This window comes from Hippoglossus stenolepis, chromosome 11 (assembly GCF_022539355.2).
Source record: "Hippoglossus stenolepis isolate QCI-W04-F060 chromosome 11, HSTE1.2, whole genome shotgun sequence".
Taxonomy (NCBI): domain Eukaryota; kingdom Metazoa; phylum Chordata; class Actinopteri; order Pleuronectiformes; family Pleuronectidae; genus Hippoglossus; species Hippoglossus stenolepis.
Window position 1 is genome coordinate 9138692 of NC_061493.1, and position 140602 is coordinate 9279293.

General features: G+C 41.6%; 12 protein-coding genes across 18 annotated transcripts in view; 4 read left to right on the top strand and 8 right to left on the bottom strand.

Annotated features, from left to right (window-relative positions):
• The first annotated feature begins 1008 nt into the window (after nucleotides 1–1008).
• LOC118117944 (transcription initiation factor IIB) lies at nucleotides 1009–5507 on the top strand. The gene is made up of 6 exons (XM_035170636.2): nucleotides 1009–1320; nucleotides 2422–2555; nucleotides 2971–3120; nucleotides 4107–4236; nucleotides 4720–5001; nucleotides 5347–5507. The coding sequence occupies exons 1-6, from the start codon at nucleotides 1068–1070 to the stop codon at nucleotides 5478–5480; spliced, it is 1083 nt and encodes a 360-aa protein (XP_035026527.2). The 5' UTR covers nucleotides 1009–1067; the 3' UTR covers nucleotides 5481–5507.
• A 4182-nt stretch (nucleotides 5508–9689) lies between these two features.
• bcl6ab (BCL6A transcription repressor b) lies at nucleotides 9690–15761 on the bottom strand. 2 transcript variants are annotated; one of them, XM_035170572.2, is made up of 9 exons: nucleotides 15609–15761; nucleotides 13693–13864; nucleotides 13254–13475; nucleotides 12284–13162; nucleotides 12049–12176; nucleotides 11751–11918; nucleotides 11495–11625; nucleotides 11270–11407; nucleotides 9690–11092 (listed from the first exon to the last, which is right to left on the bottom strand). In XM_035170572.2, exons 1-9 carry the CDS (start codon nucleotides 15637–15639, stop codon nucleotides 10949–10951), a joined length of 2013 nt encoding a protein of 670 aa, XP_035026463.2. In that variant the 5' UTR covers nucleotides 15640–15761; the 3' UTR covers nucleotides 9690–10948. The 2 variants fall into 2 exon arrangements, with proteins under 2 accessions (XP_035026463.2, XP_035026462.2); XM_035170571.2 differs by lacking the exon at nucleotides 15609–15761 and having other exon boundaries at nucleotides 13693–15580.
• A 31212-nt stretch (nucleotides 15762–46973) lies between these two features.
• cldn1 (claudin 1) lies at nucleotides 46974–50125 on the bottom strand. Its single transcript, XM_035169373.1, has 4 exons — nucleotides 49711–50125; nucleotides 48729–48893; nucleotides 48445–48529; nucleotides 46974–47624 (listed from the first exon to the last, which is right to left on the bottom strand). Exons 1-4 carry the CDS (start codon nucleotides 49931–49933, stop codon nucleotides 47462–47464), a joined length of 636 nt encoding a protein of 211 aa, XP_035025264.1. The 5' UTR covers nucleotides 49934–50125; the 3' UTR covers nucleotides 46974–47461.
• A 1023-nt stretch (nucleotides 50126–51148) lies between these two features.
• Nucleotides 51149–53164, top strand: zgc:153913 (carboxypeptidase N subunit 2). The gene is made up of 2 exons (XM_035170750.2): nucleotides 51149–51457; nucleotides 51554–53164. The coding sequence occupies exon 2, from the start codon at nucleotides 51560–51562 to the stop codon at nucleotides 53126–53128; it is 1569 nt and encodes a 522-aa protein (XP_035026641.2). The 5' UTR covers nucleotides 51149–51457; nucleotides 51554–51559; the 3' UTR covers nucleotides 53129–53164.
• A 7892-nt stretch (nucleotides 53165–61056) lies between these two features.
• Nucleotides 61057–62950, bottom strand: LOC118118415 (transcription factor HES-1-B). Its single transcript, XM_035171623.2, has 4 exons — nucleotides 62680–62950; nucleotides 62477–62572; nucleotides 62098–62185; nucleotides 61057–61814 (listed from the first exon to the last, which is right to left on the bottom strand). Exons 1-4 carry the CDS (start codon nucleotides 62785–62787, stop codon nucleotides 61369–61371), a joined length of 738 nt encoding a protein of 245 aa, XP_035027514.1. The 5' UTR covers nucleotides 62788–62950; the 3' UTR covers nucleotides 61057–61368.
• A 7661-nt stretch (nucleotides 62951–70611) lies between these two features.
• LOC118118327 (polyamine-transporting ATPase 13A3) lies at nucleotides 70612–90264 on the bottom strand. Of its 2 annotated transcripts, XM_035171453.2 has the most exons (33): nucleotides 89976–90264; nucleotides 87413–87482; nucleotides 86170–86343; nucleotides 85785–85943; nucleotides 85570–85640; nucleotides 85343–85426; nucleotides 85128–85197; nucleotides 84647–84781; nucleotides 84387–84459; nucleotides 84013–84144; nucleotides 83430–83597; nucleotides 82750–82907; nucleotides 82481–82669; nucleotides 81710–81771; nucleotides 80931–81081; nucleotides 80532–80654; nucleotides 80373–80390; nucleotides 79694–79844; nucleotides 79426–79546; nucleotides 78655–78779; nucleotides 78402–78562; nucleotides 77470–77601; nucleotides 77254–77333; nucleotides 77083–77125; nucleotides 76266–76375; nucleotides 75856–75952; nucleotides 75369–75441; nucleotides 75077–75254; nucleotides 74417–74598; nucleotides 73480–73568; nucleotides 73310–73390; nucleotides 72953–73048; nucleotides 70612–72254 (listed from the first exon to the last, which is right to left on the bottom strand). In XM_035171453.2, the coding sequence occupies exons 2-33, from the start codon at nucleotides 87461–87463 to the stop codon at nucleotides 72072–72074; spliced, it is 3720 nt and encodes a 1239-aa protein (XP_035027344.2). In that variant the 5' UTR covers nucleotides 87464–87482; nucleotides 89976–90264; the 3' UTR covers nucleotides 70612–72071. The 2 variants fall into 2 exon arrangements, with proteins under 2 accessions (XP_035027344.2, XP_035027345.2); XM_035171454.2 differs by lacking the exon at nucleotides 80373–80390 and having other exon boundaries at nucleotides 89976–90263.
• Nucleotides 90265–90475: 211 nt separating this feature from the next.
• Nucleotides 90476–99716, bottom strand: LOC118117715 (nucleolin). Of its 2 annotated transcripts, XM_035170205.1 has the most exons (19): nucleotides 99575–99716; nucleotides 98902–98968; nucleotides 98676–98786; nucleotides 98443–98592; nucleotides 97792–97935; nucleotides 97466–97546; nucleotides 97247–97370; nucleotides 97005–97153; nucleotides 96694–96823; nucleotides 95856–96016; nucleotides 95582–95711; nucleotides 95362–95495; nucleotides 94760–94886; nucleotides 94475–94662; nucleotides 92981–93107; nucleotides 92685–92884; nucleotides 91836–91962; nucleotides 91569–91738; nucleotides 90476–90791 (listed from the first exon to the last, which is right to left on the bottom strand). In XM_035170205.1, exons 1-19 carry the CDS (start codon nucleotides 99587–99589, stop codon nucleotides 90730–90732), a joined length of 2397 nt encoding a protein of 798 aa, XP_035026096.1. In that variant the 5' UTR covers nucleotides 99590–99716; the 3' UTR covers nucleotides 90476–90729. The 2 variants fall into 2 exon arrangements, with proteins under 2 accessions (XP_035026096.1, XP_035026097.1); XM_035170206.1 differs by lacking the exons at nucleotides 91836–91962; nucleotides 92685–92884.
• On the top strand, nucleotides 99703–109399 carry gk5 (glycerol kinase 5). 3 transcript variants are annotated; one of them, XM_035170208.2, is made up of 17 exons: nucleotides 99703–99834; nucleotides 100092–100448; nucleotides 100539–100632; nucleotides 100968–101043; nucleotides 101211–101304; nucleotides 101452–101583; nucleotides 102303–102378; nucleotides 102672–102733; nucleotides 102823–102896; nucleotides 103109–103169; nucleotides 103650–103776; nucleotides 103865–103969; nucleotides 105277–105371; nucleotides 106392–106495; nucleotides 106580–106639; nucleotides 106934–107067; nucleotides 107993–109399. In XM_035170208.2, the coding sequence occupies exons 2-17, from the start codon at nucleotides 100323–100325 to the stop codon at nucleotides 108163–108165; spliced, it is 1593 nt and encodes a 530-aa protein (XP_035026099.1). In that variant the 5' UTR covers nucleotides 99703–99834; nucleotides 100092–100322; the 3' UTR covers nucleotides 108166–109399. The 3 variants fall into 3 exon arrangements, with proteins under 3 accessions (XP_035026099.1, XP_035026100.1, XP_035026098.1); XM_035170209.2 differs by lacking the exon at nucleotides 99703–99834 and adding an exon at nucleotides 99845–100008; XM_035170207.2 differs by lacking the exon at nucleotides 99703–99834 and having other exon boundaries at nucleotides 99845–100448.
• Nucleotides 109400–111385: 1986 nt separating this feature from the next.
• Nucleotides 111386–116474, top strand: atp1b3a (ATPase Na+/K+ transporting subunit beta 3a). The gene is made up of 7 exons (XM_035171602.2): nucleotides 111386–111769; nucleotides 113089–113217; nucleotides 113491–113589; nucleotides 113684–113877; nucleotides 114084–114134; nucleotides 114677–114763; nucleotides 114855–116474. Exons 1-7 carry the CDS (start codon nucleotides 111658–111660, stop codon nucleotides 115020–115022), a joined length of 840 nt encoding a protein of 279 aa, XP_035027493.1. The 5' UTR covers nucleotides 111386–111657; the 3' UTR covers nucleotides 115023–116474.
• Nucleotides 116475–117964: 1490 nt separating this feature from the next.
• grk7a (G protein-coupled receptor kinase 7a) lies at nucleotides 117965–125259 on the bottom strand. The gene is made up of 4 exons (XM_035169320.2): nucleotides 124471–125259; nucleotides 122820–123275; nucleotides 120074–120354; nucleotides 117965–119785 (listed from the first exon to the last, which is right to left on the bottom strand). Exons 1-4 carry the CDS (start codon nucleotides 125065–125067, stop codon nucleotides 119446–119448), a joined length of 1674 nt encoding a protein of 557 aa, XP_035025211.1. The 5' UTR covers nucleotides 125068–125259; the 3' UTR covers nucleotides 117965–119445.
• Nucleotides 125260–130676: 5417 nt separating this feature from the next.
• fbxo36b (F-box protein 36b) lies at nucleotides 130677–132948 on the bottom strand. The gene is made up of 4 exons (XM_035170659.2): nucleotides 132795–132948; nucleotides 131942–132050; nucleotides 131210–131382; nucleotides 130677–130999 (listed from the first exon to the last, which is right to left on the bottom strand). Exons 1-4 carry the CDS (start codon nucleotides 132888–132890, stop codon nucleotides 130817–130819), a joined length of 561 nt encoding a protein of 186 aa, XP_035026550.2. The 5' UTR covers nucleotides 132891–132948; the 3' UTR covers nucleotides 130677–130816.
• A 447-nt stretch (nucleotides 132949–133395) lies between these two features.
• Nucleotides 133396–140602, bottom strand: part of agfg1b (ArfGAP with FG repeats 1b) — a 9236-nt gene continuing 2029 nt past the window's right edge. Inside the window, exons 2-12 of one of the 2 annotated variants that reach the window (XM_035170310.1) lie at nucleotides 139245–139338; nucleotides 138864–138979; nucleotides 137769–137907; nucleotides 137490–137646; nucleotides 137220–137327; nucleotides 136587–136722; nucleotides 136220–136299; nucleotides 136020–136112; nucleotides 135634–135792; nucleotides 134968–135062; nucleotides 133396–134761 (exon numbers count right to left, since the gene is read on the bottom strand). In XM_035170310.1, coding sequence (XP_035026201.1) covers nucleotides 134705–134761; nucleotides 134968–135062; nucleotides 135634–135792; nucleotides 136020–136112; nucleotides 136220–136299; nucleotides 136587–136722; nucleotides 137220–137327; nucleotides 137490–137646; nucleotides 137769–137907; nucleotides 138864–138979; nucleotides 139245–139338 — 1234 coding nt within the window. In that variant the 3' untranslated portion in view covers nucleotides 133396–134704. The remainder of the gene's footprint in view (nucleotides 134762–134967; nucleotides 135063–135633; nucleotides 135793–136019; nucleotides 136113–136219; nucleotides 136300–136586; nucleotides 136723–137219; nucleotides 137328–137489; nucleotides 137647–137768; nucleotides 137908–138863; nucleotides 138980–139244; nucleotides 139339–140602) is intronic. The other variant, XM_035170311.2, reaches the window with a different exon arrangement.

Below are 140602 nucleotides of genomic sequence, written 5' to 3' on the forward strand. Positions count from 1 at the left end.
GACATTTTCTACAAATTTTGCAGATAAATGGAAACTAACAATACATTCAAACAACTATCTGATTTGCATATCTGCAGAAAAAGACCAGATATTGAATCAGATAAAGATATGCACAATAGGCTACATCAATATACATAGGGAAATACCGGAATCTACAGATGGTAATGCAGTGAAGTGTCCACTTGTCACTTGTTGCACATTGTTACAGTACAAAGTAATAATGATGTCCTCAAAAGTTTTTTGACAGCAGAACCTGTAATATAACGTAATATAGCCTACATGTATCCAACAGTAATATCACGTTATATTTAAATGCAGTTCAAAAAACACAATAACTAAGCAATATGAGGACACAATACTTAAGAGAAAAAAAGTACATCTTTACCTTGTTCTCCTTGATCTTTCGGGAAACCTAGTGTGGGTAGCCCAAGTGCGCATCTACATTATGTGCTGACTAGTTTAACTAAACCCCTAAAAACTTATTTTCAGATGAAAACCAATACATCGTAAGAAATCAGCCATAGAAACGAGCATGTTTCAGAATACAAGTGGAGAAATACAGATCAATTATTCTTGGTGCTCACAACAGTAAAACGCTGATAAACATTCATAAACTACATATATATCTCAGGGAATAAGTCACAAACAGCGGTTCTTGCCCTCAGACAGGGTGGTAGATCTGGATTCTCATTCCAGCTTCAGACCATGAGCTGTTCCAATAGACTCATTATTCAAGATATCTTTCTTGTCACTGTACAGGAACAATGAAATTGGGTGTGGATCAAGCCTATAAATGCTTAATTAGGTAACACACAAAAATGTTGACAATAAAGTGAAGGATAAAGCATGAAAAAGAAGCTATTGAAATATATGTAAAAAGCTGTATGTCCAAGGAGTCGAATTAGACAGTTGTAAATATATGTTTATATGTTTGATTATGTTATAAAGCAGTGGTTTTATTAAAGGGTGGTTGGTGACGTATATTCACACATTTGTCATCAGTAAGAAAAAGGGGAAAGGAAAGTGAAACACATCTGGACATTTCAACACTTTGAATTTACCCCCTTATGGTAAATCAAAACTACCATGGTGGTTTTACTTTAGTTTTTCTCTTATCAGTAATCTTTCTCTACCACATCCTTTCATTTTCCACCATTTCTTGTATTTTTCTGACATTGAGAGATTTTTGTTTGTGTTCCTCCTCCAGCGGAGACGCTCTGGCCCTTCTCAGAGTTCAGTGTCCTAACCACCCTGATGCCATCCTGGTGGAGGACTACAGAGCAGGGGACATGATATGCCCCGAATGCGGCCTTGTAGTAGGTCAGTGTTGACCTCATGCACGTTTGTATATGAATCAGAGAGCGCTCAGCGTAACACCTCCTTCCTTTCCGTTTTGATTTCCTGTACTCAACTACTTCCTGTCTGTCATAGACAAATCAAGACAAGTCCGTCTTCCTCTACATATTTGTTTAATTTCAAAGCAGAGAAAACTCAACAGTAGTGTCTTCTCTAAGAGAGAACGTTAACATTACTTTGGATAATCAACACACATCATTATTGACATTTTGTCTAATCTTCTGTCACATGTAGAGTAAAAGGTGATTTGCAATATAAGTGATCTGACGATGTAATGTGTCACTTAAACCAGAGGCGAGAATATTTTAAAACATAATATGAAGAAACACTTTTCTACATTTAAGACCAGAAAAACACTGAGATCCAACAAAAGTTATGAATGTGAATCAATAAATATACCATTTACCATCAAGGCATGTACTTGAGACCTCGGACCACTGCTCACGTATTCACAGAAGGGAATTGTGCTGAGTATTGCACAATCTTCTGCTTTATTATTCCACAGGGATATAATTGAGCCAAACTAAAGAACAGAGTGAATGTGGTTTTTATGTGCACAGACTGTCTGTGCCGGTGTTTTGTGGAACTTGAACACAATCTGTTCTTTTCATCAGTTACCTTGTTCCATCTGTGAAGTTGAAACCTCATCCCTTGTTTTTATCAAGGAAAAAAAAGTTATCAGTTTCTGATCAACAACGTAGCCATCGATACAAAAGACTGAAAGGAGACAAACAAGACTGACGTTTTGTGTTTAACCCAAAGTCAAGTACTGATGTATTAAAGACTCAGGATAGTGTTTGCAAACGGAAAACGTGTTAATCCAGAGTGAAGATGTTTCTGGATATTATTACAGAATAAGAATGGCACACATAATCTACATTGAAATAAACTTGTAAATACACTTTCATTATAATCATCCAGCAAATCAAAGCTGCTTAGAATTGACATGTAAAACATTTTACTTGGGCCTCCTTAAAGTTCAGAATTCTATACTCTTATGATCTTATGATCTTATGATCTTATTCTTGTTCTTTTATTTCATCTGACCAAGTTGTTCCTCCTCAGGGGACCGTGTAATTGATGTGGGCTCAGAGTGGCGAATGTTTTCTAATGACAAAGCCCTTAAAGACCCTTCCAGAGTGGGAGATGCCCAGAACCCACTGCTCAATGGAGAAGACCTAACCACCAAGATCAGCAAGGTGAGAGTTACAGTTACAGTTGCTCCATTGTCTTTGTGTTTGCAAGTTTAATCATTGGAAGGATGTGAGAAAACTTCCAGTGATTTTAATTACAGGGCTCCAGTCTCCTTGCTGTGAATATTTTTGTTAAGATTAGAGGTTGTGGCGGAGTTTTCTTGACTGACTGAAATTCCAAAGCCATGTATAGAAATATAAAAGAAAAGGTAAAAATTAAAGGTATTTTTCCATTTTCCTTCAGAATTCTGGATTATATGCATGTAATAACTTTTCTATACACAGCGTGTTTATGCAGGTAAACCCAGTAAAAGGCGATTATTGAACGACCAGTAAAACACAACTTCAGAGTTATGATGGCTTCTCTTGAAATACAGTTGCAATAATTTGAAAGAATAAACTTTCTTTGTTTCCACCACAGGGAACTGGTGCAGCTAGTTTTGGTGAGTTTGGAAAGTCAGTAACGTACCAGAACCGGCGAACCACGAGCAGCTCCGACCGGGCCATGCTCAACGCCTTTAAAGAGATCAGCACCATGGCAGATCGCATCAACCTTCCAAGAAACATCATAGTAAGTTCATGTCACTGTTCTCTCTACCTGGTTTGGTTCAGACGATACCACAACACACGTCTCTGTTAGCGACAGGCATGTTCAAGGTCAGCTGAATCATAGAGAAGCTGTTTTATGACCTGCGGGTAAAATCAGGAGAATTGGCTATGGAGTTTACACGTGCACAACACAGTGGGGGGTTCTCTGCATAGACGCGTTCACAACAGCAACAAATCCTCGGCCTTATTCAGGTGAGAGGTGGAGAATCCGGGTGCAGGAATAAGTTCTACTGCAGAGATCACGTGATTTTCTATACAGCACACACACACACACACACACACACACACACACACACACACACACACACTAACCTCAAACTCTCTTGACATTTAAGTCTGTGTCTTCTACGTGTATGACACTGATGTTTTACCGGGATCTATTGGTTTTCATTTTCCATCGGGGTATCCCCTGGGGAATCCCCCAACTTAATTGTATGTCTTAGAAAGCAGCTAGAGAGAGAAACGAAAGCCACATGGAAAAAACATGGCGAAAAAGAGAAACGAAACACAAACTCGTGGTTATTATGTAATTCTGTGTATGAATGTATAAGTGTATAGACACGCACTGCAGACTGGAGTCTCGGCTGGAAGCGACAAAAACAGTGTAATCTGGGGTTCGTGTCTCATGAAGGGTTCATTCTGATAATATGTGTGTGTTCTGGGGTGTAAGTCTCCGGGTTTACATATATATATTGTTTTAAATATATATAATGTAAAAAAATATACATTAATGATGTGAAGGATATTTTGATTTTAAATTGAAATAAAAAAGACAAGTGGATATGTGTAGAGACGCATGTTGTGATATCGTGACTGTTTTTGCTCGATTGAAATTCTTATTTTGGGTTTCATAAGAAAACACAATTGAATACAAGAAGATTGTCGTTACGGCTTTTGCCAATAATTGCTAGTAATGAGTTTGCTGTTAATAATCTTCTTGCTCTGCAGGACAGAACCAACAACTTATTCAAGCAAGTGTATGAACAGAAGAGTCTGAAGGGACGAGCCAACGATACCATTGCTTCGGCCTGTCTCTACATCGCCTGCAGACAAGATGGCGTAGCGAGAACTTTTAAAGGTCAGAATCATCGTTTTGATTTCTTGTAACATCGGTTAGATTGTTAAAGTCCCAGCTGCTCTTGAAGAATGACATTTCTCAACACTAGAAGAAATTCTGCTTCTTCTTCATGTATGCAAACAGGTCTCCACAATTCTAAAAGATGCTTGAGAATTAGCATCTGACTTTAAATTCATATTTAGTGGCGGGAAACCATCATCTTGATTTTGCATTTACTTATGTTAATTTAAAATTCTAAATACGTATTTCTCCTTAGTTAAGAGAAAATGTTGTTAATAAAGAAATAAGGAAGGAATTTACTCCTATGACTAAATATGACTATGACTGTACGGTTTGAAAAAAGAAATTAAATAAAAGTAAAGGATGTATGATATGATCTTCTCTTCTCTCATCTTGCCGTGGAAGTAACAGGAGGACAAAGCCACACTTTTCTTTCTCAGTCCAAATGAATGTCTTCCCCCGATCTCCTCGTTTCCTCTACAGAGATCTGCGCCGTCTCTAGAATCTCCAAGAAGGAGATCGGTAGATGCTTCAAGCTGATCCTGAAGGCGCTGGAGACCAGCGTGGACCTAATCACCGCGGGAGACTTCATGTCCCGCTTCTGCTCAAACCTCGGGCTGCCCAAGCATGTGCAGATGGCGGCCACCCAGATCGCCAGGGAGGCCGTGGAGCTGGACCTGGTGCCCGGCAGGAGCCCGATCTCTGTGGCTGCGGCAGCTATTTACATGGCCTCCCAGGCCTCCGCAGAGAAGAAGACCCAGAAAGGTGATTGATGATCTGAGTTTAGACTAGAGGTGGAACAGACATATCTGTACAATTCATAAATAAAAAAAAACAGGTTGGTCCCAGCCTGAAAGTGGGAATGGTCCAAATAAAGGGTGAACAGGTTCAGGAAACACTGTAAAGTATATGTAAGTACATGTTATTGTTAATCAATTTGTAAACAGGAAAGAACAGTTGTGTGCATTGGTAACTGTGTGAGGTTATAAGAAGATCCAGACCCTAGCTCTAAATGATGCTTCTCCACTTATTTATCATTGGAAATGCATTAGATGTCAGTAGATTTCCTGCTGTTCAAACATTTCCGCTTTGTATCTGAACCTTCCACAGAAATCAGAGATATCGCCGGGGTCGCACACGCCACAATCAGACAGTCGTACCGACTCATCTACCCGCGAGCTGCCGAACTTTTCCCTGCAGACTTCAAATTCGACACGCCCGTGGACAAGCTGCCCCAGCTGTGAAGACTCTGCCCCAGCTGTGAAGACGCTGCCTACACTGTTTTTTTTCCATGCTTTTAAAAAAATAAATCCTATTTGTGTTAAATTTGGGCGATTTCTCTTTGTCTCTTCTAAAGACTTCAGGCCCTTTATCGAGGCGCTCTCACAGGAATAAAACGGACACATTACAGTGCTGAAAGAAACTAGCTTGCAGACTGCACTTACAGTATTTCATTTGTGTGTATATACTTTACTATGTATATATGTCCAAGTGGGAATGTGTAACTTGATGCGTGCAAATTTTAGGCTGGTTTCATACTGTATACATAAAAAATGTTAATTAGTAAAAAAGTTAGTTTGTTAGTTTGAATTGTTCTAAGTAATAAAAAAAATTATTAAAAAAATATTTTCAGTAAAGCATGGTAATCCGCTCATGGTTTAAATAACATTTAAAATAATGTGTTTAGATAAAATCTTTCACTTAACCCTTGTGTTGTCCCTGCTTCCCCCGGCTGTTGGCCCCCTCTCATAGCCCACCCCATATTAGGACGCACACGTAGGGCAATAGACAAGTGAGCAGCCCTTGCAGATGTATTTGTTACACCCGCGGCACACGGTGTGAGTTTTACAGTCCTTTTTCCTGGGGCATATCTGACACCTCTTCCTCTTACTCGCCCTGAGCGGGGCTGCTGCTAGGACTATGGAGGACACTCGGGTCGGCGTCGGTCAACAGCTCTCTGGGCGGCTTTACAGCCTTCACAACCGCGGCGGACGCGTCTGTGCGGGGGATGCGCTCCCTTTGTGCGATGAACGGAGTCACGAGAGCCTTTCCCAGCTGCTCTAGGAACACCCTCCGCTTGTCCCGCTTGCCCGGCATCCAGTCTGGGTTGATCTCTCTCCATATCACGCAGGCGTTGTAGGAAGAGACGTCGAGAATGTTGTGAAAGACGACCAGGGCCAGCGCGCGTCATCCTCCTGCAGCTGTACGTTCCGATCACCTTGTCTAGGTTGTCCACGCCACCTTTGTTGCGGTTGTAGTCCAGGACGATGACCGGTTTCCCGTCCTCGCGGTCGCTGATGTCGGCCTCGGGGTGCCGTGTGCTCAGGAGCACCACATTCCTGTTTTTCTTTGGGATGTAGGACACAAGAGTGGCAGTGGGCGTGAATGCGAACTTGGATGAGAACACCTCTCTTCCCTTGACCGCGAGCAGCCCGAACCGTGCCGACCACGGTGAGCTTCCTCTCCAGGAGCTGCCGCGCGAGTTCGTAGGAGGTGAAGTAATTGTCACATGTGACGTTACGACCGTGCAGTCCCTCCGTTACATCGAGCACTACCCACAACCCCTGGTTCCGTTCTGGGCGTCCGCCGCTCGGCTTTCCGGTGTACACTTCCATCTTCCAAGCGTAGCTTGATTTCGCATCGCAGGCCACCCACGACTTGATCCCGTATTTCGCCGGCTTGCTGGGCATGTACTGACGGAACGGACACCGGCCTAGGGAGAAAAACAGGAGGAGAGGAGATGAGATGAGGACGAGGACGAGGACTAGCAGCCGCTGTCTACATAACATAACATAACATAACATAACATAACATAACATAACATAACATGACTAACATAACATAACATAACTAACCCTACGTAGGCGCGCAGGTCGGTCTCGTCCATCCCTTTCCATTCGTCACCGTATTTTCGACGACCCTCCCAATTCGTCATCTTCAGGATGATGTTCTCTACCGTCGGTGTGATGAACAGGCGGAACGTCGAGGCTAGGTCACCGGTGCGGGACGTCGCGTGGATCGTGGGGCCCCAGGGGACCCAGCTTTGAGCAGGAGGAGCAGTGGCCCTCCTCTCGGCCGTACGCCCTCGAGGACCATGTTATTTCCCTGTTTCTTGACGGGAAGGTCTCTCTTTCCACGAGTCCGGTGGTGGTGGTGGTGGTGTCGCCGTGGTCTTGTCCTCCTTCTTCTTCTTCTTCCAAGGATGAAGAATCTGCAGAAGCATCACCCACTGGGTCGCCGTCTTCGTCGCCGTCTTCGTCGTCTTCGTCGTCGTCTTCGTCGTCGTCTCGCCATCGCCATCGCCATCGCCGTCGTCTCCGTCTCCGTCCCTCGCTTCTCGGTCTGGGTCTTTCGCATCCTCAGAGGATCAGAGGATGGTTGCTGGGAGAATAGCTGTTCGAGAACCTGTTCTCTGGTGAAACGCTCCTGACGCGACATCGTGCCATGGTCCGTGAGAGAGTGGCACACTGAGACTTATATGTGGGTCTAAAGGGGACATAGCATGCCCATTTTACCACAAGTTGATATGGTTCCTTGGGGTCTTAATGAAATGTCTGTAACATACTTTGGTCAAAATACCACAAGGATCATTTAAAACAGCACCCTTTTTACCCTGTCTAAAACAGCCCTCCACAGAGTGACCTGTTTTGAGTGCCTGTTCCTTTAAATGCTAATGAGCCAGCTCCCCCCTCTCCCCCCATGATTTTAAACGAAATAAATTACATATTTTATATGATATAACATATAAAATATGCATCCCATACTTTGTATTCCCCTTCTGTTGTCCTGGAGTTTTAATTTTCCCAATCACATAATTAAATGTCCCCCTCTGCCCATCCACTACAAGCACACAAGCAGACAGACAGAGAGAGAAAGAGAGGTGGGGGGCCATGAAGACCATCATTTACCCCCGAACCCAGACATTCAACGGGTACAACAACAAGCGGAGAAAGCAGAATCACGGGCTGACCTTATATATACAGTCTATGGGGCTGACCAGCGGAGAAATGCTCATCCCGTGTGAACAGCCAGGCGGCTGCGTGCTTGAGTCCGGTGTAACCCGGCGTAACGAGTGGGGGGGCTCTGTGTGTTTGTGCCAGTGTTACAGTAGTACTGAACACTGCGGAAGTCTTCCACACTGCTGGCTGTGTGGCGTTGACACAAATTCCAGCTCACGCACGGGAGAGCGAGCGGTCGCGCCCGAGCAACTGCTGCAGCCTCCCAGTCCCAACGATCCAGACAAATGCCACATGTGAGTGAATCGCGGGCTGACCAGCGGAGAAATGCTCGTCCCGTGTGAACAGCCCGGCTGCGTGCTTGGGAACGGCGCTGCGCTGCCTCGCAGCCTCGCTGAGTCGGTGTAAACCCGGCGTAGCGAGTATGGGGGACGGGGGGGGTGGGCCAAGACCATGTAGGGAGACTTCCAGTGCCTTGTTACGACACAAAACCCAGGAAGCTCAATCGAGTCACTCAAGCATGACGTTTCTGACTTAGAGGAACCATAACAAAACGCGCGAGTGTTTTTTCCCCAGAGTTTTTGGGTTGGTAGACATGCCAGATACCCACATTAACGTGTAGAAGCACTAACAAAGTGGAATTTGCATGCTATGTCCCCTTGGGTCTAATGTACCCCCCTTGATTTCAATTGGAATCAGGTGTGGGTCTAAATGACCCCACAGAGCACCACAGCGCCCTCTCTGGGGGTCTAAATGACCCCTCCCATGACAATCGAGAATGACAATCCATTGGTCTCAATTACCCCAGGAGAATTGGATAATGACAATCCTTGTCTCCGCAGGAAGGAAAACTCATCTGAGAGACTATCAGATCTGCACGTGCATGCTCTCCTTGTCATCGCTAAGAAAGCTATCCTGATGAACTGGAAATCAGGGAAGGCCATCAATACCACACTCATCTATTCAAATCTACTAATTAATTACATATCAATGGAAATATGATCTGCCTCCATTAAAATACAGACGGATGACTTCAATGTAATCTGGGATCCATTCACTTTATCAACCAACTTCACTCATCCCCTCCTTTTGTCTGTCAGACTGTCGCACACTTTTCTGCCATCACACACGAACTCTTACATTTCATTAATTTATTCATTTTTTGACATACTCATGCATTTCACACATACACCCAATAAACACACACACACACACACACTAACTCTCTTCGCCCTCTTCACTGCCCTTATGGACCATGATGATGGAGACATGGTAACATGGTAATAATGGTTATTGTTTAATAAGAATGAATAGTAGTCTATGGGAGTAATCATGTAATGGTTATTACTATTTTGGTTTAGTGTGTGTGTTAGACCAGAAATGATTTTCCATAAGAATGAACAGCAGGGGGAGTCAGAGAGAGGGTTCAGCCTGTGAATATATACAAATACTTAAAGGTTCTGTTATAAACAATGAACAATGCTGTTGAAAACAGTGCAACATAATAAACATTTTATTTTCATTTTTTTAATATGTATATATATATATATATATATACACACATATATATATATACACACACACACACACACACGTATGTAAATTGCAGTTGCAAAGACATTTGCTTACATATTACTAATATTCCTGAGCGTTTTAGCTTGAGTGTATCTGCACCTTATGAACGATACACAACAGATTGTCAGATTTCATAACATTAGTACCTGACATGCATACAAACAATGACAGGGCAAAGTACCAAATGCAACATCACAAAAGCAGCTTATATCTTTCGTATTACCAAACTGAAAATGCTTGAATAGCTAGTCTGACAATAGAAAAGTGTGAATGTAAGGCACTATGAATACACTGATACGTATAGGTGCACTATAATACATAGGGTTAGATGAAATACAACCAAACTTTAATGATCCTGTGGCAACGTTGGATCATTGCAGCACCAAAATGTAATTAAGTACAGAAAAGAGAAAAATAGACTATAAATAAGAATTTAGCAGGTGCTGGACATTGGGGTTTGAACAAACAATTTCAACAGGTCAACATTTAAAGTAGAAATATTTGAAAAGTATGAAAATATATGAATCACAGCATTATGAGTATGTGCAAAATATGAACAAAAGCCTACAAATAATTAGAAAAAAATATGTACAAAGCAATTTTTCAAATGAACGTCAATCTGTGCATGAACAACATGTAGCGCAAACTGGGAAATGGCAAAATAACAAGCCCTTGTGTTATCAACAGTCAGCGAAGCTCACTGCGCGTGACACAAACAAACTTTAACGTCAATATATTCGTACTCTGCCGGCAGATGGCAATGTGGAAATATATATTATCTTATTTACAAAAATAGACTGAGTAACGGCATGAACTTTGACCACATTATTTGGGGAAATTCATACCATAATCGAAAGCAGAACTGTAACAGTGATTCTCAATCCGAATGACAAAGAGGACTGTCCTTTTTACGTAATTTGTAAAATAGAGAAATACCTGCTCAGAATCACATTCAAAAATGTACACTCTGCTTTTACACATTCACAACGGAAGCATGGACTTCTACAATCTGAAACTAAGAGCTACCAAATACTGAAGAGCTTACACAAAGTAATATGCATCATCTACAAATGCATACGTGTTTCTGTTTCTGTTTCGAAAAAATAGAATCTCTTTTGACAACATGGTGGCCTATGTAAAACGGGGGGAAAGAAATGACACACAGGAGGACTGGAGCCAACTCAGCAGGAGGTCACCAGGCCTGTGGCGATGTTGCTGGGAGTCCTGCGATACTGAGCCTTGGTGTTGGTGACTGCGCCGTGCTTCTGTCGGAGATGAAGCCTCAGCTGACTCTTGTGTCTGAAGTGGAGGTCACATTTTTCACACTAAAAAGGAAAACGAAAAGAATTAGTTTCAACCACTTTGCACGTGGACATTTTAATCCCCCCCTACACACACAGCACAGAACACACACACACACACACACACACACACACACACACACAGTTTTAGTTAATCGCTGACACAGTGGCTTAGGAGACGAAACTGACAAAGCAGCTTACATGATAAGGCTTCTCTCCGGTGTGAATGCGCATGTGGCTCTTAAGTGTCTGAAGGTGGCGGAAGTGTGTTCCACAGATCTCGCAAGGGTACGGCTTCTCTCCGGTGTGAATTAACACATGAGCGCGAAGATGGGCCACCTGGAGGAAAATGGAAAACACATTAAATATATACAGACTGGAGGTTGACATTGTGCAAAGCTTTATTATAGATGTGGCTGTTCTCACTTGAACAAATCGAGAGCCACACGTCTCACACTTGTATGGCTTTTCTCCAGAGTGGATGCGGGTGTGAGTTTTGAGGTTGGCTGGTCGGTTGAACTGAGCACCACAGATGTTGCAATGGTACGGCTTCGAACCTGGAAGATGAGATCAGAGGGTTGTGCTATTAATAACACAGTCACATCCCTAAAGTCCACTTGATTGTACCTTTAAAAAGCCAACAGTTACTTCTTCATTTTATTATTAACCGTAAATTACTTACCAGTATGAACCGTCTTGTGGCTGGCCAGGTTGCCCTTGTAACGGAAGGCGGCCTGGCAGCAGTCACACTTGTATGGCTTGTCACTGTGGACCTGGACCATGTGCTCTTTGAGGGAATCTTCATCTGTGAACTTGAAGTCGCAGCCATTGCAGAAGTAGGTGTTGTTTTCTGTGGAAAGAAAGAGTCACCTGAGTAATCCTGCGCAAAGTCTTTCTAATTGAGAAAAGTGGTCTCAGCCATTTTGACCCCACATATTCTGTATTGACACAATAGTATGGCACTTTGTGTCTGCACGTACCACAGCTGGAGGAGGAATACTCTGAGTGTAGTTTGGTAGTTTCGTCTCTGCTGTATGAGTCTGGAGACAGGTGACCCATCTCCATGCGCGGAGGGCTGTCACAGCCACAGGAGGAGCATCTGCGGTGGCTGCACACAGAAGGAAGACCATTAAGTTCATATGAAGTTAACGTATTATATTAACCAAAGGTATAGTATGTTTAATTTATTGTTTTGACAGTGACATGTAGTTTTACCTAATGCTGCTGCACGTGCTGCTGCCGCAGCTGTCAACACTCTGAGACTTGGGGATGTCTTCTCTGTGCTCGCTGGCTCCCTCGTCTGAATGGACCTCACTTTCTCCACCTGTTCCAATACTCCTGCAGGGGCTCAGCATTGGGGACAGGGATATAGCTTCAGCGTTGCCTCCCTGAGACTCTTTTTCATTCTCATCAGGAGTTTGGTTCATGATGATGAACTTGTACTTCTTCCAGTTGCGGGCCTTGGTGTCTGATGGGTAGTCCGAGGGCTGTTTGAGGCTCATGGTTGCATTTCTGCTGCTGCTGGACTCGGTAGGTGAGTTTGGCTGACAGTCAGATCTGAGTGGGCTCTGAGGGCTACAAATCACACCTTTGCTAAAGCCCGGACACAACCTCAGGCAACTGGTTTGCGGGTGCTGAATGTTTTCTTCCTCCATTGGAGCAGCAGGCCCGTGATTGCTCACGTGGTCTCCTGCTGGTTGGATGATATTGGTGGGGCAACTGGGGTGTGATGGCACCGGGTGAGAGAGCATGGTGGTGGATTCACTGTGAGCCATGCTGGTGTTGGGTACCTGCGAGCATTGTGTTACGGACAAAGAGCCACCTCTGGGAAGGGTAGTAATCTTATGGGGGTCTTCAAACTTCCCATCATGGCCTTGGATGTCACCATAGACATGATAGGAGCCAGACGTGTTGATGCCCCTGAAAACATTGGGAACGGTGCCCCGGCACTCCTGGAAAGGGGAGATGGTTGATGTGTGGTTGTTTCTAAAGTCTGGCTCTTTCTCATCGACAGGCCTCGATCCAGGGATCTCCTCAGCCAGATGTAATGAGCTGGTCTGTACCACTCCAGGCTGCATATTCAGAGAGTGATGCCTGCAGAAACACATTCAACTGCAAGTCAGGTTCCTTCAATTTTTAGCAAGTCAAGAGAATGTGTCTAATTACATAATCTGCTGTCTTTTACCTGGAGTTGATGAACCTGTGGCAGGTGTCAACCACGTGTTCCATCTGGAGATAGATGGCTGTGTTCATGGTGGCCAGGACCAGACTGTCTTTGAGGTTCAGACAGGATGAGTACATGAAATCCAGCAGAATGGAGAAACCCTTGGGGTCCACTTTGGGGTCTAAGCTGATGGCACTAAGGTCGGCATTCGCTGGGTTCATGAAAACGGAATAAAAGAAGCCACTGTAAGAGAGAAAGAGACAACATGTTTAATCATCTGTAAAGTTTAGATTGCACAACTCGGGATCAGTTTTTAGGAAGGTGTGATTGTGACAAGGGCGTTCATTCAGTGAGCTCAAGCTTAAGAAAACTTACCACAATTCTAGTTCTTTGACAGGTTCAAAATAAGCACGCGTATTCATATTGCTGATCATGTGTCAGATTTCATGATGGTGCGTACCTGCAGGCCACCAAGATGGCCTTGTGAGCATGAAAGGGCTGCCCGTCCACCTGTATGGTGACATCGGTCAGAAGGTTCCTGCTGCGGAGACGGTTGAAGTTGAGCAGCACGTCTCCTGCGTGGCGTGTGAATTGGATACAGCCATCTGCAGTTGTGGCCATGCTGTCACAATCTGAACCAGGGGGAAAAGTAAATAATAAAGTGTGAATCATATGTGACTTTAAATGTGATCCACTGCTAAATAATATCACAACTGAGACACTGTAATATGCAGACAAAAATGAGAGTATATTGGAGCCAATACAAACAAAACCCTGTGTTTTGTGTGACATAACTTTAATAATAAATAATACTATATACACAATAAAACAAACTAAGGCTTTCTAACATCTTTGGGGATAAAGTTTATGATACACTGAGGCAATCGCCTTAAAGCCCCAAAGACAAATAAAAGAATCGATAAATCACAATTTGTTCATTATATAAGATCATATATAGTCTTAGAACTTCCGGCTCCTGTACATCTCTAACACAAGCCACGTGCCCTCAGGATTTAAAATCACAACAAGCTTTGGAGCCAACGTGTCTTGACTCCTGTTTATCCGAAGGTGGCGCCATCGCACAGAGAAGTAAAGGGAGGTGTACTGAATCCTGGAGCGACGCCTTGCTTCTTGTTATTGGGCGTTAATGTCTGTGTTATTACATATGATCAATGTTTTTCACACAAAATGATTACCCCCCTCCAAAAACTGTAATTTCGTTGCAAGGCCTGTTCTTTTAAAGTTAGAAGAAAGTTAATTATAATTCTAGAGGCAACAACAAAAAGACGGAACTACAGATACAAAAAAACGCATTTAAAACTGCTTCAGATGCAAAGACAGCCTCGTGCTGATGGAGTGTTTGTTCTAAAGATGAGTTCCGTGTGTGTTCTGTGTGAGTCTGCAGCAGCAGCAGCAGCAGCAGCAGCAGCCTGAGTGGGAGCAGACAGGGAGCTGCAGTTGTAAACGTGTTTGACGTTGAGCACATTCCGTCCTGGCCGCTCAGATTAGGTTGCCAGTGCACAGCGAGGTTTCCTGTTCCCCTCATCCCCGTTTAACCCATTCACATTCACTCCCCGCTGCAGATCAACTCGCCCCGCAGAGTTATTTCCAAACCCCTCCAAAACGCAGAGACCACGGCGGTGGTTCAAACGGGACGTGGTTTAGCGGAGCGATTAGTTGTTTGCTGCGTAACTTCGGCCGAGAGCCAGCGCGCGGGCCAGCACAAGTCCGCTACAACTTTCCGAGAATGCGGCGAAAGTGCGCACAACTCTCCGCGCTGCTGCTGAAAGTGTTATCAAAACGTGTCCGCGCTCGGGTTCACGTGAATGCGCCACACAGTCGTCGGCTTTGCTCTGCGATGGGAGACTTTCAGTGAAGTGTAAAGATTGTTTGACGACGGGAGAAGAAGATCGGCAGTGACTGTGAACCAGACCGACTCGGTCCTGTTGCGCCACTTTCGCTCGATATCTCCCCCACCCCCCCACTTTCCAAAACACACGTCAGATAAAACCACAACATTCATACATGAAGTCGAAGTGACTCCAGCTGAAGCTAAACAAAGCTGCGTTAGCTAATGTCTCCCTCTCACTGCTCTTTTACAACTACGTGCGGATAAAGTTCAGCCGAATCCAGAAGCGCACAGCCTGAGCCGCACTTTCGTCTCAAACACGAGCACAGACGCACGGCTGTCAAAAAAATAAGCAAACAAAGTCACACTTTCAAATCTGCTATTTCACTTCTAAGTCAAACACATTATTCAGAGCACTGAGGTAAAAGCTGAGTCTCCGGAGCAGCCGGAGCGGCCACATGAGCCTGCGTGCTACTTCACTACACTTCTGACCTAATGCTGAGAAAATGGGAAGGAAAAAATGTCACCTTGTAAAAGTTTCCTCGAAACTCTGTGCATATCCAGTTCTGAGAATCCAGTTCTAAGAAACACAGCAGCTCAATTCTCGGAAATTTAACAGAGGACCGTACCATCCTGCCGAGCGCGGGGGAGCCGCTCCCAGCCGCCTGCCTCTGTTCACCGCCTCACCGTGTGTACCATTAAGCACAACTCACTGCTGCGCAACAGACACCACTGCTAAGACATGTTTGAATGTTTGTTGTGGTGTGTATTCGCTATTTTAGCGGTTGTTGAGTTTTGTATTCGACGTGTGCTCATGTCCCCGCGTAGTGGATCGCTCCAAATGCAAGGTCAGCTGACCGAGTTATAAATACTGAGGGGAACATGAGAACATGTTGTCTCTGTAAACCTGCCCGAGATCCCGAGAACATTTGAGAAAAGTCAGTCATCTTCAAATAATCCAACATATTAGTTTGTTAGTTCTGACGCATGTGTCCGATCTGTTTTATATTTCCTTGCCCTGAAAAACTGCTTCAGGAGCCATGTTTCACCCAGTTCAAATGGTGAAGAAAACTATTGGGAGTGACACATTTCATGTATGTTTAATGTAATTTCATATTTGATACGCTATAGTTGTGCAAATTCTTTATTTCTGTCAGTGCTTTAATTACGTGTCAGATATGTTTGCACTGAACACTTGACTGGGCTTCTGGGAACAACCTGCGACACTGGTTACTGTAAATGATCTCACATCCTCGTGTGTGTGTTCCTGTCCTTATACCTTAGTGAGGGTCATTTTGAGCATAGACCCTCCAGAGTGAGGACATTTTCAGAAAGTGAGGACATTTTGACCGGTCACCACTATTTCAATGTGCTGTTTTAGGGTTAAGACTAAGTTAAGGTTTAGGCTTTCAATTTGGATGGTGAAGGTTAGGGTAAGGGGCTAGGGAATGTATTATGTCAATGAGTGTCCTCACTAAGATAGAAGTACAAACATGGGTGTGCGTGTACTTGTACAGATACCATTTTTGACCAGTTTGAGAGGGGACATTTTGGGAGAGTGATGACTGGCCACTTTCAATGGGCTGTTTGAGGGTTGAGTCTTGTTTTTAGTGATAGGGTTAGGGTTAGGCATTTAGTTGTGATGGTTAGGGTAAGGGGCTCAGGAAGGCATTATGCCAATGAATGTCCTCAGGAGTGCAATGTTGTGTGTCTGTGTGCATGTGTGTGTGTGTGTGTGTTTGTGTGCTCGTGTGTGCGTGTGTGTCCTCAACCCCCATAAAGGCTTACTTGCACTCATATATGTTCCCACCACTTCCTGTCTCACCGTCCCAGCTGTGCATGAATCTTGTTAAAAACTCTGAGTAACAACCCTGTGTTTGAGTCAACAAATCACAAAACAAACTTCCCTTCCACCAACAACCAACAAGATCTTTTTGGACAACCCCCTATTCAAAAGCGTCTGGATATGCAATGAATGGCATGAAAACAATAATTGAATGATAAGTTCATTAAGATCAGACAGTGTGTAATGACATGGTCCTGATCACTCTCTTTATGACTTGCTCGTGATTAACAGTGAGTCATCTGCTAAATGCCTCAATGCAGGACCGAATTATTACCTCCTGTATCTGTGACTATTTCTGTCCTTCTTCATGTAAAGTGGTTTGTTCCTCACCAGCTCCTTGGCAACTGCTCAGGAATTTGTACCTTATGCAACATGCTACCTTAGTCTATTCTGTACCGTGTTCATATGCAGGCTGTATGTTAAACATTATCTGGGAATATGGTGAAAAGAGTTTTCCTTCAGCTTTGTGCATGTGATCATAGTGTGGCTTACTTATTATGCAGTATTATTATCAATTATTACTTTTTGAATGACTTAATGAAGTTACATAGAACATCATTTTATCCACTTCACCTCCCTGTTCAGTTAAGTGTAATTTAAAAACACTAAGAGAGTTTTAATTTGTTTATAAATGTATAGAATTACTCTGTGCTGGCATCTCCATCACTCTCACTGTAGTGAGCTGCGGCGAGGATTCGTTGTACAAACATACAGGCAAGTTGGTCCCTGGAAGAGATAGAACCGGACTGCAGTAATGGAGAATTAGAGCGAGTGCATTGTGACTCCACTGAGGATTGCGCCTGTCATAGAAATACAAACAATCAGGGCAGAAAGACATTGAGACCCGATCACAGGCTTTGGACTTGATGCGGCATTTTCCTCTACTTTTATGTGTATGACAGTCAGACGGTCAGTGGATTTATATTGTGCATATCAACGTGCTTCAATGAGCACTGCAAACACCTTCGATTTTATCCATTAATAAACCAGTCTCCAAAATATACAATATTGTATATCGCTATATGATTCCAGGGGCTGAAATCTGAATGGCCCCTGAAATGTCCATATCCTGTCGGTGGTCTTTTTTATTTCTTATTTGAATAAAGTAGTCACTTACAAACAATACTACTAATACATTTGACTTTGCTAAGATTGTCTAATCTTTGTGAAGTACACAATGTTCTTCAACAAGAAACAATTTTCAAATTGTATCAAATGATAATTGGCACCGCTGTGTAAATCCTGGCCCCTTTTTATGGCACCTGATTTAGAAAACTCCTCGATGTGCCACTGAATAACAGGTCATACTTAGCAGCATTAAGAGCATTAAGAGTAAAAACAGCTATTGCATTGAGGCTTAATTTATCAGCCTTCCTCCCTCCCACACAAAACAACTACCTGACATATACTTTGCAGAGAAGAAAAAGTCTCACACTGAATCTCTCCTCATACAAAAAAAAGTGCAGTGCAGCTCAACTGGTCTAATTACAGCTGTTCAGGTGGCTATGACAACACATCTATTTCAGCTTTCACCCTCGCTGTTTTTCCCCTGCGGTTATCTTTAGTGGCCCAAGTTTCTGTGGGTTGTTCATCTTCACATCCTTTTGAAAGAAGCAGTGCTGGTCTTGACGAGAAGAGACAACACTTGTTCGGTCGGCGGCAGAAAACAAACATCTGCTCTACTGGCGCAGTCGTTTCTTCACAGGCAAGAGGATGCAGATATTTGATTAGTCAGCCTTTTCCTGTCTTATATCAGTGCAGCATCTCCAACTTCACATCAGGTCTTGCTGCGGCGCAGGAGCAGATAAGCCGGAGCACACGTGAAATGCACAACCTGCTGTGCGTCATAGATACATTCATATAATTTGATTTTTAACATTTATCACAGAAATATTGTGGTTTAGGGTTGTTTTGCAGAATAAATGTCTGTCAGTCTGTGTTTTTTTTCATGGGACACAAAACAATCGAGCTGAAAAATAAGTATTGATGTTGCTCACAAATCAAGGTCGACCCCACTCAAATAAATCGTGACTTTTTTAAAACTTTTAGTCCCTATGTGGTTCGAGTTTGAAAAATAAAGTCCTACATTTCCCATAATGCAGCTTGATGGCGTCCTTCATTAGAGCCTCCCTCACAGGTAAATGTCCACATCCTTCTCATCACCTCCAGTTTGTATTGTAGACTTACGACTGAGCGACAGTTCCTCCAGAGCCACAGAACACATTATACATCCATTCATTATCTATATCCCGCGAAGGCTTTGAGAGTCTCAGGGGGCAGCTGGAGCAAATCCCAGCTGACATTGGGCAAGAGGCGGTGTACACCCCAGACAGGTCGCCAGTCCATCACAGGGCCGACATACAGAAACGAGCAATGGTCTATGGTCAATTTAGAATCGCCAATTAACCGACATCAATCAATCAATCAATCAAATGTTATTTGTATAGCCCATTTTTAAAATCCCAATTTATCACAGAAGGCTTAACAAGGTGCGACATCCTCTGTCCTTAATCCTCAACAAGAGTGAGGGAAAACTACCAAAAAAACATATTAACAGGGGGGGGGGGAGACATAGAAACCTCACAGAGAGCCACGTGGGAGGGATCCCTCTCCCAGGACGGACAGAAGTGCAATAGATCCCATGTGTAATGGAGAATATCAGCAAAATAACCGTATTCACAACATTGACAAGAATAAACAGCTTGTAACATTGAATAGTAAATGAATTGAGGAGATATTGTCAGTAGTGGTATGTGAGTGGACATATTGTATATCAAGCAGTCTTGTTGAAAATAATAATATGTCATTGGATTGTGGGTAGAAGCTGGAGTACCCAGAGAAAACCCACACAGCCACAGGGAGAACATGCAAACTCCTCTCAGAAAGACCCCCCAGTCAGATTTGAACCAGGACCCTTCTTGCTGTAAGGCGACAGTGCTAACCACTGGCACCAGTACTAACGTTGACTGTCGCGATTTAGATAGGGAACTCAGTTGACTGGCCCTGAGCCTTTAAAAAATCCCAAAATATACCCAAACTTTGTTATTTGTCTCTGATTATGTTTCCCGTAGAACAAACAGACGTCCGTTCTCATTTTCTGCAAGGCCCCTCTGAAGAATGCGTGTCATGAAAACAACTCATTATGGAATCTTGCCGACCCTGGAACTTATTTGCTGCCGTTCTTCCTCTCTCCTGCTCAGCCAGCTGAAGAGTCTGGAGCTGTGTGTTAACAAGCGCTCCCCCCACCCCCCTCTCATGAACTCTTCTGACCTGGGGCCTAGACGCAGACGGATATCAACGTGCCTGTCCCAAAACATGACCCAGGCACATGGTTGCCTGACAGGGATCAAAGGTCACATCAGTAAAATAGGACTCTGAAACTAGCCCAGTCTTCACAGACGCACGGCCCGAGGCAGAAAAGAGGGAAGCATTAATTTCCGTTGAACTAGGAGCATGCACTTGAATTTGGAGAGGAGTGTGCACAGGAGAAAAATACTTTTCAAGATCTCTGTGATTGCAACATACTGACACTGCTATTTTTTCCACAAAGCTACCATAGAAAGGAAAAATATGATATAAAGTTTGTTAAAAGTAGAAATGCATAAAAGTAAAACAAAAAACCCTGACTCAGTGTCACTTCTAGCAGATGTTGATAAGTTAACCCACAAACCATGGAAACTATGAATGTGCAAAGTCAATGTGAGCTGAACATAGTGACCTTTCAACTGCTTTGATGAAGCATGCATGGAACTCACTTAGACGCATATATATATTCAAACTGCAGGTGTTATGCATTCTTTGCGTAATAGTCGCTGAACCTCTGGTGACCCCGGTGCATCCAGTACATTGTGGGGCCAAACTGCAAATACTGTGTTGGACTGTGCAGATAAGTGGAGAACGGAAGGTATTTTACTGTGGGTGTGAAAAACCTGACGCAGGTGGTGGTGGTGTGACTCTTCCTCAATGAAAGAAGCAGGTTATATATTTATATCGTCACTAACCTAAAAACAACACCTGTGCAAGAGTATGAATCAATTTATTGATAAGTCGATCAACAAAAGAAAATGTATGTTTTTTTAATAAAAAAATGCTTGAGTCTGTTTTTAAGCAAAAATGAAATCAATCCCATAGTCCATAGTGCGAAAGGTTGAAAGAAAGAGAAAGGCTTCTCTCTCCAGTCAATATATATGTAAAAGTGTAATTGAAATAGAAACAATAATAAAAGCAACAATCAAAGCGGCAAGACATTTTGACATTAAAATGAATTCTATAACATTAACATGAATTACAATATACAGCGAATAGAATAAAACGTAATAATGCTTTCTTAATTTTGAGGATTTGTTTTTCTCTGTCCTATATGTGATATCTTCTTTTTTTTCTTTTAATAAGTTACTTGAACACATTGACTTGGTATTTATAGGAAACTGTACCAGGCATTTCCTGATACACAATGTAAGACAGGGAAGAGCATGAATCCTGCTGACGTTTCGGTAGAAAAAAGGGAACATTTTCAGTTACGTCACCAGTCGGTATGAATTAAGGGCAGTCACATATTTCACCTGAGGCAACACTACAGATTATTGTTTTAAAATGAAAACATTAGGAAACAAACCATAATGTTTGCTGACTATGGTCCTGCTGTTGTGTATTAGGGCTGAAGATTTTATAAAAGTTTCACATTAGAATAAAGGAAAATTACATTTAACTTATTCCTCATCAAACAGGAACCTCAGCTCCTGTTTCCACAACCTGGCGGGAGAACGTTAAGCCCATCGAGTTTCCTCTCAGCGCTTGAGAGGTACATTTTGTATTCCTACTTTGTGTTGCGTTTTTGTAATTGCATAAAGGAACCATCTCATCTTATTTTTTTGTTGAGGTCAGAGCTTTCGTTGTTTTTACAGGTGCACAAAGAATTTGAGCTGGAAGGAATTCAGAGCATTGCTGTTCCATCCTGCTTCAGCTGAGCACAAGATAACAGCAGCCATGCATTTAAAAAAGACTGACAGCTGGAGAGTTATGATTCCTCATTCCTCATTTCACATTCAGTGAAATTAACAACACACCAACATTAAAAACAATCATTTAGATTCAGCATCCCCACTGTGCACTGAGCTCCTGATTGTTTTTCCAAAGTCAAAAACAAGTTTTTATCTCCAACTGAAATATAAATCACAGTGTTTGGATCATCTCGTTAATCTCAGGTCATCTGAGGACAGCCACTGTCATCCTCGTGGACCAACCTTGAATAAAACGCTCAGAGGGGAAACATGAATGGCGGCTTTGTTGTGCTGAACCAAAGAATGCATCCTCAGTTGTAAGTGGCTAAATGGATTGTACATGCAGAGGAAAGGTCAACACTGAGTACTGCACTGTGCAGTAAATCATGTGGAAGGCAATGTGTCACTTTCTGACGGCCGGTCAAGACAACACACACCTCTACGTTGGAATTCATTGAAAATATATTATTACATACAGTTGAAGGTTTGTCACCGGCCTGAAAGGTCATGCTGTTTTTTTTCTTTCCCTGTTTGTTATCATTTATTTATATTTTATTCTATTTATTAGCAACTGTTTATAGTTTGCGCTTTGACAGATGAGATAATGATCATGACGCATGGTTTGATCAGCAGCCAATTCCTCAGGGGAAAAGAACAAAACATTTTCATTGACAGGAAAACTGAGCACGGTGTTCCCTGTCTGTATGGAATGTGAGGCAATAAATGTGCAGAGTCGATGCAAACACATATTGCTACATGTTATCTGTGGAAAAGTACCGGAGTACGTGGTGTCACCATGGCAGATTCCACTGTTGTTTTACAGCAAAGCCTCGGGGAGAAGGATGGGGGCAGGCCGGGCTGCACAGATACAAGAGGTGTGGTGTGTGTGTTTGTGGGTGTGAGTGTGTTTGTATGCGTATGTGTGCGAGAGAGTGGGGGAACATAGATGTGATCCCTCTCCAGTGGGTTTAGCTTTGGAAAATTACCTTTACAATGAAGCCGCTGGGGGAAAAGAGTCAGATTAGGAAATGAATGAGGGAATGGAGGTGAAGAAGACTGTTGTCGCACAAGGCAGCTCCCAGGGGTCAATGAGGAAGTGTATGCAAACAGTGTGTGTGTGTGTGTGTGTGTGTGTGTGTGTGTGTGTGTGTGTGTGTGTGTGTGTGTGTGTGTGTGTGTGTGTGTGTGTGTGTGTGTGTGTGTGTGTGTGTGTGTGTGTGTGTGAGGTTGTCAAATTGAATAATCTGCAGTAGTGAAACAAGGATAGCAAATGCAATATTATACAATAATAGTATTATTAGTATTATTAACACAATGTGATTTACATAACAGATTATGCTCAAATTGGACAGCCATCACATAAAACTTTGAATATTTATCTCAGTATGAGATCAAACAAAACAACCATTAGATTAAAAAAAATGTGTCCACCCTTTGTTTGTTTGTTTGTGAGCAAAAAACTCAACGGATTTCCACAAAACTATATGAAAAGATGTGGTATTGTTTAGGGAAAAACCCACTGAGTTTTGGTGCGGATCCAAATCCCCCTTTCCCGAGAGAATAATGCACGGATCTAGTAAACTTAAATGTGCATGGTTTCATAAGGGGACGGTTTGGCCTTGGCGGAGGTTTGCAATCTACTGAGTGACATTCTAGTTATTTTAAGGTCTTATATTTTGAAATTCTTCAGCTTAGTGTAATAAAGGCTGCACATATCTTTGGAGGAACAACAAAAACATTGCCTGCAGTGTTTGTTTGTATCACCACTATACGCTGTCCTTATCTGCTATCTGTAGCAATAAGGAAATGTCATCATTCAACAAACCACTGAAACATTGGACATATTATCTTTTCTGATTTCAAAAGATATGTTGATGTAAACAGAAAGATGTTTAGAATTAAATGATTTTTATTATTTACATTACATTACAATTGGTTTTGTTTTGTTCTAGTTCCCATTGTTTTGTTTCCTCAACAACTCTGTGTTGTGCCAGTTTGTCAGAAAACCTGTATGTTTTGTCTTCCTCTTCTTTCTTGAGATAACTGTGAACTCACAGCACAAAGCAGCTGTCTGACAGTCACTCAAATACATAAACAGTGGCCCTGGACCATGTTGGACTTCGGCCTGCTGGTTTTTTTGCGCACGGTTGCTCACTATTTTGTAAACGATGCAGGAGAAATGCTAATGTGGGGCTGCAGAAAGTGGTAATACAATATTATATCATGTCATATTGGTTTATTATTACTATTAATAATGTTGATATGGTAAATGGTTTGTATTTATATAGAGCTTTTCTAGTCTTGATGACCACTCAAAGTGCTTTACATTACAGTTTGCCATTCACCCATTCACACACATATTCATACAGTGCATCACTGTATGCAGCACTTTTTTTTCTATGAGGGGTAATTCGGGGGTTCAGCATCTTGCCCGAGGACACTTCGGCATGCAGATGGGGAACACTGGGATCGAACTGCGGACTTTCTGGTTGGAGGACCACCCCTCTACACCCCTCAGCCACAGCCGCCCCAACATGATATTACATCATGTATTCATTATAACTGTTTACACCACATCTTTTCCTCTCTCTCCGCTCCACACGCCCTACAATAACTTGTCCAAGACCACTAAACATGGACATGTACACACAAACACACACACACACACACACACACACACACACACACACACACACACACACACACACACGCTCACACACACACACACACACACACACACACACACACACACACACACACACACACACACACACACACACACACACACACACACACACACACCGACTTCATCTCTAACCCCTCATTACATCATTATCATCTACATCATTCTAACTGCTTTGTTTTTTCTGTATGTAATCTCATTATATATTTATTTCTATATGTCTTATCTATCTTGTATGTCACTCTTTCTGTCACTATTTTGACTAATAAAAAAGAAATGAAATAAAAAAACACACCTTTTGGCTTTATTGAGCACCGAGGGCAGAGGAGCCGTTCGGTTCATCCTGGTGTTATATTTGAATAACATGCCAGTGTCAACATCCAATTTCAAAGTCATTTCACGAGTTATCGCGACTTATCTTTTTGATTTTCACGTGTCATTTCACCCACGTCATTTCTCCACTGACTAACCTCTGACCCTGACTAAAGCGGTGTCATATGACTTGCGGGACTTGACGGCAACAACACGTGAAAAGCTTAAAAGGCGTGGACATGACAAATGGTCTTTCAAGTGGCATGTTGTTCATGACGTCTAAACCACAAATCACGTCACTTAGAGTGAAGTTATTTCTTTCTCTACATATTCGTTCTGTACACGTAGCATATCATTGACTAAGAATATAGCTAAACACTGTAACTAGCATTTTACACAGGTATGAACAGGCTTTGATTAGCTTTGATGATATTCAGAAATGTAGTCATCAATGTTATGTCCAAAGGCAATTATTAATATCATTTCCACAAAGGCCTTCAAAAAGGCCACTAACCACAGATGTGAAGATGTAAACGATGTTTTCAGTGTCACACGTCAAACAGAAGCTTAAACATGATCCAGTGAGGCCACAGTTTGTGAGGTTTTGTAGGACAGTATAATTTGATACATAACAATCAACATTGCAACATCACCTAAACTAAAATCATTTCAGTCAGACGACTCAAGTTCAAACATTTATTGCAGCATTAGAACAGGTTTAGTGTTTGGCGTCTTGGCTCCAACTTAATTACTCCCCCATATGATTACACAGGAATGATGGGAGTGATGAGCAAATACTTGTAACCCCCACGTTGGAGCCTACAGGTGGATGCTGGGGTGGTGGAGGGGCTGAAGCAACTGGTAGCAATACTGCGGCAGCAGTGCGAGCAAAGGGGATGATGGGAAATGTCTCTCTGCTTAAATAGACCACCTGATAAGGTGGGTGTGTATTATAGATGGTTGTGGAGAGTGAGGTATGTCACATGATGTATGTTACATGATTGGTGCAGCGCAGCTCTAGTTGGCTGCCTGAACTAGCTCGCTGGCGACGCTCCATTCACTGACAGAACGGAAAAACGTTTTGAGCATCACAAAGGAACGATTGTACTCCCTGTGCTTGTTGAGATGTTTTTGTTGTGCCGGTGCGCTGCTGAACACACCCTGATCTGTGTGAAGCTGTAGTCAGGTGATTTATTTTGGGACGTAGGGTGAATTAAGGTAATCTGGGACATTGGGTAACGTGGGACACCTAAGCTTCAGTCTGTTTATTTCCCTTTCTAACAATATCTAGTCAACAGGACTTTTACTATAGTTTATCATGGATATCATGTGACTGAAATCACATGACTTCATGGGGGTGATGTCCCAGATAGGGATGGGGCAACTGTCAATCAGAAGACCCCCCTTGGAATTGCATGGCAAGGTCAATGACATAGGATCCTGACAAGTTTAATGTTAAGGATATAAATCATAATTTAGACAATGTTCATAATTGTTATCAAAGTATGTTTGTGATGTGTTCAAGCAACAAAGAGTTTTTGAAATGTGTTTAGTTTTTTTCCCCAAACATTGTTTAATTGTCCCACTTGATCAAATCTGATTGATAATGTCGGACAGTCATATAAGTTCTGTAAATGGGGGAAATGTGCATTTAGAGACGTCATGAAGTTTAAAAAAGATAAAGTAAAGAGATGTAGCATATGGTCTGCATTTTGTCAGACAGCAGTTAATGGTAAATACGGTCTGTCCCTGTCTGTTTAAACTAATTGTCTGGTGACTTAACACGCACATAATCAGTTAGCTCTCTAGGACAGAGATGATCCAAAAAGCACAGAAGAGTGTCTGTCCTGTGGTCTGCAGCCACTGGTTTCACCAAACATGTGGAGAAGACACTGGTGATGATCTCTCACCTCCAAGGACTGTTTGTTCCCTGAGTCGCTCCAATAGACTGTTGAATAACCTAATTAATGATCTGTTATTGTTATTTTGGCTTGCCGTTGATTGAATTTTAATTGCACATTAAAAAAATATGATACGCCTTTAATAGAATGTTCTAAATTAATTTTATAAGTTCTTTATTTAAGATAGACTTCTTTCGCATAATGCTTTTTAAAAATCGGTAATATTGAGGTCGGCAGACATAAAGTAGGTTTTTTTTTTTTTAAGCCTAATAGTTTCCCAGAAAAAAACACAATTTGACCTGTCCCAGATTATCAGATTCAGGCAGAATTTTCTTTTTGGCACAAAGAACACTAAAAGTAGTGTCATGTCTCCTGTGAGTATGATATCTCCATTTGTTCTTCTGGTTCTTAAGGATTACAGAAAGGTATAATATGTTGATCTAATGTGTAAAACAGATATCGGGATAAGTCGCAGATGTCAAAATTGCTGAAAATGTTCACTTTGGGACATATCATATAACCAGCGATGATAAACTTCTAATCCAGATGGGATGTATGAATCGAATAAGACGATGACCTCATTGAGTTGGCCATCTCGTTTCATCTCGTTTCATCTCGTTTCATCTCGTTTCATCTCGTTCCATGTGAGTGCATGAAGAAGAAACTGTCTCTCTGAGAAGACAATCTAAAAGGAGTTGGCAGCAGGAGGATCTGACTGAAGGTGCCAGAAGTCTGCATTCCACAGAGGAGGGAAAGTGGGGTCACAGAGCTCCGAGGATGAGCAGAGGTAGAATTACTTAGAGTTCTGTGTGTGGATCTATATACGTATGTGTGGAGTTTCACATAGCTACATACGAGAAGAGATAGATGAGATAGATAGATAGATAGATAGATAGATAGATAGATAGATAGATAGATAGATAGATAGATAGATAGATAGATAGATAGATAGATAGATAGATAGATAGATAGATAGATAGATAGATTGATGGATTGATTGATTGATTGAGCACACAGTTAGCAGCCTTGAGACAGGCAGACATGGTGCTGTATAAAGACAAAGAATTCTAATATAACATTTTTTAAATACAAGACATGTAGTGTGATGGCCCTACATACATGGGGCTCAGTGCAAAATGTAAGCGTTAATGTGGTGGTGATAGATTTGTTTCAGTTCAAATAACAGCCAAGTTAAAAAGTCAAATGGCAATTTAAAGTTGAAATATGTTATATATATATTTTTTTATAAATATTTGAATTGTTAGTAGTTGTGATACCAAATTGTAGAGCAAAATGAAGGAGGGAACTGTGTTTTCAATCACTGTAACCCTCCCTTCAGCAAAAAGAAAAACACTCCACTGTCCTGAATTCACCCTCCTGGTTTAAAAAAAAAAACTCAGTCTCAGCATTCAAAAAGGTTAAACACAAGATAAAGTGCTGCCTTTAAAAACAACAATATAAAGTATTGCACAAATGATATATGCAAGATCCTTGTGATTGCAGGCCTCGCCAGAGGAAGAGGAAATCACCAAGTAATGATCAGCATTTCTTTTGAAATGCTCACTGACAACATCTTCCCTGCTCTTCTTTTTTTTGGTAGAAATCACAGTCCGGTTCTGCTGCCTGCTGCTTACCAGAAAGAAAGCATTCCGTGCATGTTTGTGCTGCAGATCTATCCTCAACCTTGAGCATCGCAACAGCATCATGATTCCATAATATACAGGCTACCCAGTGACAGCCACTGGATGTTTCCAGTGGGTCAGCCAAGCAACAGTGTGCTAATAGTAGAAAGGTGCTTCATTAGGACTGTCAGTAGTCAGTAGCAGTGTAACCTGAGCGTTAGCTACAGATAGGATTCACTGGTGCCACCTGGTGCAGTGACCCACTGTTATTGTAACATAGTGAAATTAGTTATTTTCTTAAACATTATTCACACTTTCCAAACTTTTTCCAGTGTAAATTCCTAGATTCTTATGTTTTAAGTGTCAGCACCTATGAGAAGAGCAAGGCGCTAACAGATACGATGCAGCATTATCGACTCACCAAAGCATATTTGTGTGTTTTTCAGCCTCTCCAGTGATTTATTATATTTTCTAAAAGGTAAACGTCTGCCCTCAAAAAAACAGCAGAGGGATCAAACAGTCGACTGCTGGCTCTGCAGTAGACACATCCAAAAACTGGGTTAATGTGTAACCTGTGTAAATGTCAGCCACATGGGTGTGTTAAAATGTTAACTGCCGCTCAGAAAATATGATATCCGGCAGAACTGCATGCCTGCCCTTCACTGCAGGGTTTTTCTCTCCAACAGTTAAAGTATATGTGCTCATAGTGTCAAGAATGTTGGTGCAGTGAAACATGGAAAAAAAGGGGGAGTGTCACTCACAGAGCAGATGTTATGAACTTAATCATCCATGTTTCACTGAAGCTTTAGATTTTTTTGCTGCTCAGATTCCTACTTACAATCCACATGCCATTGTGTTTACAGAGCGTAACGTGCTCTGAGGAAACATACAGCAAAAGAAACTGAGTGGAGTTTGCTGATGTGGCCTCTTTGATTTGTCAAAAACAACAACAGGTAACCATGGGTAACCAAGGTAATTCTGCATAGGGACATATATATCTATATATATATAGTTTTAGAGAGGGTCTTGGGATCCTCCAGGAGGAGCTGGAAAGCATTGCTGAAGGGATTTTCTGGAATATCTTGCTGAGGTGGCTCCCTGACATACAACATGTTAAATAGTGATCTTTATAGATGATGGAAGACGGATATTGTACCTTTAGACAGAGCCAGGCTAACTGCTCCTCCCTGTTTCTAGCCTTTATGCTAAGATGAGCTAACCGGCTGATCACAATAGATCCATAATGACTGAAAAGCCATGACAAGGGTTATCGATCTTCGCATCTTACTTTTGGCAAAGACGCAAATAAGTGTATAAGCTGTGCCTTTGCTTATGCTGCTCAAAGTAGTCTTGGCAATATTTAAGTATTTAATTCATTGCCATCAGTAGCAGATTATTTCAGCCAAAGCAACAATCATGTCTGCGAGATCTGGATTCTCAGTGCAAACCTAAATGAGCTTCATAAGCTTCCAGGTAAAACTGCAAAGAGTGAAACCACAGATAACAACACTGCACTAGAAAATGGATCCCAGCCACCGAAAGCCTCAATGGAGCAGAACGCAAACAACAAAATCCTCAGGAAGCATGACCAGTCAATTTATTGTTTAGTTATTGTACGAATGAATTGCACTCTCAGTCAAATCTGTGACAGATTGAATTTGAAATCAATTGCATTGCTGTCAGATTACCAAATATTAAATTTTGCATCAGTGCTGTCTGGCAGTGAGAAGACCATGTGACTTTTTGCTCTGGTCATATTGACACAATGAGTCTGTTTTTATTTCTATCTCTGTGAATTCACTGGAAGGCACCGTTAGTATCACTTTGCTTGTTGTGGTCACAACACATTTAATCTGTCTGTTTTTTACCTGCTGCTCCTGTTCTGCACTCTCAGGTTATTTATGGTGATGGGAACAATCTTTTTCATTTTACCTGGAATAACTCTTTGTTATGTTTGCCTTGTGTCAACCATGGCTCACAACCCCACCATTCAAGGTCGGCTTTTACACTGAGGTGGTAAATCCAGTTAAAGGAGTGTGACCTGTAATGTGATGCCTTGTGTGACTTGCAGCACCGTTTCGCCCTTGAGTGTTAAACGGAGTATGTTGTTATTTATGACAGAGCTATCTACTGAATTGGATGTTATGGATGGTTTTCTATTTTTGGACGGAGCTGATTTTGCATTGTCTCTCTTGCCCTTGAAAAGGTTTCAAAAATACCCCAAAGTCAATTATTTTGATGATAGTTTTGTGGAATTTAAGAAAGAAACAAAGAAACAAAGAAACAAACAAAGAAACAAAGAAAGAAACAAATAGGCCAATCATGTGAGTGTAACCTCGTCACAAGTGTACCTTTCACACAGGGGTCAAAGGATAGAATTCCAGGTCATCTCTTTGGTTTCACAAGACTCGCCATGGCACAACCACAAGTGTAACCTGACCTGGAGGTAAACAACTGCTCCACACAGCAGCGGCTGGGAGGTGTGAAAGGAGGGCAGCACGATGACAAATCACCAGGTTGTTTGGGTCCCAGCCAAATGGGAGGAGGGCCCGCTGTCTCGGCCCCGCATTTGACACCCAAGGGTGACAGATTTGCAGGACTGGCCAAAGTCCGCAGCCTGGATCAGTTTGCTCCGAAGTGCGGTGACATGGACGAGAAACAAGGAGGAAACTTAATAAGATCACACGTCTGCTAGAGACTCTGTCCCCAGGCTGTGAGCCACACACTTCACTGCTACATCCAGTGGTCAAGTGCAAAATGAAAGGTGGCAGCTGGGAAATTGAAAATGTACAGTATTTTTTATACTTTATATCCCAACCGCAAATACTGATTTAAAAAGTAGAATAAGATCCTTATTTTCTTACTGTAATGCTATAGTAAATGCAATGTTGCGAAATCACAAAACTATCCTTTCTTCAGGTGTGAATGCAACCATTTCTTTACATTACTACATGTGCACAACAATCTCATCGTAGCTCAGTGTTTGTGGGAATCGGGGTCTTTATTTCAGGGTCCGGTCTTGATCTGTGTCCTGTGAGAACTGTGAAGGTTGATGATCCTCATCCAGGTCAAACAGTTCACAAACAGTTCACAGTTAGCCACAGGAGATTCGGGTGGATTGAGAGATCACATTCCTGTGTCAGGACACTGCAGAGGATGGACACCACCACGTATAGTTTTTTTTTTCTTTGCCAATGGGATGAAAAATAACTTTAAATATTCTGGCATTTACTCTGGCTGCATCTGGTAATTATCACCGCTGTATATCCAATTAGGGAGTCAGGAAATCTGATCAAATCTACACAATTTAACTGCAGTCAAAATTCACTAAAAATGGAAAAATCTCATTTTTACCTGAGGAAACTAAATAATTTGTCCTTACTACAGGAATAACTTCACGAGAATATTGCGTGAGATCCAGAAGACAGCATCTTTCACTATGTTATGCAGCCCTTTTAATTATATCTATGGATGTATGGTGAACATAAAAAGAGCTTTTCTACTTTTATCGACCACTCAAAGCAATTCACACTACCAGCCACATTCCCCCATTCACATACAGCGTTACTTTACGCAGCACACACAATTCTTTCAATGCTGGCACAGCTGTCAGGGCAAATTTGGGGTTCAATGTCTTGCCCAAGGACACTTGGACATCGGCTGGAGGAGCCGGGGTTCGAACCATCAACCGTCTGCTTAGTGGACAACCCGCTCTACCTCCTGAGAATTCACAGATCAGAATTCAGTGAAAATTAGCATGATTCATTATTATCAGTACGATAGGAACAACGTGCTTTGGGGACATGCAGTGGTTTCTAACCCGAGCAGTCTGTGAGCTGGACACTGTTCATTATATGACACCCTGGAGTCTTTTAATGTATTTCCCTGTTTTCCAAACACCAGTGGAATGATCCTTAAAATAACACTTAACATAAGAGCTGTCAGAGATAATGTAAACAATGTAAGGAGTGGGGGGTCACATTAAAATCATTGCTGCAATACTGGTTAAGTTGATAAATTCCAGTGGTTGATGGTCTCCATTAAGCTGCCATCATATGAACAGAGGAATTGTTATTTCCCTTTTAGATTGACTCCATTACTGAGACAAGCGAGATCGTTATCTCAATTCTGCCCCAAGCTCTTAAAGGGATAAAGCAAGTGAGACAAACACAGCATGAATTGCTGAATTATAATATGAAACTGGATGAACAGTTTCTGTAGGGGAAGACAAATCCATGAATATACAAATTATATCTCGAACGCCTCGGGTTATTTGAGAAACACAGTCTTTTACTGATCCCACTGCATCCAATGTTTTGAATGTGTCGGACTGACAACTTCCCTGAACTTGAATTTCACAGCTGTGCACTAACCACAGTATTTTGCTGTATATGATATACATAGTTACATAACTGGTCTTTTAACAGCTCAGCATAGGTGAAAGAAATGTGTTGTACTAAATGCACAGTATTATGAACAATTATTTTATCCTGTGTCTTCTCACAATCTTTTTACTTTCACTGCTGTAGTTTTTATCATTTCCCCCCCCCCCACTTTTGTCTGTGACTATGTACTCATCTGTTCAGTATCAACATATTAGAGACTTGCTAAATTGTAAATTAACATTCCTTGTTATAGCAGAGATATGTATATATTATTATTATTATTACCCAAGACAGATTTTTAAGATCACAGTGATGTTGCAACAGTGTGTGAATGTGTGTGTGTATGTGTGGAGAGTTGTGTAACTGTATCTCCATCCATGTGTGTGTAATAAGATTTGTAAAAGTGTAAAAGAATCTGCAAATGCAAGCGGAGATTTGCAATAATGTGCAAATGTGTATTGAGATTTGTACATATGTAGACAAATCAGTATATAAGTGTGAGGATTTGTCCGTGTCCACAGTGGCTTTTTTTACCCTGAGCTGAGGCATCGTGTCTTTTCTAATACATTTTGTTTGAGGCCCCCCCCAAAAAAGCTTTTGCTGAAATATCCTAACTAGACCGAGACATGTTGGCTGCTGTCAGGGGGAACAGCTCTTCGAACAATCCAAAACATATGAGAAAAGTGATGAAAACTGGCCACCTTGCTTGCATACTTAAGCTCAGGGTAATAAAAAGGTTGTGATAATGGTGGATATGGACAAATCCCCTCACGCTTGTAGATGTGCCACAGAAAACCACATGTAGACCGATAGCCAAGTAAGAGGCCTGCCTGAGTCGTAACTGTTGACTTCTCTGTATTTCCAGCTCCAGTTAGACTTTTCAGTCATAAATGTAGACTTTAAAAGATGTATCTACACTACCAGATCTATGCATTCATTAGCAGTTACACAACTCTCCTCACAAACACACACACACACAACCTTGCACTTCTTCCTAGTGGGGACACCCATGGACAAAATGCCTTATCTCGCCCCCTACCCATACCTTATCCATCACAATTAAAGGCCTAACCCTGATTCTAACCTGAACACTAACTTACTCTGACACTAAGAGCAAGTCTTAACCCTACAGCAGCCCATTGAAAGTAGGTCAGAAAGTATAGGAAGGAGTGGTCCTCACAAAGATATCTGTACAAGTACACGCATACATAATATGGCCTCATACTTGTTGCTCCAAACACTAGAGTGTGGGAGTGAGCTCTCACTGACACCACCACATCTCAACAGGCTCACAGATTTTCATGAATCACACGTTGTTGACTTTCTGTCCCCAAATTGCTGCGTCTATTGCTTCTTATAAGTTCCATCCCCAAACAGCCCGTGTGTCATGCTGCGCGTGTGTGGGCTCTTAATGTGATATCTCCACTGGCTCTGCAAAACCGGCGTGACAGACTGCCAGCACAGCAGCAACCACTTTGATTTTTCCATAGAAGGATGAATCACCCCTGAATGAACACTTAGTGACCCGTGGCGTAAAGGCCAAGATTTGCTCCAGCAACCGATGCTCTCTGGGGTCCATAATCGATGGTGAGGACTGAACATCCTGCTGTTTACCTGAGCTCTCTGTGCTGGTCGTCCTGTCCGAGTCACAGCAGGATCCCTGCAGACAGACTTAACAAGGTCACGAGCTCTCTAATGCATCCCGATCAAACTAGATTTATCTCAAAGCCACAATTTTCCACTCAATGTTTCACATACTTTGCATCTTTCTCAGGCAGTATTTCAATCGAATGTTTTGTTATTTATTATTTTTGCTTTGTGCCTGCATCTTTTTGATGGAACTATTAGGCCCCCCGGCCACATCAGTAAGGAGCAAAGCAGACTTGAAAGACGTCAGTAGAGGAGACCAAACAAAAACGTGATCTTTGTTTGCAGATGATTTAATTATGTTTGTTTCTTCGTCTTTGATCGCTGACTCTAAACGAGCCCTGTGAGATTTGGAAAAGTGTTGGAATAAATAACAAGTTTTGGAAAAATATACTTTAAAGGGATAGTTCACAGAAAAATGAAAATTCACTCATCTATCTACTCACCACTGTGCCGATGGAGGGGTGGACGAAGTTTCAGGGCTAAACTGGTGACCACTTCTTTAAAGGTAATAAAACAACAGCAAAATGCCTCCACACTGCTCCTGTGGTGTCATCCAAGTGTCCATAAGCACCAACATTCAAATTTGTGTTTTTAAAATTTGGCTTCAAACCATCCCTAAATGTCTTCTGATATCTTCCTCTGGAGCCGCGTTCACGTTCGCACGCACACACCGGAAACACGCACACACTGCACAAAAGATCGCTAGCATCGCCACATCCGGTAGCGAACCTTTAGGCTTAAAACACTGAGTAAATGACATGTTCACCCACTTCACCCACCCCTCCATCAGCATAGTGGTGAGTAGATAATGAGGGAATTTCCATTTTTCAGTGAACTATCCCTTTAACAGTCATAAAGTTTCAGCCTATGTCCCTTACCCATGGTCTGATGTACATGTATATTTAAATACAGTCTAAAGCCAGTATTGTAGAAAGCTAAACAGGATCTGATCTAATGGCCCTGAGTCCCTCTTTCTTTAGCTGTTATTATCCTGCCAAGACGAACATCTTGCCTTGATTTCTGTTTCATTTTCAAACAATATTTATATAATACAAGCTTTTTGTAATGAACTGGATAAAAACAGGAAAGAGCCGATGCAGGATGTGCGTTACTGAATTTCTTGTAGTAGCATTGCTCTTCCAACATTTACAAAATTGTTTATTGTTTATTTTTTTCAAATTGTTTTTTTTCGATTGTTACTGAAGCAGTACCAGATGGAGTAGTCACCCTGTCCAGTTTCTTTAACTTTAGTACTGTGATCAAATATTGTTGTTTGTCGTTTGTGTGTGTGTGTGTGTGTGTGTGTGTGTGTGTGTGTGTGTGTGTGTGTGTGTGTGTGTGTGTGTGTGTGTGTGTGTCCTTTGGTCATGTGATGTGAGTACATTTGCATACTGGGAAAGTTCAATGAATACATTTACAGTTAAGTGAAACTGGCGTTGCTCTTCTCTTCTATGTAACTTCCAGAATTACATGTTTTTCCCCAAATGTAAAAATAAAATAAAATACAATAAAATAGTGTTTGTTCATAGCATGTGCTGTGCAAAACCAAGTCCTTCAATCTCAAACAATCTCTACTGTCATTTAACGTTCTCAGATTATTATTCTATGAAGATTAATGTTTTTCATAATTTTATCTTCATTAATTCTAAACGTGTTAAATTATTCCAATTACAATCAAGTTAAAATGTTTGTTTGACTCAAAACTACACTTAAAAATCTAAATCTACATTTAGAATACCATACCAATATAATGCCACTCTGTTTGCCATTTACAGTCTATCACAGTTACACAGTTGCTCTAAATATTACTGTATGTGTAAAATGAAATACTCTGAATGACAGGTGTATTTTTAACAGAGGAGAGTGTCTTATTTCCATCATTACTGATGCCAGGTAATCAAATTAATTTATGAATGAATTTCACAGAATAAAAACACATATCTGAGTCTAACTGCAGCTCATGTTTATGTTTTTTACCAGTTTCCCATTTGAAATGGTCACTTCCCTGAACTGATGTCCCAGTAACTCCCTCTGTTGGCCGGTGTGGACAGCCATGCTTCCCTGCCAGACAATATTCACCAGAAGTTTTTTATTTACTTAAAGTCTCCCCTGTTTAGTCATCAGTCAGTTTCTTGTGCTCCAATGGGCCTCAGACTCTTCCCACCCCCATCCAAACATCAGTCTGCTGAAAACTGCTGCTGGTTGCTAATGGAAACATGGTTGTCTGAAGCAGCCAGGAGGGAAACCTGAGGCTAAAACAAAACAACGAGCTACAAATGAGAGAGAAAGTGCCACAGAGGGCAGAGTTTGGTGATAGTTACAGTCGTCTCTTTACAGCGATGGACTGTAACAACCTGTATTGAATCAAGCACTGGACAAATTTATATCCTTTTTACTGAGTTATTTCAGTTTGTTTTACTTTATACTGGCCGTCTATGACATTTCAACTGCGAACATTGTAATATTTACTCCACTACATACTGACAACAGTCATTAAGCACTATGATTTTACATACAGCTCATACCGGCCTAATAGTTCCCTTATGAAACCACATTTAAATTCACTAGATGTAGATTCTATTTCGATCTGCACCAAATTGCACACACTCATAATTATCAGTCTCCAAATCCTGCCTGAGTTCTTTTATCAAAATCTGATAAATTATAATGAATTATTCTCTGAGAAATAAAGGAAATGTTAGGGGGAAAAAAGACCAATCTTACAATGTTAAAGAAATTCCTGCATCCGCCCCCTGATCTGAAGCCAAACCACAATTTAATGTGTTCTTCCTCGGGTCAAATCTCCCCCTCCATAAAATTACATGGAATTGGTTGCGCAGTTCTTTTGCATAATCCTTCTAACAAACAAACAAACTAGAATGGCACTCAGGAGAGTGAAGACCACGCCAGACAGTCCACTTAAAATCAAGCTGCACCAAATGACACACACTCATAGATATCAGTTCCTTAAATATGCCAGATTTTTGTCATCAATATCCAGGATTTATTCTCTGAGAAATCAAGGAAAATGTTGGAAAACCAACAAACAAATGAAAAACGGTGAATCTATAACCTTCTTGGTGGAGGTAAATACAGGCTCAGTTTATATAATGTGATGCCCTGATATTTGAGGGATGATTGATAAGTTTGTGCCCAAATGTTGAGGTAGATTAGTTATAAAGTTCTCGGAACATGGACGTGCAACACGAGCAACGTGCAGAGAGGGTTAATAACTTCTGTGGTCCTTCTGATTGGGGTGACTGAAAGTCCCAAGTCAGCGCTGTGTGAGAGAACAGACAACATTGGGCTCAGTCATCCACTTGCTCGGCCTCAAGGGCTGATCATCCACGCTGCACAGGGACATGCCTATACTTACATCACGGTGAAGAAGTGGTCACTGGCAGAGGGAGAGTGGATGACGACCCCAGTCCTGGAGGGCCGCTCACCAGCAGTACACAGGGCACTATCTACAAAGGAGTGATCTGTATTGTCTACATACAACATAGTGTAGCAGGGGATTAGGTTGAGTAATCAATGTGCGAGGTCACTAACCTTAAACCTATCAGTCACCCCTCACAGATTAAAAACCTTGCACAGTTGGAGTTGTGCAACTCTGTGCTGGGATTTGACCTAGATACTTCGATACACTTGACAATGTGTAATTAACAGTTCAGATCATGAGGCCCATTCTGAACACGGAACTGAAATTCAACATATGTGCAAAGAAAACAGTGAATATCAAAAGCACTAAATATTGAGAAGTAGTGTTTTGAATCCATGACCGTGGCCAGCTGTGTCTCCAGGAGAAGACAAAGCCAGCGTGTGTTTGGGACACAGATTTATTTCTGGCGTCTAATGTCTCGTGATCAGAACCATGTGTCCGCCACGTGGAGAGTTTGCTGTATTTGTTTAAGACTCAAAGAGAAATATTTCAGTGGACTTTTGGGGACAACATCAACGTCACACAGATCAAAAGTCTTTGTGACAGTGTTTGAGAAATGTCAGACGCTATGACGCTGCAGAGACGTCTGTGTCTGTGTGGATGGATCCAGATACAGTAGAGGATCCAGACTGTAATTCAACATTGAATCGGATCGGACTGTTTATTTAACATTAGTCACACGTTGAATACTTTTATCCTAGTATATATTTTCCATATGTTTATTGTTTGACATTTTCAAAAGAGCAAAGAAAAAAGTCCCGATGTGCATTTTTATTGCAAACTTTGATGCAGTTTAATGTTTAAAATCTGCGGGAGCAACGTAGGACATTCTACTTCATCCAAACCAAAGTAGTGAAAAGCAAAAGGATCACACTTGAGAACCACAAAATCAAGATTTATTTGTGTCTTTCCATATCACATGATTAGAACCATGTGTTCACCACGTGGAGAGTTCGCTGTGTCTGTTTAAGGCTCCAAGAGAAACATGTCAGTGGTTCTTTGAAGGGAAAAATCCACCTCGTACAGAGCAACTCTCAGTATGTAAGAGTTGGAAAAACAATTACAGTTACAATAAGATACAGATAAATAACAACAACCGTTTTATTCATGCGCACATGACATCGCATACATACAATGTACATCAAAAAACAAAACCCACAAAAAGGTTGTTTTTCAATTCATAAAGGCTCAAGGCCAAAAACTGTCTCAATTACTTTACTGACAATTTATGAAAACCATTTAAAAAGGAGTTCTAAAGAATTTGCAAAAAAAGGTTGTAGTTGCATTAAGAGGCTCTCGAGATTAAGATAACCCAGAAAAACCCTCAACAATTTCCTGTATCAAGTAGTAGAGAAATAATGAGATTGTAAAAAGAAAAAGCGAAAACATTTTAGGACATATTGTTCAGAATACTTTGTGGCTGAAGTCAAATTCTGTTGCTGTCTTTTCTTTCCAGAAGTATAACAGTAAATCTATAGCCAATGAAAGCTCTATATCACCGCAAAAGATTAGTGCAGAGCTCCTCATTGGTGCCGGGTTAGGGTGTGGCGTTACACTGGGAAGCAGAGGTGAGCTGTTTTGAATCCAATTGGCTCCCACTCTCCTGCAGATGGGAGGAGGCAGCGCCGCGACCCCTGGCAGCGTCTCTGTGGGTGGGTTTAGTATCACTCACATCCAACACTTGGCCATGCACGTCGTTCTGGATATTTTGGAGACTTCTGCCTGGGATCCACGATCTGCATCTGCCACAGGGAGAGAGACTTTGGAAATACTCCTCTCGAAGGAAAAAGGAAACGTGCAAAGCTTGTAATTCAGCAATGAAATGTCAAGTGGGGGCTGACTGCTGGTCCGGTTTTTGAAAAGAAAATTATAGAACATGTGTAAATGTTGGACTCTGAGAAAAGGCCTTGGAGCTGAAGGAAGTCTTGTATCATCCTTTCAGCTTAAAAGCAGATGCAGAGAGAAATGCACCGCTGCTTCAACTGGGACATTGTATGTTCTTATATTAGTGTCCAAGCTTTACAACTGCCTGTCGAAGCGAATTAGTCCAAGAAAAGTATTTCCTCTGAGGCTAATCGTGTCTGATGATACTTTACTTCATCATATTGCTTTAACTATATAACTGTTCTATTACTTAAATTATTCACGCTTTACATAACATGGACTTTACATAACATGGTCATGTGTAAGAGACAAATGCAATGTCTCTGGACAGAGTTTATTCACATCACAAACATGCATGACATAAACATGTGTCATCATGTGTTCACAGGGGATGGAAACATTGAAGGTAGTGCTGGTGTTTACTCCTGGCAAATACAGAGGTATAGAGACCCTGGTTTCCATGGAGACACCAATCGCTTTTTGCACAGAGAGCAATCCAGGTGTTGAATGAGGTCAGCAGAGTCTGAGTAAGTGCTTATAAACCATGAGGTGCATCGCTATGAGAGCTGATTAAGTCAATATGACACACACACACACACACACACACACACACACACACACACACACACACACACACACACACACACACACACACACACACACACACACATAAAATATTTATACTTCCTGTCAAGCTGGATGAGAAACCTTAACGTCTCACTGAGTTTCAACGATGATCTGACCTGAAAATGTGTGTGTTTCTGTTTGCATGTGTTTACTACTGCGTCTCTGTATCCAGCCGTGGGACCCGGGGGTGAACGCCCGTGGATTACATCAGAGAGACAAAGTAAAGTATCATCATCATGGCAGAGATAAGCCCAAGGTTCCAAAGCACTGCATGGGCAATGCAGCTAAACCTAATATCACAAACACATAATCGCTGACGGACTAATTACATTGATGGTCAGTGTTATGAACTATATCTCACATTATATCAGATGAAAACATTTGAAACCTAATATTACAATTTTAAAAATCAAAACAAGATGTTTTGATCCCCAGCCTATCACCTGGAGGCTATCTGTCCGAAACAGTCAACACAGACTGGTTTTTAATGTAAGGTGACCTCTGGTGGCCATAGCAACTATGACGGAGGTAAAGGAGGAAGTCATGTGACCTAGTTTAAAGAGTTAGCAGGAGGTTGAGGTGGATCTTATGGTGGATGGATGGTCATTGCAAATTATATTTTTTACTGTTATGATCATTATCATAAGCCTATTATTTCTGTAATCGTGATGACCAGGATCTATGCAACAGCGTATTAGTGTTGGGGGGGACTTTAACGTTGCTACTTTACAAGATTTTTTTTTTTACATATTCTATGAAAATAAATTAGTAGAGATCTTTCGTTTAAAGTCACAAATGAATTGAAATCACAGCTGTTTATCTCCAGGGAGCAGCTACAGCTATAGCCTAGAGTTGGTTGTGTGGGTTTATTTTGGGTGAAACTGAAGCCGAGGGCAAAGGTTTCCAGGTCAGATCCGATGATCACTAGTGAGCTGCTGATGGAGGGCTGGGTGAGGTGGGGAGGGGCAGACAGAGATTGGAGAAAACAAACAAACAAACAAGAGAAACAAAAGGTCACAAAGAGAAAATTACCCAGTCCCATTTTGAATCTACTGTGTTGTGCTCCTCTTGCACAAAATCTCATAAATGTCTGACTGTAATCTCAAATTTTCATGTAGATTTACTTATTCCATTTCACTTTTTATAACTGCCATAATGTCAGAAATTCCGATTTTTCTTTCTCACACAATTTTTTTTAATAATTCTCTTAAAAAGCCCCTAACTCAGTCGTAGCCTTGGAGTGATCTAGGAAACTTGTGAGAGCAACTGAGTGCGAGGAGGAGGAGGAGGAGGAGGAGGAGGAGGAGGAGGACCATAACTCTGATGCATTCTTTTCACAGGTGTTCGGAGCAGATGTGGGAGAATCGTGCAGCAGATCAATGTCTCATTTCTTCTGGTTGAGCTGCGCCAGTGAGGAGTCGTAAAGCAGAGGAACGTGAGCTACACAGAGATTCTAGAACAAAAACAGGATTCTTCGTGCAAAGACGCCCTACCACTCATTTAAAACATCCATAGAAGTTAATCTTAAATAAATTTAATAACCCTAATTTCTCCTTTATTTAAAATTGGGCCTTTTTAGACTCATCCCCCCCTTTTCCTAATGCAATAATTAATTGAGCTTAATGTGAGGAGCTTTGTGAATAACCTTTATCTTTACCAGCATTTAGTTTTACCTGTGAGGGCACATGTTTACAGAAAGCAGGATCTAAGGAGTTTTCTTATTATTTCGTCAATAGGTGCGGCTGAATGTGGCCCCAGGTTGTTTTGATTTGGGAGTGTTCAGGTTCCAGGGGAGGCTCTCTGCTCAGGCTGCTTGTAGCATTACGCTCACACAAGCCTGTGACTTTGAAACCAGGTGAGAGGGCACCTCTGCTTTCAGGCAACAACAAACCGTGGCAGATGTTTTCGTATCTTTACAGCTACTCACTCACCTTGTATTTAAGAGTTGAAAAAATACTCCTACCAAGTCCTGAATTCTAAAAACCCAGATGTAAATCACACAAAAGTTTTCATTTAAATTTGTTTTAATTTAAATACATTACAGTAATATGCTGTTGGTAATGATTTTTCTGTGCCGTGTGGCAGCTGCTGCACTTTGCTGATCACAGCGTCTGGATCCTCTCCAGCTCCAGTACTGGACTGGAGAGTGGAGAAGCCCTCAAGTTAAGTGCTGCTCTGTCGACGCACTTCATCAGTCTAAGCATCCAGACGTTTTTACAAACTCTATAAACAAGTCCTCCGGAATTGAATTTACTGCTGCATATAGCCCCATATTTTATATTTTATGTGTTATGTGACAGCATTTAGATATAATACAGAAAAGTATTGGTGCAGAGGCTTTGCATCGAGCAGTTGTGCGCACGTGGCACCAGGACCTTTGGCAAAATAGGATTATCTTATATTCATGTAAGACTCTTCTTAGGGTTGTGGGACGATAAGCAGGGCCGGAGGTCAAAGGTTAAATCTGTGTATATGTCGCAGGTCACTGGTATTTAAAGTTTGCACACTTTGACCCATTTGTCTATCCTCTAAGAATCCTAAACATTTACACTTAAGATGCTGGGAGTCTGCTCTCAGCACTGATGAGAGTCATGAGCTACCGTCCAGTGTGGGTGGAAAGAATGCAAAATATTCTATTTGTTCCTTTTGGGCGGTTTTAGTGTGGTTTCAGTGGCTCTTTCTTTAATCCAAGATTAAATTTCACATTTAATATACTATCCAGTAAGTGATAACACTCTTTATTATTAATTTTGAATATAGTATTATTGTAATTTAATGATGGTAAGGCTTAGTTATGCCTTCTTATAGTGTTGGTACAGGCAACAAATCCCAGTAAAGCGTGAAACCATCAAGTATATTCTCTCATAACTTCTCTCTGAAACTCTCAGCCCCAACTCCACTGTTTCCTGCTGAAGACGTACGTATTCAAAAATATGTCAAATATTTAGAGTACCTTTCTTTAAAAAGTGTTAAGTATTTTCCTGAAACTGCTGGGCTCTGCAATATCTGGTGAATCAGAGTCACACTAGTCACTATTTTCAGTGGCAAATCAATACACATGTGTATTTGGTCACTCTGACGATTGAGTACACATTTTCATGAAGTCAGCGAACTTACAGGGGAGAAAAGAAATAGAAAACAGGTCAATGTTTTGCAGAGTAACAGACCAAGATGCTTTGACTTTTAGTCGAGCTCTAAAAATACAAGACCCTGCAATTCGATGAGAGATGACATCATCAGGGTTTATATTTCCATACTTGACAAAACTCTTAGATATTAAAGTCAGTGTGGTGTCTCTTTAACAGCAACACAACACTAACTTAAAATCAAAGTAAACACTATATGTCACCTCCTGTGATTAGATTTTAACAGATGTAAATTATGGTTATAATAATAATTCTGATAAAGTTTTTAAAAGTTGTGTCACTCTGTGAAAAGTGATTCAAAACATGGCCTCTGATGCCCCCTAGTGGCAAAGGTGACTTTTGACACTTGCTTGCAGTACAGAATATTTTCCCCATGTGCTTATTGAGGACTTATTTATACAGGATATTTTATTCTCTCATCTTATATATTATATAAATATATGTTGGACAAAACTGAATGAAACAATGAAAGGATTAAGTTTATGAAAGAGCAGGTCACCTTCCTCAATTTCCCTCTCCGATAAGCATTGTTTAACACTCACACCTCCAACTTGTTCCTCTCAGTCAGTGTTTTAAATATTTTTTTAATTCATATTCAAATTTTGCCCTTCATGAATCATTTTAGGGCAAATTCAGGTAATCTGGGACATTTTTTGCGATTTTGACTTCTGCGACTTATTCCAATATCTGTTTTACACATTAGATCAACATAATATACATGCCTGTAATTCTCAAGATGTTTTCTAACCAAATCAGAAGAAAGAATGGAGATGTCATACTCAGAGGAGACATGGCACTGCTTCTAGTGTTCTTTGTGCCAAAAAACAATTAATTTAAACTGGGACAGGTCACTTTGTAATCTGGGACACTTGTATTAGGCTTTTAAAAAAAGCCTAAATCACCTTGCTTCATGTATGTCGAGCTCGGTATTAAACATTTTTAAGCATTATGAAAAAATAAAGAAGAAAATGTATATTATTCGTAGAAATATCATAAATTCATATTGACATAAAAAAGTCAAATTGTTCTCTTAAAGAACCCTATCTTAAATGAAGAAATTATCAAATTCATATAGAACATTCTATTAAAGGTGTATCAAATGTTTAAATATAATTAAAATTCAATCAGCAGCAAACAAAAATAACAATAACAGGTTATATTTTGTTAGAAGAGGAACTAAACCGACTTGATCTTAGGTGTCCCTCATTACCCGTATTCCCCCATCTGTATGCCCTTAACTGTAGTTTGGGTTTACAGCAAATTGACAAAGTAGCATTATTGACAGCTGCATATGAAACCAGATTAGTTCCTGAAAGTTCTTCCCCACACCCCATCGCATCCACCGAACCTGAACGCTCAGTGCTCTTTCTCATTTTGTACTTTTCTCTCTGTTTCAGGAAGACTTCATTCATTCTGAACTTTAGAACTTTTAACTGGAGTCTTTATTCAGGCCCAACACTTCCACACTTCCGGTTTTGCCTTTGAATCATTAACCTGCTCCCTCAGTTTGCTCATAAGCTTGTTTGTTCTAGTCAATGGAGCAGGAACCAAACAGTGAAATGCTGTATTTTGACCAATCGGAAGTTGAACGAATGAGAAGTAACCTATAGAAGTGTACTAATGGAAATTAGTATTTTTGAATCAAATTTACTTGTTGATGCACTTAAACCTGGAAAGGTGGCAAATAAGTCGATTCTCTTTTTTATAGTACACAGTTAGGAATATTATCTTTGTGTGTATTGTGTTTTCCTATTTGTATTTTTTCCCCTTCAACGGATTAAAAAGTTTGATTTAATGATCCAACATTATTCTGAATACAGCAGATTGTCTCTCCAGTTAAATCTTCAGTGTTGGTTGTGCAGCACACTCATGGTTTACCACAGGGTGGAGCTGTCTGCCGGACAACCACTGTACATACAGTGTTAGAGGACAGCTGTGTATGGGTAGTACAGATAGAACTTTAGATAGAATCATATTGTGTGTGTACATGCACTGGTGGGATGGCAGGTTTTAAATGTTCTGTAATTCTTCTGTGTGATGATAACGCACAGGCTGAGAAACGTGTATAAATGCTCTGAGGTGTTTTCATGATGTGGCAGACTTGACTTGTGTGAGCAGACGTGTTGGGACAGGAGCTGGTGTTCTGAGGTATTCCTGTCAGGAGACTATCCCCTGCTTCACATCGCCCTGTTTCTACTTTTTTCTTCCCTGAGGCAACACATTTCTGCAGAAGACGACATGTTGGAAACTAAAGACAAACTTTTCTAATTGCTTTTACAAATCAGGTAACTCTGTAAAGGATTGTTTTCTCTATGTTTCATGTTCTTCCATCATTGGAGCTTTAAACCACATGCTATTTATTTTGGTTATGACTTTTCTACAGTTTGTATTAGTGTAATGATTCTCTGTCACATCAGCGCTAATAAAACAATAATGAAACATTCACAGATCTCCTCCTTCCTCATGATGACGATTACACTGTGGCCTGGCTCTCGCACAAGGGGGAAACATGGTGGAGGTGGGATGGGAGGTGTTTTTCCTCACTCACCCACCCACCCACCCACACACACACACACACACACACAACACCACACACACACACACACACACACACACACACACACACACACACACACACACACACACTTATATGCTTGTCCACACTTGCGTTCACATAGGCTGACCATTAACAGAAGTCAGGTCTCACACTGGCCACCTCCTGCCTTCACTTCCCTGTTTCCAAGCTTCTTGGTCCTGTTTCTCTTCATTGTGTTCATGAACATATAAATGTGTAGACATAGTGAAGTGTAAACAAGGAATCCTGTTGCTCATGGGTATCTGTCAGGTCGGTTGCTGGGTCAGAGTCGTCCAACACATTATGTTGTTGATTGCCAACACTCATGGATACGCTCCTTAATTGAAGTATTGTTCTTGATTGTTGTATTGTTAGGAGCTTGTCTCTATTTTTGTTGCTGTTATTGTTGTTGTGCTGTGTGTGTAAATGGACCTAATGGACTGTATTTATATATTCAATCACACACCATTCACACACTGTCGGCACAGCCTTCAGGGGCAATCTGGGGTTCAGTTTGCTGTTGTGCAGGCTGGAGCAGCCAGGGATCGTACAATCAACCATCTGGTGGACGACCCTCCCTATTTCCTGAGCCACAGCCACCTTGTGTGTGTGTGTGTGTGTGTGTGTGTGTGTGATGTTTATTTTGTAATGTTAATTTGTATCTGAGTCAAATGTAAAGCTGTTGGACCCCATGAAGAATAGAACCTAATGAATTAATGTTTAATACTGTTATTTTAAATGTATGCATATATTTCATCACTATGTACAACTGTGTGTGACACATAAAAAACAACCATTATATATAACAATGACATCATATGAGAGTAACAAAGATTTTATTTTACATGTGATAAAATAATAATGATGCATCCGAACAAAGCAAAGTAACACAAATCTAACTCAAGTGGCTATTAGCTGCAAAGACTGTACAGACCCCTGAGATGTCTATTGTGGGCAAAGTTATACTTTTTTGAATATTTCAATTCAAAAAAATGATTATAATGTAAAATAAATGTCAACAAATGTTGATGTACTTGAGTTCTTAGTTAATGATTAGGGTTTACAATTAAATTTCAAGTTACATAATTTACTGTTGCTGTCATTTCTACTATTGATTCATTGTTCACATGTGAAAGTGTCAGAATATTTCTTGAATGACAATCAGTCTTTACTATGTGTGGATTCTCATGTGGAAGAAACCAAAAACCTTTATTTCCTCAACAACTATGAACAAACACCCCTTACAGCAGCTGCAAACACATATATCACTCCTCCACGAGCGGAGGCTGAAGGGAGGGATGGCCCCTCTACACGTAATCCCTGCCTGCCGGTCCAGAAGAGTTGGATGCTGGGTAGCGTGGAGATTTCCCTGAGGCTTTGGTGGGGCAGCCGCAGCAGAGGAAGGAGCCTCCTATGATGACGAGACTTGCAGCGCCCCATCCCACATACAGAGCACTTCCAAATTCATACCTGTGAATGACGCACACATTATCTTATGTACTTAGGTGAACATGGAAAAGATTTACCATTGTTTATATCATTATTCTAGAATGAACTACATAAACATCCGCATATATCTGTGTACAGAAAAACTATCAATAAACAAAATAACCTTATATGAAATATTCTTATTTGCTTTTTCTACGTCTGTACACTAAATATAAAGCTATATGGCCATTAGGTATTAACTTAGCTTAGCATAAGGACTGAAAAGAGATAGAAATAGCTTACCTGGCTCTGTCCACAACCAAAGTGTACAAATCAAGTCATGACATGTTGTGGTTTTACGTATTATGCTAACAGCCTGCAGGTCACAGTTTCACGGGGGGATGTTTTCAGTCTGTCTGATTTTTGGTTGGTTTGTTGGTTTTTAAGCAGGATTACACAAAAACGTCTGACTAAATTTCCATGAAACTGGGTGGAAGAATGGGGATTGGGTTCAATAAGAATCCATCAAATTTTGGTGCAAATCCAGATCTGGGGGCGGATTCAGGATTCAGTTTTTCTTTCTTTAACATCATAAAGAAAGATTTATACTTTCACTGACTTCCCAGGGAAGAATTCACATTCAGGGAACAATGTGTGAAATGTGATGCAGCTTGATTGAATTCAAGGGGACTGTTGCTGTTCCACTATTTCCCCAAATCTCAAGCAATTGGATGATGAACCAAATGAAAACTTGGCCTGGCAGGAGAACAACAGCAGGACAAAAGATGTGAGTCCATGTCAGTCCCCTGCATCATTCCACAAACCCTCAGTCATACCTGATCTTTTACCCACAGTTGCTCACCTTGAATTAGTGGGAGTAAATGGGTTGTAAAACTCCTGTGCTATTCTGTGGCCATACCAGGATGTTCCAACCAGAGCAAGCAGACCTGGAAAACCAACGAGCAGAGAAACTTCATGTTGTTGCATTTTAAAGGTTAAAACATCTGAAAAAACCACACATATTCATGACAAGTCTAATCCTGTTTGAGATTTGCTGCAAAAGGACAAGGGATAAGCCTACATCCCAGGTATGAGTGTATGTATTTTCCAGTGTGTGTGTGTGTGTGTGTGTGTGTGGATTCTGACCAGCAATGATGAAGACGATCCCGCCAACCAGCGCCACCTTGTCCTTCTGCTCCGGCTGTTCCGCCAAGCAGGTGGTGTACCTCATGCCCACCACCGCCACCATGATTGCAATAAAGCAAAGCAAGACAGCGGACAACATCAGGCCTCGAGCGCCCTGAACAATCCCTGGAGACAAGGACACAACACAGGATCAGGTTTCATGCAGATTCATCCACTTTCTGGAGCTTTTTCTTTCATAGAAATTTGGTGCAGATCCAAATAAAAATCTGGATCTTTGGACTTTAAATGTGGTTGTGGAGTGATATTCTAGTTTTTAAGTCAAACCTATGAAAACCACACTTGTTTTTACGACATCCAATATCATCAGTTAAACATTAATCTCAGTGGACATCCTCTTGTTTTCAGCTGAGACAAAACAGGCGGGAACGCCAACAACATGAGTCTCATCCAGCTGAGGTGTTCTCACTCCTTCAACATCAGTTTCTGCTGATGAAGCTGATATCAGTGGTCTTTTATTGAATAGGACAAAAATAATCTATTTACACAGATATGTTTACATTTGAAATGGAACAGTATCCACAGCTTCTAATTCCTTTTGAATGGATTTCAGTGTGAATAGAATCTTTGGAATCAGGCTGCAGCTGCTGGTATTTGACTGACATGTCTGTGCACGCAACAGGTCTAACATGGGGAGAAAAGGGTATTGTAGGGAGGTTTGAATGACCAGAGAGATTTTGTTTGTTTTACACGTTATACAGGCGATTCCTACACTAGTCAAAACATTTAATACATTTATAATTTGAATTCCATGAAGTTGCCATTAAAAACAAATCCAACATTGTTAGAATAACAGACCATTCGTGGTTCATTATGGCTCATTTCCTTCCCACAACCATTATTTGTCACATATTTGTTCAGTTGTTGATATTCATAATGGAATCTATTAACAGTGTAATGAAGACATGATGTAAAACAATGTTACCTGGTAGCTGCAGAAGAGAGTCATAGACTTTGCACTGAACCTGACCCGTGCTCTGTGAAACACAGGTCTTCCACAGTCCCTCGTACATGGCCTGAGCCGTGATGATGTTGTCTCCTGCATAGGACGAAGCTTTCCACTCCACCATGACTGTGGATGCTATGGAGCCGATGAAGCCCAGGAAGGCCAGTGTGAAGCCGAGGAGCTGTATTCCTGGGTTGGCCATCGCTTCACTTCAGAGATGGTAAAGTATTCAAATCAGAACAAAAAATGAAAAAGTCAAACCTCCTCGGGTTCTGTAAAGACTAAAAAAACTACAAAACTCCCTGCAAGTAGTTCCAGGAGGTTCTGGGTGGTGGATGTGATCCTGGACAATGGAGTCTACCTGTGCATCCTCAGGGAATAAGCTGGAGGTGAGCAAGAATCCAGGAATGCTGGCAACCTCTGATTGAGGTTAGGAGGGGCAGGGCCACACCTAGTGGATGTGATGTTAAAGCGACCCCCACACCTCCTACCAGCTTTAAAAGGCAAGAGGCAAACACTAAGCACAAAGCTGTGTGGTTGTTTCCTTTTGTCCTGCACCTCGAAAGCAAAATACATCCTGTCTTTTACTTTTTTCTATATATGGAACATTACACACACTCTTGGGATAATTTACAACACAAACTTTATCTGGAAACACTGTCCTCGTGAAGAATGTACATCTTTTAAAACTCCAAGCTCCCTTCTTCATGCTTCATTGGTCCAATGTCTTTGTGCTGCACTGTATATGATTGTTTTGAACATTTCAATTATAATGAAAATGAGATGTTTTTGCCTGCATTTCTTTGTTTGTCTGGATTACATAAAAAGTACTGGTTGGATTACCACAAAATTTAGTGGAGGGATGCGGTCAGGGAAGATGGGGTGTTCTTAAACATTCTTATTGATTTCTCAGATAATAATTCATGGATCTCGATGAAAAAAAGGGGGACTGATATTTATGAGTGTGTGAAATTTGGTGCAGATCCAAATAAAAATGTGGATGTAAATGTGGTTTCATAGGATGGCTGTTGGGCCTTGGCGGGCATATCATCTCTACTGATTGCTATACTAGTTTTTTTCAAGATTCAAGATTCAAGAGTTTATTGTCATATGCACAACAATTACATTTAGCAGTCGCTGGCAATGAAATGCTTGGGTCACAGGCTCTCTTCGAGCAATGCTCAGAATATTACAAGCAAATAAAATATAAAATATAAAATATAATATCAAATAGTAATCAACTCAGAGTCACGTGACTCTGAGTTGATTACTCTACACTGCTGTTGTTTGTACCTCAAAAAACATTCAGATTAAATTAAAATTAATAAAATAAATAGAGGTTGAATGAGTAAAATACGTGGAACTAATCACTAGAAAGATTGATCTACTTTTCCCATTTGACTCTTGGATCTATTTGTTTTGTTTTTGGCAAACAGTGACTCAACACTGACGGACTTGATTAAATAGAAAAAAGACAACTTTCTCCCACGTATTTTACAGGAGCCAAAAAAACCTCTGTAATATTCTTCTCTGTGAAAGAGATTTCCTGATTTGCACTTTCGTCTACGTTGTGTTTGCAGATGAGACTGTGGCCGAATCTGGAAACTGACCAAAGGTTTTGTCTTGCCTCACTCTGGCTTGTTGACGTTTGCACTTTGTGTCAGTGCGCCCCCGGGGATCCACGAGGAAATCAGACTCAGGGCTGCAGGATCCTGGTAACACACAGGTATGTTATGGTACTTAATCTATAGAAATGAAGATAGCTCATTAATGTCAGCTTTGGTTCCCTGTAAATTCATACAAGCTGTCTTTGTGTTTCCAGTGGAAAATGGACAAACACTTGTCTCTGACTCTGCTCCTGATGCTGCTTCTCTGTCCCAAAAGCAACACGGAGTCACAAACCTCATGTCCATACAGGTGCCAGTGTTTCACTCCGCTCCAGGTTCTGTGCGCAGAGGAACGGATGACATCTTTGCCCAAGAACATGTGCAGGCAGGTCAAGGAATTGATTGTAATGACATCAGCCGTGGCATACCTGCTCCCTCACACTTTAGAGGAGAGCCCCCAACTCACCGAGCTGGTCTTCTTAAACAACGCACTGCGGAGCATTCACGCTCAGGCTTTCGAGAATCTGACTCAGCTGCAGGAGCTGGAGATCAGTGGAAACCCCTGGCTGGAGAATTTATTTATGGGGACTTTTTCCCAGCAGAGAAACTTGACGAAACTGCTGCTCAACTTCAACAGATTTAAGACGGTGCTCCCCGGCATGTTTGACTCCCTGAAACAGATGGAAACTCTGCAGATGAAGGGAAACATCATATCCCATCTGCCTATGTTTCTTTTCCTGAACCTCCACAACCTCCGCATCCTGGACTTGTCACAGAATAAACTTGAAGAAGTGAAAAGAGAAACATTTTTTGGTCTGACGAGCCTGGAGATCCTGAAAGTTAACAACAACCTAATTAGCAATCTTACGTGTGACACATTCCACACTATTTCCCAGCTGACAGAGCTTCACTTGGAAGGGAATAAGATATCAGAGCTCACTGACGGCATCTTCTCCGTGTTGACCCAGCTAAATGTACTGAACCTCCGTGGAAACCTTCTTACAACCTTCAGTCAAGAGGTGTTTGGATTCAACGTCTCAAATTTGAGGGAGCTGAACCTGAAAGGAAACAGACTGACTGAGCTGTCCTCTCTCAGCCGTCTGACATCTCTCACCAACCTCGTCTTGTCGTCTAACCAGCTCTCCAGCCTTCCTGAGGACATTTTTAGAAATGTCACACTGCTGGAGAATCTGGATCTCTCTGAAAACCAGCTCTCGTTGCTGCCTGAACTAATCTTCTACAATCTCTCCGGTATCATCTCAATCCACCTCCACAAGAACAATCTGAGGAAGTTAGAACCAAAACTGTTCAACGACCAGTGGCTCACTGAGCAAATCTACTTGTCTGACAACCAGCTGGAAACACTCCCGCCCGGCCTCTTCGACCCCTTTATCGTGGACTACACGGTGAGGCTTCACGGAAACCCCTGGAGATGTGACTGCCACATGTGGTACCTGCACGACTGGGTGCTGAGGAACAACGATATCATACAGAGGCAGGACAGCGTGCTCTGCAACAGCCCCGGCTTTTTGAGACAGCGTGTGGTCGCCTCCGTGGACAAAGACCAGCTGGTGTGTCGGGTGTCTGCAGATGAGATGCCTGATATCAGGAGCTGTAGCATCCAAGCATTCGATGACACCATGATCGTCAAATGTAAAGTGGATAAATGTTCTCCCATGACGGTGAAGGTGCAGTTTCAGGAGGACGACGGCAGCATAACGGAGCATGTATTGAAAACTGAACATTCTGAATGCAGCAATGGCACGAGGATCGAAGGCCCTGTTCACTAATGATCCCTGTTTATTAAATTTTCTTTGTGAAAATACTGTCCTCATGCATTTGTTTTTTCTTTATTTAAAGACTCTCATTGTATGATCTGACTGTTAGAGTCATCACTGTAAACAAACCAGCTGATAACCAGTGACATGTATGCTGCTGGGTGATAAGAGAGGTGGATGAACCCTTTTGTGGTAAAGTTCAAAGTTCAACTCACTACTTTTGAACATCCTGTCACTTCTAAAAGAATTAAAAGAAACGTGTCAATCATCTGCCAACGTGGGTTTTGACTGTGGCGTGTGTCTGATCGGCAAACCCGCTCTTTATGTAAAACACTGTCAGCATTCGGGCTTCACCGGTTTTTCTAGAAGAAAACTTAAGAATAAATGTTTTGCAGTTAAAAAGATCGAAACATCTGTTCATGTTACAGGTCAATAAAATATAATACTTTCCTCATGTAGACATTTAATAATACATTTTTTTAAAATCATGATCTGCAAATTGACCTCAGTCTATGATCAAAACACAATAAGCTAGGATTGCTGGTGTGGTGAGTAATGTCCCTATGGTGCTCTTCAGTTTGGGGATTCAAAAGATCTGATGCACTCGAGAAGACAGTCAGTTAAACATGTGTAATATCTCATGAATATTGTATAATATCAACAGGAAAGGTTTAAATGGGAAACTTGATTTTTCATCTGATCTTTTAGAAAATTATTTTCTTCTGCTTTTTATCAATATGCATTAGGTATCTTGATATTCAGATAAGTTTAGTACAATATTTCCCGATACAATATAGTGAAGTAGACGTGTAAAGTAGATTTTGAGTAATTACATTTAGTTGTTATTCAACACTGCCTTGACAAACATATATTCTAGACATAGTTTGTCTAATTGAACCATCCACTCTGTCATCTACCGCTTTAAAAACGGATGGAGACCAACCAGTCGTCCTCGGATCACCACAGGGATGATAAAGAGTGAGGGTGCGGACGGGAGGAGGGAAGCCTCTGTGGGGCCACAACAAGGCACACAGATGGCTACACCTTGAATACAGCACTCTAACCCTGGCTTAATAAGGGTCAAAGGCCAGGGGGTCGATTGGGCCCTCAGTCTGAGTTGAATGACATCACAATTCACACGACAAAAAGTGCTGGCTGTCTTGTTTCCAGCGTTTGGAAGGATGGTCTTTAGGTTCGGGGGGTAATCCTCACTTGACTAAAACTATGGGGTAAAACAGGCATTTAACATTAAGGGTTGTTAGGAAAGGAGCAACAAGACATATGGAAGTCGTTAAGTGTATGTTATTTATTTAGTGGGAAGCTTGGGTTTTTAAATCATCACATAAGTTATTTAGAACAGCAAGAAAAAGGAAGTATATAAGATTTGCCAACTTAAAAAACACATTTTATTGACAAAACATGGATTAAATTAATTAATATATTGTACGGGCTTGGCTGTCTCTGAGGTTGTTTTGATTGCGTTGGGGTAAGCAGTTATAACACTCACTATGTACTCAAAGCTGCTCTGATCAATATTTTATATTAACAGTAGTTATAAGTCTACATATAATGTGAAAGGTGTCGCTCATGGTGATGAACCCACAGAGGATTTTCACCCACACTGCAGTTCCCCTCCACTCTAGTATTTTAGCTTCTTTTAGCAAGTTGTTTTGGTGTATAATGCTGCTATAGTGCAAAAATGATTGTTGTGATTGTCTCTCATAAAATAAAATAGCTGATTTATATAAGCTGCTCAGCCCCGCACAGCTGAAGGACACAGCTAGAAACAAGCATTAGCATCCTGTAAAGAGCAGGATACTGTATTTCTCATGAGTTGGTAGGGACCTAAATAGAGCTAAAGGAACCTGAACACAAATGAAATGCTAATATTGCTCTTTGTGTGATGGATGTGTGATTAAGCAACTACTCACTTGCATGTTAGCCATACCATCGATACACATTTGTGTTAACAGCCTGTTGCACTGACCCCAAGTAGCCAACAATTGGCTTACTCAGGTTTAAACCCTTTAAAAGATCAAATAAAAGAGAAAAGTTTTAAAATCCATACAAATTTTGAACTTAGGATATTTTTTAATTTTGCAATACATAACCTTCATTGTATTTAAACAAATCCCAGGTGCCTTTTTAAATGGCTACCAGTTTAACCAAAGTTTTACGTGACACATTATTTGTCTTTGGAAAATTATACGTTTGAGCAAAACCAGCGCTTGTCCAATTTAGTTTCATAGGTTGAATATAGTAATCTTCAAACCTGTCACCCTCCATCACTGCCAATTACTCTCATGGCCGGGCAATCTTAAGCAGCAGGGTCTGTGTGCCGTCCTGTGGGGCACAGAGAAAAGCAGATCTTACCCCCCACACTAAGATCCCATCTCTGGCCCCTGCATAGCGGGCAGTTAGTGCCGGACACCACGCTCCACACAGCAGCTCCTCAGATGGGAGAGGAGAGAAACAGAGGGGTGGAGACATTATCTGGTGAGACACACAATGTCCAAAACAACACAAAGCACTGGGGGGTTTCCCACAGAGTTTAGACTGGTCAGTGAGGAGGGAGGCGTCGAGGGCAGGGCAGGGTGCTCCGGACAAAGAGTGGAGGTCATCTGAGACACAGTGCCCGGGGCAAGAATTCAAGAGGAGGGTATTTGATCTGAAAATGTAAACTAATTTTACATCAAGTTTCTTTATGTGGGTTTTGTCACCAATATTATCGTTATAATATCTTACTGTATCAATAACTCAGGATAGGTGTGTCAGTCCTGAGAACAAACATCATCAATCTCAGTGGAAAGTTTATTTTTACTCAACTATAATTCTCTTTGTTTTTTTTCCCCCTGCTTCTCTTCAATGAGTTCGGTCAGTCGTGACAAACGACGGCTCTAAAGTGAACAGGTGTCTGTTAGATCCTCTCTGACAGCCTGTGAGAGGGTGACACACATCCTCCATGATACGATGACCTGAACATCTCAGGAACACAAACGGGCCATTTTGCAGACTCTAAACGAGAGGCTTGCTTACAAACAAGGGTCAATATTTACCCCTCGGTGCACCCAGACCCCCGGCTGGAGGCCAAATTGGTGTTGCTGACCAAATTAAGGACAGATGACCTGATCTGGGTGTTAAGTGGACGGGGAGGTGTCACCATAATGGTAATCTTTTTGCATACCGGTATACTGCCCCTTTGTCTTGTCCGTTTCTATTGGAGGATAACAAGAAGCTATAAGCTCCTTATCATCACTTTACAATTATGGAGGATGAATCAGGATCTGTGGCCCCATGGACCTCACTCTTATAGGGCGTTCCACCTTTTTGTTTCCAGCTCCACAGATGGAGAGGTTTTTATTATGCATGCATGCAGCCCCTCATTGTATATTACAATACAGAGAAGAGTCACAGCAAAACGTAGCTGCAAAACAACTGACATATACCTCCCACGCTCCAACTTCTAGAGGCAGAAGTAATTTCTGAAGAGGCTTTTGTTTCACGATGTAGAGACGTGATAAAAGAACGCTTGAGTACTTCAAGGAGAGAGGTGAAACGTCCTTTAAGAAACTCAAGTATGTCCAGTTGCATATGAGCAGCTGAGAACGAGTCCTGGAGATGTTTGAGTATGCTTTAGAAGGCTGGTTTAGAAAGATATTGCAAACCATAATCTTCAATATAACATGAGTCCAGCACTTAGCAAGTCAGTCATAGCTTCCTGTTTTCAGAGGAAAACCTTCACTTGCTTAACTTCTAAACGTAAGCATCAAAATTGAGAGGGCATCGTCTCCCAGCAGCACTGAATAAAACAACTGCCTGTTGTTGTCAGTGGTGGGGGAAGTCCTCAAACCTTTTACTCAAGTGAAAGTACAAACAAATAGACCCAAATGTGCCAAAGCAACAGCAAAATTATCACTTTAACTTTTCTACTTGAGTAAATATAAGTAGCTACTTGCTTTTAAATAAAAATATTCAAAAGTAAAAAAATACATATGAAAAAAAGATGAACATGTAACACAATGCATTGTCAAAAAAGTATAAGTATAGTACAGATACTTGAAAAGTACAGTAACTAGGTAAATGTACACCTCACCTCTGGCTGTTGTAAATGTTAATAAAGTGTTAATGGGTTTTTGGCCACATCCACGGCAGCTCCGAAAAGAAGGATTTTTTGCAACCTGGCAACCCTTAGGGTTAGAATTTAATTTCTGACTAATCATCTATAGGTTACTACTCAGCTATTACTCATCTATATGTTTTGAATTAACCCAATAATAAATGATTTATTAAACATTTATAAAGCATTAGTTACATTTTGAATCCTGTTAAAGCAGTGTTACCAGATATCGTTTTTCTTGAAAGTTAGAGAATCATTTTGGTTCATCATACATTTAGCCAAAAAAACTTGCATTCATTCATTCATGCTTCCCAGTCTTTGGCTTCCTCATCAGCTGCCTAGAAACACAATCATACTGCACATGTGTACAGTGCAGCCATTATAACACTGACTGTTACATATAATCAAGCCAAACCTCCAACACCTAAACCTCCTCCTTATGCGCTACATTGCTTTTGCAGATTGTTTTACCGATGTTTATTAAGGGGGATTATTTCTCTTGCTTCGACACATTGAGTGACCCATCATTAAAAGAGCCTTTTCTACCGAATCTCTATTGTGTTATAATTAAGAAGTCCTTTATTAGTCCCGCAACGGGGAAATTTGCAATGTTACAGAAGCAGAAAGACATCAAATAAGTAGCATGCAGTTAAGGAATATAAAGAAATAGAAATATAGACCAAATATATAGAAAAAAATATAAATGTAATTAAACCGGTATATACAGTGTAAAGAAAAAGATAATGTGTTAGAATATGAACAGTGAATGGATTGCACATAACCGTTTATATTGCACAGACGTTTTTTTTTACAAATGAATATAGTACAGTGAATATTGCACAGTTGATAAGTGACAGTCCATAGTGGTGGTGCATGTAGTTTTACTGGGAGCAGAGCTGGTTGTACAGTCTTACTGCTGCAGGAAGGAACGACCTGCGATACCTCTCCTTCAGACACTCAGGGTTTCAGTACATTTCTTGCAGAACGTGTCTTTGAGCTTTGGTCATACTTCCATTAGTTCTGTGATCTCACCAAAGTAACTGCTGTGCATCATTGCTGCATTAAGTTCAACAGGCCACGATACATGCAGACATTTCTTTCTTCTGGTTTTCCTCCAGCACTTGTGTGTGTTTTGGACTATTTTCAAGTAAAATTGAGCTCACAAAACTATTACAATTACAATACACACAATAAATGCAGGTACAGCAGGTCAAATTTGAAAAGAAAAATGTTATTACCTGTAAGAGAAATGGACAAAACTACAGAAATAACCGTAACACAAATAACGTAATGCCTCGGTGAACCAGATTTATCCTTTCAGCTTCACTTTGACTGTTTCATTCTCTTTCAGTTTAATTCAATCGATCCCTTACACATGTTTTTTCAGTCTTATCAGCTAAGCCAGACCAAACGTTAAGGCTGTAATTGGAGCACGTGTATTATGGGATGTCTCACTTTGAAGGAACACCTGCAGTGTAAGTGCATCTTTATGGTCCTCTTCATAAGCCTTCACGGGCATATGGCCAAGAACTACAGCGTAAACAAGACCCCCACCTCGCACCTCCTCTCCGACACTCAACACATTTCTTTTGAAGATGCACTGACTTGTGATGTACTACCTCAGCTACTCAGTATTAATGGCCACAGCATCATCTCTCTGTGTGGGTCCGAGGTTATAAATTTCCCACTTCAGTGTTACCGAGCCATGGTGATACTAAATCCACCCCCGGATGCTGCACTTCCACCAGTTTATGTGAGTTTTCCAAAAAACAACCTGCTAAATCAAAAAGGGATGAATTGGAGTGAAGGGACAAAGAGTATTGTCCATTCACCATTGATATCCAGTGCATAATCTATTCATTTGCCTTGATGTGAACCACCGCTGACTACTTCCACCCCCATCATGCACCATAACAACCCTATGAACAATACCGCGCCGATTCCCCCTCAGAGGCGGAGGCGGTGGAGGTTTCCGGTGTGTGTCAGAGGGAGACAGTGTCGTTAGGCAGGGAACCTGTCACTCTTTGTCACTGTGTTTGTGAGAAGAGGCCATCGATCACAGACTTCAGGCCCGGCCCAGCTACGTGTTTACTGTTCTCTGCTTTTACTGGTTTTGGGAAAATACTACTTAAAAGTGGGGTGTTGACTGGGGAGGAGCAGGGAGACACAATCAGACAAAACATAGTGGGAGGGGAGCGCTACTGGTAAACAGAGCAAATTTCATCAAGAATGGTCATATTTTACTGAAGCGGCTTCACGCAGAACCACTCCAGCTCCTCCATCACTTAAAGGTGTGGTTGTGGCAGCGACCTGGCACTTCACAGCTCCTCTTATCTGAAGAGTGCAGCCCCGGCCTGAAGAGTTCTCAAACAGCCTTTAGGACCAGGACCTTTGGGAGCAGCCGACAATAAGACCTTCTTTAGCACGGTGAAAGTGACAGCATGGTCCTACCCCCTCCTGGCCATTAAACCTCTGCCTGGATAAACAAGGGGAAGGCCCTTTATAAAGATGGAGAGGGTCACAAAGAGAGGAGCCATTGAGCCACTGAGGGGCCCGTCTTTGTTTTTGTGTTTCGGACGGCTTTCTCAAAGGATGCTCTGATATGAGGGGGAGCTCTATTTTTGTCTTTAAGTCCTCCTTACTGCCACTCTTCTCTCAGCCGGGCCAAAACAGAGATGTGAACATAATTGACTTTTGCACAAATTGGCACATTTTCAATAACTTTTCATTGGCAAACTAAATTCTAATTAAGGATTTTGTTCCAACAACATACAGTATGTGGAAAATATTGTGCACCTGTTCTTCAAAGAAACCGAGGCTACTCAGAGACTAGTGGTTACTTCTGCTTCTGTTGCGACATAATCTCTTAAATTCCATGAATAGTAAATCAGGAACAACCAAATGGCTGTGGATTGTGGGAGAGTTTGCCTCTGGAGGTGCGACTGTTTGATGCCGTCAAAGGGAGGCCTTGTCTTCTGGTGATGGGCTGCCAGGTCGGTTGATGAGTTGCCAGATTTAGGGCAACATGATGTCGGCGCGGCCCTTGTCTCGGCAGCGTGAATGAGGGGCACCTGTGACCTCCGGTCACGCTCTGCTTGTGGCTTGCTGTGTGAGCACCACGCTCAGGACACACGCTGGGACTGTCAGGCCTTCAACTGTCCGCTAAACGGACAAAGATTTGACTGACTCTGCAGGGGCGGCTGCTGCTGTCGCTGATGATGATCATGGGGCTTTGTTCAAACACACATATCAAATCATTTCAGATCACATCGACAGTCTGCGCATTAGATGAATATCAGATATCTTCTGGTAGCAGATAGGTGCAAAGAATAATCCTCAAAAGTAACAACATACACTTAATCCTTAAGTAATGTCAGTATCTTGTTCAGCCCAGTCATCATTTAACCCTAGTAGGTTCGCCACCATGCCCTATCTATTTCACACTTCCCCTTTGGCAGGAGGGCAGACAGGCACGCGCGTGTCATCAGACCCTGTCCCGCCCTCCTAACTGCCTGGCAGCACGCCTTTTGGGCTCAACGCGACATCTCAGGTTCCCAGCCACATTAGGGAGGTATTTATTTCAAGCCAGAAAACAGATTCCCATGTCACTGCAAAGTGGATTATCAGGTGTGGACACGGCACGCAGACGGGGGGCTGTGTTTAAACGGCTGCTGTGCATGTGCAAGGGATGTTAATTTATAAAGACTTTCCACAGGTCTGAGGTGAAGTGTGACCCGAAGGCTGCACAGGCTCATCTGCCTCTGTATGAATGGACATCAGCAACATTACCCGATGGAGGTTTTTTGGAAGAAGAGAAATGACCAGGACACCACTGCAGCAGAAATTGTTGTAAACATCGAAAAAACATTTTATTCATCTTAAAAATACAGTGCTTTTCAAGAGCTTTTCAAGGGTTTCCTTGACCTCCTGAGCCAAATGAATTGTGCCATATCAAAACAGAAATCACAGGCCAAGAAAATAAGGCCAAGAATATCTATTATCCTTATAAAAACACAAATAAGTGTAAACATCCCTCTCGGGTAGGTTTTTAAAAAATCATTTACAAAATGTACAAAAATATGTTTTATTCTGTGATAGTCCTTTTTCTCCCCACAATCTGTTGTGGGCTGATTTTCTACCATGGTCTCCACACAGAGTCTGAGGTGACCGGCGGTGCGACGGGTGACACGGGGTGGCTGTTTTGTACACCCAGAGGTATGAGAGCCGCGCTGGGCACAAGAAAAGTGTACTGTCCATCTGGCGCAGGCACAACCTGGAAGCCACCGTAGAGCTTCATCGCTTCCGGGGAAACATGCATCGTCGAGCCAATTTTGCAAGGCACCTGTGGGGCTGAGGCAGCTGGAATCTGTGTATTGGTTTGTCCGAGCGCGCCCGGGTGAGCTCCATAGAAGTTGACGGCACTGATCTGGGTCACGCAGGCCGCCAGGTGGCTGAGGAGGCGAGTCCTCACCTCTGTGTTCACCCCCTCACACGTGGACAGGAAGCGGGTGACCTCGCCAACACACTCGCTGAACCCGGCTCTGTATTTACCCAGGACAGATGGATCTGTGTTCACAGCAGCTGCCAAAGAAAAGAAAGACTCATAAATATATAAATAAATAGATAAATAGATAGATCGATTTTTTTATATTATATTATATTACTTGACAAATCGTCTAAGTTAAATAATGAAAAGTTTGATTCTATTCATGCAGTTGCAGCCTGAGGGTAAACACATACAGCTGTGCATGCAGGGGCAGTAAATCTTGCAGAGGGAACATGTGTAGCATCTAAAGTTAGACATCCCAGAACGACGACAGGCACATCTACGTGGTCAATCCACAAATGGTTATAGTTACAATACCTGTCATCTGAAGTCGCTGCATGTTCCTGAGGTGCTTCACAGTCATCTCCAGTATGTCGGCCTTCTCCAGTTTGGAGTGTCTGGAACTCTGAACACAAAAGTGACAAGTTAGTTCACAATTTAGGTTAAAAGATCAAAAATGTGTGTATGTAATCTGTGCATGTTAAAATGACTATGTAGTAATCTGAGCATGTGGAAATGAAAATGTAGTAATCTGAGCATGTTAAAATAAGAAACCTGTATGTTAAAATGACAATATATTGATCTGTGCATTTTAAAATTAGTAATCTGTGGATGTTAAAATGAAAATTAGTAATCTGTGCATGTTCAAATTAGAAATTTGTGCAGGTTCAATGTATTGATCTGTGCATGTGCTTACGTCTTTCTTCAGTGCGTCCAGGATGAGGGTCTTCAGCTGCCCCAGACTCTCGTTGATGCGCGCACGTCTTCTCTTTTCCATGATGGGTTTGGAGGACTAGAGACACAAAAGGTTGAAAATGCTTTTATTATGATAGTTTTCATTATAACATTTAATTTAACACATGAATCCAGGTTTCAAATGAAAACGCTGCGAGGACCCACCTTTCTGCTCTCCGTCGGTGCTCGGGGTTTCTCCGGTGTGGAGTGTGCACTTGCCGGAGTTGCAGCCACAGCGGATGGAGACGTTCTCGCCAAAGTTCCTGCAGGCATCTTCCCGTGAGTTGAAACAGTGTGTAACAGTAAAAAAAATGAAATAACTTTATCAGTGTTAGAGACGAGTCCAGTCCCGGTGCGGTCCTCCGTCTCCTGACTGAACCTCAGCGCACTGGTCTGATAGTAAATGTCAGACTGACTCTGTCTCCTGTTTCCGCGCCTCGATGCTTATTTATAGAGCCGCAGTCTGCACGCGAGCGGCTCGTGCGCGGGTTCCCTGCTTCCGTCGGTGCGGCCAATGAGCGCGCAGGGAGGCGGCGGGGCTCGTGCGACCGGGCGCTGCCATTGGTTACCAGCTGTCAGGATGCTGCGGGAGTGAGGTGTGATGGAAAGTGCTGCTGTCAACATGCAAAGCTGCTGCACTGAAGTGTGCAAATGTGGCTATAAGAATTTATCTGAAACTAATACTGTTGTAAAAGTGAAAACAAACAGCTGTTAAACCCAATAAATTCCATTAATCTTAAAGCAATTGGTAGTTTTTGTCATTTAATTGCCACCTGTTGCTGAATCACATTCATTTAAGATCCTGTACTGTGGCATCCTTAAGGACATCTATCATTATTTTATTGAGTTAGTTATTATTTACCTATTCATCCTAACAAAGTTAAAGGATTAAGAATCGTCTATACATCTAAAATGTAAAAAACATAAAAAGGCTACATGGAAATAATGTGTTCTTTAAATGTGTTTTTATGAATCACTACTCATCACATTTGCATAACATTTGCATCACATTTATATCATCTTTTTTTGAATGCCAGTGTTGTGGCTCTGTATCCCATAATAACTCTGATGAAGTGGAGAATAGAAATCACTTTTAACAGCCTCATGGCTCAGTTGGGTTCATCCTCTGCAACAGCATAGCTTGATTCTTTTCTCATTATGTTAAAGTTGAATGTTTAACAAGGTGTCTATAGAGAAACAGAGCAGTTCACCTCTCTCGGGTGCACACACACTCTGGTTTCAGGGGTCAGTGAGTGCTTCAGAGAGGCAGTGAAGGCCTCATCCTCTGACACACTCCAGGCCTGATGTCCAGTGAAGAAGAAAATCTCCTGCACACTCAGTCTGTCCTCTCACTGCCATGAACTCTGACACCTCCGGTCTGTTATCAGTGACTGGGCATGAGGCTGAGGAGTTATTTAAAACCTGTCTGACCAATAATTTCAATTCAGAGGTTTTAGAAAATATATCAAAGGATTCAAGTGTTTATCTCCACAATCTGTGTGGCAGCTTCTTGTTGGTGAGTTGCAGTTGTTTTTACTTTTATCCATCAATGACTAAAGTTATTATTTTATTTTCATTTTCTATTTCTCATCTTTTAGTTTTTCAACTTTAGGCGTCACTTGTTTGACAGAAACTCGTATGTTTTGGGAAACCTATTTGATTATTTCATACATCTAATAAAATACTGCTAATAATTGTTTTAAGGTAACTGGGGTACAAAACTCAAACTTTACACTGTTATTGTTCTTTTCTTTTTATTTATCAAACATTATTTATTTTTTCTCCTCCCACATATTCAAGAAAATATTAAGCACAGTCTGAATCTTGAATAATATTTGTTTTTATTTTTCTCCCTATAAAACATGGTTTTCTGTTATGGAAATTATTGCATTGCTGGATAAATATAAAACAGAAATTGTGATTATTATTATTAATAGTAGTACTGTGACAATTAACACTTTATGTCGTACCTAAATCATTTGGTCTGTACCACTGTTTTTACACAGTATTTATTACAGAGTAGAATTTTCTTAACAACAAGTAAAGAACCACTTTAATCCCACTGTCAGGGCATATGTTACTTGTACCATGTAGTTTCAGTGTTTTATTTATTGACAGACATCTCTGTCTGGTCCATGTTTACTGTGAGACTCCTCTTTCCTCTCTGATGGACTTCAAACACTCTCTGTAAAGCTCCTAAATCCTCAGAGGTGAAATGACCCCAAAAGCAGGTCAGTGTTTGCATCCGCAGCTTCTTGTGTGCACGAGCAGGACGACGACAAGCACCACTGGCTTCCTGACCTGAGTCAATATTAAATTAAATCAAACCTCCAGCCGAATGAGCTCAACCATACATATATAAGTAATTAACACACTAGCCAAAAAAAGAAAAATAACGATTTATTGTTCTTTATTGAAAACAGAGCATTAAAGTCAGTGTTGTACTTGTTGTTATCGAAACAAACACAATTATTTATCACAAGCTAAGTCATATAATACATTTTCATCTTGAATAATTTTTACTTTACATATATATATTAAATTTGGTAGAAAAAACATTTCTGTTTCCCACTTCTGCACCAAACTCACATGCACACTGACCACCTCAGACCCCCACGACCGCTCACACAAAGTGCTCAGTTAATCTTCTCACTGGATATTTTAACATGATGCTGCTTTAAAGGAGGCAGAGCTCCGTCTCCACAGCAGGATGAGAAGGTTTGTGGAGAAGAGGCCACGAAACAATAAATTATGTCCTATCAGTTGTGTTTTCCGTGAGCCTGCTGCTCTGCCACAAACAAGCCTTTATTGTGCAGATGGAGATGAAGACATGAGGTTTATAGCACGCTCCTGATCTGTATCAGTGTGGGAACCCTGCAGCAGGGGGGGTCCAGACGGCGATGGAAGCTATCAAGGTCCAGCTTGTGACTGATAACCACAAGGGGAAGGAAATTGTGGCAGGAAGACGTGCATTGGGCTACTATTGATTTGGGTTTGCTTTTGTTGATATAAAATGACACATCCGACTTATTTCTCTCATTGTCCCGGATGGGTACACAGTCCAATAAGGCTCAAGATCAAGATGAAGAGATTAGAAAGTTAAGTTAGAAAGTTGAAACATATATATTTTGAAATAGGTTTAAGATGCACAAGTTAAATTATTATTAAGAATCTCCACTTATAGGAAGTGGCCAATTGGCAGAAGGATTTGACTTCACCTTGATTTAAGGATGCAAAAAAAAAAAAAAAACTGGTGAAGAAAAATCTATTCCTGATGTACGTGAAACACAATTATAAACTAGTATTTAATTGAAAATGATAAATTATGAAGCTGTAACTTGCCATCACTCACTGACTCCAATCCAAACCTCTGTGCTGTTTCAAGGCCTCTATGAGGGACCAGTACCATGAACTATAGTCAAAAGAACTCTGGATTGAGCAGACAAATAGTTTCAAACCCTCTTTGTCCAATATGTCTGTCTCCCTATACCAGATGTAGTTCAGACATTTGCATCCAGGGCTTCTAAAGCCAGGTCGTATGAATTGTACGAGGAATGCAGCCCAGATGAATATGGGAGGATTTTGAAGCCGATGATGTTCTTCTGATCTTGATGTCTTACCCAAGTGGAAAAGAAGTTAGATAGCAAAATCCTTTCCGATTTAACCCGTCTCCAACTCTTTTATCCTCTTTAATGAGAGCTGACTGATTTTACATATCAGAGCAAAGAACTTGAGAAAGTTGGTTTCATGTCATTCTATAGAATATACAATATTTTTATTATGGATATAATGAACCTTCATCTGTGGAAATTATAAGTCTGAAGGGCCAAAGCGTGTGGCTACCTCTGCTCATGTGGTGGAGGCAGATGTGACACACTGCAAAGTCAAATTGATTCAATATCAAGTGATATTTTAATACATATTTTAGCAATGGACAGTTGCCACACTGCTCTCCATCCCAGTCCCAACACAGTGGTCCTCGGTCTCTCCTCCACCCAGCCACCTCTGCTGTCTGGGCAGTCAAATGACCATCCTCATCATCAAATACCGCAAAGGTTCCCTTTCAACTGCTGGTATGAAAACATCTCAGGCCAGGAGGGGAGGGCACAGACAGAGGGATCACTTAAACATCTCATCCAGCGCTCCGCTCGCTCTGCGTCCCTCCTTCTGCCTTTGAATTCCCCCCTAAAGAGGGAAGGGGGGCCCTTCCATAGCAACTCCCAGCCCCTGGCTCTGCCCGCCTTTTGTCCCCCTCCCCAACAGCAGTTTCTGCTCCAGGAGCCTTAGACAAGGCTTCCATTAATTGCGGGCCTGTGTGGAATACACGTGGGACAATGGAGCCAACAGAGTATCCGGCCCCCAGACAAGGCTGGAAACAAGTGGTACAGGAATCCGGCAGAATAGACTCGTCCTGGCTGATGTCACTGAATACATTTACCTACCTCAGAGCACATTCACTCCGCGCTTTGTTTTATTTGGACAAAAAAAGAAGGGGTAGGGGGAGGTAGCAGTATCAATGGAGAAGAGGAGCTTGAGGGGGTGGGCTCCAGGATGGGAAATAACTGGTCGTCATGGCGATTCGCTGAATCAAAAATATGGTCGAATTTAGCCGAGGCAGAGATGTAAAAAGGGTAGAGGGCATTAGATTAAACCCTGTGTGAGATAAGAGAGGGCTGAAAACAGAGGTTTAGTTTTTTTAGCGTATTCAGGCCTGTTTATACGGCAATAAAGAGCGGATAAAGGAGCGGGAGATTAGGAGACTCATCTAGGCTCATGTTTGTCAACAACAACCTGAGCGGTTTCAAGTCAGCTTATTCCAAGTCAGTACACCGGCCTCGGAGGGGATGCTTAGCTGTGGCAAGTGAAGCTGCGGAGGAAAAAGGGGTACCATAGCAACTGGTATTTCAGCATAACAACCTGCCATCTGTCACCTAACGTGGTGGGTTCTTTCTTAAAAAAAAAATAAAGGAGCCAGCATTTAGATCTTCAACTTGGAGGCAAAGGCAATGAGACTGAAGTCTTATTGAACTCTGGGTCTCCTCCTTTGAAAAGGGAACCCAGTCATCGCCTTATCCCTCATCAAATTGAAAAACGCTTTTAGAGTTTCTGAGAGAGGCCTCACATTTAATTTTTAAAACCCAGACTTGAAAGTGCTCCTGCACCACATTCAGCAGTGGAAACTCTTTAAAGGACTAGTTAGCATGTAGATTATATGCATTTCACTGCATTGTCAAAGTATCTAAGTGTATTTACATGTTAATATGTTCAGGGACACTATCGTCTTGAAAAGGTGTTGGGGGGAGGCTGGTTAACTGTGTTTTTTTCTCTCCGTGCTCCATGAGAATGTGATTTCTTTGTGCCATCAAGGTTCAAACACATTCCTGTAAGGCCATGGATATTATGAGGATTGCTTCCCTGCAGCAAAACAACCTGTGAACCTGTTGATCCTCAGTCGCAAAATAACACTTTTTACAAGTCTAGTAAGTCAGTAAAGATAACCTAGCTGGTGCTTAAATTAGATTTATTTTTCTTTCTGATGGGTAAAGACGGTGAATCTTTTATGCAAACGTCACGCCGAAAAACCCGAGCCCTGCTGATGCCCAGCCGTGTGGTGCTTATCCTCATCCAAGCTTAGTCCATATCCATGAGTGTGTTTGCTCTGGGATTTATGAATGTGAAGATGGCCCATTCTTGCCGCTCAAGATGACTCACAAGACCAGCGTTTTGGCCACTTACGCGGTGAAAGCAGCCTGGGGGATGCCCTTTCAGCACTCGAGGACCTCTGGCTGAGTCTCCTTCACACGGCAGATCAGCCTCACTTGGGGAAAAAAAGTCCCCACTCTTCACAGGGGGAGCTGTCCTGAGGGATGGCGCGCTCCTTGTCCCAGGGCCTCCCTCCTTCACCTGCCGGCTTAGCGCTCATCACTTATGCACATAATCCCTGGTTAGTGCATGTGATCCACTAGCCCAGGCCCAGGCCCCTGGCCCCGGAGCCTCCCCTGCTCGCATGCTTGCTGGGTGGCTCCTGGGTGGCCATGGCAACCCTCATCTTCTCATGACAGTTAGGCTTCAGTCATGGCTCTAAGTCCCTCTTCAGCCTCTGTGCGTCTTTTTCTGCCCGCTGCTCTCTGTCTCCCAAAGCCGTCCTCTGTTTGTGTGTTGCTCTATCTATGGCTCTCTGTCTCCTTTCTCCCAGTTTGGATGTTCCCATGCTTTGGCCCTGCAGAGTCTTCAAAACTCTACAGCGGTGCGGCACCTTCGGGGGCCACAAATGTGTATCTCTTCCATTCTCATCTACGTTTTAAAGTCTGGATTCACCATCATTGCAGATTGTGGCCCAAATGAAGGTCTGACCTCATTTAATTGTAAGTCCGATCGGTAAACTGAGATTGTGAGATACATTTGTGTACTTCGCTTCTTTGTGGTCACCGCAGGCCTCTGAGTGCAGATCGTCTTACCCTGAAGCAACCCCGCAGCCTCAACCATTAGTTTGTTTAAAGGGCTGAATATCGCGCACGGCCCTTGGGGGAGAGGGAGAGAGGCAACCCCAGCGATGTTGTGTGGCCCCACACTAACAAGTGTCACAGTGATCCGAGCCGGTCCTCCCCCTGTGTGAACGCCATGTGAGAGGCGGCTCCATCCATGCCCCTGCCACCTCCGCACAAGGCCCTCCATTGACTTCTAACCTGTTGAGGGACCACGGGAGACAAAGAGCCGCGGGGCGGGGCCCGTCCCTCCGACAAGCCTGTGAACAAACGTTAACACGGCTGCAACTGTCCACCCCCTGAATCACTGAATTTATTGACCAACCACAGAGCCCATTCAGGCCTGCGAGGACTGATAAAGGAAGGGGGACAAGGAACGCCATGAAGGCCCAGGGAAGAAGCCCATACTTAGGGGACAGGAGGGAGGAGAAGGGCTTTGTGTCCGTCTGGTGGGTCACAGACCTTTTACCAGACGTGGGTGCCTTTGTGTCATCTGTAAAATGAGGCCTACCGTAAGTGAGCATCAGGTTGGCCTTGTGTCCTGACTATTAATCACGACCAGGGCCTTATGAGTGTCCGGCCACAATTAGAGAAGACGCAGCCGACTGGTGTCTGCATGTAGACTTTGTAAAGAATAAGTGAACGCATGTGTGGCCACGGTGAGAACAAGCACATCGGGAAAGTGCCTGGATTTTTTACGACAACTTTTAGCGCAGAGAAAACTGTGTTACAGTGGCAGTTACTTTTCAAAATATTCAGAGCGGGTCTGATCGCTCTGTGGGATCCGTTGTAAGCAAAGAAACAGCAGACAAAGACTGTGTGCACAGGCCCAAATCTTGAAAGTACACGACTCAGACAAAGAAACGTATGGGTAAAAGAGAAAGGAGATGAAGTCCAAAATGTTTGAACCAGCACACGTCTGAGTGCAAGCTTGAGAAAATCTTTTCCAGCGAGTATCTAGCTGTGAGGAAGAAAGGCTGTGTGTTTTAGCGTCTTTATGTCTTTCCACCACTCTCCATCTGTTGCTCTACTGATACAAAGAGAATACAGCAGAGAGTACACAAAAACCCATATTGCTTTGTGGAGAGGCAACACTATCCACAGAACTGCACCGCAAACACCGGGCGAAAGCAAGACATCGCGGCTCTGCACACATCGGTGTTGACAGAAAAGATGATCCGTGCAAGTCAGGGAGACACACATGAATTCATGATGCCTCCTCATCCTCATCATGAATATTCCCAAAAAGGCTCTTCCCTGATCTGTGGGACATTCTTTTCTTTTTGGTACAAGTGAGGACCCCCGTCCCTTATTCAGTCCCCCCTAAATCCACCCATTCACTGCCTATAGGCCCTGATCTCCACATGAAATGATACCCCTCTTTCTCCTCCACTCTCGCGCCCTAAAGCGCCCATATGCCAGGCAGCGAGGAGGCTGGGAAAGCCCATAATTGATCAGTAAGTCTTGGCTGAAAAAGTGTGACCAGGGTCAGCCCCCCACGACGCACGCAAGAGAGGCTTCATATACAGATATATTGGGAAAAGTAATGAGAGTTCTGCAGAGCAAACACTCGTGAGATTTGTTGACGGACTGAAATATGTTTGTGACATTGAAACAAATGGGAAAATAAGTTTATTATGATTTTCCAAAACACATAATATATTGCTCTTTATTATAGTAATAATCTTGACATTTTGGTGATTAATATTTAGATTTTCACATTTATTTCATTTTTTTACACTTAAAAACTGTTTGTGTACAACAGCTGTAAACAGTAGAAATATGACATAAAATTCACGTGTTAAAATCAACTGTTATAAAATGATCACAGCAGCAAGTGTCTTGAAGATTAATTTTGATTAATTGGTTTGCATTAATCAATTAAATCATTATCACCTCTGTTCAGTTCCTCAGTCATGTTAAATGTTGTAATTAACTTCATATTCATGTGTTGAGTAAAAGAACATTTCATGATGCATCTGAGGGATACTGAAATGGTTTGTTTTGATTCTAATATTTACTGGCACACTGTTGTCTCACTCACACACACACACACACACACACACACACACACACACACACACACACACACACACACACACACACACACACACACACACACACACACACACACACACACACACACACACAGGCGAAGTATTAAAAAGGGACACAATCATCTGTTTCTCTCTTCCACAGGAAGAATTTCAACTGAAGCGACTCTAAGAAAGAAAACGCAGCAGTAGGATGTTTTCTGTCAGAGAAATACATCACTACGAGTCTTATTCATGAAACTGCAAACAGATATAAGTCCTCGTGTTTCTTTGAATCCATGTGACCTCATATTGCTTCACAGCTTTTATATTTTAGCAGCAGCTGTTAGTGGAAGACGTTTTTTTTTGTATCTCATGATGAATTAATCTGATGTTAAACTAAAAATATCTGATGAAAATGTGCCTTGGTCCACTTGGTTCAGATACAGGATCAGCTAATGAAAACTGTGTAAAACAATGGAAAGGCTCATATGACACTCACTGTCCAGTGTAGTATTTGCATGTTGTATGCCATTGGAAGTAGAGGACAATCAGACATTGACGGAATGGCACATCATTTTGGTGAAATAACTCATGTAAAGTAAAAAGATCAAAAACTGTCATACCTGAACACTAAAAATGCATTCACATAGTGTCAGAAGAATCTGAAAAACACGACCACGTTGTTCCAACCTCGCAGCAAGAAAAGCTGATAAATGCACAGTGTTTCTGAAAACACTGATCTATTCCTTTGACAGGCCTCTGGCTTCCGTTTCAGCAGCGAGACATGACAGTACGGCTAAAATCCTAGTGCAGCGAGTTTGTCCATTTTGATGTTTTTGACGAGGCACAATTGAAGAGAATATTTTGTAAGAGCAGCTCACAGTGTCAGTTAGTTGTTACAGTAGGAGGCCTCTTCTTTATGAAGGCTTCTTTGTTGTCCACATCCAAAATAAAATCATCTGACCATCCGTCGCACCTCTGAGCTCCATCAACTTGTTTGGGACTTGCCGCAGTTTGCCTGTTGGTCACGTTGGCGTCAGAGGGCGGCTGAGATGTGGGACTGAGCATCGCTAGCGTAGGTGACAGTGGAGGGTCCGGGGGGCCAGTCGGGGTCGTCCTGCAGCTCCAGGGCCACGTTCATGTAGCGCACCCTGGGAGGTTTGTTTCTCCGACAGAACAGCCAAGAGAGGAAGGACGAGCCCCAGCGGCTGTTGGCCTCCTGAGAATATGTGCAGTAAGGAAATTAGAAAAAAAAAAAAAGTTTGTGAGCGGATATTTATATGTTGATTCCACTGGATGGATGAGTGAGTCACTTCAGGATTGGATGTTCAGAACATCTAACACTAAACTTGAGATGCCTTCTGTAATTTTAGGTCTTTCTTATAAGTGTTTGGCTCGATTCCCTGATCACTACTGCACAGACTCCAAACGTGCAAGACAGCAGTGCTTGGATAGTGGGGAGAAGTGGACACATCCATCTTTATATACAGTCAATAGTTTGAAGTGAAAGAAGGCCAAGATTAGAATTTTACTGATCTGGTTATGTGAAAGTGTGAGGTCAAAATCCAAGAGACTATTGCATAAATATTAAAAAGACTATTGCTATATTGATTTTTAGTTGTGCATCTCCAAGTCTGTGCAAAAATAGAACAGATCTGTTGCCTTAAAAACAGCAATAATAATGTGCTATGTGGAGTTAAATATGACCTACGGAATAACATACATGCTTATAGATAATCTATAGAGTCACTTTTGTGATGGCATGTATTATTGACAGATTTGGATGTGAAACAGATCACCTACAGAGAATATGCAAGAAAAGCAGCAGGATCAGAGCTATAGAGCAGGGAAATGCATCACCATCCACCCAGTGAAACCAGGCAAAACAGAAGAGCGTGTAGTGAAAAGCTTCCCGACCTGAGGTTTGGCAGTAGCGGGGGACGCTGAGGGGCGATTTCCCCCCTGATTGCCTCTGAAAACTAGCCTCCACAGGATGATGTCAAGGATCAAAATCTATGGGAGATTTCAGGGGGAACTTAAGACTCAGCCCGTCAAACATGAGAGGAAGGATTGAAGATTTTGGTTATAGCCACGGAAATGCACAAAGACAGAAATAACTCCAAAAAGATTCATTGATTTCATTCATAAGGCAGAAATGTACTAATTCACTCAGGGGGAAAAGAAAATCAATGCATGCAAATCACAGTTTTTCTAATTCAAAACAGGAGATCAGTCACAGAGAGCTTGTGGGGTGTGGTGTCTCAGAACGTGTACCTCCAGCATGAAAGACACGGCCGTATTCACTACAACAATAACCACCAGGGTAACGCGCCAGTCGTGGGGAACACACACGATCTGAGGGGAGGCAGAGCAGCACGATGAGAACACAACGTATTCAACTTCATGCAGCACCCAGAAAAAAACCAGAGAAACACAGGTTTTACCTCCAGGAAGCTGTCGATAGCAGGGACAGGATACAGCATGATGAAGAGGAGAAAGGTGTACAGACCAATGCAGGAAAGCATGAACGGCCCTGATGGAATAAACATGAGGAGGTTTAGACAAACCACATTGATGTTTATGGTAATTTCAACTTTCACGACCATCAAACATATGTACGCAAGACTGGACTAGTGCCAGAAATGTGTGTTAGACTCAGATTTAAGTTTTAAAAACTGGATTTAGACAAAGAATTGAGGGATTTAGGAAAGTTAATTGTCAAATTCTACAGGAATCACATTTACTTTTCTATCTTTAAATATGTGTTATAATTACCTCCACCAAAAAAGTTTATGTTTATATTTGTTGCAAAAACTATGGAACTTATTTCACTTGGTGGAAAGAAAACATTCAAGTTTTAAAGCAGATTCAGACAAAAGGGTAGATCCACGAAAAAAAATCATGACACTGCGAGAATCAAGTCGTAAAATTGTGACAATAAAGACGTAATATTAAGAGAAAAAAGTCATAATCTTGTGAAAATATAGAAAAAATAAAACTTTGGGGGGGAAATAAGCAGCAAGAGAACATGTGCTCGCTGGAGTTTGACTCCTTCTGGATCCAAAATCTTGAGCCAATCTCATTGTGAAACTATGAAACCTCTTTGAACATCACGCAGATTACAGTCAACCACAATCAAACATTTCCTCTTTCACAAACTTCCTTAAAGTCCATGTGATTCTTTCCTTGGAATAGTTTCTTACACACTCTTTTCAAAGTTCTGAAATTGATATTAATGTGGTGCTGAAGTGAAAAGATTAACTATCATATAGTATTTTTGAAACTTAAACTAAATTATAACCCAATCAGATTCTCCACATTCCTGATTTTAACACAGACTACAGGCGGATGTTCTCCTCAGCTGAGCTGAATGAGTCTTACAGTTCTTGTAGCTGGGCTGTCTGAATGGTTTTCCCTTGGAGAAGATGATGGCCACAGACAAGTACTGGAAGGAGGAGATGTAGAAGAGGGTGGTGTTCTCGTAGTTCTTGATGTTTTTGTGGTCGTGAGGACTTGATACGTTCGAGCTGTGAGTGAGACTGTAGCTGGAAACATTACAGGCGCTGCAGGATGAGACAGAGGGGAAATGGAATGTACAGTTCAGACAAACCTCGGAGAAGTATTCAAATTCTAAAATGTCAACGTAATCAGTTTTTTTTTAAAAATCTGTCCTGTTGTTTCTGCTGATCAGCTTATATTGTTTAAAAATGTATTATTTAATTAAATTTTGATTCACTGATTCAATTCTATATTAATCTTTATCTAAAATCAGATACTTTAAGAATAAAAACAAGGCAGGGGGAATTTCAGATTTGTAAAAAACTAATTTATACAACTGATTCTGTGTTTTTATCCTGTATTTTGATTGCTTTCACTTCCTGTTCACAATTTGAATTTGTTTAATCTGCAGCTGTGCTCAGCAAACCAAAGGTTAGGGACCAGGATGAAATGTACGGTATACGCTTAGTGTGCAATTTACATCTCTTCAGTGATTGACTGATTTGTCATTGGGCAGTTGTTCATTTCAGACGTGTCACTCACTCTGACTGAGGGGTCCATGTCTCGTACCACCTCTGCTGCCGCACTAAGAGAAATACCAGGACTTGGAAGAACAGGCAGGTGAGGATCTGGGTCAGAACGGAGCAGAGCAGTGGGCCTGATATCAGACTGGACGGAGGGCGACGCCACACCAGCTCCTTCCACGCAGGGTTCAGACTCACTGAAGACAGAAAACCAAAAGTTGATGTATTCATATTTGGAGGCTTTTGTCTGATCCCCAAAGCAAAAACATGGATCAAAAGTGTTTCTCGGTGCTTTTCCTCGTGTTACTCACTCGTAAAGGCGATGATGAGAATGATGGCGATGTCAATGAAGAGGAACTGAAAGTCTCCTAAGTTGCTGAGGATCTATAAAATCAGAAATGTCGAAGAGAAGTTAATAATCACACAGCAACGGATGAATGACAATTTATTTTACTGACACTTTTTCCAGAAACAAAATGACATAAAACTCTGTGGCCTCTGGCTTAGTTTGACTATTGATACAAGACCCTCCCCTCCCCTCCCCTCCCCGCGCCCACACACGCCCACACACACACACACACACACAGACACAGACACACTTTGCAGAACTTGCTTCTACCTGCTCCTCACATCTCATGTGGGAACTATATCAGGGTTTGTAACACAATGGTGCTAACCACAAAGGCCAATAAAACTAGTAGCGTCAATAACATATTTTTGTTTATCTTTACACTGTTTCGTTGAATGGGACTGAAATGTGGAGCAGAGTGTTTATATTACAAAGAGCATGGTATTTACAGAGTAGAGCAGGGTGACACTGAGGTACTGGATGATGCTGTAGAGAGCCATGAACTTGAAAACACAGAATGACGTAATGAGGGCAGCTCGACCCTCCCTGTGGATGGGAAGAATAGAAGAGACATTCAGGATGAGATAAAAATAAATATAACAATATTCCATGTTTTGCTGCTCAGCAAAGTTTTTAAAGGGTCAGTTCACACAGTTGACACCAAAATACACCAGCAAAATACACCGTCGTGAAATTTATTCCACTAGAATAACAGGATTTTTGTCAAACCTGTTAATGAATTGACTGTGCATGAGTGTAGCTGTGAACCCTGGGTTGTATTTGTTTTGTTTGTTAAATTCTTTGAACACTAAACTTAAGTAATAAATGAAATTCAGGAATCTCATCAGTGAGTGAATACCTGATGAGGTTGGGCACACAGGAGATGTTAGAGGTGGTGGAGGTGAACGGTGAAGCCACAGACGCCTCCAGCTCAGACAGAGAAATCCCACTGTGAGCTCTCTTCAGAGCCTGAGAGAGAGAAAGAGAGGGAACATCTACTAGTCCAGGTTCTGTTTTTTTCTACTGTTTTTATTTCCTTTTCACTCCATTACATGGATTTTTTACTGGTTTACACAAAGTGACAAAGATAAACACTTAAGGTCTCGACCTTATCATGTTATGATTTGGCTCTTAAATTAAACTGAACAGAATATATTTTATTACAATCGATTCTTCATTTTGCAAAGTTATTATTAGTGTTATTATTATTATTATTATTAATAATATATATTATTTAAACATATTATATCTATATGTTTATATCTTTGTTAATTTCTTATTGTTTAACTGTTGTCAGGTTTTTGACAATGCACCTACACCACTGCTATTATAATGACGTACTCTGTGCAACGACGATAACAAATTTTTCTATTCTATTTGTGAACGTGTCTTTTATTATACGGCATAAAGAAGAAAAAGCTGCGGTAGATTTAAAACACGTTATTCAGCATTATACTGTTGTATATTGTTGACACTAAAGTACATTTCTACTGATACACTCATACTTCTCTGCTCTCACTAAAGACTGCAACTTTGACCGCTACTTTCACAGGATCCAATCAGATACTGGTTCACAGTTGATGGCACCGAATACACCAATGAAAGCATCACTAAAATACCTCAGACTAAACACATAGAAAGTTTATGCATATTTGGAAAATCTAATCCGTACTTACTCCACAGTCATTAGCACCATCACCACACATCCCAACAGTGTAGCTGGAAGGTAAACAGAGTGGGGGGGTTAACAATTGCCACATATGATGATGATGATGATGCCATAACATCACATGAGGAAGCTCATTAACAGATGAAAATTGAAGCCACAAAATCCATGGAGGACTCACTCGATGCTCTGCAGGATTTCCACCAGCTGCGTCTTCTGGTCTGGAGCCATTCGGGCAAACACTGTGGCTCTTAGCGCGAGCTGCAGCGCCCCCATGTGGGGAGACAAGGAGTTACAGCAATGTCAAAAAGGAAACACCACGTTGCTTTAAAAAGAATGTGCACCTAATACTAATGGGAATGTGCAGATATTTATTTGTCCATCGCCATGCTTGTACCTTTTGGACGAGTTGAGGGAAGTGCTCGGTGACAACAGCGAAGGCTTTGCCGCTCACAGCGAAGTGATAGCTTTGTTCCTGCGGAGGCTGTCGCTTGTCATACGCCCTTTCCTCCAGATTTATCTCCACAGACTAGAGAGGAGAGGGTGAGTCAGGAGACCAGAGCAGAAAACTGCCGAACTGTACTATCTGCATGACAAATAACACTGTAGGGCCTCTGACAAACATCTTCATAGCCCCCCTCTCATAATTGTTTCTGACTCACGCAAACTGGGCTTTTGACTAAAATCCAAGTATATACATGTACCGACAGCGCAAAGAGACGTTCACACCAAGCATTTTTGAGTGGTTTCTTCAAAAGCTGAACTGTGTGTTTCTTTGCTTTAGTTTGTTCAAACATTTGAGCACATTACTGTGACGCAAATTACTGCAAACAGACGACTAAACATGCAGGTCTGACACGTTTTTAAAAAAACGAGAGCAGAAATCGTTATTTTGACCAGACACAGGGACACCAGAGAAGGAGTCAGTGAAGACAATCACACGCAGTTTTTTCAAACTAGTACAACTGTCCCACGCCGACGTCGTCTCACAGATAGATGATGAACAAACTACCTGTGAGACCATGTGGATATTGTTTATATGTTTTTTTATTGAGTGGCTCAAGGACTTTCAAGCCGTTTTCAGACATGACGTCTCATTATCTTTCCAAGTTAACATCTTCATCTGTGTCGTGTACATGTGTACCGGTTTATCATCCTGAGATATTTGTATTCTTCCATTTTCACATCTGTTGAACCTTATAAAAGGCCTCAACGCGCTCGCGGTGAATTCTCACATGGGCTCACTCAGATATTTTACAGGATTGGCAGGAAAAGTTCAGGGAAATTTGCAGTGTTCAGCGCATTTTTGAAAGCCGCTTCAAGTCTTACCTGATTGTCCTTGGTGGTCTGAGGGTTTTCAGTGTAATGCCACATGATAGCGGCAGGATTGAAATCTTTAGGGGGCACAGCATCTGCTATAACGACCTGCTCATGTGCACGGACCATCCCACAGTCTCGAGCCACCGATATGGCTGTCAGCATGTTGTCACCTTACAGGGGATACAGGAGAGAGAAGGGATGTGACATGGATGCTCATGATTTCAGCCCCAGATAAGTCAACACATTCACTGAGCTGGGTTACCTGTGACCATCAAGGTGCGGATGTTGGCTTGTCGTAATTCACGTAAAACCCCGGCGGTCTCCTGCTTTATTTTGTTCTGCATGATGATCAAACCAAGGAACTCCATGTTGGTCTCTATCAGGTCCCTGAAAATAACAGACCATCATATAAACACCATTCATTTATCATCGGCACTGCACAAGTCACTATATTGATCCAGATTTAAGGGAATCAGTGACGGTGACAGAAAATAAAGGATTCAATTTGTTATGGGAGATAATAAATCTGTGTTGCTCACTTCACACCAGCTGAGGAGTTGAAATTATCTGATTTTAACTTGCTGCCTTCCCGCAAACCTTCCTTATCCATGTTAATGATTTTCTATATTTATCAGACGGAAAGCAAACATCCAGGAATGTGCTGCTTTGAAACAAGTCGTCATGTGAGCTTGTAAGTGAGGTAAGGAAACCTTTAAGTCCTGTTGCACCACATATTGTAGCTGCACTGTATTATATGTTTTCTATGGACACATGTTGTTGTGAGCCAGAGATTCCTGACACCAAATTCTGATATGTCCTCATGTTTTAGAAAACTTTATATATATAATATTACGTAATTTCACCTGATGGTTGGTCAGTTATCAGTGGAAATTGATCAAATTATACATCAGGAGGATCTTCAAACAAACAAAGATTTTATTTTAGCAGCGTTTTACGGTGTCATGTTTGAGGAACTTTCCCCGTCAATAGCTGCATGTACTGTGGACGGTGTTATCTGTGAATGGAGACGTACCTGCTCAGGCTCTGGACTTTGTGCCAGGAGAGTTTGGACTCCAGCTGTCGGTGTGCCAGGGCAATAACCCTGAAGCCCTGCCTGGTGTAGCTCTCCAGAGTCTCTGTGAAACTCTGTGGGACTGAGGTGAAAGACAGAGCCATGTCAGTCTGTTTCTCTCTTTTAAAAATGGAGCAGGGAGACTTTAGCTACTGTCAACTGCTTTGTGTATCTTAATCGAGGAGACATATCCACCCCCGAGCTTCAGGGTGCAGGTTAAGTGTCAGACCTGTGTGCTGTTTGCAGAGGCTCGCCACAATCTCCGGCGCTCCTTTCAAGTAGGCATCCATGTGCTTCTCCCCTAACCTCCTGACCACGACGCTCATCCTCTGCAGCGCTGACGAGAAGGGGAACTGACGCACGATACCGATCTCGAAGGACTGAGGAGCAAAAATCCCGATATCAGACTGAAAAATGCTAAATATTCCATTGATGCACCCACAACAACACAAAGAGAGAAATCCATCATGGAAATGACATTTAAAATGTAAGTTTTTCCACCAACAGTAGACTCAACAAATCATAACACAATACAATGACAATATAAGGCACAGCAGCCCCAGAGACTTGGCCTGATATAAATAATTCATCTGGTTTTCCAGCCTCATTTACAGGCTCACACGACGACTTGTTTCTAGGCAGCACATTCCTGGATGTTTGCTGTCATTCTGATAAATATAGAGTAGATGTGGATAATGGAAGGTTCGCAGGAAAACAGCAAGTCAAAGTAAAATGAAATCTTCATACAAATAATTTCTGCAAGAAAAAGTAATTTAATTTAATAGTTTTGAGAAATGTGCTTTCATAACAGCACTCTCACGTCTGTGCACAAATTACGAATGTAAATAAATATATTTTCTACAATATAAAACTCTTTGCTCTAAGAATTTAAAGAAAGAACAACTCACTGATATTTGAGATAGCTCCTGGGAAAAAAAAAAAGTAAATGAAAGAATATTAAAATTAGACAGGAACTTAAATAAACCTAAATATAAATTTAAAGAAGTTCTGTACAACCATAAACAAATACACTGATCACAAGGTAAACACATGGAGAGCCACTGTACCATGTTTTGAGCCAGTGGATTGTTCTGATTGGCTTCAAGGACGACGTGCTTTGGAGGTCGCACCACTGTGGGCATTAGGGGGTTGTGGAGCGCCGTCTCCTCCTCAGTGGGCTCCTCCAGGATCTTAACAAAAATAACATAACACCACCGTAACTTAATGTCTTGAGATTATAACTCTTATTCCCACTTTCCTCTTGAAATGAAAGAGGCATTTCAGAGTATCCATGGTGCCAGACTTTAGTGAATTGGTGCCATGGATGATGGCACCATTTTAGTGAACTAGCTCTGCCAAGGTAGTGAGCGTGGCGCTGCATAATTCATGTACACACTGGTATCCATGCTGGTTGCGGTGCCTGTGACTAAGCATGCTGGGAGTCAGGGCTGATCAATGTTATTTACCCAGCCTGTGGCGCTGAACATCTTGAGGTCCAGAGGGTCTCCGGAGAGCTCGCCCTCTATCTTGGTCAGTGAGTGGCAGGAGGCCATGCCCGCCACGAACGCTGAGCTCACCAGACTCTGTTCAGCTGCTTCGGACTCTGGGGGAGAGAAGCTGCAACAGAGAGGCAGGATCTGACTCAGCAGTTTGACTGTTTGTGACGACGACAGGAGATATAACCCTGTATAACCTTGGTCATGTAATTAACTAATGACGTCTTATGACAACATGAGAAAATATTATTTTCCTGACAGGTGTAGGACAATATCAACACATTGACTGCAATTTGCAGTATTCATATTATTTATCATATTTATATCTATATCAGTCACTTTACTGCTATTGTGTGCTCTTTGCAACTGCTTTTGTTCGACTTGTTATATTTATTAAAGAACTTTATTCTATACTTCTTTGCTTGTATATATCTTTTTTACATTTTACATTACTCTATAAATCTTCTCTCTTCTCTGACATTTGTGAAACATATCTCAAAATAAACATTTTCAGATTACACTCAAGTCAACCTTAGCTTCTGAGGAATGAAAAAGAAAAGGAAAAGCATCTACTTTGGCATTAGCCTGAATACAAAAATACATTTCCACAGTTCTACAACATCTGCTCCAGCTGCTGTAATCATATCTCTCCAGATGTTTGATTCTGCTCAGTTTGACAGTTATTCCGATACAGATGTGTTTGCATAGGACAACAAACACCACAGTGCAAAGGGCAGCTCTTACTGTACCTGCCATTTTCAGCTCTCTGGATACCCCACAGGTCCAAACCATCCTCAGTCAAAGTACCAGTCTGGAGGACAAACACACACAGATCTAAAACAATGCTGGGGAAGCAACGAACCCATGTGTTACAGTAATAACACCTCAGAACATGACAGCTGTCTAAACAGGTCACTTTTCTGAGAGTGACAGGCATTTGGTCTGACTTTAGATTAACGACTAAATGTAGACACACACACACACACACTCATATTTTCGGTGAAATACAGAAATAGAGTTTAAGAATTAAAACAACCATGAGCTACCTCAAAGTTGCTGTTGAGACCGAAATACGTTGCTGCTGATTCAATACAGATGTTCTATACACATAAATACACAATGTCAACTATGCAAAGAAAAAACATTTGTAATATCACAAATCAAAGTTTGATTTAGGGCAAATTATCCAGCTCTAATATCTAATAACATATACTAAATGTAATCAATACTATGGCGTTGACATATTTTAAATGTGTGGTGCTTGACGTTGTGGCCTAATAGAACTGCAGCACAGCCTCCAGACAACATTTCACAGCATGGTTTTAACACAAAACCATTAAGTCATTATCAAACGGGAACTTGTGCTTGAACTGGAAGTGGGTCTGAACGCTTCATAACTCAATTTTCTGCATTCTGAGCCAAGACTCCATTCAGTCCGAGTCAAGTCAAGTTCGCAGACTCCTGGGACACATGACGAGTGCAGGAAACAAAAAAAACAAAAAAAAGACGTCGTAACCTACCTTGTCAAAGCAAACCAGGTTAAGTTGACCGCACATGTTGATCCTCTGGGGGCTGATGCAAAAGATGCCGACGCGTTTCAGACGCCGCTGTGCGTACACGATACCGGCCGTCATCGCTGCTGGCAGGGCCGGGGGCACCGTGATGGTGATGATGTCCAGAGATTCAATGATGATGGTTTTAGCAGGAACCTGGATCCAGAAACAACCGTCATCAACCGACCTGCAGTGACATTTACAGATTCACATGTCGTCTGTAGGAGCAGTTTTACCTGGTTCATTACACTGAGGACGATGGTGTAGATGAAGCCGATCCCTGCCACCCCCACCAGACACAGCAGGAACAGGTAGGCGTCTCGGTACAGCTTGAAGTCCGTGGGTTTAGGGTAGAGGATGGAGCGCACCAGTTGGCCTTTCTCTGTGCTGAAGCCTGCGGGAACACATTGGCTGAATATGTGGATGATCAGTCTGTTAATAACAAATCTATTTTAATCACGAAGGCCACAAGTTGTTGTTACCTCCACCATTTTCATATTTTTTTGTTTGTTATTATGCACAATTATGCAAAAACAGATTTCCATGACAGTTTGTGGAGGGGTGGGAAATGACCCAAGAACATATATAACCCCATTACATTCTGGTGCGGATCTGGATCAGGGGGCGGAGCCAGGAATTTTATCTTTAACATTGAGAGATGGTGCTTTTTCAGTTTCAGTTTCGTTGATTTCTCAGAGAATAATTTGTGGATCTTTATTTTTTTTAATCCGGCATGTTTATGGGACTGATACTTATGAGTGTGGGCAATTTGGTGCAGATTCTAATAACAATCTGGACCTAATGGTGGAGCAGGCATTTTTTTCAGCTGCTGTATTGTAACAAATAGAGTTAGAAACCCTGTAACTCCCGCCACTGGGTGACATTATTGTTCCCGTTGTGTTTCCCACCATCTCACCTGTTCTGACCACAACAGCCTTCACCAGTTCACCAGTGTAGAAGCGGGTCTGGATGACGTGGGTGCCACAGAACAGGGTGTGTCTCTTGTGCTCCTCCATGCTGTAGCTCACGGCTGCGTCCTCGCCTGAACTGGGCAGACTGGTCTTGGTAACTGGGACGCTCTCTCCTACAGACAACACACATCCAAGGAAACCTTCTTCTCAAACAGAAACATTTCTGCAGTGTCCACAAGTGTAAACACAACACAGTGCACAATGAAAGCATGTCATTAAATCAAAAATACATTTGTCTGAATTCTTTTCATGTCAGATTTAAAATGACCCCCAATTAAATCTCTTTTGTTTCAGTTAGTACTGACAATGAAGCCTTTATTACCTCAGCCAAGGAGATTATGTTTTGGCTGCTGTGCTATGGTTTGTTTATTTGCAGGATTGTGCAAAAACTAATAAATAGATCTCCCTGAAACCATACCTGCGGCAGATTGTAGATTTTCCCATTGTGGGACAGATAAATAATTAACTTATCTTATCTTAAGAGCATTTATGAATTATGAGGGCTTGGCAGCCGAATGGAAATACAACCTGTCAGCATGCTCTCATTTACAATACAGGTTCCATGGATGAGCACGGCGTCGCAGGGCATGATCATCCCGTTCGCTGGAATAATGACGACATCACCGGGAACGAGCTCTGTCGACATGGCTTCTGCAATTTCTGGGTAAAACAATAAGAGGGAAAGAGCAGTGGAAATGACGTGATGCACTCTGTACACTGTGTAGGGAATCATGAGGATAATAATTAATGTGATTCATGTATTATTAAAATGTTTTGGGGGACTGCCTAGTGAAATGATTAACACATCATCAGCTTTACACCATCAGCTCAATTTAGAAAGTCAATAATTAACAATGACATTCATATACAGCTCTATGTTACATTCAGTAAGGAGCGTTCACCTTTATTTCCTTTACACACTGAAACACGCACCACACTGTGAGCTGCCACCATGTCATGCAGCATCACATATTGCTGAAATGAGAGACGCACTGATTCAACAAATGAGACACACACAGACACACACACAACTGGTGCAGAATACAGGCCGTCCCTGAAAGGTTATTATGGAATTTGATTCTTAAGAGGATTTGACTGAAACTGCCCTTTCCCTCTGATTGTGAGCTCCCGTCACAGTTTCCTACAATCAGGCACGACTCACCTTTTTAATGGTATACAGCGAGGTAGCTATTGAGATGACGGACATGAAAACGATGGCCGTGGCGTAATAGTAGTAGTCCTCTGCGCTCCACAGAATCACACTGAAGAGCTGGAAGATGTAGAACGGATTCAGGACCTGATGTAGCAAGAGAAACACATATACGTTAAAAAAAAAGAGAACGTATCATATTATTTATTAGACTAATAGAAGAAGTGTTGGACTTGATAAGATCAGAAACAAAATAGACAAATTCAAATTTTTTCCTTGTGTTCTTAAACTCTCTAACTTATTATTAGTTCATTACTTTTGGTACTATGTTCTTGATTCAAAAAGATACTCATTGGAGTTGTTGTTGTTGATAATGAGGAGCTCCGTCAGCTTTGACGCGTTTCAGGATTCACAGATAAAAAACTTTATATGCCGTTGTTTATTTTCCTGGCGTGTAGAAGTTCAATAAATGAAACCTGAAATCAGAACTCACCTCCTTAATGAGGAGCTTGAACAGAGAGGGCACTCTCACCGCGATCTCATTCTCCCCGAAAAACAACCTCCTGTTGCAAAAGAGTCAGGAAACGGTATGGGTTTGATACAAGGTTGTATAACATGACATTTTTAAGGCAATAAGTATATAAACGTACCATAAATAACAAATTAAGGGAAACATGCTGAGTGTGAATGTGTGTGTGTGTGTTGAACCTGAAGTCCTGCAGGGTTTTACAGAGTCCAGAGCTGTGATCAGAGTGGATTCCTGCACAGCTCACATTCACATCTTCCAAGCCTCTAGAAAAGTCACACACACATTCATGTCGACTGCGGTTGTGATTCATTATGGAGATTTGTTTCTGGTCGCATTAAAGGAAATAAAGGTTATAATAAATGATGGTGTCAAGAGCAGTGGAAGCAGAAAACAACGGGACTCTTACTTATAGGTCTCAAAGTTCTGCGTCTCATCATCCCAGTAGTATTTAGTGCTGTGGTGGGTGAAGAAGTGGATCTAAAGAGGAGGAGGAGGTCAGATATCGACTGTGAAACAACTTTACACTTCAAAACAGCCAATCACAGATAAGAACTTAACCTCATCTCTATTGATTAGATGCATGTAACGTGAAGGAGAGGCAAACAGTTTCCACTGAAATACCTGAATAGGCTGCCCTTGAGCCAATTTCCCATAATGCTCCTCGCTGTGGTCTCCGTTCGGCAGCTGAGCCGTCGCGGACAAATCCAAGCTGTCGAAGGGTTTCTTCCACGGAGCGAGCATCACATGCGCTTTGGCTCGAAACCACTGCCTGAACTCATCCTGTGGTAACAATACAAAAGAATGACTCTCTTCCTCGGCTGTGAGGCTGCACACTACTGTTCATCATGGGTGCTGTTTACAGTGTGTGTGTGCCAACCAAGTGTCATTCAATCTGATTCAAATATGTTTCGACAGCAACTGCCTGTGTGTGTCCATGCATGTTGCTGGTGTGGAAACAACGTATAAGAGGTAAGAGTGAGAAAGAAAAAAAAAAGAGAGCAAGTACTGTGGTCCTGAGCAGCAGCGTGTGTGCGTCCCTCAGCGAGGTGTGTGTGCAGGTGCCCTTGACGCCCCACTCAGGCAGCCAATAGAGGAGCAGCAGGAGGAGACCGCCGGAGCAGACAACACCCACACCCACCAGGATGGTCTTCCACAGACAGGGCCGGTAGCCCCACACCTCCTGCACAGGGAAGCACCGATGTAAAGAGACTGAGGGGAGGAGGCCGACACATTTGGTAATACACAGTAAACTGGGTGTGAGATTTGACGCTGACGATGTTTCTGCCTCAGTAGATTTAAGTGAACATGAGTAAATTGGTGCATTTGTTAGTGACTATTTTCCACCCATAAATCCATAAATCCATATCTGTACCGGATCTGAAGCCAATCCCAGCTAACACTGGGCGAGAGGCGGGGTACACTATGGACAGGTCGCCAGCGTATCACAGGGCCGACATACAGACACAAACAAGCATTCACACTCACATTCACACCTACGGTCAATTTAGAGTTTCCAATCTAATCCCAATCTGCACGTCCAGAGAAAATCCACACAGACACAGAGAGAACAAGCACACTCCACACTGAAAGAAGAACCGATCGCTCTATGATGGGTTTTTAATCGTTGGACGACAATGGAGCTCTGTGGTAGATGTGGGTAGACAGACAATAACCGTCTGTTGAATCAACTGGCAGGCGGTTGATTGTGGTGCTGGCAGACCGATTGTATTCCCTTCCAACATAACCAGAATTGCTGGTGTATTTTTTTGGCCTTTCAGTGAAGGAACTGTCTGTAACTTCATTTTCACCAGGCAGATTAAACTCAGCAACATAATAAATATTCATATTTCCTAAAATGTCAAACTATATCCCCCGGGAACATAAAACAATCTGAGGTCAATGTTATCACCCGTGAAATTTCTAAATTCTCCAAATGACTTGTGGGTAGTTTCAGTATGTGTAGTAGAAAGATTTGGAATAAACTTGAATGCTATATTCTTTAGTTCCACACTAACACATGTACACACGACCTAAGTCTTTAAAAAGCAACGCACTCTACGATACATCACCAAACACGTGATCACAAACATAAAAACTAAAACCACACATCACACTGTTACTACACGAGCTACTAATTTGAAGATTATTTTAGGAGAAAAAACAAAACACAGAGAGACGATACATTGCTCAACACAATATATAAATTGGTTTCGTGAAACTACAGCTTTAAGATGGGAAGTGATATTTACCATCTCATCCTCCAGGCCTTTGTTTATAATCTTCACCTCTCCCGTCTTCATTCTGTCACAAGAGCAACAACTGCAAAAGAGAGACAAGGACAAAACCTTTTAGTCACTATGCATTCATATGATGTTTCACTTGCTGAAGATTTCTCATCACAGACGTCTATGACTCTGGTCAGCAAGGACAACACAACTTGCAGTTAAGAAAATATTAAAAGATTCAGTTTTAAAGATTTTAAAGCAAATTAACATCCAGGGAAAGAAAAGAAGTCAATTATTTGTTCACATTCTTATTTATTGAGTTTATTTTCATCGCTGGAGACAAACAGAAGAAGTGGAATGTGTTGGAGTTGAATATGAAACCACAGACATACAACTCTGTGTTTAGCAAAAACCAGTCAAGTCAAAGATTATTTATATAGCACATTTAAAAACAACCACAGTTGACCAAAGTGCTGAACAGGCTTAAAATGCGACAGTACAAAAATATATAAAAACACATGTAATCAAAACTGAGAGTGAACAGAAAATACAAAAAAGCAATAAAATGTTAAACATTGTAAATATTTGAGAATTAAACTGTTGCACAATAGCAGATTAAATCAAGTTGTCAAACTCAACTCGGATGGAAAGCCAGTGAGAGGAAGTGGGTGTTTAGCAATGATTTAAATGTTTCTAGGTTCTGATATGAAAAGGTAAACTGTTCCAGAGATTAGGAGCAGCCACTGCAAAGGCCCGGTCACCTCTACCGATGGAACTATAGATCTTAGGACAGGTTGGTCAACCTCAGTGCACGGGATGGAGTATGAAGGTGCAACAGTTCAGCTGAATGGTGTCACTGCCAGACGGTTTAAAATCTTAAAATCAATCCGGAATTTGACATGAAGCCAAAGAGAGGTCAGTACTGGGTTTTCTTTTTCCAGTGAGAAGACGAGGTGAGGAAACAGTTCTACACCTGCATAACGGGAGCAACAATAATGTAACTGAGAGGTAATAAAAGCATGAATGACTCCCTGCAACAACCTGAACAAACTGCAACACGTTCTTTTTTACAGTCGCCCAATTTCTCCTTCATAGTTCTTGATATTATTCACTCACCATTAGCTGAGAGGAAAATTAAAGCCCTGGTATAATTTCAGTTCTCCAAGTGTTGATCCAGTCGGGCTCAGCTTTACTCAGGACAGTTAAAAACCTCCCAGGTCCAGGGCTGCAGAGTTAAGACTCCTTCTTGAAACAATCACTTGCACTTTCCTGTGGCGTCACCGAATGTATTAATACATGCATCGACACAACCGACCTGCAGGATTTTAACAAGCCGAACCTCACGCCACACTAACCTGTCACTCTGCATGATCCCGATTTGATCGACTAACATTTCTATTGACGTCAAGCCGTGAAACCCTTCATGATAAATGTGTACATCGGTGTGAAACGTTGTTGTGGTGTTAAGCAAAGATACATGGAAACCTTTGCACCATGCACACATTCTCAATAACAGTCACACCTAGAGTAATGTTTGACTAATGGTTTACAGTCTCTCTGAACAGACCTCTAAACACAAAAAACTAATTATGCTCAACTTATGCTGCAGTGCTTGATCACAGTTTGGCACAAACTTATGACAATGACATACAGGATCACATGAGGTCAAATGACATTTATTAAAACTAATTTAAAGGTATAACGAGGCTCTGTGACCCGATTGGAGCATTAAACAACTCATGAAAACCATCTCTAACGTGAACCCTGGTGGTGGCAGCACCAACCTGTGTGAATGCTCCCTCCAGGTCCCTGAGGGCCATGGCAAAATATATAATATATATAATATATTGATATGTTTTATACATCATGCAGCACATAGAGGTATAACACATAACTGATCGACTTTAGATTTGTTTGTCATTCTCTGATCACAAAGAACAGTTTAAAACCACAACCTCCACTAAGGATCAAAATGTAATCAATACATGACTTTTATTGTGAAAATTAACAATATCAACTGATATGAAGATTTGAATTTTGATATTTTTGCCCATATCGTTCAGCCGTGTTATGCATGTATACAACTGGAGTGTCCAGATGTGCAAGGCTGATGCAAACTTGCTCACAGGGATCTAAGGGTGTAACAGCTGCAAAAGGATCCTCCACTGAAAATCCACTCTGAACCAGTGGTTTATGTTTACTGTAATAAATCTACATTAAGATACATAAGATGCATCAACAAGTTCCAGTTATACAAACACAAGTCATTATAACAACGTGTTACACAGTGGATTCTTTCTACGGACCCTGAACAACCCACTGTGCTGTTGATCGAGTTGCAACGTGCTTTAAATGAGAAAACTGAAAAACCCCCGAGATCAGTTTCTAGTGTTTCACCACGAACCCATGTGCAAACACAGTGAAGGTGAACCTTCAGCTCAAGTTTGTCCCTTCCACCCACATGATCGAAACTCGGATCGCAGTTTAACACGTTGCTGTTGCAGAGATGGAGCGCGTCCACTTCACCGCCACACAACCACAAACACCGAGGGAAAGAGCCCAAATCGTCGCTTTTTAATCCACCTACCGACGCTTCTCCTCTTCTCGGTCAGTCAGTGACACGCTGCATTGTCAGCCAGTTGTGTTAAAAGTTTGTTAGGATGTCTTCAGCTGACATGTGTGTGGAGAAACGCGCCTACACTGCACTCAGCGGACCCTCCACGCTGCGCTGCGCTCGGACCGTCCCAAACCGGTCCGCTGTGAAGGAAGTGGGAAAACAGGATGTGAGGTCATTAGAGGACACGCACACACACACCACGTTTGGGCTCAATCCGAGCACTTCGCTACAACGTGGGGACCCTGCAGCGACATGTGCACAGAGCTGCAGGATCCAACTGTGCAATGTGGAGGAATCCCAGTTTTCCTCTTACTTCTGTCCAAATGTTGAGTGTTGGATTATTACCCACTGGTGGGGGTGGGGGGTGCATGTTTTAGCTGTGGGTCTGGTGTTATTCCAGGTGAGTGTCACCAGAGCCCTGCTGTCACCCTCTTTAATCACAATATAGTTTCAATAAAAAACACAACTGATCACATTTTAAAATCTTTATCTTCACATGATTACAAGCAGATTCAATCTTCAACATTTCACATGACAAACCTGCATAAATGGTAAAACAAGTCAGGCTTCTTACTTATGTCTTCATAGTAGCTATGAATTAATAGAAAATAAAAATGACACAATGCCACATGTTCTACAGTCAGGACAAACAATATTGTACACATGTTCACAGCCTCACAAACTTTGTCTGTACATCCACCCAAAGTCAGAGTCTTGTACAAAGTTAGACTTTATTTGTCACTTGTTCCACAGTTCCCTGTGGTGTCCTGGCTCTACGTCTTCTTCCTGCAAAAAAATAAATAGAAAAATGACTTTGGCTCAAAACTCATCTAATTCAAGTCAGTCAGCAGAGACAATCACCATGTTCAGACACCAATGAAAGAAAGCAACAGTCCTGTGCTGGTGCTGGAAATCTACCCAGAATCAGATATGCTCTGAGGTTGTACCTGAAATCACCCACTCATTCACCAACACCTACTTTACTCTATAGTGTCTTCTATGTAGAGGACTACATAGGGAGCTCATTCGCAAAAGAAAAAACATTTTCAGACACCACCCCGTGCATTTTCTGCCCTTAATACTTTAGTCGCAGTCTTACGACTAACATCGGCCGGTGTAAAATGAAAAAATTATTAAAATACATTTTAAATTTGGTAATAAAAACCACACTGAATGACCATATTTAAATGTGGAAATAAACTTGTTTGCTGCAATTGTGATGCTCTGCTCTCATTTACATCTGCACGACAGGTCTGGATGTTCCTGCTGCACTCTCTCCTCTCCACCGCAAGCACAATGCATGATGGTATATATTGCTCTGTTGGGGACCATTGGTTGTACACTACTTTTCACGATGCATTGTGCGAAACAATGAATCCACTGTATAGGGTATTAAAAATTTCCCTGAACATTCGGACAGCTCTGCAAAATGGCGAACCCACCAAATAGTGGACTACATAGTGATTAGTGAGTGATTTCAGACACTCACTAAGTCAAAGAAGATACATAATTTGATCCATCAAACGTGAGGAGCTTTCTCAACTAACTTGATAAACCAGTTACCTCCTCTGTTGCCACTTCCATCTCTGCCAGCCATCCCTCCTTTGGCGTCTTGCTCCACCTTTGGTTTTGCGTAAGCCACAGTCACTTTGCTGCCATCTATCTCACAGTCTTCCATGGCTTCTTTGACAGCTTTGCAATTTTCTTCACTCTCAAACTCCACAAAACCAAACCTGAGAAAAATGAAGCAGACATTGTAAAGGAGACTTGAAGAACAGGCGACATCTTTACACTTTCGCCACAGTAAATGATCAATTTGATGCCACCCACCTCTTTGAAGCTCCGGTCTCTTTATCCAGAATGACTCTTGCAGTGACGGCTTCTTTGACGGCACTTTTCAGAGTCTCTGCAGTCGTCTTCTCAGAAAGGTTCTTTATTACCAGCGTTTTTAAATCCACTAAACAGAGAAAAAAACACAACTGTGCTATCACCAAATTCATAGCTTAGACCTGGTATTAAAATGCATCCTGAGTGATCCAATCACAGGTTCCAGACAGCTGGTCTGGAACACGTGACCAAAACGCCAAAACTTTAGAATCACTTGATTGTTGCAATTATTAATTTGACCTGATCAAGCAGCTTTATCTCCTATATCAGGCACTTTGTCAGTCATGCATCCATTCATAAACTAACAGCACAGCCGTCAGGAAGGAAAATTGTCCAAAGGACTCTTCTGCATGCGGACTGGACGAGCTGGGGATCAAACTACTGACTCTACAATTAATGGTCGACCCCCTCTACCTCCCCAGTCACAGCCATTGAATGTGCTTCATAAATATTGTTTTGCCGGCTCATGGACCAAGAGGAGTCTTTTTGTATAACTCTGGCATGTTTTCAGATATTTTATTAGTACAAACTCCCCTACTGTACTAAAAAGGAAAAATAAAATATAAATTAATTTAAAAAATACCTACAAAGAAAAAATATTTGATCCAGTAAAAGTAACAAGCTTTTTCAACAAAGTCTAGTCTGAAATGACATGGTAGATCTAACAGACTACCTGGCCGGTGAGAGGTTAGCTAAAACTCATTTATTAAAGCTGCATAGATTTGTGCAACTATAAACCTTCACCATAATTTAATTCATCATTTACTGCCATCTCCTTGATAAACCAGTTACCTGCTGTGCTGCTGCTTCGATCTCTGGCCCGACCTGCAGGCTTACCACCGGGAGGTCCAGCCATCCCTCCTTTGACGCTTTGCTCTCCCTTTGGTTTTGCGTAAGCCACAGTCACTTTGCTGCCATCTATCTCACAGCCTGTCATGGCTTCTTTGGCAGCTTTGCAATTTTCTTCACTCTCAAACTCCACAAAACCAAACCTGAGAAAAATGAAGCAGACATTGTAAAGGAGACTTGAAGAACAGGGGCATCTTTTCACTTTTGCCACAGTAAATGATCAACTAGATGCCACCCACCTCTTTGAAGCTCCGGTCTCTTTATTCAAAGTGACTCTTGCAGTGAGGGCTCCTTCGACGGCACTTTTCAGAGTCTCTGCAGTCGTCTTCTCAGAAAGGTTCTTTATTATCAGTGTTTTTAAATCCACTAAACAGAGAAAAACACAACTGAGTTTTTACCATTTTCATAACTCATACAAACTCAACCGCCCTGCTCATACCTTGTATTAACATGCGTCCTGAGCGATCTAATCACAGGTGGTCAGCACTAAGTACAGGACTGATAGCACCCAGAGACCTGATCACTCAGACCACATTGGGAGCTGGTCTGGAACGCATGTGACTACATTGTTTTCACCACCCACCCACCCCCACACAGCTGACTTACTCTGGCCAATTACAGTTTCACAATGAATCAAATATATTTGTACACTTCTCTTTGTCAATCCATTGATTTGTTTGAGGCCACTGTCACAATATCAAAACTGATCACAATGATTGATACTTTTCTTAAATTGCTAAAAATCTTTCTTCCCATCAGCACAAGATTCATTCAATGCCTCCTGACTCCTCTGTCTAGCTAGCTTGCGCGTGCCCCACACCCACACCCACACACTTTGGATAAAAACAACATCATTGGTCTTTGTGAACACAATGATATACATGTTTATTTGTATAGAGTAGGGAACTGAGATCCAATCACAAGGGGTCACAGGAGACACATTCAGGACTCATTGTAATGCCAGGTACGCTGTTCACTTGTGATCAGCTCTCTCAGGACAGAGGTTAATACCAGGTCTGAAGAGAACCAAAACTTTAGAATCACTTGATTGTTGCCATTATTAATTATCAAATTGACCTGATCAAGCAGCTTTATCTCCTATATCAGGCACTTTGTCAGTCATGCATCCATTCATAAACTAACAGCACAGCCGTCAGGGAGGAAAATTGTCCAAAGGACTCTTCTGCATGCGGACTGGACGAGCTGGGGATCAAACTACTGACTCACCAAATAATGGTCGACCCCCTCTACCTCCCCAGTCACAGCCATTGAATGGGCTTCATAAACATTGTTTTGCCTGCTCATGGACCGAGAGGATTCTTTTTGTATAACTCTGGCATGTTTTCTGAAATTGTATTAATATAAACTCCCCTACTTTACTAAAAGGAAAAAACTGTATAAATAAATTTTAAAAATACAGACAAAGAAAAAATATTTGATCCAGTAAAAGTGACGAACTTTCTCAACTAAGTCTTGTCCGACATGACATGGTAGATCCAATAGATTACCTAGTGGTGTGAGGGGTTAGCTAAACTTTATTTATTCAAGCTGCATTCATAGTATTTTTTGTCACGGCAGCACAACAGACTAAGATTACAAAATACACATATCATCACTTAGTTAAATTGAATTTCATGAAAAATGTCAATGTAACAATATAGATTTGTGCAGCTATAAACCTACACTGTAATTAAATTCATCATTTACTGCCATCTCCTTGATAAACCAGTTACCTCCTCTATCTCTGCCCCGACCTGCAGGCTGACCACCGGGATGTCCCGACAACAATCCTTTGGCGTCTTGCTCCACCTTTGGTTTTGTGTAAGCCACAGTCACTTTGCTGCCATCTATCTCACAGTCTTTCATGGCTTCTTTGGCAGCTTTGCAATTTTCTTCACTCTCAAACGCCACAAAACCAAACCTGAGAAAAATGAAGCAGACATTGTAAAGGAGACTTGAAGAACAGGCGACATCTTTACACTTTCGCCACAGTAAATGATCAACTTGATGCCACCCACATCTTTGAAGCTCCGGTCTCTTTATCCACAGCGACTCTTGCAGTGAGGGCTCCTTCGAAGGCACTTTTCAGAGTCTCCGCAGTCGTCTTCTCAGAAAGGTTCTTTATTATCAGTGTTTTTAAATCCGCTAAACAGAGAATAAAACACAACTCTGGTTTCAAGATTTTCATAACTTATACAAACTCAACGGCCCTGCTCAGACCTGGTATTAACATGCGTCCTGAGTGATCCAATCACAAGTGGTCAGCACTAAGTACAGGACTGATCACACCCAAATGTGTCCCGAGACCTGATCACATTGTTTTCACAGTGTGTGAAAAAACAAACAGTGTGAACACAAATGATAAACAAATAAACTTGTATATAGAGTAGGGAAGTGAGATCCAATCTCAAAGGGTCACAGGAGACACACTCAGGACTCATTTTAATGCCAGGTACGCTGTTCACTTGTGATCAGCTCTCTCAGGACAGATGTTCATACCAGGTCTGAAGAGAACCAAAATGACTGCAGAAACACTTGATTGTTGCCATTATTAAGGATCAAATTGACCTGATCAAGCAGCTTATGAGACGATTAACATACATGGATTTATCACGCATACCTTTTGTCTTATCTGAGTCCGCTCTCATTTCAAAGAATTGCACTCTGATTGTCCTCTTGAAGATGTTGACCTTTTGGGTGGATTTTAAGGCCTTTTCAGCTTCTGCCACGGTTGCGAACTCAACAAACGCATATCTGCAGAGAATTACAGATGTTTCTTGAGAATATTCAAACACTTTCTTCTTTGAAAAACAAAGGACAACGTGGGCCGGTGTACTTACCCCTTTGATTTGCCTTGGCTTTGAGGCATTTTGATGTCAATAGCTTTCTGGAATAATTTCTTGAGGGTTTTTTCTTTCAAGTCGTATGACATGTTGCTCACAAATAACGTGTTGTTTGGAGAAGCAACAGCTGCGAGAAATGAGAGATAACCTTTTTGTGAAAACTGAGTCCATATTTAATTAACTGATGTTCAGAACAAATCTAAATGAATTTAATTAGCTTTAGTATTATGTTAACGTTTCACAGTAGATTTGTAAACTGTCTAGAATTTACCTTTTGTGTTGCTTTTGGCGTCAGAAGCTTTGCTGACTTTAGTCACGTTTGTTTCTCCGACAAAGTCCACAATCAAAACTCGATCTTCGATCTTGACTCCTTGCATTTTCTTCTGTACATCCTTGGCAATGGCTGGATTTTTAAACTCCACAAAGGCAATCCTGTTGACAAATAAACAAATTTCATTTAGTAAACATTACCACAAAAGAGTATTAGAGCCATATTGAAGATTTTTTCCCCCCGAGAATGTCGTAATATTACGACATTTTAGGAATAAGCAGCAGGGGAACCTGTGCTCCCTGGAGTTTCACTCATTCTGGTTCCAAAATCCTGAATACCAATCTCAGTTTCTGGAGAAACTACAAAAACCTCTATGAATAACACACAGATACAACCAATAACCTCACAATAAACCAAACTTCTTCCAAATCTGTGCGATTCTTTCTTAAGAATACTCTTGTACAATCCTCCTGATACTAATGATACTGTGGTGCTGATGAGCCGAAAGATAATTTTAATATCTGTGAAACTTATTCTTGAGTATAACAATTTAACACTGATGACTGGCTGATCTTCTGATATTTGAACTCTAAAATGACTTGTGGCCTAAAACAATGACCTTATTCTCATGATATTACAACTTTACTCTCGTAAATTTCTGACTTTATTCTCGACATCTCCGATTTTTTTCCCTCAGTGGCCCTAATACTGCAGCATGAATTCTAAATATCAATACACATTTTTCTTGTGTTCTTAGAAACACCATTGTCCTTGCATTCCTGAATAGAAGGTTATTATGCACATTTGACACAATTGTAGAGGTTTTTAAAACTCTCACCCTTTGCTTGGTCCTTGAGCTCGATCAGGAAACCTGACGTTGATGGCGCTTTGGAAGATTTTCTGAATGTCTGCTTTTGTTGCAGTGAATGACAGGTTCTTCACGAACAAACATCGGGTATCTCTGGCAGCTGCAGACAGAGCAGTCCTCTTACATTAAATGTTTATGTTTTGTATTCCTGGATCACATCATAAATCACGATTGTTGCCTGTGGTTTTGGTTTGAACAGAGCCATAACCATTGCATCTTTATCTAGTGACAAGTGAAACATGATTTAAATTAATGTGTAATTGAACAATTCAAGGAGTTACCTTTTTTTTCCTCCGGTGTTGGCACTGTGACAGCACTTTTGACCTTTGCTTTGGCAATCCTCACTGGCTTCTCCAGGATAATCTCTCCGTTCAACGTCAAGGCTTTGGTCAGGTCCATCTCGGAGGCCAAATCTACATGTGCGTGTTTTCTACAGCAGAGGTGAGTTAATTTAGAATCTGTCAAATTCATCTACAATAGGTTTTCTGCTCAAATAACCTGAGAGTAAAAAACAAATACTCACTTGGACCGGTCTAATCTGATGTCTTGAAACAGAAGACTTTGTGTCATGAAGTAGTTTGCTAATGAATCTTTCACCTCTTCAAATGTTTTGGTGTTGTTCAGGTTGCCAACATAAAGACAAAAACCTACAACAACAAAGAGAGTGAAAATGTGATGACAGAACCTAAGAAACGTAGGGACTTGAATGAATTGAACAATTGGTCTCATTTTGAGTTCATACCGTCATTGATGATCTTTGTTTTCTTTGCTGGAGAAGTCTCAACGTTAGCTTGTGCCTTGCTTTTCCGTTTCCTTGTTTTCACTGTAACATATAGACAACAAGTTAGTTATTTGGTTACAAGATTGTTCACTAAAGCCATTTTAGACATGAACTCAAGAAGATGTCTGCAAAATTGCATCTGGACTTTGCCTTTCACAAATGACCAACGCAGCGGGAGATTGTCCGCTACTTAGAGCTTATATCACTCAGGACAGATTTTATTCCCAGGTCTGAACTACTTGAAGCAGAGGTTTTATCACTGACTAAGAAATGTTAACTGTCCTTACCTGTTTTCTCTTCAACAACCATCTGTTCATTTCCATTGGTTTCCTGTTGAATAGAGATGCTCTGTCCTTCAGGCTTCTCTGTCCCAGTTTCAGTTACTGTGGTTGTACTTTCATTCTCTCCAGTGGCAGTGTCCATTTGAGATTCTAAAGGGGAAACTTCATTACTGGTACCGCTCAGACCTGCACTCGGGCACATTGTTTATAGGACAATATAAGAACAATGTAAATACGTTGGAACCTCTAATTGTTGTGAATTCAGCCTGCCTTCTCCAGAAAAAACAGTTAACTATTTCGTAGAACTTGCTCAAGCTTCTAGAGAGTTTCATAATTTGAGGTTACCAGCAACTTGAATCAAAAAACATTTTCACTTGGGAAATAAATGAGTCATTACTTCTCGGTTGTGTAGACATTCAGGCTAAAAGGTTGTGTAGTCATTCAGGCTAAAAGGTTGTGTAGTCATTCAGGCTAAAAGGTTGTGTAATGCGTGGTTACAAATCTTGTGAGGTAATCAGACAATGCCTTGTCCTTTTCGAGTCTAACAAATCACAATGCTGTATTTTTTTCCAAATGAGTTATATTTTTAGTTTCAACATAAAGACCTGTATGCCAAACATTTCAGTGAAAGGTTTCCTAACTTGTAAAAAGCCTTACCACTCCCCTTCATCTCCTGGTCAGTCAGCTGATCACTTGGATTGCTTCTCTTTTCTGAATCATCACCCTCTCCTTCATTCGTCTTCTCCCAGGATACAGCCACAGTGGGTGTGCTTCCCTTTACTTCGATAACGCAGTCCATCTGAGCATCTGAACAGGTACGTACATTCATTCATTACTATCGTTCTTCAGAAATTCAGTCACACACCAAATAAGTGATGTATTTACAGCACCTTGTTCATCTTGGTTCTTCTCCTCCTGTTTCGTCTCTGTGCTCCCTGTGGCAGCACCCTCTTCTGTGACAACAGGTAGTTCACTTGAACAGACAGTCTTAGTCTGTTCTTCTGAAAATTCATACGAATTAAATCATTAATATAATTATTTGCTGACATTTTGAAAGTAAAGTCCAATCAGTCATGGTCACTGTACATTTTCTGTTATTTCAAAGGATTGACTTACCAGTGTTGGGCCCTTCTCCAACTTCATCTGTGACAACTTGACTTTGTCTTGTTTTGCGTCTCGGAGTCTGAAAGACACAAATACATTAATTACATAATGTAGGCGTGACGGTGAGTTCTTAGGAGAAGGGATTCAGCTTAAAATCCATTCCATTAGACAATTACGTTCCTAAATTTTCCATTTACGTTATATAATCACAGAAAGTGGAGATATTCATTGACTTGTCCCAGAAACCAAGGTCATGTCTCCAAAAGACGAGTGTTGTCTCACTAATCCAGAGTGATGTATAACAAAACCCGTAGAAATTCCAGAGGCTAAAACCAACTTTGTCCTAGAGGAATCCCAGAGACTCTTAGTGATCCAGATGTGTCAATTCAACCACGTTAAAAGACTTTAACCAGCCGAATTTCACAGTAAAACCTAATAACATCATTATAAGTTTTTACCCGCTTAAAACAAACTAGTTAACAATGTCGTACAGTTGCAGTTGAACCAGTTTGTGTTTACAGGCCGAAATCTGGTTTCAGCTAAGACTCTCACCAGCTAACTGCTAGCTAGTCAGTCTGCAGCTAATAGCACCAAACAACCGTTAGCTTCGAGCTAGTTACTTAATGCACGGTGACGCCTGGCTAATATGAAAAATAGTACATGTGCTGAAAAAAGCTTTTCTTACGTCTGTCTTCGCCATGATGTGCGTCGCGTTAACAAACAGTTAAAGTGGTAGCCGGTGTTCACACGTGTGTTCAGCTACAAACACCCACATGTGACTGGTTTGAAACGACGCACTGCGCATGAGTGGGATAGTACGGGTGCCGACAAGGACGGAAGTTGTCGTTTGGGCGATTCAACGAAAGGGAAATCCACAATAATAATAACAGAAAATAATGGCGAAAGAACGAACTGATCTTTAATGTATCATCACATACGAGGCAGGTACTGTTGTTATAGTGGAGTTTATTGTTTTAAAAGACGGTTAATTTAGTCCAAGCTACTTTCGCGCTCAGGTTTCACTATTATGCCAGCTAGCCAATGAGCTAGCCTGATGTGAACCGAGCCTCGACTGCAGGTGGCAGACCCCTTGCTTCAGCTCTGCGGCGGCAGTCCCGCGTAATGAGGCTTGTTTTTGAACAGATCTGACTCTCAACAGAACTGAACCTCGCTATGTTGATCACACCGCGTCTGTCCCACAGGAAACTCACTTTAGCGACGCATTGATCCGGACGCTTTGAGGAGGTGGGACTGCTACATGGACTGGGACTGGAGGGGGAAGCCTTGGTCCGAAGGTCAAGTTACAGCCTCAACGCAACATTCCCCCCGATGCAGATAAAGGTTTTTGTCAGGCTGACATGAGTCGCATGAGATGACGATGGACGTGGTGCGGCTGTTTTGAGGACTACTGCCCGGGACAGGATTCTTTCACCATGGGGACTCAGAGGAACGGTTTTAAGAAGGAACAGTTCATTTTGTCAGTGGACATCGGTACAACATCCATCAGGGGTCACGTCTATGACAAGGAGGCAAAGATCCGAGGATCATGCACCACCCAGGTCTTCTTCTTTACATCGCTCTGGCGTCCACACAACCCACTCTGTGTTATTCATTCATTGATTCTTATTCTGCACTAATGCTCTCTCCAGGTTGTTCCCTTGTTTCCAGAGGTTGGACATGTGGAGATGGACCCAGATGCTCTATGGAAAGGGTTCATCACTGTGGTCAAGGGAGCTGTGCAAGGTACAGTTGCATCTATACACAATCATATCAAGGGTTAGATGTGAATCTTGCATTCCTCAAACCTGACCATTCTACTGTTCACCAGACTCGTTTATTCCTCTCAGAAAGGTGTTTTTTTAACTCCATGCTTTTTTTTGGTGTCTGTATTCTGTGCTGTTGTTTTATCGAATTACATTATACCAAACGTGAAAGGTTGTTTTGCCCGGGATACATTAAAACATCCCTGTTATAATGGAAGAAAAGCACACAATAATCACTATGTGCAAGTTCCAGTTTCAAAACTGTTAGTGTGTGTGTGTGCGCGTGTGTGTCCGCGTGTGTGTCCGCTGCTATAGATGCAGGTGTGCAAATGCGCCAGATAGAAGCCCTTGGCATTTCATCTCAACGAAGCACCTTCACAACATGGGACAGGTAAAATGAAAAAAAAGAATCATATCACTAGTTTTAAGTTGTCTATATGTGATTTGTGCACAGACTTGAAAATAATCACTGTTGAACACTTTTGAACCTTCCTCTGTGGAGTTCTTTTCCATCCCGGTTTCATTTCAGCTTCATTTTTACTTCTTTTCATCTGACAGACAAACTGGAGTTCCCTATCATAACTTCATCAGCTGGCAGGACCAGAGGGCAGCGGACCTGGTAAGGTCCTGGAATAGATCCTGCACCATGAATGTGAGTCTTTGACTTTAGTATAGTGAATAAGAAATACAGCTAGAGAGGAGGGATGAAATAGTAGAACTTTAAAATTATTTGAAACCAGTTCCATCACAAAATATTGATTTGTTTTTTTTGTTTTTTTGTTTTCTCAAACAACCTCAGGCAATCCATGGTGTGATGAAGGTGCTGTATTTCCTTAGCAGGCAGAAGCGGTTACTTGCAGCAAGTCTTATTGTCTTCTCCCCTCAACATGTGACCTTTCGTCTAGTCTGGGTCCTGGCACATTACAAGCAGGTGAGTCAGTTCACCCATGAGTGCAGGCACATAAAATGATCCTAGAGCAGTGATAATGCAAACGGCTTGTTTAGTCAGTGCTACGTGTGTGCTGGTCTGATCCACTGTTTTTATTAAGTTTGCACTGTAAACCAAAGTCCCTAATAATGTGTCTCACCTGATACCAGAAGACTTCCATCCAACTAATTATTTTCCTTGTTGATTAACACAGCAATGATTGTTCTGATTAGTGAGACCGTTGTGTGAACTATAATGTATGTCCTATAATACGTTCTGAAGCTCAAGGTGGCAGCTCAAATTCCAAAGATCAATTTATAATGATACAAATCAGAGGACGCGTCAAATCTTCACATCTGAAAAGTTGGAACCAGAGAACATGTCACATTTAGTTTAAAAATGAATGACAGAAATAATTAATTTATCATCAAAATAATGGCAAATAATTTTCGACAAAGAGAACAAGTATAAATTGTTTCAGCTTTCAACTGCACCGCACTGTTGTTGCAAAGTTAGTCAAACAGACTGCTAGCACAATTAAAAGTTAAATGAATACTAATATATAATCGATGTATTGACCAATGCAAAATTCATATTTTCATCTTATTATGGGTGCCTAGTGGTGGCACCACTAGTTATGTTATTATACAGCATAGAACAGTAGAACCAGGCTGTGGGTTCATCTCTCTTCTCGGCCTCATCCTGTTTCCCTCTTCGTCCAGGTTCGTCAAGCGGTAACTGAAGGAAACTGCTGCTTTGGAACAATAGACACTTGGCTACTCTTCAAACTCACTAAAGGTGAGCTTGAGTCCACGTGTAAGCCATCTGTCTATAAGCTTAGTTTCTTTTTAAACACAGCACAGTAATATATATAATTTGTCCGGTGGATTACATTTACTTCAGTGTTAAACAGGATTGTAAGACCCAGGTTGAATGTTCTTTGTGTTTCCAATCCTATTGCGTCAGCGATGAAATTCCTCAGAAATGTTTCAGCCGACTCTCGTGAGAGAGGGTGAGCTGGAAAAATGTCCAAGAGCAGAAACAAATGTTTGTTTTTGATACATTCATTTGTGTCAACTTTTCTGTTTTAGGACATGTTCATGCCACAGATTATTCTAACGCCAGTTCAACAGGCATTTTCGACTCCTATCAGGTCTGGTGTATGTCACATTCTGATTCTCTCTGTGTGTATGGTGTGAGTTACTTTTTTTTCAATTCCCTGCATTGTGACTTTTTCTACAGATGTGTTGGAGTGGTTTTCTGTGCTCTCTTTTATCTCTGCCTCTCTCTATTTTGCCCAAAGTAGAAAACACAGGGTGAGTCAACAATCTCAACTTCCAGCTCACTGTACATTTCAAAGTTATTTAAACATTCAAATCATTTCAGCGTCACAGCAATGTTTGAAACTGTAAAATACTGAATCATAGCATAGAGACGTATAATTATGATTGCAAACCCATGGCCTCCAGTTGGGGGGGTTGACAGAGAGTGATGCTTTGTCTCTGGTCTCTCCTTCATGGTGCACCAGCCACAACTTTGGTTCCACAGACCAATCAATCTTCGGAGTGTCCATTCCAATCATGTCAATGGTGAGTTGTCAAAGTCTTGACATCAAACATGTTATCTGTGTGATTATGATTATAAAACCAATTACGTGCGACCTTCTGCATCTATGCCAGCGTGTCACTACCGTTATGTTGTAAAAAGGATATTAATCCCAGGAACTTAGTTAATCAGCAACTGGGAACATGAGGCTTTTATTCAGGTTCTCATTCAGTTGATGATGATTTAAAAATGTTAATTAGATACAATTAATATAAATATATGTGCTAAACATTACATTATGTTTATAGCTCCTTCATGGTAGAAATTAAAAATATACAAGACAGTGCATATAAAATAAAACAAGGAAGGAATGAATTGATAGAGAAGAGAAGTAAAACCAAGGACATAAGAATTGCACTATCCCATATCATACACCGTGTGAGTAATAAACTCAGTGTTGCTGCATTGAGACTAAACCTGCTTAGGAGTCAGTGTGTTTGCAACAAACTGTCGCTCTGCTGCAGATGGCGGACCAGCAGGCGGCCATGTTCGGAGAATGTTGCTTCGATGTTGGTGATGTGAAGATCACCATGGGAACAGGCACCTTCATGGACATCAACACTGGAAGCAAACCACATACATCTGTAGCAGGTAAATCAAAACACAGTAAGATGAGAGTTTCCATACTTATATATCCACATATGCAGGCACATTACAAACCGGTGTTTGTTCTCTGTAGGTCTGTATCCTCTGGTGGGATGGAAGATCGGCTCAGAGGTGGTTTACCTTGCAGAGGGCAATTCTGCAGACACAGGCACTGCCATCAAATGGGCACAGAATCTTGGTGAGCTGTATACACAATGAGCTGGGGGTGTTGGACAATATGACCTGACTAAGGAGCTCTGAGTACTGTCCTATTCATACTATACATCACCATACATAGTCACAGCAAGGAAAGGGCCATGGCTTCAACTGTTGATTAGACACGTATCTATTGGCCCAGACAAGCAAACCTAGTTTTGATCAGTTTTGCATTGCGTAGCGGAATATGTGTGTGTGGATGAGATAAGCAATCAAAAAGTTTCCTCTACGAAAGATTGGTGTATAACATTCAAGATTCAAGATTCAATATATGTAGTTACATACATTTTTTTAAACTGACCCCAAAAACCATGATTTGAACGTATACAATCTCATTTCGTGATACAGGACAACAGAACAGCGATACCCCAACCAGATGCCCCTGCTGCATGTGACAAAACACATTTTTATATTTCATATATTCTATTTGAAGTGTAGGGCAAGCTGTATGTTTAGGAAAAATTGCACATGACATATATTTTATTGTCTCACATGACTGGTTTGATCCCATCATGACTGAATGATCACGTCTGCAGTAAAAGTTGGTATGATTAGCTCAGGGTGGTTCATAACCATAAACTAAAAAAAATTAAAAGTATGAAGTGAACTGTGACTCAAAAATCCAGATCTAATCCGAACTGTGGATTTAGAGAATCATAACATTCAAATTATTTTTACATTCTTTAGAATGAAACCAAACTGTATTTTATGTAAAAACAAGCAGCATTTCTGACATAATTTATCTTCATCTTTTCATGTGCTCATTCACATGTATTGATGTTGTCTTTTAACAGTGCAAAACACAGGGACGCAACCCAAATATACAGACACTGAGCAGGTCCTCAGGTATTTGTGTGAAGGGTTCAAACCGTCATGGCTGTTTTCAGTTTTCAGGCTGCTCAGCACCAAATGACACACAAATTTAGCAACTAGCTGGAGAACATAGTGAAGAATGTAGCAGCTAAACAGCCGGATATATCCCTCAGGAGTGGGTGGGAACTAAAAACAGAGCAAACAGGGGACGAGATATTTGCCAAGGGGCCTGAAACATGACCCCAAGTGAAGGCTAATATTTCTCTGTGTCTGCAGGATGTTTAAATAAGCAACTGCATTTCCACATGTTGCGCTTAGCCACTTTAAAAGTTTATAATATGCTTGTGTTTTGTTTTCAGATTGTTCTGCTGCCCCCAGTGGACACAAATCTTATCATATAGCTTTTAAATCTATCGAAGTGTAGTAAATCGCTGAGTGAGTCAGTTAGTGACAGATGTAATGTGTGTGTTGTTACAGAGCTCTTCTCTGACGTCAAGGAGACCAGTGACATGGCTTACAGTGTCAGTGACTCTGATGGCGTGTGCTTCGTACCTTCCTTCAGTGGCCTGCAGGTAGACGTGTATTACATTACATTTCATTTAGCTGACGCTTTTATCCAAAGCGACTTACAATAAGTGCATTCAACCATGAGGGTACAAACCCAGAACAGCAAGAATCATGTAAGTACAATTAGCTTCAAAAAAGCCAAACTACAACGTGCAGTATATGTGCAACTAAACTTACATTTTTTTTTTTGAGGATGTTTATTAGACTGTCATCTTCTTAACCAAAGTGTAGTCAGAAGAGATGTGTTTTTAGCGTGTGGCGGAAGATGTGAAGACTTTCTGCTGTCCTGATGTCAATGGGGAGCTCGTTCCACCATTTGGGAGCCAGGACAGCAAACAGTCGTGATTATGTACAGGCTGGGGTGTGAGGTTTAACCATCTCCTGGATGTAGACTGGGCCCGATCCATTTGCAGCACGGTACGCAAGTACTAGTGTCTTGAAGCGGATGTGGACAGCCACTGGTAACCAGTGAAGCGAGCGGAGGAGCGGTGTAGTGTGAGAGAACTTAAGTAGGTTGAAAACCTAGCAGGCAGACCAGCCAGGAGGGAGTTGCAGTAGTCAGAAGTACAACACTTAAACAGATGATATAACAGTTTATTCACCCAAAGCAAAAACTTGTGTATGTATTGCAGCACATGTTAGTGCACATTGATTGACAATAATGATATTTAGCCATTCCATGCATGTGTGTCCAGTTTTGCCTTATTTTCCACTGTAACATGGTTGTGTGTCTCTTTTTTTTCTATGCCCTCCTTTGTGCACTGGCCTTTGTAAGTGTGTGTCCTTATGTTAACGGTTCATTTGCAAAGATATGATTACAAATCACTTCTGGTTGTTTAACCTAGAGCTACTGTTACATAGGGTAACCAAGTAGAACAAAGTTGATCTCTGGACAACATGTTTGTTGTCCAGAGACTGTTGAGTTACACTTTATTGCAAAAGATATGAGGTAATTGTTTACCTCTCCTTTGCGTCACATCTGTTTTTCACTCGACATGTTTATGTACGCACTCTATTTATTTAAGGCTCCTCTGAATGACCCTAAAGCCTGTGCCTCACTCATGGGCCTCAAACCTACAACCACAAAAAGCCATCTGGTCCGTGCCATACTGGAGTCTGTCGCCTTCAGGTTCGTCATTTTGAAGAGATTGTTTCTTTTTTAACTCCTGAATCATGATAATTCATGGTCTTCCTTATTTTTAATTCTTTGCAGAAACAAGCAGCTTTATGAGACGATGCTGAAAGAAACTCGGATTCCTATCACAAAGATCAGGTACACTGTGCATGTCAGTACGTATGGGATTATAGTAATGTGGGTTGGATCTGCTGGGGGAAAAGACGCCTTTAACTCACGTCTGGCCACTGCAGCTTACTGTGCAATATCTGATCGTAGGATGCAGGTTTTATCCAGTAGTCTGAATTTACCAGAGTGGACTCTTGTGTACTTTGCTTCTCCAGTTTTTATTGGCAATCCATTACATGTCTGCTTCATGTTTCTCTTGGACCCCTCCAGTAAAGTGAGCTGCAGTGTAACTTAGGGCCTTGTCTTTGGTTCCTTCCCTCTCAGGGTGGATGGTGGTGTTTCCGCCAATGACTTCGTCATGCAGCTGACTGCGGACCTGTTCGGCAGGAAGGTAGCAAGACGGCAACACCATGAGATGTCGTGTTTGGGGGCTGCTCTTGTCGCTGGGCTGGGAGCCGGTACGCAGAGACACATCCACACACAATATTTTCATTATGCTGTATTGGACTCATCGACTTAAGTGGTGTTCAGGGTTCTGCAGACTGAGTCCAGCAGTCAGTCTGTACTTGCTGTGGCTCAGTTACTGCAGGTCACTTTGACATTTTCAGAAAGAAAGCTACAGTCAGCAGCATTACCACAGGCCAAGCAAACAGCCCATTCCAAACAGGCAGGTTTAGAACAGGAACTCAGCTAGTGCTTATTAAATCCACAGTTTATTCATTTATATAAAATAGTCACTTAATACCAATACTGTACATGTTTAAAGGCTTTTAGGGGGCAAGTGTCCTCAGAGTTGTAAGTCTTTTAATTTACAGCAGCCAGCTGTGTGAAGTTGTGCGTCAAACAGTTCAAGCCTTCACTCTTTTCTTTCACAGCACTTTTCTCTAAAAATATTCCAACCCTTGGTCATGACACTGAGTTTCGTTTGAAAATCTGTGATCAAAAGTCCTATTTTTATTCTTGCTGACAATGGCAGAGGAAAGCAAATGAAAAGCTGATGTTTTGTTATGTAACCTGTTCTCTATTTAATTATTCACATTATGTAATTAGAGTGTTATACATTAGTAAGTGTTTATTCAAATCAAACAGACAAGAAGGATTTGTTCCTGTTGTTTTAAAACAGGACAGGAGCAAGTGGTCACGAATGCTAATGTGCTTGAGGAGCATTAGTTCATATTGGATCAGTGGACAATAGTGTTGAGTGATATCCAAAATATCCAATACCTTCTACTGTAAGTCATTGACTTCCTGTTCATTTGGGGGAATGAACTCATTTGCATCACTCACGTTGATAAATTCTAGGATTTCCTGGGTAATTTAAAAAAAGACTTTGCCTTCACGTTGTTTCCCTAAGTCTTCCTTTGTCCTCATCTGTCACTGCAGGTTACTGGAGGAGCCAGGGAGAGCTGAAGAAGCTGCATAGCACTGACAGGGTGTTCTTGCCTCAAGTGGTTCCCAAGGGAGGTGCTGACAGCCGGAATCGGGAGTACATCCCCGTCCTCCAGAGGTGGGAGAGAGCTCTCCGACGATCCATGAATTGGTACAACAAACCTTGACAGTGGAGATCCAGGGATGGACCACATTCAAAATCAGTTTGAATACCGATGGTCCAGAACTAACAACAATTAGCTGCATCCCTAAACTAGTCCCAGGGTCAATCTTTGTGTATCACAATCTGGTCCAGATGCCAAAAACTGACAACAGAGAAGCTGAAACGTCAGACACACTGATGTCATAGTATAGCACTGCAGGAGTGTGGAAAATGTCCACGTTACTATACTTGATTGTTTCACACTGTAGCAACATTTTCAGATGAATCCTCTTGTTGTTCTCGATCTCAGGTCACTGCAGCGTCTTCTTAGTATTTTATCCAGATTGAATCGTATTTGTTATAGTATTTTTCCACACGGGGGCGCTAATGACTGACTTTACAGCTTTGTAATTGATGGACTTGCCATAGCAACCACATGCCACATGTCAATAAGGAGCCGCAGATTAAAATAATTCATCTCAGATTCACACACGATCCTCTGCGGAGGAATAAAGACTGCACTTAGTCTTTCTGCTCTTCATACCTCAAGATTCAAAAGGCTCCACTTACAGAAAAAACAACAACAAACCCATTTTAGTATTTCCCTTTTTCTTAAACGTGGTATTTTCTTTATTATTTGAAGGTGTGAGTCTTGTTTAGAAACCCAAATTTGCATGTTGCCTTTCAGAAAGTAATATTGACATGAATTGAAGTGACCCATAACAGAAATAGGACATGCTCAAATTTGTACTAAGTGTTATTACTTGTCCATCCATGTTGTGTAGCCATTATTTCAGTTACTAGTGTGTTTTTTGTTGATTTGTTCCAGCCTTACGTATTTCTGTGCAGAGGGATAGCCGCGTTGATGTCATATGATAATGTTTTGACTCAAGTCTTTTACCTGACCTGACGAACTCTGATGACAGAGCTATCCGATCTAATCGTGTTACGATTGCCTGTACACAACGTGAACTGTGAAGCTCAGTCTAGAAAAGTTCTAAAATATAATTAACCTTTCTTAATGCTCTAACATGGTTCTTTGTACTTATCCTTGTTATGCAAAGTGACACTATGGAACAACCACATCAGATCAAAATGACATTTCAGGTCATCACATGTAAGATTATCTAAAACTTGAACATAAACTGCTGGGACATAACCAATAATTAATATATGTATCATATCTGTTACCTAATTACAGAACATTCCTGGTATCTTGTAAGGTGTAAAAGGGCTAGTATTAAAAACATGAATAATCAGCAGTGTCCTTGTGGTGATTTAAGCGTGTCGTGCCGACAGTACGTGTCACTGACACAGTGCGTGAACAGATGCTGCCTGAAGGGATTCACCTCCACATGGACTCAGGGGAAGTGCCGTTGTCTTGTGCCTGGGGAATTATCAGAAACGTAGGCTGTTAGATGAGTGTAGGGATTGTTTCCCATTGATGTGACTGACCTCACTGTGAGGGTTGCTATGGCAGCCTGCGGATGGAGTGACTGAGAACAAATGGGGTGTGTATTCCTGCTCATGGTGCTGGTATGGTGAAGGGGGCTGCTAATTGAGAGCACAGAAAGGGGGTTCTCCTAAACAATGGGAGGATTGTGCACTTGTTAACGCGTTTGAGGAACACCGCACACATCAATACTGTATAGCTTATTCTGCATCGAGGCGTCCATCCCCTGCACCCACACACTTCTCTGCACCACCTGTCAATCTCAGCGCTCTAACTCAAACAGGGGCCGTTTTTATTTTTTTTTGCCGGTGGGCTTGGCTCACGGTGGGGATGCCTGCACAGAGAAAAATGTTCTTGAGTGAGTGAGGCAGACTATAGGACTAACCCATGAATCAGTGCCGCCAGCTCTCACACTAATCAGTTAAATGCGTGTGTGTGTGTGTGTGTGTGTGTGTGTGTGTGTGTGTGTGTGTGTGTGTGTGTGTGTGTGTGTGTGTGTGTGTGTGTGTGTGTGTGTGTGTGTGTGTGTGTGTGTGTGTGTGTGTGTGTGTGTGTGTGTGTGTGTGTGTGCGTGCTGGTATTGTGCCTGGTGCTGCATCGTATGAGTAGTGGTGGGCCCTGCCTTGCAACAAATTCATTCCGACAGCAGGAACTAGATGCAGTGTGACCACTCCAAGCCCCCTCCCCCATATGAGCTGAACCCTGCACCAGGGTCATTATATAACTCCCCCCTCTCCCTTCTCTCTCTATGTGACACATTGGGATTGTTGGCTGCAGTGTCAGGGGGTTAGAAGTTAAGCTTTTGTCTTTTTTCATTCTATCAGTGTCTCATCCTCTCCCCCAACCCTGCTCCCTGGGTGTCTACTAACCCCTCTCTCAGTTTAGTTAACCTGTCAGTGCTACAACATGCGCGTGCACACATATTGCCAAAGCAGTACATCAATGTACATCACATGGCAGATGATACATTTGTCCTACAATTGGATGCTGATGGGGAAAAGGCTGCACTCTGTCCCACTCTGCGGTGAAGTGTTCTCTCTCTTAACTTTGACACATCTGTTTACAATCATGCACACTGTATGCTCTCTGTCTTTCTCTCACACACACATGCACACACGCACACATGCACACGCTCTCCAGTTTCAGTATTGCTCAATTGCCATAGCAACAAGGATTGGCAAATGCCCCAAATATCCATGCTCAGCCAGTCAGTCATAAATAGCATCATCTACTAGTATGTATAAGAACGTGTGTGTGTGTGTGTGTGTGTGTGTGTGTGTGTGTGTGTGTGTGTGTGTGTGTGTGTGTGTGTGTGTGTGTGTGTGTGTGTGTGTGTGTGTGTGTGCGCGTGCATGTGTAGACTTTTCTCAGAAGCGCATCCGCTGTGGACTCCAGCCTCTGTTGGATTGGTTACCGGTTTGGTGACTCAGTGCGCACGACTTGTACGCAGAAGAAGAGGGGGAGCGAACCCATAACAAATCACGAAGACTGTGATGTATAATACAGAAGCCATGGAGCAGCTTCTCTGCTGAGCGCCACGGACGCGCTTGGATGCATCAAATCCGCGTAAAGTGTCACTTCTCCGTTCTCGCGGTTGGAACGACCCCCGCATCCTGCCGACATGTTGGAGACTCCAGTTTGTTCCCCAATCACACGGTGGCCATTATAACATGAGTGACGATGAGGAGAAATAATGTGCGCTCTATTTATGGGTTCGTGTAGACGTCACTGACGTTCTCTCTCTCTCTCTCTCTCTCTCTCTCTCTCTCTCTCTCTCTCTCTCTCTCTCTCTCTCTCTCTCCTCACCTTCCCCTTCTCGTTTTTTTTTCCACCAGAGCATCTCTCTCCTTCTGCTCTCCCTCTTTTCTACACCGCCCACTCCTTCCCAACCATTGATCCAACCACTCACCGCCGCCTCGCCGGCCCCTTCGCCTCATCGCATCGCCCCGCTGCGCTTTTCTGCATTTTCTTTTTTTTTTAAAGGGCAGAAGAAACCGCACATTTGGACCAAATATATATATTAAAAAAGGGAAGACAGAGACGCAAAACAAAAACACCACCACCATGGCGACCACCGAGGATAAACCGGCTAACAAGGAGAACACGTCCAGCTGGAAGGACTCCATCTACAACCCGAGGACCGGGGAGCTGCTGGGACGCACGGCCAGCAGCTGGGGTAAGGATCCCCGTCACACTGCACCCAATCAGGGGATGAGCGGACTCTGCATTTGGTCCCTTTTTTAAAAAATCCATATCAAATCATTATAGAGGTGTTCCTCTTCAATCTCTATCTATGCATTTATATATATGTGCCTGTGTGTTAGTGTGTGCAATACAATGACTGCCATGTAGATAATGGATTAGCTGAGGGGCCATCACAGGCCTACATGAAGGTGTAAAGGAGAAGCCTCTACCAAGAGGCTCACCAAGATGTATGATGCTATGAAAGGTGTGTGTGCGTGCGTGTGTGTGTGTGCGCACCAGCCTCTGTTTAGTCAGAAATAACCAGGTGATGAGGATGATGATGATGATGATGATGAGCATCTTCTTATTAATATTTATCATTTGTATTAATAGGATTACCAGGGAAATCACATTCTCACGGTAGACCGCAGCTGATGATGAAACCCCCCATCATTACCTAATCATATGAGAAGAGAGTGCTCCAGCCTCCCCGAGCTGAATCCATAGCTGATACAGGCCACACATTTTTATGTAATGATCCCCCAGTAAATTCCAGAGCGAGGTAGAACCACAGCACCCTCCCTCCAGCTGCCAGCTCCTATAGGCTAGCACACGGGCTGTCAGGCTGCCTGGGCCCCTGTGCTGCTGTGCAGTAGGATGCTCCATTGCAGTTGCATGGCCGCCCACATTAGCATGCCTGTCAAGGTCAAATGGGATTCCCCTCTCTCCTCTTTCTCTCTCTTTCACGCACTAGGCAGGTGCATTGTGGGACACTGTTGAAGAGGAATGAGAGAGAGGGGGGGAGGGTTGTACAGCAAGAAGCTGAGGGGTCCATCCCTTCTTTTTGCCTGTCAACTTAGAGGGCATCCGTGCTGTGAGAGCCTGGATGGTGGTGAACCATTTTGACTCAGATCTTTCCATAGCTATGACCCCCTTTCTTTTTCCCCCTCCTCCTCTCCAGGATGGAGGAGGCAGCAGCTGCTCTGAGCGCTGCAGCATCTTCCCTCAAACTTACAGTGTTTTTTAAATGGAGCATCTCTTGCTGTGAATGCTGGCTCCACGTTTGTTAGCACTGAGCAGCATTTCCCCCCTTGTTCCAAAATGGTTCCTCTCAAAGGGATAGTACACTCAAATGACAGCTTTCTCCAGGCTGCAGCCGAGGAGCGGTAAAAGAACATCTGAAGGCATTTGTCCAAGCCTGTGTGAGGTTAAAGCTTGTAGTTAATAATACATGTCCCCTCTCTGCCTCCTTCCCTCGTTATGTCTAATTTCTCCTTCTTTTCTCCTTGTCTTTCTCTTATCTTCCTCCAGGCCTCATCCTGCTGTTCTACCTGGTTTTCTACTGTTTCTTGGCCGGCATGTTCGCCCTGACCATGTGGGTGATGCTGCTCACTCTGGATGACTATGTGCCAAAGTACAGAGACCGCGTCCCCACTCCAGGTTAGTGTGTCTGGACGGTCAGTGTATAGAGCTGGGGCTGTCAGGTACTGTAACTGGCAGCGTTTCTCTTTGAGCCATTCATTATTCATACTTGCACCAATGAGATGCTGTCACAATAATGTACTACATTACAGCTGCTTTTTGCATCGACCTGTTTTGAAGTCTGATCCTGTGAGATAACATGAGTGCAGCTGGACGGAGAATTGCTTGTGCATTAGTTTCTCTTGTTGGAATCACTTACAATGTTTACTTTACTTTACGTCTCTGTTGCAGGGCTGGTGATTCGACCCAACACTCTGGATATCGCATTCAACAAATCCGACCCGCAACAGTACTCTCAGTACGTCCAACACCTGGAGTCCTTCCTGCAAAGTAAGTGCAAGTCTCCCCCAAAACACGGATAAATAAACCCGGATAATAACATTAATTCCACTCTCCACACTATGCATCTCTATCTTTCTCTCAGGATATAACGAAACAGAGCAGGAGAAGAATGAGGAGTGCATTCAAGGACAACATTTTCTGCAGGACGACACTGAGGACATGACGAAGAAAGCTTGCCGCTTCAAGAGATCCTCCCTGAGTCTTTGCTCCGGCCTGTCTGACACCAACTTTGGATATTCTGAGGGAAAACCGTGCGTGCTGCTGAAAATGAACAGGGTAACGCGCACTTCCACTTTGACTGATACGTGCTTGTGGTCAGAAGCCTAAGAATTGTCTCACTTTATTACATTAATTTCTTTCAACCTTTTCCTCCTCTCTGCTTCCTTCAAATCCACATTGTTTTAGTCCCCAAAATAATACAAAAAAAAATGTAAGTTTGTTTTTCCCCCTAAAATTCTCTACTCTTCCTGTCTCCTTCATAGATCATTGGCCTGTTGCCGCGCGGGAAGCCTTACATCAGCTGCGCAATAAAAGTAAACCCGTTTGTCCTGACTATGCACGTGCCACTTGCTTGTATGTGTTTTGTTTTCCTTTTTTATTTCTCTCATACAAAAATCTCAAAGTCTCAATATTTTCTTTCTGTTCATCTTTCTTTCGTTTTTTCCTTCTTTTTTTGTTTGTGTTTTCTTGTGTGTGATTTCTTTCTGCATGCTGTCTCTGATGGCCTTAGGGTAAGAGACATACAGTATGTAAATGATGAGGATTAAGGCCAGTAGGGGTGTTAGCACATTTCATTATGTAACATCATGCAGGTGCCTCTTAACTCATCTCAGTGTCATTTTTCAAGTCGTTTTAATCTGCGTTATTTTCAGCCTCAAACGTCCTTTTCGCAGATTAAAGCAGAACACGACACGTTTTCCACGTAGTCGTTCAAACATCTTCAATAAACAGCAGAGTCATTGCTTTTCCTTTTTTTCCCCACGTCCTGTCTCATGTGTTCTTGCAAATATGATAATAATGCAACATAATGCATTTCTTTAAGGCCACACGCTTAAACAATTGTTCTCCTCCACAGAAAGACACTCCCGTACAGATGCATTATTTCCCCAGAGAAGGCCTTGTTGATCAGATGTACTTCCCCTACTACGGCAAGAAAGCTCACGTAAGTACTCATCCCCCAGTCCGATCATGTCGGCTTACGTCGACACGTTGACACATTATTGACAGACGGCCGCCTCTTTCCCCTGACGCAGGAGAGCTACGTTCAGCCCCTGGTGGCCGTGAAGCTGCTGCTCAACAAGGAGGACTACAACAAGGAGCTGACGGTGGAGTGCAAGATAGAGGGCTCCGACCTCAACAACAACGACGATAGGGATAAGTTCCTGGGTCGCGTCATCTTCAGGATCAAGGTGGTCGAGTAAGAGGACGGCCGGTAGAAGGGAAACCGGGTGCAGAGGCTGCCCATGTTTGATAAGGATTTATGTTTAAAGATTAAAAAGAACAAAAAAAAAACGAAAAGGAAGGAAGTGTCAGATGTGTCTCAAAGACTGCATGTTGGGATGGGGCCGAAGCGTTAAATGCAGATGGTTTTGGCTTCCGGTTGATACAGATTTATGGAATGTTGCTTTGCTGACATTTGTGACTCTTCTTTCCTTCACGATTCCTTGCTGACCTCCTCAAAGATTCCCAGAACAAGACACAGGCTCAGCTCCTCCCTATCCATCCATCCATCCATCCACCCATCCGTCCTTTCATACCTCCACCCGTTGCACTGCTCATCCTCCACTCAGTTTATTTTTTATTTTAGTATTGATGTGACTAGGTAACTTATTGCCATTGCAACCAAGCCATTTGGAGCTATTGTGTAGTTGCTGATACGACTTTCTTTTCAATGTTCTTTCGATTTTTTTCCTCCTGCCAGGAAAGGAGTATTGTTTTCATCTCTCCGACCTGTATGAGCGTCTGTATCATCGCTGACGTTGAGAGGATTTGGATCTTGCTGTATAGTGTATCTGAGAAAGTAGTGGGTTTCCGACACATCTCCAGAGTATTCACATTTTTCACATCACAAAGATTTCATAGGATCGTACCTTGATAATCAAGTATAGCCACTGTATCCCTGTATATTGAATTCCAATTACAAGAGTCCATTTCGACATATAAATACATTGTGATCCTGACCATAGTTAGGGAATTATAGATAGATCTTTGTGTTGTGGCCTCCGTTGCCACAACCCAGTCTCGTGCTGTCTGTCCGTCTGTCCGTCTGCATGTCCGTCTGTCCGTCTGCCTGTCTTCCTGTTTACTCACCTCTCCACTGCAATAGCCGACATGTGTGTGAGCCCTCCAGGACGGGATAGAGTTGTCTCGCTTCACCTCGCACGGTGCTGCGTTTTGTCGCTGATGACTGAGGCCACACTCACACACAAACACAAACACGCACACACACAGAAGGTACAGTGTTGAAATGCTCTTTAGGCGGAGAGGTGCTGGAGGAGGTTCACTGTAACTTTGTACTGTATATCTTTACGTGATCTGTATATCTCTCTGGGTCTCAAAGATTGTTTGTTAGTTTTCTCTCTTCTTCAGCCTGTTGATCTGATTGTCTGCCAATCTATTACTCTTCAATGTATATATATAATACACTATCATATTTACTTAATTCACACTGTATTTTTGTCACAAAACACAATGTCTGTGCACTGTAAAGAAATCATTTAAGCAAAGATTTACAGGAAATTATCTTATTCAAAGCTATGTTTACACAGTCTTAAAAGGAACCCGCATTTGAAAGAACAACTTGTAACATCTCTTCAGGGTGCCTTAAGACCCGATGAAATAAATTGTGGAATAAAAGTGATTTTGAAGAAAAATGTTTCTCCTTCTTCATTTCTTAACCAAGCTGTAGCTTTTTGACAATGGTGGAAATAGTATTCAGTCCCTCTAGTAATGTTTCAAACTCAAGAATCTAAAAATTAAAAAGTCTTGAATTCAAAATCATATTTATATAAAACTACAGAAGCATCACAAGATAAACTTGCATGAGATGATTTATGCGTTGGAGAAAATAAAAAACAGGAAGCAATCATCTTTTGGACTTTTCTGTTTTCTTTTACTCTGAAATGAATATGGGTGTAAAATGAGATTATCTAACACAAAAGAATTTGAATTGAAAGCATGTTGTTTAAAGTGAGGAGGAACCATGCAGGTTGAATGAGCAAACCTGCAGCCACACGAGGGCACCACAAACAAGCCACAGGGATTAAATGTGTGAGTGGCGCTGCCCGCAGGCCTGATAACAGTAAGTGTCTATCAAAAGAAGAGATAGGATCTTATTGGCTGAACCCCTTTCTTATGTTGTTAATGGTTCCAAACCACATCTTTAAGCTTGATTCAGCAGTTATGTCAGATGCTTTGACCCACATAGTCTTACTGCATTTTTCATTATTGAGAGGTTTTCTGAGCCATAAACTGCAGCCTAATCACTGTGTCAATAGTTTTAAACTATTGGTGGAGATCAGATTATATCACATCGGTATTAAAAGAAATCCGATCACACCTGTCTGCTCTAATTTGACTGCTCCTCCATCCATCCGGCTCCCACCGCCCCCTGAGGCAGCAGCTCTGCCCTTCACTGTGAACAGCAGTGTGTACCCGACTCCTGCTCTACGTGAGATAATCTCTTGGGGTTTAGCTGACCCAAGAATCCACCTTAGTGCCTCCTAAGCTCTTACTGTCCTTGAGTTTGAAGGCTATAAACAAGTGGTGTCTGAGACAAAGGAAAATAAATATTTTCATCTGTCTGTTCAAAAAGTGGGCAAAAATATGCTGTAAATGTTGTAAATGTAATAGTACCTAAATTCCGAGCTGGAAAAGGACCCTTGTGAGCGTATCCTCTATAATTACGTTGCAACGATTTGCTAGACTCCATCGGTAGGTTCGGTTTCCCCGAATTTTAGGCACTTACATGCAACATTACAATTGTCTTTTAATTTCTTCCATACAGTAAATAATTAGCCCAGCTCTGTAGCTGCCGATTTTTCCTCAGATCCTTCACTTGGCAGTAACACTGCAGAACCTGAGGGCCTCCGAAGCTGATTTAAGAAAAGAGGACTCAAGGATAACACTGGTTATCGCCTTATCAGCTAAGAGTTGAACTTGCCAATTTGTGGCGGCCTGGAGCACAGCCTGGCTATAGTCAGCACCCTGCAAGGGATTAATGCAGCTGATATCTTTAGGTTTTACTCCAAGATTTGTCAGCAGCACTTTCCTCCGTATAATAATACAACCATGTGTAATAGGGACATTTGCAAGACCCCAGCGAATAAAACCGAAACATTCATGACCACAGAAAAGAAACAGGTTTTAAAAGAAATATTTTAATTTATTCAAACGATTGAAGATTCAAGGAAATTCCTGCTTTACAATCTGACATTTCTATCGTAGCAATTCCTCTGATGTTATATTTACAAGTACATGTATCATATATGTTTATATTGTATTAACATAAACTGTAAAAACTCAACTCTTGAAATTTAAAAACAATTAATTACCCTGAGACAAGTAAACAAGAATAAAAATGATTTTCATTTTGAACTACCCCAAGTCTCTAAAAAGTAAATTCAGCTTCACAACCACAGCAGTGGATTCTTTTATTTTTTTTTATTTTTTCTCAGAATCTGGCTAGTTTGAGTTATTTATACTCATCTCAAACTAAGAAAAAAAGCCCTGAAATATCAGTGTTTCAGGGCCGTGAACGGGGGCATCCTGCACATTTCTGGTACAGGAACTTACTGTCCAATTCCTCTAAGTCTTCCACATCTTCCACATGCAGCAGTGACCTGCTGTTTCTGCTCTCCTTTCTCTCCCAGCATCCCGGGGCTACACAGTTTCCACTTCCTCACCGAGCTGAGCCTCATAGCACCGACAGTAGAGGGACTCGGTGAAAAGGGGGGTTCAGTATTTTTCATTTCCTTTTAAAACAAATCCTACTTTTAATACTTACATCTTCTTCTTTATCTCTGTGCATAGATAAATATATTTCTTTATATACAATACAAACAGTTGCAACCATTTTTTTCATAGATTTTTATAAAACTAAAATGTCGAACCAAGGGAAAAAATCACCTGGATGTAAATGCAGTGATCGGCCTTAATTAGAAGGTTTAATATCACCACATATAAAATGAAAGGTGAGAACTATTTCTGCCATGTGAGGTTAAAAAGCACTTTTTGTAGTAGAAACAGTGAGACCTTGTGATTGTATCAATAAAGGGCAGGGGAGGGAGGGAGAGTGCTAAAAAATACTATAAAATTTACACAGTCCACTAGAAGATACTCAAACTGAGCAGTTTCATAGAGGACTTGTGCTTGTTCCAATTTGTTTAAAGATTAGTGCTGAATGCATCAGCATTGCTTATCGTTCTATTGCAAATACTTTTAGCTTGGATTTGTAGAGTTTCTTCATAAAGTTATATCGTATTTACTATGGTATTTCTGGCACCAAGGCCTTTATCTTACTCCTCTAACACTAGTATTCTTTATCAACAGGTTCCAAACTTACGTTTTTTGGAGTCTACATCATTAGAACTGCAAGAGAAGCTGTGAACCAGAAAGAAAATGCTCAAAATACATCATCACATGTTCCATGTTTTACTGGACCTCACCCTGAAAGCAGTAGATCTCTAAACCATGAGCATACATTCAAGTCAGGGACGTTTTTCTAAACGACGCTGGCGCTCGCATGTTTCATGAAACAGGATCCTGCAATATTAGTGAGAGAACAAACAAAATATAGAGCGTTATGACTGGCATGTGATACATCAAACACGTGGTTGTTGCTGCTCACAGCAATATACATGTGCCAGACTTCTTCTCGTCATCTACATCTCCTCCACCCTCTTTCCTGTTGGGATCACTGAGCTCATCAAATAGTCCAGTGTCAATCATTTCCTGCTGCCACGGGATGGGCACAGCGCCAGTGCTAAACTCCTTGAAGAATTTGTCGTCCTTGGTGTCAAACTCAATGCCCTTGATCTCCGAGAACTCTGCAATGTCGCCGGTGTCCTTGGCGTAGACGACGTTGGGCTTGGGTACCCAAGGAGGATCCACCAGCCCGGCCTCCAGGCGGGGGAAGTTGATGGCCTTGAACCAGTTGTGCTTCCTGGGATCCTCCAGGTTGTTCCTAAAGAGAAGCAAAAAAAAAAGTCTTCTCTGTCAGATTTTCAAGATTGCGATGTCGGATTTTATGAAAGAAGAACAAAGTCGTGCAAAACTTTGGTTACAGTTGAGGTAAAGGGTTTCTCAACAGTTCATTTCCACTAAGCTTTCCTATACAACCATATTATACGTGGACGTGACCTTTTTGAGAAATTAACTACAAAAGAAGAATTTAATTTCACTAAGCCATTGTGAACAGCCATTAACACTATGTTTCTTGCTAAAGGCTATACAGAATACAAGACCCTCTTACTTCACGCCCAGGCGCTCTTCGATTTTCTTCTTCAGGAACTGCTGGATGATGTCCTTGGTGGTGGCGTCAAAGCACTTGTGCTCCCACTTTGGCTCCTCATTGAGGATGCGACGCTGCACCTCCTCCTTCTCCACCTTCTCCTTCTTGGCCTCGGCGCCTTTGAAAGGTGTGTAGCCGGCCACCATCTCATAGATACTGCAGCCCAGGGCCCACCAGTCCACTGACGTCCTGTACGGGGTTTTGTTCAGGAGCTCAGGGGCCATGTATGCTCCAGTGCCAGCCTGAGGAAGGGAGAGGCGGTCAGGAGGGAAGACTGGAAATAGGGTTCACCTATAAATGCCGTTATAGTACATTTGAAGATGCTTGAATGCATAGTGTTGTGTGTATGTTTAGACGATTTCAGATTCTCCGTGCAGGATAAGGAAATTAACAGATTTATGTATAGTTCAGAAACACGAGCAATGCAAACAGTGCAAAACTTAGTTCCTGTAAAGACATAGAGAACGGAGAGAGGGACTTGTGGAACAATAGACTTTTAAAGAACAACATTTGAACTAAATGTGTTGCCTGGTTTACAAGAAACCTTAATCTAGTTTTCGCCATCTTCACCTTTCCCTCTCTGGGCAACTCTGTCCCGGCTCCTCTGCACCCCTCCCCCCGTGGCTCCCTGCATCTCCCTGTACGACCTCATCCGCAGCCTCGGAGCAGGAGCTTAATCTTAATGCTAAGCCTACTACCTGTCAAGAGTCATATGTGTCTACACGCTGACAGAGCTGTCCAGCCTCCTGCATAAAGACCGTCCATTTCTGGATGTGATCGCCACCAGCAGAATTACACAACAGCCAAAACATGAACAATGCACACACATGCTGTGAACAGGCATAGAGCCTGGATCTTAATCTGGCAGGGACCCTGTTTCAAAAATCGTTTTCAGGTGAGATTGGTGCCGGTGAGGCGATATATAAACAGTAGCTATCATAAGAACTGTAGGATGCATTGTCCTTTTATAGCCAATTTGCTATAAGATATTTAGTCTCTGCTACTGTTATACTGATATAAAGTATGGTGTGATACGGCTTGGCCAAGGATGTGACTGGACCAGCCGCCCTGACTGATTAGTGAAGGTATGATAGTACAACTCCATTGACCAAACTTAAGCTTAAAGGCTACTAAAAGGTTTGCATGCAAAACCTTTTAGTCTATGAAAAATCTATTATACGTTTGCGTTATCACAAACGTCTTCCATATGTGTTGTGTGTGTGTGTGTGTGTGTGTGTGTGTGTGTGTGTGTGTGTGTGTTGGTAAACTTATAAAGAAAAACTTACTAACAAAGAAAGAAACTGCACTCTCTGGTTACTCAAGTGTTTTCATGTACGACCGCACGATAAAGTTATAACAAGAGTTAATCCGATCTTGGTTCATGCGAAGGGACCCATCTGTAGATATTTTTCAGCTGGGTTGAAGTGACCTTGTTTGCAAACTACCATGTCTAAACATACTCAGTGTAGGTTTTTTACCTGGATCTGACCATCTAGTCGGGGACAGACTTGTGTAATGCTCACTAAGAGGATTTGGGGACCAAAGCCAGCCTTGCCTATAGAAGGTTAGCCCAGTCACTTTGGCTGGCTGAGGAGCATCAGTGTACTGGATAATGAGCTTACTGGACCTTCATAGAGCTAAGAGCTTACTCTTTGATGCCACAAGGCCTAAGGAGACCCTGCAGCAAACTTTCTATCTTTTTTCAGGTCATCCATAGGTTAGCACAGGTATGTGATGTAATGTTTGAAGATAATGTTGCATAGATTAGGCAGGCGGATTTTAAAAGGTTGTGGCCATCCACCGTGTTTGTTCATTATTAAAGCAGTGTTTGACCTGAGTGTCTACCACAATGCACTGTCACAGTGATAATGACTTGTGCTTTGCAAATTGTCATGTAACCTGCAGTTAGATGCAAGAACACCCTTGTGTAGCCAGTGTGGTTTCACATTAAACTGAACTCACTATTTTTCTCAAGGCAAGAAGAAGAATTACAGGGTTTGTGAAGAATTGTGGGAAGAAACTTCCGTACAACATTCTCCAGGTAACACCTTCACAAAACTAACAAAATCTGTGCCTCCAAGTCACTGACAGAAATGTTCATACACTTATCGAAACGCTTTATCAAACACTGGACCTCTGAGTTCTGTAACAGAGCCCCTACATAGGTCCGTAGCCTATAAATGGCCATCGTATAATCTGACTGCTAAAGGATCAAATGAGTTATATAATGGATTCAGAGACTCTCATTGCACAGATCTTTAAGCTTTCCAGTAATCCCTGTCCGGATTTAAAGCAAAAACCCCCAACAAGATTGACAACCTGTCCAAGAACCTGAGTTCAGGTTTTAGCCTTAGCCTCATTCTGCTGATAAATTAACAAAGACAGGAACCAGTGGTCTCTGGGCTCGTGGTCTTCTGTTCTGTTGCAGATTGTGTGTGGATGTTTGTGGTCTTAAACGTAGTCCAAGCATACAGATGATGACTTGACTAAAATATTTCAGTTGCACAGAATTGGGGTTGATTTTATTTGCCCATTGGTGTATTGTACAAGTCTAACAAGGATCCAATTAATCATCGCGGTTATTACCCAGCTAGGTGTTCTCATCTTAACAGCACCCCAATGGTTTGAGAGTGCAACTTGGTGTACTCAGTGCACCCGTTTGTTGTCTTTCAAAAGCCATTTGATTGTCGTGGGCGCATCTACTCACCATCTGAGTGACTGTCTTCCCTGGAACAATCTCAATGGCCAGACCCAAATCTGAAAGTCGGCACTGGCCTAGGCTGTCCAGCAACACGTTCTCCGGCTTCATATCACGATAAACGATATCCATGTCGTGCAGATGCAGAATGCCGGTGGTGATCTGCGCTGTGTAGTGGATGATGCGCTTCATCTCGATGCCCTTGTCTACACCCTTGCCATCATAGCCTATGTTGTAAATGTGGTACTTGAGGTCTCCTCCATTCATCAGGGTCATGACAAGGCACAGGTGGGTCTTGCTGTCGTAAGCGTAGGCCAAGTTGACCAGAAACAGACTGTTAACCTTCTCCAAGATCTTCTTCTCTAGCAGGGCCATCTTCTCGCCATTCTTCTTCTTCAGTCGCCTTTTACACAGCTTCTTGCAGGCGTACATCTGGCCTGTGTTCTTCACCTGTACAGCGCATACCTTGAGGAAGACAAATTTGAAAGTATTTTTTACTGCCACTGTACAAGCTGTTCTCCTTATTGATTGATTAGAATCAATCCCACCACGCATGGTACCAGAGTGACATGCTGACCGTAACCATTGCACAACACTGATCAGTAGTGACTACTACTCATGCTCCGTTTGAAACAGTGATTGGAATGAACATTTCTCTTAGGGAAACTTTAAAAAATAAAAAAGGATCTTCAGTATTACGGCAGTAAAATAAATTTGCCCGATACTCTAAATCCTCAATCTACTATGTCATCACATCTTTTAATATTGATATATTCAGATATCAAAAAAGCAATCATGTGGTTTGTATAACTTTGAACCACTGTACATGAGTGTTTCTCCTAAAGAAAACAGTATTGTACAATCACAATAGATTTAGACAACAGCAAAACAGTAATTTTCAACTTCTTACATAGCATTTATGACACAAGTTGTACAAGTTCTTCTCGGTTGTACACGTAGGCTTTTTGCTAAGAGCTTGACGGAGTGAAGGGGTTCCCTTAAGGGTTGATTGTAGGTCCTCCGTTTTTTTACAATTCATATCAGAAATCTTTAAAAATATTAACAGAGATTACACAATCTTATATGCATCTGACTTGTTCAGCTTGATATATCTCATTCACAGGAACACTGCTTCTAGAGCTTGCAATTTACATAGTTACCTGAAGAGAAATTTTGACTTTTTCATTTGTCCACATAAAGTTCATCATTTAAAACAGAACCATTAAACAAAGTTTCCGGGGTTTTTTTCTCTCGATTTTATATTCGCTAGGTAGGTTGTGCCTGTATACCAGATATCTTCATGGTCACCTTGAGACAAGGTAAATCCTCACGTATGCAACGTTGGACCACTTGTGCTATACTATCCTTTTGTAACGCACCTACGTTCCTACTTCAGGTTTTTCCAAAGACACTGACACTGCACAACTGTGATTTGCTCAACTAGAGCTCTATCATTACAATTTCAAAAGATACTGAATGCATATTATCTTGCAATTTTAGCTTATGTTTTAAAAAATATAGATGTAATACACATTTTTTTTAATTGATTACGCCATCTTACCTGAGGAGACTCATTCAACCAAGGTTTATAGATTTTAAAGATAATTCATTTGCCATAACACATATTTCTACATATTGAATAAAATGTTTGCATGCTTACCTCTCCAAAGCCTCCTTTTCCCAGAGTCCTGAACTCATAGAAGTATTTGTCACTGATGGGCTGTTTCTCATACTCTTTCCATTGGAGGAATTTATCAAAGAATGGACTGGCTTGGTAAGTTGAGAAGGGTTTGTCCTTCAGAAATTCTCTTACACCATCCTGGACTTTGCCTTTCATCACCTCCTCAAAGTTGGCATCTGTCACAGACTTGCATTTGTCAGCAATCTCCCCGGTAAGAAATGAGAGGTAGGTCTTGGAATCAGTCTTGCAAAACTTCTTGATGATGTTTTGGCGTGCCTTTTCCTTGACTGCACCTTCAGCCAGGTCCCAGTCATACAGCTCATCCAGGAAATCAGCAGCAAGCTTGAACTCAGCGTTACTTGAAAGGAACTCACGGAAATACTTTTTGCCAATAGGCTGCCTTTCGCAAAGCAACGTAAAGTCCTTCTCAATGGCGGCTCTTACTGTTGCACATTGCTCAGTCTTGGGGAGAGCTAAGCTGCGGCGCCGCTTTCTCATCTCCTTGTCATCACCACCCTGGGCTTTTAGGTAGGCCGTGTTAGCCACCAGGTTATCCAGTCCCCCCATGTCACACATCTTGGCGGCTGTATGTGGTCTGTCCCCCCTCAGAAACTGGAATCTTCAGTGGCTCCCCAGGGATACCCTCTTTCAATCGACGTGGCTTCTTTCAGAATCTGTGTGTCTGTGTGAGAGTGCAATTCTCTCTGAAGCCAGCGTGCAAATGAGCTCCTTCGCCCAACCTACCTGCAAACCTAAGACACACTGACACACCCAGTAATTACTCATTTAGAATTAAATACCAGGGAGGGATTTTGGCTTAAGGATCTTTGTGTGGCCTATTCGAGGATGCTGTGCACGTAAAGGGAATCATAAGCGGGCTCTATCCTAAGAGGCTTTGTAGCCCTCTATATTTGTTCATGGTGTTCAGTAGTCTCCATCAGTGGTCCAATGTCTTGTTAGCTATGCATTTCATGGTGAGATGAAGCAAAAGTAAAAGAGGCTGAAGATGCCCTGGAAATAGCATGAGGCCTTTCAAAATAACTGTCATTGTACTTTCTGGAGAAAGTCTCTACATTTGATTCGATAACATATGGATATAAATGTTTATTTGGAGCCTTGAGCAGAATAAAGATGACCTTAATTGAAGAAGTCATTATAGAGATTCATGGCTCTAGGACATGGCTGTATAAGCTCATGCATCCTCATGTCCCTCTCTGTCCTGCTCCCAGTCTCAACAGAGCAGCTACTTCAGAGAGCTTACTCATCCCCTGTCTGCTTCGCTCTCTGACCTCACACTGTTTCATTGACCACACCTTTACAATGACAGCAACTTTGAACATTTTAGAAAATCTGCTGAACATTACAGAGCATTATTACCTCCACCAAGGAGGTCATAACAGACATTAGTCTGTCTGTTAGCAGGACTACGCAAAAAACGACACACATTCTTGAAACTTGGTGGAAGGGTTGGAACGGGCCATGGAAGACCCCATTCAATTTTGGGGTTGAGGATTTGATTAGGGGGTGGATACACTTTTTTAAACATTGCCAGATTGGGCAGAGGGATGTCTGCTATGTTCTACTGTGACAAAGTTTACTTGTCATGTTAGGACTATCATTACAAGTATGTAAATACTAATCCAGATGAATACAGATAAGATATGTCAAACTCAAATGTTCTCCTCAGGGAATTTCAAAATGTTGTATTTATAATATAATCCAAAATACTGATTAACACGCCATTAAACAGCAATTTTACATCGAGTCTCCGTTTAATAGAGATGTGGATAACAGCTTTCTACACTTACACACGTCTGCTATATGTTTTTGATTTGGAGAAGTAATGCATTCATGTCTATGGAGAAACATTAGGTGCCCAGTGGGACGCTGTAAGGAATATCAGTAATAACAGAGTAAGTGCTTGGTGAGTATGAGATCACAATAGTTGCTTTCTTTACCATCAATTAATTTTTGCTCCATTTATCCACTAAGCAACAACACAAAATAAAAATAAAATTTGAACACAAGTTTTTTCCCAAATTCCCACACTACATATATTTCATGTAACAAGCAACAATGTAGCATTGGTTATGAAAATCACGAGTCACCACAGACACTCAGGGGATCAGATCATTGTGGGAGCAAAGCTTGTTTCTAAGGGTTTTATGATAAACAGCCTGAGGACAGAACTGGGACAGAACTGAAGACCTGTGATGCAGCTGGTAACTAACAGCGATGCGATGCCACACACACACACACACACACACACACACACACACACACACACACACACACACACACGAGAGGAAACCCAAAACTTTTCAGACAAACACCAGTGTGTTACATTTCCTTGTATGTGAATCCGCTGTCTCCTTTTATTACAGCTGCATTAGCTGCTGCAGCACATTTCTCACACCAGACGGGCCGTCATCATTTTTTACTTGTGTAATATGATGAATTGGTACTTTCTTTCCCCCATTGTTGCTGTTGGCGGCCACCCTACGCCACAACTATGGTGATGTGGGCTAATTCAGTGCGATTAACCTCAGATAATATTAGCTAATCCTCTCTCAAATGGTCTCAAGCCGTCAGCGCCCTGCAGTAGATCAGGGGCTTTGCTGGCCGTCAGAGAGCTCCAGACTCAGCCCTTTGACTTACAAATGCCCACGCTGACGCCCACACATGGAGCAAAAAAGATGGACGTGGGCAAAAGGTTGAAAATAAAAAGGAATGAAATAAACACAGCAATCAGTGAAATTATTTATAATTATTTCCCTCAGCTAAATTTAGATTTTAGTTGGATTTGTGCCAAGAGTAAAAGTGAAAAACAGCAAATGGTTAAATTGTAGGAAAGGAAGAAGGGACATAAGAGCAGTGAACAAGGACCTTTACCACAGATAAGGAGAGAGGCATCTTGATATACCTTGTGTAAAGAGACCTGCCGTAAATGTAAAATCCATCTTGTAAATGGATCAAAGTGTCAGTAAAGTGCAGAAGCCTCGTGACTGGATAAAAATAGGCCACAGGCTTCATCTTTACCGGGTCAGGAGAGTCAGAGGTGAACGGAGAACTCACACATCACTCTATGAGTTTCGCTTTTTACGCTACACTGGATCCCTGCAGAGCACTGGGACTGGCATCAAGGGTCCATCACAAATTAATGCATTCATTCAAGAAAAATGTATGTAGGGCACCAGCTTTTTAAAAAACTTGTAAAAAATGGAGTTATTATATAAATTAGAGATATTGAGAAATTGAGCAGAGGTGCATGCATACATACAAACACAAGAGCAACTGGTGTTCTTCTACGTCCCTGCTGTGATTCAGACGTATGATCTTTTCTGATTTTAGATGTTTTGCTCTTTGAGCTTCCTGCTCCTTCAACCTTGGGAGGATTACGCTGGACTGAGGAGGGAGTAAAGGTTAAGATGAACAGAGCATATCCTATTTTCCACATGGCCCACTACATGGTCTTTACGTGGGCTGACTATATCCTCTTATGGTCCCCCTTAAAGCTTTCCACAAGAAGAGGCAGTAGACGGAACATATTTACAGCAGAGCAGTGGGCAACGGTTACAAATCACTAGTGCAGAGAGTAAAAGGCTCCATTATGGAAATGTGTCTGTGGTCTTTCTCAATCATAATGATGTCATGTCAAATGAGGTTAACCAGGAAATTAAGTGACCACACACATTAATACAACACAACCACATGCACGGTAAAGGGTTGGATGCAAGCAGCGGGAGCACTGAAATGCTCCACGTTTAAGTAGCACTATATTTTACCAGGGTTTCTGCAGGTTTAGTTAAATTTTTGATTTTTTAATACCCTTTTTTAGGCCCTAATCAATAAAATTAGATATCAAGGAATATCAGAGTCATAGAATTACTCACATTTCCCAATAACTGAAGATAGAGTGAAGCAGCCGAGTAGAGAATTACCCTGGAAACACCACATTATCTTTAAAACCACAGGCAGAGACAATAGGAATCCATAGTCTGTCCCACAGCCGAGCTGAGAGCAGTCGTCAGTTCCACATTGGTCTAGGAGACAGTTCACTTCAAAAAACTAATTTTAAAGGACAACAGGTAGCTTTAAAGGCTTAAATAATGAAGACCTGCCTAAAAGTACATAATATTTAAACACTTTTCCAGACTTTTAAGACCCTTTGATGAAAAGGTGTCTTGTTGTGATTACTTCTCATAAAGAGGACTTACTCCACACACAACATGAGAATGAAGCAGACCAGGTGCTGAAGTGAAACCAGAGGAGTGTCAGCGGAGATAACGGCTTCAAAGTTCTTGTAGGTCAAAAAGGTCAGTGACTGACTGTTTTATTTGGTCTGAGGTGAAAATGCTCTGGACCCTGCTGTGAAGAGAGGAAACGAACTCTGAACAGAGCTGGAGCACGACGACCCAAATGTGTAGCGAGTGTTTGCAAGGAAATAACCCCGCTGCTAAAACTGTCTCAAGCATCGAAGTTTAAGTAACAAGTGCAGGGATATTATGTCAGAATCCAGTTTGATTTGTCTTTAATCAAACTGTCTTAAATTAAAAAAACTTGACGGCGACACTTGGCATATCTGCCAGCATACAGAGCATTTACCAGCATAGAGCAAAGCAATACAAGAGTCAGGCTAGTGATGATGTCAGTCTGAGCTCAGCACAGGATGGACCATTAGCACTAGCAGCTTGTGCCCCCTAGGGGACTGTTTATGTTTCTATGTGCACTACACTCATAATCCCATCAAATCTCACTCACATTATCTGTGTCCTCCAGGAATCCAAACCCTGATGTAACGGTAATTGACGGATGATAAATGCCAGAAATGCCTCTGAAACTGTGCTCGTCATTACTTTATATTTTAAATACACCTTTTATGGCCCTGTAAAGCACTTTGTGACTCTTGTATGTGAAAACAGCAATAACAATAAACTTTACTTACTTCTATTCTGTTAGTGATTGTGTCTTAATGTTATTACAGCTGCATTAACAGTCCTGATTATTTAAAAACATTTTATTCACCCATGTTTGGGGTTTTGTAACTTTATAACTACAATCATTAGCAGTACTTCACGTTTGTAAAAATGTTATAATGTACAGCCAAAGCTAAGTATATGTTAGAAGCTGTTAGAACAGATTCAAAGGCTCAGTTGTCCCTCCTGTCACTGGCTTTTTAAATGAATCTATGTGATTTATTTATTGTATTTATTTGCATTTATTGATTGTCTGTTGTCATCCACTTGTTGCTGGCTTTACAACAAATGAAGCTGTACTTTCTACTGTTCCAAATGAACTGCTCCCCTGCCACATGGAATAAAAACAATAACTTTTATCCTGATTAGAGTAAACACTGTACATATTACTTACATGTAGCCCCACAGTAAAGCATCATATTGATCATCTAAAAATTATACATTATCAAGTAATTATATATTTGCCATTAGTTACCATGATTGTGTTACCTCGAGACTCTGCTCAGAATTAGTTCAAGAATGACAGTAGCCACAGACAGTATAGCTTTATTTCTAAATTGAGAACATACAATATTCTTTACTGTAACTTGTGTATTATAATGAGCAATAAATATAGTATACAATTTCCTGCTATATCTTGTGTTGGTCTTATTAATGTCTATTAAATCAGAAAAGTCATGGCACAGTAGAAATACAAATTGAACAAATCCCCAAACATCCAATAACTAATACCTAACAATCATGTAAAAAATAAATTTGATAAAGAAAAGTTGGATGGGAGAGGAATGTGTGTATATGGCATACAAATATAACATTAGCCCTGAAAGAAACACTTTTCTCGGTACAAAGAAACAGAACAAAGTCAAAATTGGACAGAAGGCTCAGAGGTCCAGTATGCAGGATTTAGGGGGATCTCTTAGGAGACATGGCGTCTGTCATGTAGCACCACCATGGTACGACAGGACAGAGGACCTCTTGTATTTATATGTCACCTGAAGGCCACCGTAGATCTTCAAACACAGTATGATAGGCTGACAAAGGGAGGGTGAAACGAGAGGTCGGGGTTGCAATATGCAACTTCACCTTTAGATGCCACTGAATCCAACTCAACCTTCAGCTAGGTGTCATGCGTTTGTCTCAGTACTGTTGTCTCCTTTACCAATTACTCAATTCTGCACCAATGTACCCCCACAGTACCTCATTTCCTCACTGACTGGGATCAGGTGCAGCCTCAGGTTCAGGGCTGAGGTCAGGATCAACACCACGGTAAGAGTTGTGGTCAAAGCCAACGATGCCAGGATGACATTCTTCACTCCGAACTAGACGTCTGGTTTGTTTCTGAGCTTTCCTCAGAGACCTGTCTGCCCCTCGATCCTTAGCCTCCTGCGGCTGATCTTCTTCTGCAGCTGTAGCTTGCTGGTGAAGAAGATTTCGCGCCAGCCCTCCTCAAGAGCCAGAGACTCCACGTCAACTGGAACAGTGTTGCAGCGCCGCCGCACCGCCTGCTCCCAAAACTCCTCTGACCCACATAGCTGGTGAGCAAAATAAGAACAAGAACAAAAGACCAGATTTTGTTGCATTGAAGAATACACACTACTTTAGATATAATAAAAATGATGTATTCACAGGAGACAGGGGTAAAATAAAAAATGTGCAGGAATGAAACCTTAAATAATAGACTTTCTTATCTCAGGATACAATTTACTTCTAGTAGCATTTGTTTTGTGTCTCCATAAACTCACCTTCCTGAACCTACGTGACGTTCGTGCGAGCTGACCCACATCCTCTAGTTCAAGATAATTTATTATCCGCAGAAGCAAGAAGTCGGGCAGCTTGTCCAGATAATCAAAATGGCCTTGGCACAAAGCCTTGGTGTACTGAAGGATCGGACGGCCGAAAACCAAACCGACCTCACCTGGGAAGAAGCCCGTTATTTTAGCTGTCATTCTTACACAAGGATTCCATTTGTCATCTAAAACACTGAATAATAAAAAGCATTGATTTCTGTACATTTCTATTGCAAACAGAACTTACTAAAATAATGCTATGTATATTGTTCTAGGCTTATCAAAGTCCAGGGTTATTAGAAACTAGACGATATGTATTTAGGAATAAATTATAGACCATGTGCACTCTTTTTAACATCACTTGGCAAAACCCACCCAAACCTGTGAGCTGCCCTTACTAATTGGGCCCAAAGCCACTTTACAGCTTTTTCTGAACATATTCAAAAGCAGTTGTGACTTGTGTGGGTGGTCTCTGTTTAAAATGACTCCAAAGATATAACACTTTCCACAAACATAATTTACAGATCATGGTTACTCCTGCTGTTCATATCCATGTCCATATTATAGGAAAAGCTAATAACATTACCAGTCTGTTAATTATTAATCTACAACCATGCACAGATGCAAATTGGGAGATTTGTGGGATGTAGTGAAAACACAGCTGAGACTGTTCCCTGAGGTCCTTACTCTGCAGCCAAGTGTTGTCCAGGAACTGCTGGTGAGACTCCCTCAGCTCCCCAGGCTTGGCGTACCTGTCCACAGCTCGCAGAGATATCGTCCACCATCTCCATTTCACCTGGAAGTATACCAAGTATATAGTCAGAAATAATTGAACAAGCTATGAAAAACCCACGGCAACCCAACAGTGTTCAGGTATACTGCTGTGAAAATAAATCCACACACAAGACCAGTTAGCATACTCAATGGGATTGGTTACAATCATTATAGGAGGTTGTCCTTATTGTAATGACGGGAAAAGCGTATTCACAGTGGTAACAGTTATCAGGGATCAAACTCTTTTTGAGAAATCATCTTCCAGGACATTTTGCACCATGTCAACATATTGTCCTGAAGATACCCACTGTAGCTGGAAACCCAACAGTGTGTGTGTGTGTACTTGTAGGAGGACTTGCTTTTAAGGGTTAGGGCTCAAATTAGATTAAGGCTAGATATTCCATTGTGATGGTTAAGATTAGGGCAAGGGGCCAGTCCAGTATAATATAAATAATATATAAATAATTAGTCATAAAGGTTAGGGGTGAGATTTTGGTTAGACTGTCCACAATGAATGAAAGTCCTAACAGGAATAGTTGTGTGTGTGTGTGTGTGTGTGTGTGTGTGTGTGTGTGTGTGTGTGTGTGTGTAGCTTCTATCCTCCAACATAAAGTCGAGCTAACCAAGTTCACGCTAACCTTAACCCTGCTATGATTGTAGCAAGTCGAGCTAACGTCAGTTGAGTTATAGTGTAAACGTCCTTCAGTGGCGCCACGTCCGCTGCACCAGATATAAAAATCACGTGTTTCCCTCCATCAATACTCACATCGGACTTGGTGACAGTTAAATAGTAGAAGTTCTTATTGGGAGCAGGTCCTCGGCCACAGATTTCCAGCAGAGGGTCCGTAAGAAGGGACGCCATGTTGAAGTCTGGGCGTTGTCATGGCAACAGGGCTTTCTCAGTCAAGAAGTCGGAAAGAAAGTTGGCATCTTTTTTTAAAGTCAAAATTAAAGTAAACAAATAAAACTATGTTAAAAAACACAACTGAAAATGAATGAATCTCCATGGTTTCATGATATAACTTCTACATATAAATAAAGATAAGGGAATACACTCAGTTTTTTATTAATTGCACAATAAAAGTACTGCAGAGGATTACAGTACTTTTTAAAAATGTTCATCTTGAAAGATTACTTTGAGTTATTGCTCAGTTTGTGGCATAGTGTTAAACTATATATTCTTTATTCTACACTCTTTAATAGAAATTACATTAAGAAGATATGGATAACACTTAAAGGGGATTTAAGGTAACTTTCATTAAAAACACATTTGAAAAAATACTTTTAATAAAGGGAATTGATCAGTTTTTTATCATTCTGAATGATTAAGAAAGTCACTTTAATAACAAGATATACAAAGTCATCAGTGTAGTTAAAAATCTTTTAATTTATTTATACATATATTTATATATGTACACATTTACTTACCTATTCTTGTAAAGACAAGAAACACATTGTCAAATTTATTGTTAGTCATTGGTGGCACAGTTAAGACCCGAATTCTCCAGAGACACAGGAGGAACCAGTTAAGTAATAATCCATAAATGAATCCGTTCTTTTCCTTTGCCTCATTTAAAGCAAACTGACAGGAGACCAATGTTTCTCCTCATTCTGTTCCTCTCTCCAAAGGCTTTTCAATGAGAAGGCAAAGAAGAAGACTGATTATCACAGGATTGTGGTGAATACAACATAACGTACATCCCGTAAGTGTCTTATCTTCAAATGTTGCACTTGTTTTTGTCTCAACAAAAACTTGTTTTAAGGGAAGAAACACCCACAACCCTGACGCTTTCCTTAAAAAAAAAAAAAGATTCCCCTTCACCTTTACCAAACTATTGAAATAAGAGTGAAAACTGGATATCTGCTCCTCTGACATCTTCAAACAGCAGCAGAGAGATCACTGAACAATCGTATCAATGTTTTAGAGAAATAAGTAGCAGGACAAAGAAATACTCATCTCAGCTTCTGGGCTTCATTCCTCTGTTTGTGCTCTAATAGACGCGTCTGTCCACATTCCCTGGTGGGCAGAGCATGTGATGCCTCTGCTACCTTCAAATTCAAAGAGCTGTCCCATTTTTTCACAATTTCATCAATATCTAAAAAGATGTCTACCATAATAGTCCAGGATTGCTTGGAGTCATATGAAGCTCTCTGAATCGGTAAGTTAATAAAAAAGGACAGTTTTGCACCTTAAGGCCAATATAGTAGCAATTACGCTAAAATAACAAATATAAATCCCTTTTTGATGATAAAATGCTTGGATCATCATTGCTGCTTCAAACAACAGATCATGGATTTGGATGGAACCCTGTTAATTATCTTAAAAGTGTATACCCTTACATAGCTTGTAGTGGTTTTTGTCTTCCACAAGGTGTGTGTATACTCACCTTTTTTAACTCTGTTATACGTAACATCTACTTAATTGCGATTACAAATGATATGCACAGAGCTTACAGTCATAAACAAAAATAAAAAGCATATAATGTATATAGTCCAAACAATAAACCCCGCATAACAGTCCATTAGGCTTCAATATAGTCCTTTGTACTCCTTCATAGTGTTGTAAACGTTTTTATGAGTCTTTTTTTTAAGAAATGTACTGCCACTATTGGTGTGGAACGGTGAGTTGAGTATGTGCTGCATGCTGCCCTCTGGTGGCGAGATCCTGGGGCTGTGCTACAGGAAAGGATTGGTGGATGAACCCCCTGAAGGAAATGCCCCTGGAGCTCCCGCCTGAAATAAGATAAAAAAAAAACACAAATGTTATAAGAAAATTATTACTTACAATCAAGTGTTATGATTAACAAAGTTTTCATTGTAATTCGTCAGTTCAGTTGTTTTGTTATGTTGATAAAGTTGCTTTACACAGTCTCGTCCTTTCATTTTCTCCTTTAACATTCTTGAAAAAGTTGGGGAAACAAAAGATCATGCGCGCTCACCATGAAGGGGTTATTGGACATGCCAGGGCCAGCCATGGGCTGCCCAAAGGGCATCATGGAGGGCTTGTTCTGACTGTAGACTGGGAATGCAGGGCCTAGGGGGGACGGAGGCAGACGGATTTGAAACAGGTTGGTTGTGTTCTCTCCAGCAGTTCAGTTATGTGTAATGAGAATGTGTAATTTTTTGTATTTCATTGCAACTTTATCTATCAACATGGTATGAAGAGAAGACCATAGAGATAAACAGTCATTTTACAGTAATTTATATTGAGTAATAGTTATTATTTTCTATTTGAATGTAAAGAGGAGAAATCAAATTTAGGGAATCAAGCCCCAGTGTGTCAGCTTACATTCAGGTGTGAACAGGGCCTTCTGAGGTCAGATTTTTTCATTGTTTTATTTGTGCTTTGTACAGAGCAGAGCCCCAAGGCTTTCTACCCTAAATGCAAACTTGTATCACTGTGCAGTAACTGCCATTGAAAGGTCACACTTTAAATTTACTGCAGCCAGACTGAAAATCATTTCTCAGTGCAGAGGGTCATTGTCTAGATCTAAAAATGTTTATAAAATTCTTGCCGAGGGAGAAGCAGATGATCTTAAATCACTGACAGGTACTGCACAGGTGGAACATGGTATGAGAAAAGAGGGGTGTGGGAGGCCACTAACCATTAGACTGAGGATGGTAGGCCCCCGGTTGAGGGTAAGGGATGGGGACCTGGCCGGGGAATTGCTGCTGGAAGTTTCCACTGAAACTGGTCGGGAGGCAGTAGGAAGACGCATTCCCAAAGCCGGCGGGCATGCTCATAGAGCCAGTACCAAACGAGGCTACGAGACACACAGAGCATGTGTGTACAGTGAATGCATGCACATACACACACACCCACAAGATACACACAAGGGAGTACATTCTAAATACTAAAAAAATCACAAGGCAACATGTCAATGTAACTTAGTTACATTAAAGCAACAGAAATCTCTGAGAAATAAAACTTGTCTTGTAGAAAAAAAACTAATTTATGCACACCCACACACACACCCACCCACACACACACCTGCAGCTGGAGCTCTGCCATTGGTCTGGAAAGGGTTGGTGGCCATCTCCGGGGCAACAGCTGCAGCAACAAAGGGATTTGTGGATGGGATGGCTGGATGAAATAAAGGAGGAAGTAAGAAAATGAGTCTTGGAACTAAATGAGCAAATGTTTTCATTACATTCTGTATGCATCACGTTCGGAGTATTCATTATTACCACCTCCAAAGCCAGGCTGCAGCGTGGGTAACACAGGTGCATTCTGGGCTGGCGATGAACCAAGCACCGGTCCAAAAATGTTCCTGTAAAGACAAAACCCAGATTAAATGTTTTTACATCCTTGGTAAACGTGCAGTACTTTAATAAATGATTCACTGACACGTTTCAGTGGAATTTGCTGACTGGATTGGAGAATTTTAGTTGTAATTTACGTTCATGCACAAGTAATATGATCAAACACCATCTCGCCCTGTGAATGTTATTCAAAAACACTGTGCATTCAGTTAATCAAATCAATCTAGTGTCTGCACATTAGATGCAGAGGAACCTCATGTGGGAAATAAACTGTCTCTGATGAACTGTCTCTCACCCACTGCCTGAGGACACAGAGGAGCCGAGCTTGTTGTCTAACTCAGCCAGAGCAGCATAGCGGTCCTCTGAGCAACTCCCTGTGTGGGACTGAGTAGGGATGGCACTAGACACTGATGGGATTGGCACACCTCCGCCTATCGACAGTTAAAAAAAAAAAAAGGATACTCTATCAGAGCCGTAAACACAAACACAGGCACACTCAAATAATAAAAAGAGCAAATAACTGATGACTTAGAGAAAATGTATTTTGTAACATACTGTATTTGTCTAGATCCAAGGTTCCGAACTAAATGTCCACTGAGTGTCTCCCATCACAGTATTTCAGAATTTTTTTTTTTTCAAAGTGATTCAAGCTGAAAAGATGAAAGCAAAAACCTCTACATTTCTTAATTGCTCTTAAAACCTTTAAAATATCCATGGGAAATGTGCTCCAATCAACTTTTCAACAGTTATTTAGCTACAGCAGTATTGATGACCAGTACATGCTTGGAGTATCAGTACAGGGTTTCTCGGTACAGAGAGGTTGTTCCCCAGTGGACACTGTGGAAACAAAATGGATACGAAAAATACCACGCTGAAGGTGAGTGTGTGTGGAGAAGGTGGAGTGAAGACAATGGGAGGGAGGGGGTACCTGATGAAAAGGACTTTGAGGGGGGTGACGTGCTCAGATGGGATGGAATTTCAGTGTTTCCAAATGCATCAAAGTTGGCAAAGTTGGTGTCTGAATTACCCTGAGGTGCTGCAGCCACACACAAGGAAAAATTACCACAGGCAATGGATGTGGAAATAATAACAATGGCAGGACAACGCATGGGATGATGACAAACCAAAGAGCACATACTGCTAAATATTAATACTGATCTATATTAGTCTGGGACGTTTGAGAGAAATATTTTCTTACCTGACTGGCTTGGAAAATGTGCAAAGTTGGCAAAGTTTGTAGAGCTGGCATTTTGAGTGGGTGGAGCAGCGAAGATGTCTCCTCCCAGATCTGAGAGCAAGTCAAACTTCTTCTCCTGAGCGGCACTGTGAGCTTGCGAACGACTTAGCCCTGGAGACTGTGCGGCAATAGAAGTAGAAATAAAGGTTTCTGAACTCTTCTCCAACCAATTTCCCCCCAAAATATTAAAGGTGATATTAAATGGGCAGTTAAAAAAGGCTCATTGGGCACTCATGTTACCTGGCGCAGAGGTGTCTTGTTGAGCTGCAGGGTTTTGAGGGGTTTCACTTCTGGGGTGCTGCCAGTGCTGCTGGCCGAGGAGCCGGACACAGAGCCCTGGACGCTTGCTACTGCTCTTGCCTGGTCTGGAGGAACATACCTGGATGTTCAGGAAAGAGCATCGGCACAAATGTACAAACATAATTAGTCCAAAAAAAGATCACGCTTTTGTGACATGATCTCACTAGGGCGGCTTTCAGACATGAACTGAACTCAAGAACTTCTCTGCATTTTCTCGGTGGCGTTACGAGCCGACAGCAGTGTCAATGTGCTGTAAACAAAATCACATGATCTCCGCAGCAGAATTACTACGTTACTTCCTGGCTCTGCACCCAGCTGCACCTCGCCTGAAGAATGTAAAGGATTTGTTACTGTGAACGCGCCGGAGCAGAGCATTCTGCTGCATGAGTGAAATGCAAACCGCAGAAAAGTCTGGAGCATTGGGACAGGTCATGTCTGAAATCGGCTAAGGTGAATTAATTGCAAGATACACACTTTTTGGGTGTTTATATGGATTTAACTAATGCTAGTTTCAATCTGATCAAATTGTACCTTCCTTTAAAAATAGAAGTGTTTAAAAGTTGTGCTTTTTTCCCTCCAACACTGCTCTCACAGGAAAGTGACACGCGAGCATAAAGAGTCCCAATGAAGAGCACGCTATCAAACTGAAAACATATGGTTAACCAAGTCCATAACTGCTAAATGGTTTTTGGCAGATGTGACACTTCGCTCTCAGAACTCTTTCCCGCTGCATCAAAGCTAATCGTAACACGCCAACTCAACTGGATGAAAAGATTTGACCTGCAGACGTTTTGTGACGTTGTCTTTTTAGTACTGGTTAGGAATTTATTACCTTTCCAACTGAATTATTTAAAGCAATGTGCACCCAAGTAAAAATAGGACTTAAATAAACCATATAGCCAATAATACAATGTGTCTCCATAGTATGAAGAACTGGAATAAGTGCAGTCATGAATGCTGATCGTGATTTGTTAATTTAACATTGGGTTTTACTTTTGACAAAACTTATCTATCAAACAAACAAAAATATGTTACCATCTTTTCTTTTCGTATTTTTCCTGAAGGAACTCTTTTACTTTCTGTGGTTCTCGGAAATCTGGAACAACTGATGTCCTGTCGTCATAGAGGCCTAACCAGATGTGTTTACAGACCTACAGGGGGGCAAAGGAATGAGGAGAGTGGGTGGTAAGGAAGAGATTGGGGTGGGGGGTGGTAGAGAGAGGTGAGAGAAAGTGAAGGGGAAGGGGGGAGGGGATGACAAGAAATTGGAGAGAGAAAAAAGGGGAGAGAGGTATGCCAATAAAGTTGACTAAGCAGGACTGAAAAATGCCAAGATGCAAATTCTGAATAAAAGACAGACAGCTGTGAAAATAATGTTTCTCAAAGAGTCATTTCTTGGTAAAGGGTTCATGATACCTCATTGCTGTGTTTCTGTAGGAACTCAATTTCCTGCTGTGTGAATGTGGTCATAGAGATGGACTTCACTCTGTGTGGAGGATTCAGTCCTCGCCTGTAGGTAGAGGAGGCAAATGTTAGCTAAAAAACAAGAGAAGCAGGATGAAACACAGTGATCCTCATATGACACATTTTCTGTTCAGAGTGAATACATGTATAACAAATTCATGTTTGGGGCACAGCCATTGTCTGCTAATACGAGCATTTCACAGACATATCTGAAATATACAACAACCAACAGACACATTGAAAGTCACAAGTTTTTAGGAGGAATCTACATGTAACATATGTGAATTCATTTAATTCCACATAATCAAAATAAAAAGCATTTCTACAATTTGAGAAAATATAACACTAAAATGATTTAAACTGTTTCAACAAAAACTCACATTATAGGTCATGGAGGTTGGATTTATTAAGGGGCTGTTGTGTTACACTGAATTACTTCTGTTAGATGTACCTAATAAACTGATCGGGGAAAATGAAAACCAAATCTCTACAGATTAATCTTAACTTTTTGAACTTTTTTTAATTACAGTTGTTAAACACTATTGGGAATGTAGTGTTCAAAACATGGAGCTACAGAGTTGCACGATTGCAAACAACCAACAAGTGTTATTTCACCAGTTTATGGCAGATTGATTAAGTCAAAACTGCGGCTGAGAAAGAAAACCTCATCCTATCAGGGTTAGTGCCAGAACAGGATGTGGGCAACTAAGAAAAAAAGTTAAATAAAGTTCCATGGTCTGATGAGATCAACACACACCATCCTCTGGAGTAGAGGATAAAATGAATTTAGATCAGTAAAGAGAAATCCTGGAGGAAAACCTGCTGCAATCTGTAACAGGAAAAAGGCTGAAAATGTCCTGGAGTGACCAATGGAGAATTTGTGGTAGTGCTATTCACTGCAACTTGAGAGTTTTAACAGTTTTACAAAGGAGAATGAAGAAAAACTAGAGTGTCCAGATGTGTAAAGCTGATAAAGACTATGTAGAACTGTTACCAAATGTGCTTCTATTAATACAAACTTTAAGAAGGGGAATACTCATACTCAATCATGTTTAAATTATACTTATATGTGTGATGTTTAAGTGGCACATTTGTTGATCAGTGTCAAAAAGGCCCATTTAATGCACTGTGATCTAATGTGGCAAAACAATACAATAAGGAAAAAGGTCCAATGGGATATTAACACTTTCTTATAAGCACTGTTAGGGAATTCATAAGGTACAACTTGTGCAATAACGTCCGTTTCTTAAAACACGTTTAACATACTCATGGCAAGATCAGCAGAATCGTTACCGTCCATGTGATCAACT

Excerpts from the sequence above, each read along its gene's own strand:
- zgc:153913 (XM_035170750.2), top strand. The coding sequence starts at position 51,560 with ATGGACAAACACTTGTCTCTGACTCTGCTCCTGATGCTGCTTCTCTGT.
- fbxo36b (XM_035170659.2), bottom strand. The coding sequence starts at position 132,890 with ATGGCGTCCCTTCTTACGGACCCTCTGCTGGAAATCTGTGGCCGAGGA. Across the intron at positions 131,383-131,941 it reads GGACAACACTTGGCTGCAGA|GTGAGGTCGGTTTGGTTTTC; the intron begins GTAAGGACCTCA and ends GCTTCTTCCCAG. Across the intron at positions 131,000-131,209 it reads CGTCACGTAGGTTCAGGAAG|CTATGTGGGTCAGAGGAGTT; the intron begins GTGAGTTTATGG and ends TTTGCTCACCAG.
- LOC118117715 (XM_035170205.1), bottom strand. Across the intron at positions 94,887-95,361 it reads GGACTCAGATAAGACAAAAG|CGGATTTAAAAACACTGATA; the intron begins GTATGCGTGATA and ends TTCTCTGTTTAG. Across the intron at positions 91,739-91,835 it reads GAGACCGGAGCTTCAAAGAG|GTTTGGTTTTGTGGAGTTTG; the intron begins GTGGGTGGCATC and ends CATTTTTCTCAG.
- grk7a (XM_035169320.2), bottom strand. The coding sequence starts at position 125,067 with ATGTGTGACATGGGGGGACTGGATAACCTGGTGGCTAACACGGCCTAC. Across the intron at positions 123,276-124,470 it reads GAAAAGGAGGCTTTGGAGAG|GTATGCGCTGTACAGGTGAA; the intron begins GTAAGCATGCAA and ends GTCTTCCTCAAG. Across the intron at positions 119,786-120,073 it reads GAAGAGCGCCTGGGCGTGAA|GAACAACCTGGAGGATCCCA; the intron begins GTAAGAGGGTCT and ends GCTTCTCTTTAG.
- LOC118118415 (XM_035171623.2), bottom strand. The coding sequence starts at position 62,787 with ATGCCTGCAGGAACTTTGGCGAGAACGTCTCCATCCGCTGTGGCTGCA. Across the intron at positions 62,573-62,679 it reads CACCGACGGAGAGCAGAAAG|TCCTCCAAACCCATCATGGA; the intron begins GTGGGTCCTCGC and ends TTGTGTCTCTAG. Across the intron at positions 62,186-62,476 it reads TGGACGCACTGAAGAAAGAC|AGTTCCAGACACTCCAAACT; the intron begins GTAAGCACATGC and ends TTTTGTGTTCAG.
- cldn1 (XM_035169373.1), bottom strand. The coding sequence starts at position 49,933 with ATGGCCAACCCAGGAATACAGCTCCTCGGCTTCACACTGGCCTTCCTG. Across the intron at positions 48,530-48,728 it reads GATCGTCTTCATCATTGCTG|GTCTGCTTGCTCTGGTTGGA; the intron begins GTCAGAATCCAC and ends TTGGTTTTCCAG. Across the intron at positions 47,625-48,444 it reads TTTACTCCCACTAATTCAAG|GTATGAATTTGGAAGTGCTC; the intron begins GTGAGCAACTGT and ends CGTCATTCACAG.
- LOC118118327 (XM_035171453.2), bottom strand. The coding sequence starts at position 87,463 with ATGAAGACGGGAGAGGTGAAGATTATAAACAAAGGCCTGGAGGATGAG. Across the intron at positions 86,344-87,412 it reads AAGGCCTGGAGGATGAGATG|GAGGTGTGGGGCTACCGGCC; the intron begins GTAAATATCACT and ends TTCCCTGTGCAG. Across the intron at positions 75,953-76,265 it reads TGTGTGCCCAACCTCATCAG|GGAGGGTCGAGCTGCCCTCA; the intron begins GTATTCACTCAC and ends TCCCATCCACAG.
- gk5 (XM_035170208.2), top strand. The coding sequence starts at position 100,323 with ATGGGGACTCAGAGGAACGGTTTTAAGAAGGAACAGTTCATTTTGTCA. Across the intron at positions 102,379-102,671 it reads ACTCTTCAAACTCACTAAAG|GACATGTTCATGCCACAGAT; the intron begins GTGAGCTTGAGT and ends TTTCTGTTTTAG. Across the intron at positions 105,372-106,391 it reads CTTCCTTCAGTGGCCTGCAG|GCTCCTCTGAATGACCCTAA; the intron begins GTAGACGTGTAT and ends TATTTATTTAAG.
- atp1b3a (XM_035171602.2), top strand. The coding sequence starts at position 111,658 with ATGGCGACCACCGAGGATAAACCGGCTAACAAGGAGAACACGTCCAGC. Across the intron at positions 111,770-113,088 it reads ACGCACGGCCAGCAGCTGGG|GCCTCATCCTGCTGTTCTAC; the intron begins GTAAGGATCCCC and ends ATCTTCCTCCAG. Across the intron at positions 113,218-113,490 it reads AGACCGCGTCCCCACTCCAG|GGCTGGTGATTCGACCCAAC; the intron begins GTTAGTGTGTCT and ends TCTCTGTTGCAG.
- LOC118117944 (XM_035170636.2), top strand. The coding sequence starts at position 1,068 with ATGGTAAATCAAAACTACCATGGTGGTTTTACTTTAGTTTTTCTCTTA. Across the intron at positions 2,556-2,970 it reads TAACCACCAAGATCAGCAAG|GGAACTGGTGCAGCTAGTTT; the intron begins GTGAGAGTTACA and ends TTTCCACCACAG. Across the intron at positions 3,121-4,106 it reads ACCTTCCAAGAAACATCATA|GACAGAACCAACAACTTATT; the intron begins GTAAGTTCATGT and ends CTTGCTCTGCAG.
- bcl6ab (XM_035170571.2), bottom strand. The coding sequence starts at position 14,024 with ATGTCACACAAAACACAGGGTTTTGTTTGTATTGGCTCCAATATACTC. Across the intron at positions 11,408-11,494 it reads GTGGCTCTCGATTTGTTCAA|GTGGCCCATCTTCGCGCTCA; the intron begins GTGAGAACAGCC and ends ATTTTCCTCCAG. Across the intron at positions 11,093-11,269 it reads CCGGAGAGAAGCCTTATCAT|TGTGAAAAATGTGACCTCCA; the intron begins GTAAGCTGCTTT and ends TTTCCTTTTTAG.